This window comes from Phaseolus vulgaris, chromosome 2, assembly GCF_000499845.2.
Source record: "Phaseolus vulgaris cultivar G19833 chromosome 2, P. vulgaris v2.0, whole genome shotgun sequence".
Taxonomy (NCBI): Eukaryota; Viridiplantae; Streptophyta; class Magnoliopsida; order Fabales; family Fabaceae; genus Phaseolus; species Phaseolus vulgaris.
In genome coordinates this window covers 3,014,719-3,146,139 of record NC_023758.2, presented here as the reverse complement: position 1 = coordinate 3,146,139, position 131,421 = coordinate 3,014,719, and the positions used below count along the sequence as shown (strand labels likewise).

Here is a 131,421-nt window from a genome sequence, read left to right as displayed (position 1 = left end):
AGTAAACAACTTAGGAAATGAATATTCACCCTACAAGATTGATTTACACACCTCGTAACACCCTGTTACCATATTGCATATGGAAATCCTGTCTAAGACAATTTATAAGGAGAGTAGAATTGTGTTAGATCAATTAGGTGTCAATTTATACAATTTTACAAGTACAAATTGTCGATGGACAACCACTTTATTCATCCAACAAAATTCAATTAATTAATTTGAGAGATTTAGTCATTGGGCAACCAATTCATCTGCATAACAAAATTCAATTAATTGAAAACTTCGAGAAATTTATTCCTTGAAAGACCAATTTGTTTACCCAACAATATTCAATTAATTAAAAAAGTCCTTTAGCTGAACAAGTAGAATGATGAATGAGTGAATTTTGCTAGGTGACTGAGCGAGAGTGTTTTCTAAATTTTGGAAATCATGTTTTAAGATATTTATAAATATTAATTTTTTTATCTTTCATTATATTATTATATTTTATCAGTATATTATGCTTAATATTATTATAAGGGAATGAATGATAAATTTATAATTTATTAGTATTTAAATTGAGTTGGAATGTATATTGTTCCTGCTAGGGAGATGAGACCTAGAGAACTATTGAAGTCTTCTTCTCCTTCCTTCGATATGGGCAGGTGACTGGGTGATGAACTGGGATTCTTCTCGTCCTCCTGCTTATCCTTCGACACTCGGCGCTCGGTCGTCGGGTGAACACTGGATGGTGGGGGTACCTGCGAAGACACTCCGACGCTCAAGTCAGTAAAGCGGGTGGTCAGCTCTCAGGTAGGTGAACAGTAATAAATGACGTACCTTACTCCTTGGAATGTGTGCTATTTATATTATTCTAATGGGCCTACCTTGTTGGGCCCGTTTATCGAGGTGGATATCGCTTAGGGTTGCATTACCTAATTCTTGATGATGGATTAGCTTCACTGATCTTGGTTTGAGAATTAATTGTGATGGGGTTCGGCCATCGGCCAAATTCATGTGGTCTTCGACCGTCCCAGTTAGGTCTTCTAAGGTCTCGGTCTCTCGGCCAAGTCTCCAAAGGTCTCGGCCACTCGGTCTCTCGGCCAAGCCTCCAAATCTCTCGGCCATTCGGTCTCTCGGGCAAACCGACTAGGCATCGGGCAGCCAGACAGGTCCTAGCCTCACCCAGTACCGGTACATATATGAATGAAACCATATGATGATATGATTGTGATGTGATATATGGTGTTTGTAAGCATAGTTACTTTCAAGGAGGGAATACTATGTTGAGATGTTTATGTTTTGTATTAAATTTGATTTTGAAGGAGATGGTTCTACCTCTATTGATATTGAACTCACATAGAGGAAAATATTTGGTGGTAAGAGTCAAAGGGGATTCTTATGACATAATGTTGTGATGTGGAAAAAAGAATTGTATATGGTAAGTCATATGGATTCAACCAGTCACATGATTGGATTCGTCCTATTATGTAGCATTGTTGTGTGAGGCAACTTAGTAAAAGTAGTGTGATATGTGTATATATGTTGTGATGTTAATGTTGATGACTTATGACATGAAAGATAGTCAATGGACTGAGAGTTTGACTTTTGATTATGATATATATGTTTAATGAATGAACTAATTTATGTATCCATGAAAGTATATGGATGAAATGTGAATATAAGTGTATAAGATTTTGATATATGCATGTATGTGAGATTTTAAAACACTAACTTACCCTTGTTTTTTGTGACATGCAATTTGATGCAATCATCTACATTTCAATTATTAATAATATATAAGCACTTTATTCTAATGATCTACCTATCAATAATAATGAAATAAAATATGAATCAAATTAAATATTCTACTTAATGTATTAATAGTTTCGTGATGCATGTTAGATAAGTAAAATCATAATTTTTTACTTGTTATACTCTTAAGTAAAAAAAAGTTATTTCATGACGGTTGATTATAAATGTGTTTGACATAATAACAAATGTTTGATCCAACAATTAATATCATGAATTCCATCGACATATTTTACATACAAAGTAAAAATAATCATATTAATTTTATCTATTATATTCGAACATCACATAAAAGTAATAAATTAAATTTGTAGACACACTTCAAGTTAAAGACTCATTAGATTAAAAACAACAACATAAACAATAGAGTAATGAAAAAATAAAGATTAAACATAGATCCAGATACAAAAATATTGGATCTAATAAGTTTTTGAATAACTTTGAAAGTTAAAAGTTACCCTTAATAAATAAGTTTATATTTTTTTTATCTATTTTAAACAAGAACAAAAATAATGGCAGCAAAAATAAATTTTAGCCAAATATTCAAGATAAAATTCAACATACTACTTAAACAAACATCATAATATTACATCAAATTAACAAAAAAAATTTAGTACGAATAACCAAATCCTATTTGTTTGATAAAATAAATTAAATTTTAGAATGCGTTATAATTCTTAAGTAATGTAATTTCATTATTAGTTGATTACTAGTTAAAATAAGAGTATAATTAGTATATATATATATATATAATTTAGTTGTAATCAAGGTTATAAATGTCGTGTTTAGATATTATTGATGGAATATATTGTTTGGTTGCAACCAGATTTAGTAAGATCTAAACTAAGAGAATTGTTGAACATCTTAGGAGCAACAACACAATGTCCCTGCACATTTCCCTCCCACGTAACCTATGAATTTGCAGTGAGCATCACAGTCAAGAAATTGAGTACATGTTCCGTGACAATTTGGCGGTATATGTTGACTCCTCACACCTACATTATGGATTGTTCAAAACTAAAATTAGGAACAATTCACCAAAACCAAAACTCAAAGATAAAACACACACGTGTTTCACAAATATATGTTTTAAAACATAATTTATACATACCAGATGAAATCACAACAACAATTGTTGCTGCAAGAAGAACTTTGAACAAAATCATCCAGATTTGTGAATAACCAGACATTCTTACAATTTTTGTTGTTTTTGCTCAATATAATTTATATGATATATCTATATCTAGCTATGTACATTTGGCTTTATATACATGTGAATTCAAGTTGGGCATATCTAATACTTATTTTCATAATAATTTAATATAATTGAATACTTATGAGTATTAATGTGTAAGTTTTAAATATTAACTAAAAAATATAACTTACATGATTTTCTTTAATTTCCATTACATAAAGATCATTAAATATAAATCAATTTTAGATGAAAAAAACAATTAGTTACTTGATTAAATTAAATATTATTTTAGAGACTAAAATAATTTATTGGTATATAAAGTATTTTTTATTATTTATAAACTACTTTTTAAATTGATATCTAACTAATTACTAAAATTTTAACTATCAGTTAATTTAGATTCTAAAGTTGGTATCTAAACCCTTGGTAATTAATTATATACTAATTTAAAAACTAATTTATAATTTTTATTAATAATAAAAATTATTTTAAGTATTAATAATTTTTGTAATCTCTAAAATAATATATATTTTAGTCAATATAGTAACTAATTATTTTTTGTTTCTTAAATTAATTATTATCTAATAATTTTTTTATTGTTTATAAAAATCAATGTATCTTTTATGTTATCATTGACGAAATATATTAATTCAGGGGATTACTAATGTGTAGCTTTTAAATATTAATTGAAAAATAAAAATTTATATGACTTTTGTTAGTTATTAATTTTGTAAAATTCTGTGTATCATTTTAAAAATTCAATGTATCTTTTTAGGATATTGTCATTAATGAAGAGTTAGGCATCATTATATAAAATAAGTTTATATATGAACTATTAATGTGTGATATTTAAATATTAATTAGAAAATAAAAATTTACATGACTTTCATTGATTTTTAAAAATTCAATATATCCTTTAAAAACTAATTATTACTGTACAAAGAATAACTTTCATTTTAATATTTATAAATAGAAAATTGATTCTTGATCATTAAAGTGATGAAATTTGTTTAATACAATTGGGTTATAATGTTGATATTTAAAATTACGAATATATAAGGATGGAAAGAAAGTATGAATGAATTTAAAGTATTATAAGTGTTTCTGTTGGGTTTTGTGTATATCATCAAGTTTAAAAATAGGAAAATAAATTATGAATTTAATTTTTTATTGTTTGGAACAATTTGTAGAACTGTTTCCCTATTGCACCATATTAGAACATTGATGTTACATTACATATTCAAAAAAAAATTTACCCTTTAATAAATTTATCCTTTTTTTATCTTATTTTGACTTTTGTTATTGTAATAGATGTAACTAATTTATATAGGGTGCAAAACATTATCAAAGTGAATAAAAAAATTTAAATAATTTTTTTTATACATTCTATTTTTTAAATTATAATTATTACTTTATTCTAACAAAAATATTTGTTTTACAATCGGTGACAATTGTGATGTGACATTTTTCTAAAGAATTACAAAATTAGAAAATTATTCTTATGATATTTAAAAAAAAATTATTTTGATAACTTTCTTTGTGATTTTAGATATTGATTATTTTCAACTAATAGAAAACTTTTTCATCTCACATTATATACAATGTCATCATTTTTTTATTTTTTTTATTTTTTTTTATTTTTTTAATGAAAATTTTCATGTTAGGCATCACTATGCAACTTGACATCTCAGCTAGGCTGACATCTCAAGTAATAACAATCATCTGCCATCACATGAAAAAAGTATTATTAAAAAAAGGAAAAAGAAAGAAAATACAAAAATATGGGGGGACTAGACCAAAACCCACATGTTAACAAAAACGATACATAGGTAGACTATACCTATTCATAAAGAATTCTAAGAACAGACTAGATGGAAGGCTATTATACCAATGAAATGATTGTCTATGAATGAACCCTAAATTAGCCAACTTATCAGCACATGCATTTCCCTCACGAAAAATATGAGTAACCTTAAACCTGATTGTCCTACAGAAATTAAGACAAGTATTCCATCGATTACGAAGCATCCACGGAACAGTAGTCCTAGCAGTAAACGCAGCACAAACCAAGACAGAATCACATTCAAGCCAAACATTAGTAAGTCCCATCTTTTGAGCTTCCTCCATAGCATGTATAACTCCATAAAACTCAGCAACCAAAGCAGTTTGAACTTCAAGAAACCCTGAAAAAGCACCAATAAATTCTCCCATACTCCCACGAAAAATACCTCCACAAGTAGCAAGACCAGGATACCCCCTAGCAGCCCCATCAGTGTTAATTTTAACCCAGCCTGGTGAAGGAAATTCCCATCTAACTGGAAGAGGATGAAAAACTTTCCCAGTACGAGTCTTAATACCAAAAAACTTAATCACGTTGAAATCCAACATATCATTCTTCATTGAAGCTTTAGACGAATTTCCCACTAGACGAGTTAAATCTTTAATTACCGAAATAGCCTTAGAAACCTCAATCTTATCCTGAAATCTAGCATAATTCCTCATACGCCATATCATCCATATAGAAAAGGTTGTCACAGCAAGTTTAATCAATTTAACCAAAGGACTACCATCACTCTTAATAAAAGAAAGAAGATCATCCTTATTAGAGAAATGAGAAGTAAGAAAAATCTGTCGAACCCAACTCCAAATATGTAATGCATTAGAACATTCAAAAAATAGATGTTGAATAGATTCTTCATGCTTTTCACAAAGCGTACACATAGAACATATATGCAAACCCTTATTCTGAATATGCAAATCTGTAGGAAGTCTCCCATGAAAAATTTTCCCGAGTACTAAAGTTTTGGAAGGCGGAATAGATGAAGACCAAATGAACTTACCCCAACCACCTGGAACTCCTGGTTCCAAGAAAAAAGTCCTAGCCGATTTAAGAGTGAAACGACCAGACTCATCTAGAATCCAATTAGGAATATCTTGTTCCTCTCTAACCATGATATGATTAAAAAAATGCGGCATCTGCTGTAAAGATAAGGGAATATTCCAATCATAACCTGACCAAAATTGAGAGACTGTATCCGGAATGTTAGCCCCATCAGATAACCCTGCAATATTTGCTAAAGAAGTAGTAGAACACCATTTATCATTCCAGAAATTAATAAAAGAACCTGTACCAACAGTCCAAGAAGTATAATCAAGTATGATAGAATAAAATTGTTTAATTCCAAGCCAAAGAGAGGAGGATCTATAAACCATTCTAAACTCGTATTTTGATTTAAGAACTCTGGCTTTCAAGAGTAAAGACCAAGGTTTGTTGCTATAAGCGAAGTTCCAAGCAAGCTTAAGAAGATATGAATTATTTTCATGATGAAGATTAATAATATTCAAGCCTCCATCCTCAAGAGGTGAACAAATTTTCGCCCAATTAACAGTAGCGATACCTTTTTTCATAATATCACTAGTCCAAATAAAATTTCGGCACCACTGCTCAACTTGCTTAATAAGAGAAACTGGCCATTTATACATATTAAAACTATAAGCTAGAAATCCAGTAATCACTGTATTGACCAGCTAGATCCGACCCATCATGCTAAGAGATTTACCTTTCCAAGATGCTAGCTTCAATTTGACTTTATCAGCCAAAGGTTGAAGAAATCGACACTTTGGAGCACCAACAAAGATAGGCACTCCTAAATAATTGAAAGGCAAACAACCATGACTGCAAGAAAGAATATTTTGAATTTTGGTGACAAATCTTGGAGAATTATCCATGGTGAAGAAACTACTTTTAGAGTTATTAATATATTGACCAGAAAAATCACCATATGTTTTAAGAAAAGTACTCAAATTTCGAAGAGACTTAATATCCCCCTACAGAAAATAAAAATGTCATCAGCATACAAAATATGAGAGGGAGTGAGATAACCTTTCGGACTAGCCATATTTAAAATCTTCTTATCATTCACAAGCTTAGAAATACCTCTACTAAGAACTTCCTCTGCAAGACAAAAAAGTAAAGGAGACAATGGATCACCTTGTCTTACACCTCGACTGCAGGGAAAAAAACCCACCAAACTACCACTTATTCTGATAGAAAGCATAGCTGAACGAAGAATTGTACTAATCCAACTGACAAACGAGGGGTGAAAACCAAAGCGTTTCAAAACTAATAATAAGAACTTCCAACTCAGAGTGTCAAAAGCTTTATGAATATCAACTTTGTAAGCCACATTACCTCCTCTAACCTTTTTAGAAAGCATATTAATAGCCTCAGAAGCAATACCAATGCAATCCTGAATCTGTCTACCCTGCACAAACCCATATTGATTAGGAGAAATGATTCTAGCAGCCACAAGAGCAAGCCTATCCGCCAGTATCTTGGAAATAATTTTAAATTTGAAATTAGCAACAGCAATTGGCCTGTAATCTTTAATGGAATCAGCACCCTGAATCTTAGGAATAAGAGATACCACATTACTGTTCATTCCAGGGAGAACCCAATTTTGTTTAAAAAATTGTTGAACAGCATTACAAACATCTGTCCCAATAATTTTCCAGCAAGAATGATAGAAAACACCACCAAAACCATCAGGACCAGGAGCACTATTACCGTTAAGATGAAAAACCGCATTCTTGATTTCAGAAAAATCAAGACATTTAATCAACATCATATTTTCCTCAGAGGAAACCATCGGAGGAATATAAGTACCAATAAAATCTTCCATATTATCAGCATTCAGAACATTAGAAATAGACTCAGCATAAAGATTTTTATAAAAGTCCAAAATATGATCCTCAATGATTTTAGGATCCTCCGTAACCTCATTATCAATCCGGAGACGATGAATCCCACTAGAATTATTTCTCCTTTTGACCACAGCATGGAAAAAAGCTGTATTTCGATCTCCATCCTTGAACCATAACATCTTAGCCCTTTCTTTCCAAAACAAATATTGACAGTGAAGAGCATGATCAAGCTCCTCCTTAGCAATCTTTTCTTGACAAAGAAGCCCATCACTATCAGACAAACTAGCAGTCTCTAAGTTTTTTTGAATACCAAGGAGGATACCCTGCTTAAGAAGAACTGCATTGTGAACATTACCAAAAGAATTTTTATTCCAGTCCCGGAGCTCAAGTTTCAACCTTTTTAACTTATGTTGCAAGATAAACATAGGACAACCAACAACCTTATTAGCCCAAGAATCATGAATAAGCTTCATACACGAAGTGTCCTGAAGCCACATAGAAAAGAAACGAAAATTGCTAACCTTCTGCAAAGAATTACTAGCAAGACTAGCAAGAATAGGGGAATGATCAGAACAATTTTTAACAAGAACTTGATAAGTACAAGAATCTCATTCATCCAGACACACTCCATTACATAAAGCCCTATCCAGTCTTCTGTGAATTCTATGCAACCCTCTCCTTTCGTTACACCAAGTATAACAAGATCCAGTAAAAGGCATACAAGAAAGATCATTAGTATTAATCCAATCCAGGAATTCATTACAAGAAACCTGATTAGGAGCCACTCCCCCTTTACAGTCATCCGCCGAGAGCACAGCATTAAAATCTCCCAGAATACACCAAGGCCCTGTGAAGAAACTAAGATCCCTCCACAAAAATCGTCTAGACAAGTATGTGTTAGCACCATAAACACCTGCAAAGCTAAAACTTTTATCCTGCCAAAGACAAGTTACAGAGATAAATTGATCATTAACCAAGAAATATTGGACAAGATTAGGAACCGACAAACACCAAAGCTTAGCAACTTTATTAATAATAGGAGACGTAGCCACCAAATGCATATTGACAGATTTGAAAAGGACGTCAAAAGCAGTAGTGTACAACATCATGGGTTCAACAAGAAAAACCAGGAGAGGTTTATGTAGGTTAAGTAAACTAAGCAACATCTCCACAGTTTTGTGGTTTCCCAATCCTCTGACATTCCAAAAAAAAGAAGAGACCTTCATTGCGACGTTGTAGAGAGAACTGCCTTAGCAGTTTTCCTGGATTTACCAGTCCCCTTAGGTGGTCTCCCTGGTTTTCTTTTAGTGCGAACTGTTTCTTCCCCATTATCACTATCATCCTCCTCCATCTCAGTAGAGTCAGCCCAAAATTTTGAAACAACCTGATTTTCAATATGATCAGAATTAATTCCAACAATGGTAGGCGGAATAGTTGACGCTCCAATATGAGAATTACCTCCCACATCTGTAGTTTCCAAACCATCAAGAGAGGAAAAGTGATTTTGAAGGACCAACGATATTGCTTTAACATCCCCAATATATTTAGCCTTCCGAGGGGAGGTATGAGGCGACTGAGATGGTACAGTCACAATAGCAGAGACCTCCACATTAGGATTAGTATCTGCATGTGATTTAGCCCTCCGAGGAGAGGTAGTATGCAATGGAGATGGTACAATCACAGGAGCAGAGGCCTCCACATGATGATCATCAATAAGAATCGTTGAGTGTGACTCTGAGTCCTTATCTTGAATAACAACAAGTGAATCCAAAGTGGGAGAGGACAACCCCTGCTTGGGTGAGGATCTATCATGATCTGAAGCATCCTCAAGAGGAGGCATATCTGCAAAATCATCCTCTCCTCCATCTGTTTTATCAGCAAGGTGTCCCAGGGGTGACCCTACATTAACCCCACTAGTAGCATCAACTCTCAAATTATCCATGGGACCTTCTAAGAGCTTTGTCTGCAGATTTTTTTTCCGATATTCTTTACGTTGGGTTGGAATCGTGGTCCTTCCTTGTTCCTGTTCATCAGAAGGTGTCTTCTGAGAAGGTTTATGTAGAGGCCCAGGAACACGACCCTGGTCATGGATCACCCGGCACTGAGCAAGCTCGTGCCCAATCATCTTACAATGAGAGCAAAATGGAGGGAGCCATTCATATTCCACACCAGCTACAAAAGCAAAGTCTGGACGTTCAACCAAGAGCTGAACAGGAAGGGGGGACAACAGATCAATATCCACCAGCACTCTAGCAAACATAGCCCTATTCTTTCTCATAGTATGCTCATCCAAAGACAAAGGAGTACCAAGGCCTCTGACGATGGAAAATATTGTCCTTGGTTTCCAATACTCCAAAGGCAAATGGTAAATTCTAACCCAGGTCTGAGCTTTGGTACTCCTCATGGTAGATGGGACAAAGTCTTTTGTTCAGGCAAACAGTCTCAATAAACCAGGAGATAACTTCAGGGAACCCATCCCGAGGGCCCATCGCATGTCTTCTATAGAAGCGAACTCAAACTCATAGAAACCCTTTCCAAGAGGAATTGCTTTCCATGGTCCAAGAGCTTTCCACACCGGCTGCAACTTTTTAGTTAAATCCAGGTGTGTGAGAGGTTTATCCCCCTTAGATAGAATAACCCGACCATGGAGATGGGTTTTGCAATCCTCAAGACCAGCCAAGTAATCTGCCTCATCAATCTGGACAGCAATCATGTCACCCTTAATACAAGGGGTAGGTAGTTGGGACAAAGGAATGTCACATGTATTTCCCAAAGCCTGAGCAAAAGTCTTCCTTTGACCGGTCATAGAATATATTTTATTATCAGGACAGACTTTTCGATCCATCAAACAAGTCCATGGAATGAGGAAACCCGCAGAGCCCTCCGCCATTTTAAAACCTTTAGTAGGAAACCCTAAAACCCCCAAATCTTCAATTTAGGGTTTCGGTTTCGTTAATTTACGTAACCTGGACCTGCTGCTATTGGGGTTCGTCGTCGTCTTTCTCACAGTACTTGCTTCGTTGTCGTCTTTACCTGCGACTGCTGCTGCACCGCGGCGGCGACTGCTGGCTTGGCGTTGGAGGAACCAGGCTTCGCAGAGAGATAGAAACAAAAACCCTAGCGATGCTGTGAGGGAGGGCGGTTGCGACGGTGGCGAAACCGGCCAAACCCTAACCTAGCGAATCTTGCGATCGCTTTGGGGGCGCTTGAACCTCTTCACGCATTTCTTCACGTCGTTAAGAGTTTAAGAACCTTTATCAGGCGCAGAAAGAAACGACGTCGCTCGCAAATAAGAAAGTCTACAATATCATCATTTTCAATACTTGTATATATAATAAAATATATCACACTTAAATTTAAAAAATAAAAAATATAATTAATATTTTGATATTATTAATTATTAAATAATTGATTTTTTGAGATATTAAAGTCTTTTTTATTCAATTTAAATGAGACAAATGTTTGGTGTTAAAAAATTCAAAAAAATTAAAATTAAAAAAATCTCATAATTGCTATATTTAAGAAAGTAACATTTTCAATAACTAACATTTTCAATTTTTTATGTTATGATTCCAAAAAAATCATTTATATAGAATATATGCAAAAAAAATCTTAAAATAAAATGAAAATTTAAATAATAAAAGTCATATATTATTATTAATAATATATTTTGTCAATTCAATTATTTATTTGTAAAATTTATAATTTATGAAATTTATAATTTTTAAGCATAAAAAAAATTGCATGCCTAATGTCTTTTTAAAATAATTTGGAAATTTAAAACATTGAAAATGAAAAGTTATAAATAAACAAAATAGTTATATTATTCATATATTAAAACTTAAATAGTATTTTTTATTGATCATTTGCATCCTTATTTCCTTCTTGTTAGAATGTTAATAAGCATTCTTTAAAAGTTTTTTTCTAAATTATTGCAAGAAGTTCACAAAGTTTGACCTTGTAACTTGATTAATAAAGTACATACGCATAATACACTAACTACAACAAGAGAAAATCATGAAATAAAAACCAATTTTAGAAACAAAAAATAATAATTAATTGTTATAGTGACTAAATTAGATATCATTTTAGAAACTAAAAAAAAACTCTTGGTTTCTAAATTAGTTTGTACTATTGTTAGTTTATTACTAGTTAAAATAAGAGTATATATATATATATATATATATATATATATATATATATAATTTATTTCTAATCAAGGTTATAAACGTCATGTTTATATATTATTGAAGGAATACATTGTTTGGTCGCAACCAGATCTAATAAGATCTAAACTAAGAGAATTGTTGAACATCTTAGGAGCAACAACACAATGTCCCTGCGCATTTCCCTCCCACATAACCTATGAACTTAAGTGAGCATCACAGTCAGAAAATTGAGTACATGTTCCATGACAGTTCGGCGGTATATGTTGACTCCTCACACCTACATTATGGATTGTTCAAAACTAAAATTAGGAACAAATCACCAAAACCAAAACTCAAAGATAACACACACTTATTTCACAAATATATGTTCTAAAATATAATTTATACATACCAGATGAAATCACAACAACAATTGTTGCTGCAAGGAGAACTTTGAACAAAATCATTCAAATTTGTGAAAAACCAAATATTCTTACCATTTTTGTTGTTTTTGCTCAATATACTTTATATGATCTATCTATATCTAGCCATGTACATTTGCCTTTATATACATGTGAATTCAAATTGAACATATCTAATACTTATTTTCATAATAATTTATTATAAATGAATACTTATGAGTATTAATCTGTAAGTTTTAAATATTAATTAAAAATTAAAATACATGATTTTTTTTAATTTTCATGACATAAAAATCATTAAATAAAAATTAATTATAGTTACTAAATTAAAAATTATTTTAAAATTTTAATATGAAAAAAAATCAATACACTATTCACAATACTCGTAATTATATGTTTTAACTGATTTGATGTTAAACTTTTTCCACTATAAATAACTATCAAACTATCAAATCGTAATTACTGTCTGTATCAAACTATTAAGCAATAAAAAAAAATTGGCCTAGAATCTACCACCCACCACGATCCAATCCTAATCTGCTTTTAATAGTTTGATACAGACAGTAATTGTTTGTAGTTAATAACCTGACAGACTGAATTTGATAGTGGTTATTCCCAAAGGCTCCTTCCGTTGGGTGGCCAACACTGTAATAAACAACACAGAATCGATTGAATAAAAACAAATTCGTGTGTATAAATATATAATATACAAATAGAAAGACAGAGTTTAAGGTATTTTTTTGTGTGTGTCGATTCTGCTTACATTGGTGATTAAAATAAAGTGTGATTAATTAAAGATAGAATTGCCCTGGAATGATTTGATTTGAAATACGAGAGACGAAAGAAAGGATGAAGAAGAGAGTGCGTGCGTGCGTGTGTTGTTGTTGTTACGGGTGTGTGTGATTACAGGTCACCGCCTCACAACCGCAGTTTTTGCACGGTCTTACATGTAATGCTCTTCTTAATCATCACATTACGTGGCTCCTTGGATTTGGTGGGACCCACCTATTATACTTTTCAATTTCCCAACCCCTACCACTAGTACAATACACACACTCCACTTCACCATCACAGACACAACTCATTTTAAATCAAATCGTATCTAACGCCTAATCCGACAAATTTCCTTAAAACCAAACAATTTTATAATACTAATAATTATAAGATCCACCAATATGCCACGTGGGTGTTGCGGAACAACTTGTTTGCATTGCATTGCATGCATGCAATGCAAGTGTTTCAAGAATTTCTATTGCCTGGAGCCACACTTTGGTGGTGGAATTTTAATACAATATTAGTATGTGGCAGTGATAGATACAAGAGTGCATAAAACAAATGCCACAATTATTACTAAAATAAACTTTGGGAACGAATAAAATTCCACTCCTCCTCAAAAGCAACGAGATACAACTGGAATGTCTGTCTTTCTCTCACCTGGGGGTTTGGGATATTTTTATTTTTTATTTTTTATTTTTTTGGGTTTGAATTTGTTCCTTGGAGACCTTTTGGCAAGGTGGATTGGGATCGGATTGGTCCAGTGATTTTGTTGTTGACGGGATCTTGTGTTGGCAGAGATTGGTGGTTTAAGGTTTGAAAGTAGCAACATTGAAGAAGTGGAATGGGAATAGGAATAAGAGAAGGAGAAAAAGAAGGAACAAAATCTAAAGTGGGAGGCAAAGGAGGAACATGTAGAAAAAGGGAACCGTATTGTAGGAGAAATCGCGCTACCTAAGAAAGTTAACATGTTGTCAGAATCATATAACATCTGAGACCACACTCTGTAACATCTAATTGTCTCCTCTATGGAGGTCTAACCTTCTCGTCAACTGGTCAAACCTGGTCTTAAACCACTGTGTATATGCTATGCGCCTTAAAAGAACATTTCTTTATCTTTCTGGTTTTAAATTTACTATTATATTCTCATTTGTCGTTCATGTTTGGAAGTAATTCTGTGAAAAGTTCATCAACATCAACACACAAGTTTTTTGTTTTTTTAATTAATCGTTAGCTACTTTATGTCAAGTGGGTATTTCTTCATTAATTGATCCCTTGCGTGCTATTCAAATTTTCATTTTCCAAACTGTGTTAATTAATACAAGAGTTTTCAATAGGATCCCAGATACAAATAAAAAAGAATTTAGCCTATTTTTGGGTCAATTTTGTTGTTGGGAGCATCCATCATCCACATGAATAGCAACAATATGAGTGGGAAATAGTTTGGGAGTTTAAGGAACACTTTTTTGAAGGAAAAAAAGAAAAAGAAGAGTTTAAAAAAGAATGGTGAAGTGAATTATTTGCAAGAGTGAGTCACCGACGTGGTGAGTGTTATGTGTCTAAGGTTGAAGTGGGCTAGCGATGGCAACGTAGCGTTGGATCCTATATATGTTTTACGAGCTTTTTTCGTTAGGCCCCTTTTTTTTATTGGAGCTTCCCGTTGGAATTTTCAGCTGTGTACGTAAACATGGAATCATGGTTTGAACCACTTTTGCAGATGATCACGAGATTAAAGACTATATACAATGTGTCTTGTGTTGTTGCTGCGTTTGGTCTTTGGAGCACCCTATTCCAATCATTTCAAATTTAGACTATAATATTTTTATTGTTATTTGTCTGTCTTTTTGTATTTTATTTTGGGTTTCACATGATTTGAAACTTGGATTGGAGAGTTGATACTCCCCTGGGGAATATATTCTATTGACACAGATCTGAGTTCTAAAAATTTATCTAATCCTAGTTTTTGCTCGCAGTTTACAAAGCAAATGGTGAGCATCTTTTGGAAAGCGGTGGTCGTCCCGTTTGTGGAACTGTGCTTCATCAATCTCTAGACGATCTGATTCTCACTCTCAGTGAATGTTTTTGAATCTTTTTCATCGAATGGGATCGATATGTTCCAGAGGAGTTTGTTTGTTTGGGCTTGGCTTTGCTTTGCTTGGGTATGATGAGGTGGGGCACCTCTCTGTTTTTTTCTTTTTAAACCAAACTCTAGTTTTGGATTTTCTTTTATTTTTTCTCTCGCCCTTTTCTTTTTCTTTTCTTTTCTTTTTGCAATGCCTTCTTCTATTATCTTACTAGCTTTGACCCAAACAAACAAAAACACAGTGTCTATTGTATTGTATTGTTTTCCATTTCAACACCTTTCTCTCTCTCCCTTTCGATCTCCTCTTCCACCACTACACCTTCTACTGTAGTCGCATAAGCAACTGCTCCCAAAAAGCAATGTGGTGATGAGGTTCGGATTCGGGATTCGGAGCATGAGGTTACTATCATTACGAGCTTGGCTTTTGTTTTGGATTCACGTGATTCGCACGGTACGGCACCCAAAACTGCTTGTTGTTGTGCTTCTTCTTGCTGCAGATTTGATGGATTGGACGCCCTATAACAACCAACGGAGTCTGCGTCTTTGGAGGAGAGCACTGCTCGGTCATTGTTCTGTTCAAAACATATCCATCCATCCACAATTTTCACATCCTCCTCAACCTGCGTCACACTCCAAAACACATCAAAATTCTTACACTTATATAATAACATATTCAATAACTTTAAGTGTACCAATAAATAAGTGGCTGCATACTGAACACCATCTTCGTAAACAGAGTCCCATATTGAAAAAAAAATATATTAATGGAGATAGCTTAGCCATTAAGCAGCGTGGTGAGAAGGGTTTATGGATTATGTGTGATGGGTTAGTAATAGTAATATTGGGATTAGAGCGTGGTTGAGGAGGAGAGGGAAAGGAGCGTGAGAATAATGGGGTTGGAAAGTATTCCATTTTCCTTGGGAGGGTGGCAGTGGCAGAGGCAGAGAGGCAGAGATACGGATATTGGGTTTGAGACACTAAAACCTCGTGATCGGAAAAGGCAGATCCATGGAAGACTGTTCCCGCTTGTCACGTGGGCTCTTTTGACTACCCATTACCCAATGACCAAAACTAAACAACACTCTCACCGTCTCTCTCTCTCTTTCTCTCTTTCTCTCCTTCCATTCCACCTCACCCCATTCCTACACTGCTATTCTACGCTATGCTATGCTATCCTATAAATCCAAACTACTCCACCCCAATTATTGCATCACCTCACACACACTGCCACACTTCCTTCTTCTACCTCTCTCTCTTGGGCCCCTCTCTCTGCTCACCTCTTTACAATTAACAATTATTATATCCTTTAACTTCTCTCTCATCAAACTCAAACCCCAACCCAACTTTACATATCATATATCCCTCCATTTCCTATATTAAGGACAACGTCGACTGCACCTGCTGACTGCTATTTACATATCTTATAACCTCACAAACCTACCAGACAACACCCGCTTCTCATTTCTCCCCCTCACTCCCTACCATTCAACTCCTTTCCTTTTCCAATTCCATCGACACCATTACACCAAGGATGCATCGCTGTTGCAGTGGCTCCCAGGGGCACGTCATGGGACACTGTACATGCGGCATGTTCCACAGCCAAACCACCTCCTTCTCCATGCTCTTCTCACTGCCCAACCACAAGCCACCCTACCAAGATTCCGACATCTATGATTATTCCTTCACCCCCTCATCCTCTTCCTCTTCCGTTGACTGCACTCTCTCCCTCGGGACTCCATCCACCCGTTTCTCCGAAGACGAGGAAAAACGTACCCGCCACGAACGTCGCTCGGTTTCTAACTTCTGCTGGGACTTACTACAATCCAAACACAGCCCTCAATCCCAAACCAAATCCTCCCGAACCTCCAATACCACCTCAAACACCGACCCTCTCCTCGCTCGCCGCTGCGCCAATTGTGACACCACCTCAACTCCCCTTTGGAGAAATGGCCCCCGAGGCCCCAAGGTAAATAGTCGCACTTATTTTATTCGTGAGAAGATTCAATTCATTATAAACATATAAAAAAAAACAGCTTTTTGCATATCTTTTAGTTTAATCAATATTTTCATTTTGTTTCTCCGATACTGAAGAGTGGTTTTGTGACTTTGTGTGTGAATTGCATTGCAGTCACTGTGCAATGCATGTGGGATTAGATTCAAGAAGGAGGAGAGAAGGGCGAGTGCGGCGGCTGCGCCGCCGCCGGCTTCTGGCGGCTTGATGGAATCGGCGCAGGTGTACAACAACTCGTGGTACACGCACCCGCAGAGTCAGAAGATGCAGTGTTTCTCGCCGGGGATGGCGAGCGAGTTCCGTTTCGCGGACGACGAGAATCGAGACGCCGATAACGGCATTCCGTTTCTCTCGTGGAGACTCAACGTCACAGACAGAACGAGCCTCGTTCACGACTTCACAAGATGAACGTTGAAAAGAAAAAATAAACAGCATATTATAATTATAATGATAATATAATAATAATAATAACAATGATGACACAGGATATTACAGAAGGAGGTAGCTAGCTAGCGTGGTTACCTGGACTACGGTCAAGACCAACCGAGCACACAGGCAGTTATACGTCAACGTTTTACGATGATGTTTTTGATTGCGATGGTTATGATGGTCTCGAATCGTGGATATTATGTTTCTTTTCACCTTTTCCGTTTTGTTTGCTTCCTTTTCTCGCCCTTGCATAAGATGGTGTGAGAATGGGATAATTCTATATTCTTAGTTTGCTTTTTCTTTGGATTTATTTCTTTAACTTTCTCTCAGTTACATATAAACCTACTTTTTTGTTGTCTCACTTCCCCTCTTAGTTTATACATATATATAGTTGTTGTTGACCATCACGTTTATGGACCGTTTTGAATCAATTAATTGGAAACAAGTTATATTATAACTCGAACTTTCGCAGGTGCATCTCATGACTCGTGACCATTACCTCCTTTGAACAAACTGTTTCTTTATGCTTAAGCAGAATCTGAAATTTTAAACTTGTTGTTTTCGATTTTCTGATTTCTACACAGACATACATAGAAACAGTGATGTGCGAACGCGAGTGGGACATGGGTGCATTTAATTCGTTTGAACCAAATCCCACGGTCCATTGTGTCAACGTTGGATCACGGTTCTCTCTGAACCGGACACTGCGGTTCAGAACAGCAAATCCGAATGTCTTTTAAGAAGAAATCTATGATTTTTTAACTAAAAATCATTATTACTACACTCTCATCTCACCAAGTTTTAAGCATATTCAACATGTTTTTTAATAAATAAAAAATTACTTATTAACTTTTTAAGACATGGCAGACCCTCGTTTAATTGTTACACATTAGATTGTTTCCTTCTTTTTTTAATGATGTCTGACAAAAGCATTCTGAAAATCACATTTAGAAAATGCATTATGAATCATTGGTGAAGTATATTAATGTTCAGTTCTTAATTCATATATAAATTTTTAAACCAGTATCGCGCTTATTGGTAAATGAACTGAAATAATTTGGTAAAAGAAAACCAGCATCACACTTGTTAGCTCTTATAACCTTTTTGTTTTCCCTTAGTTAATAAAGTAGTGTTTCTTTTGCGTAGCAGTGGTCAGTGTATACAGTGAGATAATCTCTATCTTCTTGGAATACCGCATTGAATCTAATCATCCAATGAAGTTATGTTGCAGTAGCTGGAACTGAGAGCTTTTCATCATAGAACCTAACATCATAGCTGCTGCTAAGTCTTTTTAGTTGGTGTATATAAGAATTAAAATCACCAGTGTTAACAGAATGACAAATCAAACCTTAAACCTTCAATTTGTCTTACAGTTATGTGTGCGTGGGTGTCAGACTTTTATTTTTCATTAAACTATGCCTTTTTCTTGTGTTAATTTGATTAGGACTTGTATACTTATTTTTTCTATCATTTCTTATTTGATATACAATTATAAGTTCTTTATTATTTATTAACAACGTGTTAACCGACCAGGATTAATGAGCCTTGTAGACATAAAATTTACTTTGTCAGCATGTCAGACTATTATTAACGAGTAGTTGCAGATGAATGATTTTTCATACCAACAAAATTAGTTGAGTTAGGTCTGAAATTTTGCTGAGAAAATGGACTTCAAATTTTAAAGAGCTATGCATATATACAAAATGTACAACCATGGTTTTTTTTTTTGTATTGCTCTGCGTTTGGGGTGTATAATCATTGTACAAATAAATGAAAATAGTTTAGTTATATTGAGAATCATGGTACTAAAAATTAGAAATCATTTTCTGAGTTTAATTTGAGTTTAATCTTGGTGAGTATCACAATTAATTTTTAATTGTTTGTGGGTTTTTTTCTAAAACGTAAATTGTTTATTTTTAATATTGAGTCTATTTCAATTTCAGTGCTAATAGTTTTCCAGATAAAATAAAAAAGGATTAACAGATATAAAAAAGTGAGATGATTTAATAGTTCTTCAGTGAAAAATAATGTCAGAAACAAACACCATTAATGTGTATTTTTTTGTTAAATTTATTTTAGGTGTCACAGCGTTATTAAACATTGTATACCTTTTATTGCATAATTTATATGATAATCAATTCAATATAAAAAAATATGATTATCAGCTAAAAATTTAAATACTAACAATCATTAAAGGGGTATAATTATTATTATTCTTGTTAATATAATTATTAATTTCGATTACAAATTTGAAGTGAATACATAGTATTTACTTCAGATGTACCTAGGAAATGGAGCACGTGACATTGTACCTAGGAAATCGTTATCTGAGTCAGAATTTGGTAAACTATCTTAGTTAATTTATAAATTATTAATAGAAAATCACTTAATAGCAGTTAATTTAGAGAAAAAAATAGTTAAGTATTATGTTAATAAGTTAGATTTTATTTTATAAATTAAAAAGCTATTAATATTAGAAGTAGTTTCTATAGTTTATACAAATATTATAAATTGATTTTTAGATTAATATCTAACATTAACTTACTAATATTTCATTTTCTTATATTGCATAAAAAATGTTAAGTAATTTGACTCATTGTATCAGGTTAGTTAGAAATGGATTTGGTGTATTACTAGCTAAATGTTTGAAGTCTTTGACATCATATTGTTCACAAGTATATAACTACAAAAATTGGATATATTCGGGTTTAGATATTGAATACTATGTAATTTTTAAATCAAATGGATAATCATTAATTTAAATCTTGAAAGTTCATATACTTTAATGTATCCAAAAAATATATAACTAATATATATTAAAGAATATAATGAGACCTTACGTGCATAACATTTATTTAAGATAAAAAATGTATATTTTATTTCATCTTAACAAAACCTACTGCCATAAATTAAAAAGGTGTTGTTCTAGCAAAAAAAAAAAAAATCTCAATTACAGCATTTATTTAAGCCATAAACACATGGATTTTTAGCCAGGTTTTATTTTTTCCTTTTTCTAGTCTCAAGTATCCCTTTTATGTTCTACTTTTTTTTCTCCTTTTCTATATTTGCTTTTGTTTTAGTTTTTCTTCAATATTAAATATCGATTACACATTTAAAATTAATTTACAGTGTTTAAGCTATTTTAACTAGAGGAGCAATAACAAGATTACTATATTTAATGTTTTTCTTTATTAAGATTCTTCCCATTTGTATCTTACACTACAAGACAATCATAAAATAAAAATCAAATTTTAGAAACCAAAATAATTAGTTGCAATAGTAACTAAATTAAAAACCATTTTTTAAACTAAAAAAAAATTGGTTTCTAAATTAGTTTATATTATTGTTAAATAGTTTATAAATTGATATCTGATTAACAATCAAGGTTTTAACTACCAATTATTTATTCTAAATTTGGTAGCAAAAACTTTGGTTTATAATATATGTTTTTAACACTCTAACCCAACCTATTACACCACACATCTCCTCAGCCTGAGGCCCAAGTCTTAGAGGCTTATTATTAGACTCGACCTATAACATCACACAACCCCACCTTCAAACCCGAGCCTTAAAGGCTTACAACTATTTTCACATTGATCGTCATGAGTTTGACTAATCAATAAAGTTGTATCTTTCCACGTGTCAAAAAAGTCCATTGCTTCAATTAAAAAAAAAGGTGGTTATGACTTTAAACCTTTCGTCGTGCAGTATTGAGTTTGACACCAACCAAGTTCTTAACTTGGAATTGTCTTATGGCAGATTCTCTCTACACCAAATCATTTTGGACTGCACCCAATATATGTAAAGGAAAAGACCAAAATACTTTTAATGAAATGAAAATTAGGGTTTAGGTAAAATGTGCACCCAACCCAACAATGCACCCTTCATTTTTTTGTGGTCACTGTGAGGCAGCGTTGCGAAAGCTTGGAAACTTAAACAAAGAGCAAAAAGCAACCCAAACACCTCCATTCTTATTCTTCTCGTGGCTGTGGCAGCATCAGAACTCAAAAGCAACGTTGAGGCACTGCAACGACAGCAAACAAATCCACCGAAGAAGGAGACGAAGCCACCAGAGAAGGGTGCACTGTTGGGTTGGGTGCACATTTTACCTAAACCCTAATTTTCATTTCATTAATGGTATTCTGGTTTTTTCCTTTGTGCATACTAAGTGTCATCCAAAATGATCTGGTGCAGGGAGGATCTGCCTTGTTTTATTTGAGTGAATTGAGCATTAGGCTCGACTCCATCCAAGTTCTTGACATAACTTTGTTTGATTGGACCGAACATTAGACTCAACACCATCCAAGTTCTTGTCTTGAAAATATTTTGTTTAAGTGGATCGAGCATTGGGCTCAACACCATCCAAGTTATTGACTTGAAATTGTTTTCTTTGATTGGACCAATCATTGAGTTTTACACCATTCAAGTTATTGACTTGAAATGGTTTTGTTTTAGTGGACCAAGCATTGGACTCGACACCAACCAAGTTCAAGACTTGGAATGATTTTGCTTTCTTCCCTAAAGATATCAACTGAACATATAATAATTATTCTCATTAAAAACCTTATGGGAAAAATTATCAATATAAATACCTATAAATAAAAAGAAATACATGGATAAACTAAAATAGAGATGAAGATTAGTCACATTCCTTGTTCTTGGTATAAGGTCATTGTCTAATGATTTCAAACGATATGAACTCCTTTCGATTACTTCGCGAACACAATATCATTTAAAATATCAATTGAGCATATAATAATTATTTTCATTAAAAACTCCATGCACATTCTATGTTCTTGGTATAAGACCATTGTTCAATGATTTCAAATGATATGCCCAATTATTTCATGAACGCAACATGATTTCACTTAAACATAAAGCTCGTGACATTTCATGTCCAAGATTTGTGTTCTCGCCGAGATGAGGTCGGTCGAAATTCGGGTGAGCTCCGAGTAGTCTTCCTTCAAGCTCTAATGATTCAGTCTCTAGGAAGTGAGGGTGGCTCCACCTACATAAAATACTCTGACGCTCAAGTTAGTAAGAACATATCAATTTCTCTGTATATAGTGAATATAGTGCTAAATTCAAGTTTAGAGTACTCTCTGTGAGTGATCATGTATTTATAAGCCTTCATGGGCTTGAATCTTTTATTGGTATTTAATGTGACATATTAGGGTATCCTTTCATAAAATCTAAATATATATAAGTAGGAGTATCAATAATCACATTAATTGTACATTTATAAGATTGACCTTGGATCACTTAGTAGCTCGGAATATGACTGACTAAATCCAGAACGGTACAATTTGAAATATTGTTTCTCTTTATCATTGTCCATCTTATCACTTATATTTATAAAACAACGCATGATTAATTTACATGAGCTAGTGTGTCCCAAAATGTTATAGAAAAAAATGATCTAAACTGGAACATTACAAAAACTTAAAAATCTCTAACCATGTTTTATCTTCTTCTTTTTTTCCCACTTTTTCATGCCTTTCATGCTTTACCCATTTTCCACATTTTCTATCGGATTCTTTTTTTTATTCTTTCTTCAATCAATATTAAATGTTGATTAGAGATTCAAAATCAATCTTAAATGTTTAAGCTATTTTAATATAATGAGAAGATAACGAGATTGATATAATTAATGAGTATTATTCTTTTAAAAAAAATCATATAAACTTTTATGCGGTTAGTATAAGTTTTAAACCATTTATTCCTAAGGTGTTTTTAAATATAACTCTACATTATCTTTATGTAAGATAGATTGAATGCTGATAGCTTTAACTTTCTCAATATCTTGGCTAGGAACATTTTTGGGTCCACTATGGACTCAGTGAAACATTTCGTGACACCGAAACATCTCCAGATTCTTGTCGTTGTTGAGGAGGAGGTGAGCTCCGAATCAAAATCCGGCAGAGCAAAGAGTACCATGTGATCTCCAACCACAACAAAAAAATCCCAATTGTTCTATCCAAGATGGATGTCTCTCTTGACCAGAGCATGTAGTTGAGATCAGTTAAATTCCGAAGGGTTTTACCTATTAAAGATACTCCATCACTCAAGTTAGTAAAAATATAAAATATAATGAGTATAGTGTAAATATGAGTTGAAAGTACTCCCTATGTTGTATGTTGTGTATTAGATGATCATTTTTGTAGAGTGTACTCTGGTATATATATATAGACCGAGTTATAACATCTCTGCGTTTAGTCATTATTATGTCTTAATTGAATGATTAAGGTTAATTGATTGAGATCCTTTTGACTTGTGCTCCATGATAATGTTAGATACACAGGTCGAGAAATAACCCACAAAAGACCAATCATTGGGCCAAACCCATGATCTTACTTACATGTCCCCTGCCACATACGTAGGTCAATAAGACTATGATGAGTTGAAGGTCGAAAGATCAGACATTGTCATCTTTATCAATAAATATATATATATATATATATATATGGAAATTATTGTTTAATTAAAAATGTTACTATTGATATTTATAATAATTATTTTAAAAAAAATAAGTATGTAGACAACGTTAATGTATTCTTAAGTTTATTATTATAAATTACTCAGTCATTATTATTTCGTTTAATTTTTATTCTTTCGTTTAAATTTAAAATGTTTTTAGCAGAGAACAAAAAGGGTGTATCAATTAATTAAATTATATATTAATATGAAATCAAAATTTCATAATTTTGAAAAAAAAGATGCAAGGTTCTCGTCAAGATGAGTCTTGATGATCAGATGTGACATTAAGATCATCTTTTTATAAGTCGTAAATCTTGATGTTGGAAAGTCACAAAGTAAGTGACTACATAGACTCTACCTTCAGAAAATAATACTCCAACAATTATAAAATATTTAAGTGTAATATGTATTAAAATATTTGAGTATAATATTATTAAAAATATATGAATTACCTTAATTTATTGGAGCCTTACTCTCTTTATGGAGATTTAGGGATCCTATTGCACTTATTCAGTGTAATATTATGTAAAGAATACAAAATATTTTTAATATTTTTTATCAGTTATTTAAGCATAATATCGTATCAAGAATACAAAATATCATAACATAATTGGGTAACAAAAATATTATCAATTAATATATCTTAATCTTTCTTTATCAGTTATTTCAGTCTAATATAATATAAAAATAATAAATATTAAAACATAAGTAAATAACAAAAATATTATCAGTTTTAATATTTTCTAATCAATTATTTCAGCATAATATCATGTAAAGAATAAAAACTATCACAATCTAACTCAGCAATAAGAATTTTTCAATTAAAATATTTTTAATCTTTCTTTATCACTTATTGAGCATAATAGCATGAAAAAAAAATATCATAATATAATTGAGTAATAAAAATATTGTCAATTAATATATTTTTAATCTTTCTTTATCAATTATCTCACATAATATTATGTAAAGAATAAAGAATAAAAAGTATAATAAGAAAATTTATTTGAGCAAGAAGATAATTAATATATTTTTAATCTTTTGTATTTTTGTGAAAACAGAAAAAGTAAATACCTGATATTTGCCGAAACGAAACCATTTCTACTGTTTCACCCATCGCTTATCCCTCCCTCTTTACTTCGCGCAAACGCAAAGTAAGAGTCAAAGTCAAGGGCCTCATTCTGCCATAAACCCTAAACCCATTAGTCATTCTGCCGCGTCTCCACCACACTCACGACGATGGAGGCCGAAGCTATCGCCATGGAATCAACGGAGTTAAAGGTGTCGGAGCTATTGAAAGAGGTCAACCTAGATTACACTCCTCAGTTCACTAAGCTCGTTGACAACACCGTTTCCGCCATCAAAGCCTCCATTGACAAAATCCCCAACGATTTCAGGGTCATTATTCTATTCGCCTTTCTCTCTACTTTGATTTTCGCTGCATTCAACACTAGTATTTCTGAATGCGCGTGAATTCGCAGGTAACTGCGGATTTAGCATCGCGCTTTGTTGCGGACATTGGCGCCGATAAGGTCGAGTTTAAGTTTAAGAAGCCAGAGTTTATTAAGACTGGTGGAAGTTACTCCATACAGAGTATTGCGAGGCCTGAAGTTAATGCTGATCTAATTATCAGGTTACCAAAGGTACAATCACTGGAAAAAATAATAGTGATAAGGAAATTTACATATTAATTAATTGATGATTGATTTAATTTATCAATGTGAGGCGTGTGTTTCTGCCTTCGTAACTGTTTTCAATTGTTTTCGTACTTTGTTAGGAATGCTTCCATGAGAAGGATTATTTAAATTACAGATACTATGCCAAGAGGTGTCTGTATTTGTGCTTGATAAAGAAGTATTTGGAGAGGTCTTCATCTATTGACAGGGTTGAATGGTCCACTATACAGAATGAAGCCAGAAAGCCCTTGCTCATTGTGTACCCAGGTTTGCTTTCCGGGTCCGAGTCGCTATTTAATGTAATGCCTCTGAAATAATGTTGGTTATTCTAACAATGAAAATAATTGCAGCTGCGAAGCTTGTTGAAGTTCCTGGTTTTTTTGTAAGAATTATTCCGTCTGCTAAGGCTATATTTAGCATAGCGAAGTTGAACTTGAAGCGCAACAACATTCATAACTTGAGTAATGGTCTGTTTTTACAATACCTTTGTTCTATTTCTCCGAGATTGTTGCTTCTTCTTTTGACAGTGTTTTGATGATTGATTGTTGATATCTTGAAGGGATTGATCTTCAGGCTACACCGAAGTACAACTCTAGTATTCTGGAAGACATGTTTATAGAGGAGACTGACTTCATCAACAAGTATTTTGTTGGATGGAAGGAACTAAGAGAGGCTTTAATCCTGCTTAAGGTTTGATATTTGATTGTTTTTGGGTATTTATGTGTGGGATTCAATGAATAAAAATTGCACAGCGAAACGCTGAATCAACTTGTCCTCATTGATATAGGTTTGGGCCCGACAAAGAAGTTCAGTATATGTTCATGATTGCCTGAATGGTTTTTTGATTTCTGTCATACTGGCATATCTTGCTTCTAAGCAACATATTAGCAATTCAATGAAGGCAACTGAAATAATTCGCGTCACCTTGAACTTCATTGGTATGTGTATAGTCTCTCCCTTACATTTCAGTTCATTTTTTTCAGCACCCCTGGTCATGTTAGTGGGCTAAGATTGGTCTGTTATGAGAGTTAAGCTATTCATATTGGTGATTACGGTTGTCAATGCATGTGTACTTACACAAATTAAGTATTGTGTAATATGTTATGTTTGTGATACACATCCATGTTTGAATAAAATGCTATGGAAAACATTGTTTAGTCTTCTAAGAGTCTAAAATATCTTTTCTTTTGTTAGAGTGTTATGAAAACATTACTGTTACTTGTTTGACTTCTCTTATATGTATTCTCAATATCTTTATTTTTCTGGTGTGTATATTTGGTTTGAGTTCTGTCTTCGAAACCTATTCCTTTTCTTTTCCATCCAAAGGAATTGCCAATAAATAAGAAAAAAATGTCGTTTTGCAATTGGCTGCTGACTCTAAAATTGGCACAGATTGGGAATGGGGCTTGAATATGTATTGGCACAATAGATAGCTATTTATTAATGATGGTGGTTTTGCAGCCACCTCAGAGTCGCGGAGCCGAGTGTTCTACTTTCCAAACGAAGGCCAGATCCATATTACTAAAGAGGTCTGGATCTCTGCTTGTTTTTTTTCCTTAATTATTTTTACATTTGTAATTCTATTTTATGTATCATTTTGATTCCATGTTTTATGTATTTTTTATTCTTTTGTTTTGTTGTTTTGATGGTTGTGTTTGTTAAACCTAATTTTGAAGAATTATTATTTTTAAAGCACTTGAAAAAAATGAACAAAAAGCTATTATTTATTTTTTCAATTTTTAAATAAATCGTAGTTTGATAATGTAAAGTAAAGCTTTTGACGCAAAGAAGCTTTGTTGTGTTTTCAATTGCTTAGGCTCTAGTTTTAATCCTTAATGAATGGATCGCACAACAGCTTATATGATTAAATTGTTTCCTGGACTTCTCTTTTCTCATGTCATATGTTTTGTTCACCATTCCTATTTGCAGCAAAAGATTCAACTTAAAGAGTCATTTCCAATTGTCATATGTCATCCTTCTGGAGGATTCAATCTAGCTTTCCGAATGTCTAGGAATGGTTTTACACGGGTACATAAGAACCACAAACCAACTTCTTTTTTCAATATTATAAATGTTGTAGTTCTCAATTTGATTATGTATTTATTTTGGATATTCTTCCCTATTCAGCTTCAGGATGAGGCTGCTATGACACTTAAGTGCTTAGAAAAGTGTAGAGATGGTGGATTTGAAGAAGTTTTTATGACCAAGATTGACGATGCTGTTAAATATGATTACTGTATGAGGTAATGTTTATTTAATAGTTCTTTGTCATTGACAGTGATTGGCAGCTTTGCTTCTTTGATTGTATTATGGGTAGGGTATTGTGGGTTGGACTCAACCACGAACCTGCCCAACACAATCCAAGTACATTTTTTGTGTTGGGTAACGGATTCATGAATTTTAAACTCGAGATCCTAACCCAACCTGACTACATAATAAATACACAATTAAAAATATTATTTGTTTAATAATTTTATCATAGAAATAATTTTATATTCTATCCACGTGTGCTTTTATGATTATTTATTGTTTTTATACTCCTTCAATCAATAGGATTTATTTTTGTCTTTTAAAAAAGTTTTTTAAATGTTGATTAAAAGGTTAATGTATTGGATAGATATTTTGTTTATATAGCTAGATTTATATTAAATAAATAAATATATAAATTATATTATAATATAAGTTAGGTCTACACTTTGTAAGATGGTATCAAAGTCTATTCTAGATTTTTTAAAAGGCCACTCACCATGTTATACCACACCTCACCTTACAATTTACAAGTCTGTTTTGTAGGGTTAAGTTTGTCTAAACTAAACCACTTTGTTAAAAAAGTTTATAGAAATATGTATTTTTGAACATATAAATTGCATTTTAGATTTATAATAAATATTTTACATCGTGATACAAGATTGTTTTTAATTATTGGATTTTTTAATATTTGTATATACACATTTTTCATATTTCTTTTATCATCGTATCTAAAATGTATCAAATCCTTAATTTCCAAAAATTGTCATATCCAAATGTGTTGTACTAAGTATTAATTGAGGTTTCACAGATGAACACCGCCGATACAGGTGGATAGGCTGGAGATTTGGATTGAGAGTTATAAATGGGTTTAAATTGGAGCAATAGTTGCCTGGTAGAATTTTAAAGAGGGTATTTAAGGTTGTCTGAGATATGGTGGTACTTCAAATCAAACCAATTATAAGTGTAATCTGTTTATAAGGTTTTGTATCATCTTAATTTCCACTGGTGACTCAAAGGTGTTTGAAAATGTCAATGTTAGTGAATGTTGGCATATAAACATGGATATGGAATGTGAAAACATATTAATCATAATGGTGTAAAGCCTTTTGACACTTATTTTGATGCTTGTGCTTATCCTTGGTACCTTATAACACGTTGGAGACTTGTTAACCTTTTCCCCTCTGCCTTTACTTTTCTCTGAGTTATATATGCTTGTCTATTCAAACACTTTATTTTATGACGGGATATTATGTCCTTTAAATAGATTTAATTATGGCTTGCTTCATGTTATAAAAACTGTAAGTTTATATTATTACGTGTTTTGATCTTGTAGAATAAATTTGAAGGGAAAGAAGGAGGTATGTGCAATGGGATTTTGTTTGGATGATGAGTGCTGGAGATCATACGAGGATAAAATACATGGTATTTTATCTAAAGGGTTAAATGATAGAGCAAAAGTCATTCAAGTTACATGGAGAAATACACAATGCCAGTGGAGAGTGGACGATGTATGATTTTAAGCATGAATTTCAGTATCCCATTTAAAATGTGCTTTCAAGCTTTGCGTCTTGTGTTCTATTTCTAACTGAATTCACAATCTCAGGGCTTGTCGGTATTTGATAAAAAGCCCTTGTTCATAGGAATTTCAGTGAGTACTTTGGAGAAAGCATATAGGATGGTTGATATTGGCCCAAATGCCGAAAGTAAAGAAGAGGTATATATTCTTGTGCTCATACCCACTTTTCTTTTTGCTTTCCCATTTGGGTTGCTGAATGTAATGCAATGTTCACCCATGATTTGAAGCAGGCTCTTGAATTTCAAAAGTTTTGGGGAGAGAAAGCAGAGCTAAGAAGATTTAAAGATGGCAGAATTGCAGAAAGCACAGGTGATGCATCTATTGCTATAATTCATTTTTTATCTTTTATGAGCATCACATCACAACTTTCCATGTTAATTGAGATAAATTATCTTGACAACTACTGACATGGTGATGTTTTCTCTCCTAAAATATTTTATAGTATGGGAAAGTGAGCAATGGGCTAGACATCTTGTTTTGAAAAGAATAGCTGAGCATGTACTTAGTCGACATCTTTCTTTATCCAAGGAAAATATTGTAGTTGTTGTGGATCAACTTGATTTCTCTTTGCTTCATGGTGCTGGAGGTAATGACTGAATTCTCCCTTTTCCGGTCTCATGCCATATGCCTACTTGTTAACTGCTGCAATGCTTTTGAAATGATTCACCTACAGATCCTATATCATACTCTGGTAGTTTGCTTGCGGCATTTGATGTTTTATCAAAACGCTTGCGTCTTATTGAAGACCTTCCTTTGAAGGTGTCCAGTGTACAGCCTTTAGACTCTGGTATTTTACCCTCCTAGACAAATATTTTAATTATTCATGTATAGGCTCCTTATAGATTTCTTGTACCATATTTTGAAGTGATCTGTAATGCTTGTTGGTGTGTTTTTATTGTTAATTAAAACCTTGAAAAAAATTGCAAAGAAAAAAAAGTATAAGGAGGTTAAAGTTAATGTTGCATCTCATTTAAGCTTCAGCTCAACTAATGTTCTATACTTGTTGTCATTTAACAGCTTTCAGGTTTACATCGGTCTTCCCTCCTGAACCTCATCTTCTAGCTAATGAAAAAATTGAATCTCTCAGATTGAGTAAGTTTGTTCCATCATGCGTTCAAGCACTGGAAGTTATGATTCAGGTATGGCTTAACACACCAGTTGTGCTTAGTGTCCTGGTGTTTTTACGAGACAATTGAAGAGCTAATTCTTTTGCCCTTTACAGCTGGAAGGTTCTGGGAACTGGCCAATGGATGAAATTGCAATTGAAAAAACAAAATCTAGCTTCCTTTTTGAAATTGGATCGAGGTAGGCTGTAGATCCTTTATTCATTTCAGGATCTTATTCTTTTTTTTATATTTATTAAGATGTGATAATCTTATTATGGCAGTCTTCAAAAGACGTGGGGGATGACATGCACTGCCACTGAGGATAATGTGGATGTGTTAATGTCAGGATATGCTTTTCGTCTAAAAATTTTGCACGAGAGAGGTCTTAGTTTGCTAAAGAAGGAAAGTACGTACTTCCACTTTGTATATGATTATGATGATTTAATTGGAAATGCCACTTCTCAATTTAACTTATCAAACCATTATAACATGCAGTTGGGGATTATCAGGCTAAGCAAGTTCCTTCTGTTGACAAGAAACTTTTTATCCGTAGTCAGCATGGTAACATGATCAATGGATTACAAAGTCGTTATCCAATATTTGGACCAGTAGTTAGGTGAATTTTGTCAGATTTCCATGTCAAGCTAAATTTCATTTATAATCTGAAGCTCATGTAGATCTTTTATGTGTCTAGACTTGCAAAACGATGGGCTGCTTCACATCTATTTTCAGCTTGCATGGTAGAAGAGGCTGTCGAACTATTGGTTGCATATCTTTTTCTTAATCCTTTGCCATTTGATGTTCCCTGTTCGCGGATCACTGGGTTTTTGAGGTTAGTTTCCTAATCATTGTTAACCAATTACTTTTGACAGGATGAAATGACTACTTAATCAGTGTTTGCTTCAACATTGCATCGCTTACTCTCAAAGTCTTGCACTCATCTCTTTAACATTAAACTGTACTATATTAATCTCTTCTCCTTAATGAATTTCTTCTTTCATTATCCTTTTCTCTTTAAAAGGACTAGCTTCCTGGCTAAGAAGATATATCAAAACCTTCCTATTTTGTCCGAAAACACTGAGTACTAAGCTGTAGTCAGTAAACTCTTCATTGCTTTAAACCTATATTCTCAGCAGAATATCCTGGAACATATTACTGCAGATATTGTATCAATTTGCTTATAGGGGTTTAAGAACTGGGTATGATGTTTGGATGTCCAAATAATGGGTACCAAAATATTACGGCACAGAATGATGAAATTCAATATACCTTTCTCTGGAATTTCCAGCCTAGTCTCTTGCAGAAGTCCCAGGCTCATTTCATCCACAAACAGACATATTGTATCCATCATTCTCTCACATTTCTGCCACTTCATCTGTTACTTTTTCTCTCCCTTAGTCATGATCCTCTACATTGAGCCCCTTCCTACCCCTTGTTATTTTTGGGTTTCTAGCAAATTCTTGGGGCTTGGCTTTCACATATGAGAAAGCTGCAAAGGGCTTAGGTCATTCAGAAGTATTTTTAAAATATATTGTAATTCCATCTTATGCTTATTGATTTGTTTGACAGGTTCCTGCGGCTACTCTCACACTATGATTGGACTTTCTCTCCGCTGGTTGTTGACATAAATAATGACTTGAGCCAAAGTGACGAGAAAGAAATAAATGTAAGTTTTGTGTCTGAGTAGTACATGATTAGTTAAATCTTGATAATGTTGGTCTCTGAAAATATATTTAATATGGATTTTCAGGACAACTTTTTCCTAAGAAGAAAAAGTCAGGGAGAGAGTGGACAAAGTGTAGGGCCAGCAATGTTCTTAGCTACAGTTTACGATAAAGAATCTGAGGCTTGGACTGGATTATCACCTAGTGGAATGGTTAGTTGCTCTTCAAATTGGAAATGCTTGAGTTTTATTAGATAAGTAACGCTTGAGGCCATGAAGTTTCTTGATTCATTCCTCACTCCATTTTGTTGTCACATAATTCAAGGAATATTCTCTACAATATAAAACTATAACTTGGGTTAACTAAAAAATTATGCAAGAGTGTTCTCAGTAGTTGGGGTTTGGTTAAAGTTGAGTGTTCTCAAGAATATATAGGAAATTCTCAGTGTGTTGTTCAGTTTTCCATACATAAGTATTCCAATATGTTGATGTTTTAGCCTTCATGTCTGCATTTTAACACTGTTTTTACTCCAAGGATTCTGTTGCATCTGTTTCAAGCGTTTGTTAACTTATGATTTATGATGACACGGTGGTTGCCTTGTGACTATGTACCAATATTTGTGATTTTACCAGGAACTGAAAAGGTTAGTTGCATATGCTCGAAGCAGTGCCAATTTGCTGACAAAACTCACATTTCAAGAGGAGATTGGTCCATATAGATGGGAGGTGAGTAGATTAAAATTTTCAGCTATTTTCTCGTTTCAACTTCTAGTTGTAGAAGAGATATTTCGGGAGACATTGTTTGAGTATTTTCATTCTTGCTGCAGTGCCTATTCAGGACTCCTTTAAACAATTATGATGCAGTAATTATTCTCCACAAGGACACTCTCCCGTATCCCCAAAGGCTTCTCTTCCCTTCAGAAGTTAATCATGGTATGGTACAATTAGTAGCTGGTAGTTTACTTTTAAATGATTTGATGGTGAGGTTTGGGTTATGTAATTGGTTGGTAGTTATAGTTGGAGCAAGGTAGATACTACATTATTTCATAGTTAACGTTTTTTTATCGTGTGGTCAAGTGTGGTGACATCACATAAAATGTTGTACTATGTATGAAACATACATTTATAATGCAGGGTGACATGGGTTCAAACTCGTTAGACTAAGGAATTAATATGTTAAAGAATAGTAATTATTGATAGCTTGATCTTGTACATCTATAAATTATTCGTTTCCCTTTCACAAGTTATGCTTAATTAATCAAATGGTATTCTCAATTGCTTTGCTGGCAGGAATACATGTTGCAGAAGGACAAGCCAGCAAGTGTTTTCAACCCTTTTTGTTGCCTAAAGATTTGAAGGGCAGGCCAGAGGAACTTAAAAATAAGTTGCTGGTAGATTTTGATCCATCAAAGTGCTTTATCAGAGATTTAAAGGCAAGTACAGTGGAAGTGATTTGATGTTGAATATGTGGGTAACCTTTGCACAATATCCTCTTCGCTAATTAGTTACATATCATTTCTCACTTGCAGCTTGAGTTCTCAGCCTCATTCAAAGTATGGCATGATTATCTGGGAGGGGATATTATTGGCCTAACATGGGGGGAATCATATTCTTCCAAGGTATACAATTTGCGTTTATATTACTGGGATTTTTGCGAAGTATATTATGGATTCTTTACAAATCTCAACTAATAGATCTTCTGATCACCATTTTTCCTTTCTTTGTAGAAGCGGAAGCACGAGGAAGTAGCTGATGAAGAAGATAATTCTTGGAAGGTGTTAAAAGCAGTGGGGGAAATTGGGAAAGGGTTTGTGAGGAGTGTATATTTTCTGAAGCCCCAAGGCTCATGAATTAGTATTGATTTGGTCATCTTATCAATATGTATATTGAGAGAATTTTGCTCGGTATCTAGCTAATTTTGTCGGTAGAAAATTAACATTAAGTAGCATGGAGGAATTAGTCAAATGTAGGATTAATGTTGTAGAGCAAAAGTGATAATATGGCATAACACATACAGGATATATTAATTATTGCACTGTAGCAATGGTGTTTTGAGCTGGAAATTTTAGACACGTCTTTAGGGATTCTTTGGTGTACATTAATGTTTGGAGCCGATTGTTTTCATGTATTTTTGGAATACGGTGGCATGTTGCCGTACCTCATTTTTTAAGTTCTGAACTCTTTTTTTTCTCTCTTTTGGTATTATTAAATTATTATTACTAATATTATTAATTTTATTCATATTATTAATATAATACTAATAATATTATTAAATTTATAATATTAATAATATGTATATCTATCTAGAGAACTATTAAGATCATTCTTCTATCTTTTTTTCCTTTAGTTCATTTCTTTGCAAATTTTTCATTTTTCTTTTTTAGTCTTAGCTTCTGGTTTGCTTGTAATCTAGATTCAGGGTACTTGTTACTTGTAGAAGGCATTTTTACGCTCAAAGTCAGCAAAGACGCTCGGTACTTGGTTCTCATAGGATTGTATATGATGAGGTATCTGATTCTTCGAATATGTGTTATTTATATTATCTTTGGTATGCTTCCTTTTAATTGTTTTTTTTTTTTGTGTTTATGAATTATTTCTCAATTTTACTCTTATATCAATATTTATTTATTTTTTATTTTTTTAATTTCATGAAAAAAACAATAAATTATTTATTTGATAACATTTAATTTATTATTGAGTTATTTTATTATTATAAATTTATAGTTATTTTTAATATATATATATATATAAAATAATAAAAATAAAAATAAAAAATACAAATGGCGCAAGAATGACTATATTTCTGCTAGTAATAATAATACAATTCATTTGGAAGTCTGATTTTTTTTTCTTAGTAAAATTGTACTTCTAGATATAACTTACCGAAATGCGTAGTTTCTTTTTTAAATGACCAGTTTCAGTAATTTTTAAAATAAATTACATCATTGTGGTGCTTTTATTATATAAATAAATAATGATCACTAATTTCCTCTTCCAACCAAAAAAATGACTAATATCTTTAAATTAATTGATTAGAAATTTACAATGTATTTTTTTCTATAAAATAAAAAGTTATTTATCATTTACTTCTACACCAATATATTTATTTGAGCTTGTGGCTTTGTGTTTTGTATCTTATCTATCTTAGCATAATTTTTCATGTGATTTAATGACTTCATATATTCATAATCCCTTTTAGATAATGCTTATACTATATATTGTTTTATATTGGGATATTACATTATGTTAATGATAAAGTAGTTTCCTAATATGATTTCTTTTATAATTAAATGTGCGTAGGAAAAGTAAAAACATTTGAATTTTTTTAGTATCTTTTTATAAACCATTTTTTTTCTAATTTGGCGTAAAACATTATCATTTTCACAATGAAAAAGAAAGAAAAAGCACTCTGAAGTGTGAAATATTTATTAGCTTTTCAAATTAATTGGAGATCGAAACGCATTTTTGGTTCGAAGTTGAGTGGAAGTGTTTGGGAGCCAAATGGGTCTTCTGAGCATCATCAGAAAAATCAAGCGGAAAGAGAAGGAAATGCGAATTTTGATGGTGTAAGTTGTTTCTTCAATTCCAATTTCTGTTTGTTTTCTTTACCCATAAATCGTTTTGATTCAAACCTGGAATCACTTTTTGTACAGCGGATTGGACAATTCGGGGAAAACTACAATCGTTTTGAAGATAAACGGAGAGGACACTAGCGTCATCAGTCCCACGCTTGGCTTCAACATCAAAACCATTACTTACCAAAAGTATTTTTCACTTTTTAACCCCTCAATCGCATTATAATAGCTTCAAATTATTTGCTTTCATTTTACTTTATGATTTCAATTGACATTTGCAGGTACACCCTAAATATATGGGATGTTGGGGGGCAGAAAACAATAAGATCTTACTGGAGAAATTACTTTGAGCAAACAGATGGGTTGGTTTGGGTGGTTGACAGTTCAGATCTGAGAAGGTTGGATGATTGCAAATTGGAGTTGGATAACCTTCTCAAGGAAGAGGTTTGTTCAATCCAAAAGTTTCTTGCTTATTGACAAACAAGTTGTATACATGTTAATGGTGTTCATAATTTAAGATATTTTATTCAGTCATGCTTTTGGACTCTCTTTTTTATTTCATTGGCATAAAGTTCTATACTTCTATTGATGCTTTGTGCTAATATTGTCTAAAGTTAATACTTTGCATTGAGTAAATGTTTGATATTTTCACTCTTGATCCAATGCTTTTACCACACCATAAGTACTTGCCTTTGACACATATGGTCTTTAATTGAAACAAACGGATTTATGTGGTCAACCTCATCTGGTTGGATAAGGATAGTTGTATCAAGAAAATAAACTGTTGTTGTTGTAGCTTGTTGTTTACCATTTGGAAAGATTATATGATTAATCCTTTTCCTTTTTTATTCATGTGGGTGTTTGTTGAGTATTGGTGTTGACAATGCTTTTCTTCTTCATCCAACAGAGGCTGTCTGGAGCAACTTTACTGATATTAGCAAATAAACAGGATATAAAAGGTGCCCTTACACCTGAAGAAATAGCTAAGGTGAGCTTAATTTTATATGGTGTTTCTTCCTTAAACTGGGTACAATTTCCTGAATTTCTTTAGAGAAGCAGCCTAGCATATTCAACAAACTGATTTTAGGACGATTCTGGTTTACTTGAAGTGGTCAAGGAATAGGTTTATTTGGAGTATATGTAAGTATTAGCAAAAGTTGGTTTTTATATATTTTCAGGAAACACAGGAACTAAATTTCAGAGAGAAATTTTTTAACTTTTCATATCCTAAGATCCCGAATCCACCAACAAGTAACTTCCGTTACAAATGTTTCTAATATACACTAATCATGTAGGTGCTGAACTTGGAAGCCATGGATAAATCTCGGCATTGGCAGATAGTTGGCTGTAGCGCATACACTGGTGAGGGTCTGCTAGAGGGATTTGATTGGCTGGTCCAGGACATTGCCTCCAGAATCTATATGCTTGACTGATGCTTGTTTATGCCATCTTCCGTGAAATTTCTCCAACTTACAAGAGAATTCTCAAACCCAATAATTTTTCTTCGGAAGATATTATGGATTCACTGCCTCCTCACTGATGTTTTTCTTTGGAGGTGATGGGTTGGTGCCTGTAAAATTGATATTGGATTTTGAAGCTGCGAGATACTGGATTGGGAAGACTTTATTATGAACACTTGGAGAAGTCTGTGAGGGACGTATTTTTAATCAAATTAAGTTCATTTAACAGAACACACTTGCAAAAGGAGCACCTGTGGACATTTGTAAGTACGTAGGTGGCGGATTGAACTTGTTAGTTTTTTCTATGTTTCTTTTTTATGTGAAAACTATTGAAGTTGAGGAACTAGTTTTTGAAAAATGTTGTTTTGATGTAACACTTGCTTGATTTGCTGAAGAACTTTACACCTCTACCTCAAGCAGTAATAAGTTTACTACGTAGACCAGAGATACTTTTTTGAGGGCCAAAAATACAGAGATGAAACTTTACATTGTTTTTTTTTGTATAGTAATGCATCAGTGAGTCGGTCACAAGGGAAAGTGTGTTTTTACACTTTTGGAAGTTTTAAACTGGATCGGTTAATTTTTGGGAAAGTATTGTTTTGACAACATTCTTTAAACGTATTTTTATCCTTATACTTAATGAATTCATATCTACACCTTTGGAAAAATGTGTTCTTTAATTTTTTATATACTTAAAATTGATATTTAGTAACTATTTTTTTATATTCAGAGTTGATAGAAAAATTAAATTTACATAATATATAAAATTAGTCTTTTCTATACTTAGAAACATTTAATGACATTTTTTGTAGTTAAAAAAGTTGATAAAAAAAATAAATTCATATACTTTTCAAAGTTTGAGAACTAAATTAACTTTTAAAGAAAATAGACCGGTTTGAAATCTATGAATTTAAAATATATTTAAATATACATTTAAGCCTTGTTTTTACTGTTAACTGTGACTATACTGACTCTATGTATCATATTTAAAAAAAAAAATTTTACTAGATTTTGAAAAATATAACAAATATTATATAGTAGGCTTTGGGCTGGGCTGCTGTTAATTAAGGGACTGTACAGTCCAGAACTTGAATGTTGAAGCATTTCATTCTGCAACTCCATAATTTAAAATGACACCCTCGTATAATTTAAAAAATCAATTTTGTTCTTTGAAATTTTATTCCAGAATATAGAATTTAAAATAAATTTTTTTATTTTGAAATATATATTCTAGAATACATCATCTTTGTACTTTTTTTTTATATTTGTTGTACAATTAAATTCAAACAAAATTAATTTTAAAGAGTTTTTTTATTTTATTTTAAACATAATTATTATTTTTTAATACTAATAATATTCACGTAAATTAAACTAATAACACATTTATCATAAATCATCACAATATCTCATATATTAATGATTAAATTTTTTGTACAATATAATTGCTAGTTTTAAAATACAAAACTTTAATACATGACAAAAACTCTCAACTAAAACTATGTCCATCTGAGATGCAACAATATCGACACATCATCTAAAGTGACGATCATTTCATTGATTGATGTCGTTTCAACCAAATAAAAATGTTCAGGTAGTAAACTATCTAATGGATTGTATGCAAAGGGATAATCAATATTCTAAGTATAGTTAGGGTCATTTAACCCCAAGTCGTCATCCAACAAATTTAATTATAGATTTAGTAAGATAGATTTCAAATATTGATTCCAATAGTTTTTAGAATAGTTAAAAAGGAATTGTATTTGTTTAAAAGTTTTTTTAAAAGATAAGAGTAAGAGGATAAAAAAATAAGGTTGAGTCTCGAGTTCATTCAACAATAACTTATTCATCAGTTGACATATATATCATTTATTCAATCTCCAAAAAAAGATCGAATTACCAAACATGTTTGAGCCAGTTCAATAGAATCTAACTAATGAAACATGCATTCACTAATTCATTAAGTACCTTACGTGTCTTCATGCGTCTACTTATAAGGTTTTTAGTCTTTTACTTATTGAGTTAAGTAAATAAGAGATTGTTATAATGTTTACTAAACAAGAATTCCAATTAGAGAACAACATTGAATCATCAACATACATTCAGAAACAATTCCAATAACATAAACTAGAACTCAAAAAGACCAGATCATCTAGTGCATCCTATTACAAATATTGAAGAATAAAACTTTAATTTGACAAAACCTCAGAATTTATTGCGAAATATCAAGATAATCAACCCAGAAGAGTTTAGTCTTCTAGGTGTAGGAAAAACAAACAGATTATAAAGAAGAAAATAAGAAACTAAGAAAACTATGATGTTCTATTTATGAACGTGTTTACAATGTTGAGCTTCTTTCTTTCACCACGAAACTTGTATCTTTTTATAAGTTTCTTTGCTTCATGGATGTCACAATTAGATTATGGTTCAGATTTGTTCACATATTCTTAGTTTTCAACTTTCTAGATTTGTGGATTTTGTTTCCATTATGTTGCAAATTCTTTCTTCTTATCTTTCTAGATTTTCTGCTTTCAAATTTTGTCTTTGGGATGTGGTATATTTTATTCTATTATTATTTTACTCAAACTTTGTTTCCTGTTTTGATTTAGATAAGCAACTTAGACTTTGATTTATCAGGCCTACACGCAATAGTAGACACTTCTGTCAGACTTGCGTATTAGTGCAACAGACACTTTTATCAAATCATCTAGTCTAAGATGTTTACAATAGACTCTTTCTATACATTCATCTTCATTAAACTTAATTTTTCTAAGGAACTTTGTCAGTTAAGCCAAGTCTTAGCAAATGAGTTGCTGGACTGTCTGCTCCATGTAACCACTAGATCGTTTATAGTAAGGGAGATTTAAATAATCTAGTGTGACTAACAATCAAGATTGACAATAATAACATTTAAGACCTAAATAAATCCAATTAGAATAATCCTATTTATATTAGTGAATTTATTCATAATTACAATCCAAGAAAGTTATGATTAAAGATTTTAAGTGTGAGTTACTGTCGTGGTGCCACCTTTTCACAAAGGCTGAAATGAGACCTTTATTAGCAGTGTCATAGCTAATGTTGCACAATACCAAAAATCTGGTCTTAAGTACTGCGACCTTAATTTGGGATGAGTGATGCCAGATTTACTTAACCTCCATCTATGGGAGACCAACTTTAGGTCCCCTAACAAATCTTACTTACTCATCATGTCTTGTAGCAACTACTCGCAACACATATGCATCAATGACAACAACTTATTTCATATCCCTTTTATGGATTGACATCGTCGATTTCTATCTAACTTCCACTTGTTATGATCCACCTCTGACTCATACCATATCTTTGTCAACAATAAAATCCACATGATACAATTAGTAAAAAAAAAAAAATAACAATGTTATACATTTTTTATTATATATTTCTTAACCCATAAACATATTCATAACGTATTTATATATTTCATATTATACATTTCAAAATATATTTCGAGATCAAGAAATGCATTCCATAATATATTTATATATTTCGAATTATCCATTCCAAAATATGTTTTCATATCTAAAAATACATTCCAAAATATATAAATACATTTTAGATTATAAATTCTAAAATTTAATTTCAGATGAAGTTACAAATAAAAAATAACATAAACACTCACCACCTCTTTGATAGGGACGACGATACAATATAGTCTTCAACGACAATAGACACTGCAATTCTAGCAGGACTCTCGCACTCAAGAACCCAAGGGATGCAGAAGAAGTGAGGGAGAAGGAAAGGTAGTGTTTAAATAGAGTTATAAAGCAGGGATAATTTCGTCTTTTAACATATCCTTTTGCGTGCAACTTAAATTTTTGGGGGTGCAGAAGGCAGAGGCGTAAATGCTGTGAGCGGTGTGGCTTTAGTAATACCAGAACCCACCGGAAATCTCGAATATGACGCCGTTTCGAAACCATTTCTATTGTTTAACCCATCGCTCATTGCTCTTCCCTTTCGTTCGCGCAAACGCAAAGTAAGTTGCCATTGCTCTTCTTTCTCCTTTTTTCCATGCATACGTTTTTGTGTTTTTGATTATATGCTTCCTTGCAACCATCGATTCCAATAGTTTTTTTTTTTTTCTTAAGAATATTTGGTTGATGTTTGAGGGCTTAGTGTAATAACTCTGCGAATAGTTACATATCACAACGATGTAAACTTGCGTCAATAAACACACGCTAACATAAACAAACAAATTTAGTTCCAAACTTTAACAACTATGAATGAATTCAGTTCATTGTAATGAACTTGACCACTTTTAGTAAATTTTGTTATAATTGGCTCATAAGGGTCAAGCTATATAATTAATCTTCAGTGCAAGCATTTGTTAGCTGTTGAGTTATGTTAAATTTCCCAAGAATGAAATTTAAAGGAAGTGAGTTCCATTCAAGATCAGTTTTAAAGCAATATACATAATGGTGCTAGGTCTGGCTAGAATGGATTCCAACAACATGCTGACTCATGAGCAACAACAACCAGTCAAATCAGCTTCAAGAGTCTTCTCATTCTGCCAAAGAAAGAAGTCTGGCAATGGGAGCTTCGTGTCCAATTTAAGAAATCACTTTCATGACTTTATACATGCTTCAGCAGACGAACACAAGACTTGTTTGAGAAACACAATTCAAAAGGTAAATTTCTACTGAGGATTTATGCATCTTATAAGGTCTCTGTTTGTGATGCCCGCTTTGTGCTAAGTGATAAATTATAATTTGTTTGAAACAGATATTAGATGCATCAATTTTTTTTGGGAAAAATGGCCACAGCACAAACGAAGGTGACTCTGTACCCCTTCAGTCATCTACAAAAAACTAGAAGGCTTTCTTGAGTCATCATCACTAGAGTGAGAAGAGAGTTTATAAGACATTCTGTGGCCTTATAGAATGCATGATTTTGCTTGATACAGCAATAATATGTGAGGTGATGCTTTATGTTTCACTGTCAAGTCGTTTGGTCATTTGTTAACTACTTAAACCCACATAATCACATATATAAGATAAATTGCAGAAGTTTTCTCATATTAATTTATCCATATCTGATTTAAATTTAGTTTATTGAAAAAAAGATATTTTATTTTCTAATCAGAGCCGGTATAGTTGTGTGGGAGCTTGGTTTATTGTTGAATGTGATCGTAGAATGTGATGGTAGAATTTGTAACTCTGCAGTGAGCATCCTAAACTGAAGTCAACCTTAAATTCTCTCGATTATTAGATATTCCGCACCAGTTTTAGTCCACATAGGAGTAGTTTACGATTAAGGTTCAATTTGTCAAAATAAGAAGTTACAGCAATGCTTGTTAAGCCTTTTATCTGTTCTTATAGAAAAAGAGATCTCATGGTGAATGCTAAGCATGGAAGAAATTTACATACCCAGTTCTAAGGAAAAAACAAAGGTAATGAAGAGCAATGCTAAAATGACTTCCCCAAAAATGGTGTCCCTCTTCACTTTGAAGATCATTCTTCATAGTTTTAAATCCCTCAGCCTGTACATTATTTGTAACAAGAAATTACAATTAGCTTACAGAGGACTATTATCTTGTATGCATTAAACATCATCACGAAATATAAATGATGAGGGGTGAAGACTCTGTCTCACGATCTGTTTTAGAGTATTCATTATTGACTTATAAACTAGTACTCACTAATTCATTTATCTTCGTAACACAAAATTTCAATAAAACATTAATTATAAGTAAAATGATCGATCATTCATATAGTTTAAGGTTGTTCACTTCAAGGGTTAGAGGACATGGTTGAAAGAACATAAGAAAAGAGAGAATGAGACAAAATGAGTAAATTAGAATTACTTCAAACTATATTTACTTGGCTTATATGCAATGTGGGAAGTAATTAATTTACCTAATTCCAAACTAAGGATTTGCGGGATAAATTTTTTGTTAGACATTTATATGAATAGAAACTAAAGAGGTAAAATAAATTATTTTTTTAGAAGTTAAAGACTTAATTTATAAAAAAAGGTTATTTAGTTTCCTCAAAACTGATTACAATTTGTATATAAACTAATTGTCTTTTCCTCTTCTACAAATATTTACCTAAAAATTTATCTTGAAATTATCCTATATCTCTAACAATATACATGAGAACAAGAGAGTGAAATGACTGGTGCTGTTCACACTCAAACTAAATGCATTGTTGCCTCAGTTTTTGAGGTGGGGTAGGCAAACAACTTTTCCTTAATTGTCCTGCATTTTCTAGTTAATAATTATTGTAAAAAAAAATCTTATTCTCATGGTAGATGAGGATCAACATCAGGCCATACTAGGAAGGAAGTGGATCATAACATAAATCAGTGAAGTCATACTTGTTGGAAACTAATAGATAGTTTGATACATTGAGAGAGGAAGAACTCTAGTTTTGGGGGAATCATAAATTTGTTTCCATAATAATGCTAAGGAGGGAACAACATATGTTACCTTTGCTCTGCATTGTTGATGGTTACTTTGTCACATCCAGCATTTCTCCTGTAAGCAGGGAGGGGAACCTTGCCTGACTCAATGTTTTTTATGTCCTCAAGGAGCATCTCGTATTGCCTCTTGACTTCAGCTTCAGTTTCTCCAACAAACATAGCTATGTTGTTCCAACGGTCAGGGGTGTCCTTATCATATATTGCCAAGGCATTTTCAAACAGTTTGTTCTTCTGGGGTGTCCATCTTAGACTGGTGTTTGGAGAAGAAAGTGTTTTTGATGTCATTGTTACAAAAATCAGAGGTGAAGAAAGTGAAAATCCTTTGGACAACTAGTCACTAAGTTAGGAAGAATCTTTGACTGCAAAAAGGGACGTAAATGAGTGAGAAAACAATTGAAAGAACTGTAGAAGACTGGTGGGAAACACAATGAAGTAGGAAGTTGTTGAAGTGAATATTATAAGGACACTCGATTCAAGAAATGACACTGCAAAACTAGTAATTGGTTCGTCATTTAAACTATATATGGAAAGTTTGCAAGTTGTCAGACAAAAGTACAAGTTATTAATACTGTGTTTATATAATATGATCACTGTGCTGCGGGGAGATTAATGAAAGGATTTAAGTCCTGAAGATTAACCAGTTGCTTCTTTTTCAAGTATTCTAGTGTTTGTCCTGAAGAGCTGAAAGTTAAATAAGGATTTCTGTCCCAATATTCCACGTTTGTTCTACTGGTTTTGTACACGTGATCTTTCAAAAACTAAACAATAATTTAAAAAGAGGTGAACATAGTGAACTGATATGCATTGTTCTTATATTGTTTCAATTAATGGTTGATAATAGAAGCTATTGTAATTGTTATGCATGAAAAATGAGAATGAATATTGTAATGGTTGAACATGAAAAAGTAGATATTGTAATGGTTGAACATGAAAAAAAGATAATGAATTTTTATATTTATATAATATGCATTTTCATTTATTTAATAATGAAAATTATTTTTCATATTTATGTAATGTTATGTATTTATTTAATGCTTACTTTTTATATACTTTTTCTTCAAAATAAAATTTATATAAATAAGATTCTAAAATTAATAAAATATATTTACATAATGATATAAAATATGGAGTTTAATGCAGAATTTACATATAAGTTAATATAAGTTATGTAGCACATATACGGATATACGGACACGAAGATACATATAATCTCTAAAATCTAAAATGTAGGATACGGGAACACGAATCTATATATTATATTGAATTATATAAATTGAAAATAAATATTTATGTGTAAAAGTATGTTTCAGATTCTTTTAGGAGCAGGAAGATATTTTCCATGACTGGTTCAAAAGAATTTGTTCCTTATTTTTATCATCATAAGAAAATTATTGTATTTATACCTTTTATAATTGTGTTAATAATTGTGATAGAATTTTCAAAAATCCAACAAATATTTTTTGAATTGAACATTTCATCCATAAGTGTCCTACGAGTGTCAACACCGATACGTGTGTCCGACACGGATACGCCATTTAAGAGAAGCGTCCGAACCTCATAGCATATAAGAGAAGTAAATTTAGATTTACTGTTTATATAGCACAGACACTGCACGAACACTGATACAACACAGATACGAAAATACGTATAATCTCTAAAATGTAGGACACGGAAACACAAATCTATATATTATATAATTATGAATTATATAAACTGACAATAAAAATTTATGTGCACAAATATGTTTCAATTTTTTTATATTTTTCATAGTTATTTCAAAATGATTTGTTCTTTATTTTTATAATCATACTAAAAATTTATACAATAAATTTAATTTTTTAGAAAATTAATGTGTTTTTTCTTTTTAAAATTATATTAGAATTGTGAAAAATTTAATAAATAATTTTTGAATTCTACCTTTCATGCACACATATTTAGCAACTTTCGAGTGCCGATATTGTGTAACGCAGACCTGATATGAGCGAAAAAGGAGGTGAGACGTTGAAGTGAAAAAATGGACGTTAGGTTTTCCAGCAATTTGGTTTTGGATTGAAGAGAAACATAGGACGCAAAAGCAGCAAAACGAGGATTACATAACAGTACTCAACGTTGGACACTACATTAATATTTCATAAATATTCTTAGTAAGTGTATTAGGTACCACAATGTTCCTTCACTTCAATTTGATAATATAAATTCCATGTGCTAAGTACCTTCATCTTGACACGCGTCTGTTATCAACTCTGGCTTACACTTTTTCTTCTTCTTCTAAATAATATTGTATATTCCACTTAAATCTATTATCAACTCTACGTATATTTATTTTAATAATTGAAGTTTGGTATCTATATTTTAAGCATAAAAATTATTTAAAGTAATTTTAGTTTGAAAAATAAATTATTGTAATGAGAAACTAAAACTAAAGATACACTTTTACAATATGAAAGAGTGTTTTTTTTATTTATAAATTTGTTTGTTTCAAATAACCCTTTCTACTTGAAAAAAGAGAGTGTGAACCTGTAAAAGAGTTTCCTTTATCTTTAAAAAATGTTGATACTGTATTTTTAACGTGTTTTTATTGTTAGTAAAAAGTTTACTACAAATCATTTTTTGAGTTTTCTTCTTGTTTAATAAGTTTTTTGAAATTTCTAACCAATTCAAGCTAATAATAAAATATGTATCTAGAAAGTATATTTGCCTCTAGGTAGATGTATAAATTCCTCTTAAACTTTATTTTAAGAATAATATTTATGTTTGTAAATAGTTTAGCTTCGTAAATATCCTTAGTAAAAAAAGAGGATAATAGCATGTTGCTGATATAGTCTTCTAACGATTTATGGTGTGTTCAAATTTTTTGTTAAGTGTTCTTCAGAAAAATTATATTTTCTAGTGCGAGTTAAAATATTGGATTGAGTTTAAATCTATAAAATTTTAGAGGGATATAACATATATAGGGCGCTAAAATTACTATTAGTTAAATTTGTTGTTTTGTGTGCGTAAATATGTATCTTAATATGATTAAATTTTAAGTGTTATTGTATTTATTGAATTAAAATATATGAAAATAAAAGCCATCGGAAAAAACAAAAGCTTTTTATAAAAAAGGTCCTACCGAGATTTGAACTCGGGTTACTGGATTCAGAGTCCAATGTCCTGACCACTAGACCATAGGACCATATGTTGATTATGCAATGCTTTTAATTTTTATACTAAGTTTCACATTGGACATATTTTAAATGAACTTCTAATTTTAACAATTTTTTTTTCTTTGAATATATTATTGTTAAAATTGACTTTTCCATTTGATTGAGTTTTCTACAAAACCATTTTTATTTGGTTAACCTTAATCATTAAAAAATAAAATACAAAAATAAGATTATAATGCTTTATATTTTGAAACTATAAATGTTTTTAAAAATTCCTCTTTCTACAATAATTTTAGTTATAATTACTTATCCATTAATTGTTATAAATATCACCTTCAGAAGAATACAATGGGATATTTAAGACATTAATCTTTTATCAGAATTTTGTATTTGTTTCCTTTCTTCGTTAAGTCATAATAATTAGCATTTTCATTAAAAGGTGAATGGAAAAAGACTATTTAAAGATTGATTATGGAGTAATCCATCACTATACTGATAAACAAGTGAAGCAAAAGAGAAAGTTATGTTCATTGTCACCCATGATATAGTGAAAGCATCATAGACGTAAGTTCTTATATGCTATTTTTTTTAATATAAATAGAGAAAATAAAAGGAAAGAAAAGAAATAGAATTGAAAGCTCAAATTTTCTATTACTTGTTCTGATAGAATAAAAAGGAAAAGAAATGACATTTCTATTGCCAATTTGGCAGCGTATATTTTTCCTCTAATCTTAATAATAATAAGATGGTAATATTAAGGATAGTGCTGAGTTTTGATAAAATAGTAGTGATGTGGTTATGCTAATATTGTTAGTTATTATTAAGACACATTATAATGACAGGAAAGATAATAATGATGGTGAGAATGGTAACAACCACTATAAGGACTTGTGATTTAAAATACAAGATATAAATCATATCATGAAAATACACAAAACAATTTATTATATAAAATTTAAATATCATCCTAAATAGAGGAATGATAAACACTAATTTATTACCTTCACTAACAAGATACATGTTTTTATATTAGAAATTATATAGATTATCATACTAAAACATAGATTAAAGAATATACGTTTTAACACCATATTGTTTATAATAATTAATACTGAAATTTGACTTCACATTTTGGTGCGGACAATATAACACGTGAATCTACTACCTTTCAACGCTCAAAATAAATGTCTGATCCTCTAACTCAATATTTACATCACAATTGAAGAAAAAAAGATAAACATTCACCTATGCAATTTCACAATTTCTAAATCTCACGTTTGGATAGGCTCTTCACATATCAAATCTCACTTTTCACACAAATTGACGGCAAAAAATGGGGTACTTCGAAAGACAAATTACAGTGGCAGGATCATAATCCACCAATCAGCAGGTTCCGTGTGTAAAAGCACACTCAAACAACACAACTGGAGCACCAATTGGTAGCTTCATAATCGCTTCCTCAATTGAGACCCTTTGCCTACCACTTTCATATTTTGAGAATCTCTGAAACAGACAAAGTGCACGAGAGTGCTACCATTTGGGTAGACAGCAAAAACACTAGTCCCTATTTTCTTATGGCACAGAGAGCACATGCTATCACCGGTTATCTTCACAACTGCTTTCCTCTGACTATACAGTTCATCTTTCACCTGTGTGAAACAAATTAAATCATGCCACTGGCTAGATTTTAACAAAGCAGAAGTATCTGCATATGCAACACAGAGTGTTGCTCATTTGCTCTGCCATATTGCATCCTACAGTACAATTACTAGAAGGTACGAGGTAATGATGTATAATAAATTCATACAAAAGCAAGAAATTAGTAAGTCCTCACCACAGCCTCCTATCCTACAAGTCCCCCTAAAATACTAATAGATGACATTTTATTCCTGGTATATTCTTACCTGAAGGTTCTCACTTTGTCTCAAGCTCTTGATCACCGAACAGTTTCGGTACATTTCACTTGATTTTTTCAAAAGGGGTCCAAGAAATGAAAGCAGGTCCTGCGGATTATAATACATTTCTTATACCAACCGGATTGAAGAAACTAATGAGTGTTTGGCAAAATAAACCTTCTCCTATGGTGCACCAACAAGAAATGGATACCTGTAATTTTGTCTCTTTCGGCAGAAGTTTAAGGGCCTGGGCTCCATTTATTCTATCCCACCTGCGGCTCAACAAATCAAGGACCTTATCGAGCATGATAGTAGTAGAACCACCCTCACTATAGTCATCTGCATCACCATCACTCCTGCCACTGTCAGTGCTGCTTAAACTAACTTTTGTGTCCTCTGCACCCTCTATTGCAGCAATTTTCTTAGACCCTCGACCTCTACTTCTTATGGATGGCGTAGAAGTAAGCTTTGGAATAGTTTTATTCTGTGAGGATAATATATTTGTAATTCTATTTTCAAAACCTGCTGTGGTCCTTCGAGGATTCAAATAAATTTGCAAAAGCACAAGGTATATGTTACTGGAATATTTTGCAGATGGCTGGTGCATAGACTCATAGACTCGATCACAATATGACAGTGCCAGTTCTGGAGCATTGAGCTACAAATGAAAAATACACTCATTTACCGTAATATTCATTAGTTTAAAACAATGAACTGAAGTGCCTTAGGGGGTATCAGAAAATGAAACCATCTCTGAATCTTCCCTTCACAGTAAATAGATGATTTATACTTGATATACCTTGTGAACATACAAAGATAATGCCAGTTCATGTTGGTTCATTTTTCCCAACAATATCGCACGCTCTTCATATAAAGCATCTGGTGGAAGACGTTTTAGCAAAGCCTCTGGATTGTATCCTGCAATGGTCTCCAAGGCAGACAATAATTTTTTTCTTGTTGGGGAATAATCTTTCTCATCCCATTTTTTTGAAGCACATAAACCAGCATGCCAATCGAGTACTTCAGAAAGATATATGTGCACCTACATTAAAAAAAAAACTGTAAATAAATACAGAATTTTCTCATTATTAATCATGAGTAAATCATGCTGACAATTAAGCAGCATCAAAATAATGCTTTCCCACTTTTTTCGAGTGCTACTTCCATGAAATCCTTGTCCACCCGCTTCTTCCCAACCCAAAGAAAAAGTAGAAAAAAAAATGCAAGTGGTCCTCACCATTTCATTCTGCAAATTGCCAGATACGGCATTCTCATTCATTGCAAGCATGAGCTCCAAGTACCTAGCTTGCATGGTTGGAGAATGCTTCTTCAAATATGAGCTCACCATATCTGCTTGAATGTTTCCAGACAGAAAGAGCTCTATAGTTTGAGATGGGCAGCTTTCGAGAACAAGCATTGAGAACTCTAGTACAAGTATGGGGTCTGTCCCACAGAGCGGCTGCATCAGAAACTCACCAAATTAAAAAATAAGAATCAGAAACAATTTTTTGTCTGAGTTCTCTGGCAAACTTAAAATCCGTAAGTAATGGAGATTGAGTACATTTCTAATTAATTTGTGACTACAGAGTCAACATTTTAAAGCATAACTCCATGCAGAGGAAAAGAACTGAACTAAGTCAAATAACCAACGTATGAAAAACCTCTCAAACATTTGCTGCGACAGAACCAAAAAGTTCATGTGTATGATAACAAAGTGTCATCTGATATACAATATCAAATAATACAAAATAATAGTACCTTCATATAATCACCATTAATGCTAGAATAGAACCTAATGTTAATAATACCCCCAATAAATAAGTCAACAACTTCAATGAATTGAGGAGTCACTATCTCATAGAATCTTGTATTTCTAACAGTACTGTTTTCTAAATCCATAAATCCACCATCTATACCAGATAATTTGAGGCAGTGAAAAATTTAGACATCACAACCTTTTGAAACTTTCAAGGAAAAAATTGGTTAAAATATTAACCAAACAGAAAATTACCTTGAGATACTCCACAATATCCTCAGGCTTGAATCTTTGTGTAATTTTAGACTGGCTAGATTTTGACTCATCCACCAATTTGTGAAGAAGTTCAAGAGCCTCCCGGTGCAGTGAATTGTGCTTGTAAAGTTCTAATAAAGCAACACTGTGGTTGTCTTTTTGAAGTATTTCCTCACATATTTTCAAATCACAGTAGTTAACACCTCTCAGTAACTCTAAAGCCACTGAAGGTTGTCCAGTTAGAAGCAATGCTTGGAGTAAAGCAGTATCCAATATTGAAGCCATCTCCCGAGCTCCAGAACTAACAGGCATACTACCACGCCCCTGAAACATAATAATTACAAAATGATAACCTAAGTAACAACAGAGTTAAAATTAATACTACTATTTAACTGTTCCGATAGTTCAAAAAAAATTAAGTACATCATGCATCCCATAGCTTCACCATCAATTAGGGGTGTCAACATGGGTTCAAACCCTTGAGTCAACCCAGCTCACCATGGGTTCAAGCAGAGTTGGGTTGGATTTAGTTTTTATAAATGTCGGTCAACTAAACCTGGCTTACTTAACTCATAGGTTATTTTAGCCTCAAATTCGTTCCACAAGATTACCAATAAATTTTTTATTTATCACTAACAGGGGTTCAAACTGAGTTGGAGGTGGGTTAACCCATTACCCACCAACGACAATCCCTTATAATTTTTTTCATTATAATTGTTTACAACTTTTAATTATGTATTTTGACACTTTAATCTTTTTAAGATTAGAATGTTGTTCAACGGTGTTTGAATAGTTTGGATTTTTAATTTATTTGCTAGCTCAATTATATAAGTTGACACTTCGATCTTCACTTACTATTTTTGTAGTATCATTTCCTAATTGTGGTTAATACTTGGTGAAATAGGTAAACACCTTGATTGTACTACTATAAATAGGTGGGTCAAGTGAACCAACCCACCTAACCCAATAACCCGCCCCTACCATCAGTCTTAAATATGTGCGTTGAGGGAAGGGGGGCATATCAAGTAACAGTGAACAAAGAACTGACCATTTTATGTTCTCACACACGATAAACACTATATAGTTATATACACATGCATATGGATGCACACACACAAAATAAACCTTTATATAGATATGACATAATACTCTCCTAGTTGACTTCCCACTGAAAGGCATGACTTGTGAATTTTACCCTCAAAATGGTTGTTATCACACATTGCAGATGTATTCAATATGCAGAAAACAGAAAATATAATAAAACTAGTTTTTTTTTACCTTGTTTGATTTCTTAAGCCTATTGTAAGATGCAAAGTTATCCCCAACAGCATCTAAAACGACTTCTTCAGTTCCTTCAGCAGTGGCCTTCTCAATAAAACTATATCTCTTCTTCTGTAAGTATTTTATGAGAGCCATAAGCATATTATGGTTCATTTTTTTTGATTCAAGTGCTGCATTCTCATCAGATTCTGACATATGAGAAGTTGATGAGGGTTCCAGATCATCTGACACACCTGAAGAAGCTCTTGAGAGATATGAAGCATCACCATCAATGTCCAACTTTTCTAGCTCGTGAACAATAGTTGTGTTTGGAAGAATAATGGATGGATACAGGGAAAGCACATGGGTTATATCTACTTGAGATGCCAGGAAATGTTCCATAGCCTCTTCATAGCTCCCATTCTCAAAAAGATAGTGAGCGTATCTGTAACAACATAATAGAAACACATTTAGCATCCCTTTTGGAGAATACTAAGTAATGATTAATATGTTGAGCTGATGTAATTTGGAAAACTACTAATTAATATTAATAAATATAAATGCATGAAAGGCAACATCCTCCATCAAGACAAAATTAACTTTATCATTAATGTTGCCTTCATTATGCAACTCATAGGAGTTCAGTAACAATGTCAACATGTATACAGAAATTCTGGGGCCAAAATATCACTGAAACGCTTTTACACACCTATTCTTGCTTTTAATTACCAGTGTAAATATTTTGAGTATAACACAAATATTGTAAAATATTGATATGAACCTAATAATACAACTACGTATAGTATGAAAATGATTATGTGCCTAACACATAGTTTGGGATATATTTTCTAAAATATAGGAATTCCCAGTACAATGTACAGACCACAATCTAATTGTATGATACATAATCCTAGATTTTCATATCATCATTATGTGTCCTTTACCCATCTGTGGAAGAAGAGAATGTATTCTCTTATATTGGGTGAAACAAATTAGTCACAGCTACTATTAAGTTTATTAACATGAAAACAGGAGTCACTTAGCAACACTTCTATTAGCCACAGCTATTAATAAGTTTAATAAGCTCTTATACAAGGAACACTTAGTTACAAATATACCAAGTAATACACATTTCTACTTTTGTTTCATTTGTTATCATGATCACATTGGTACAAATTCCAGGTAAACAGCTAGTCCATACCTCCAATATGAGATTTATTTCAATCATAACTACTGAATCCTACAAGTTTCAAGGCATTTTCAGATACTAATGTGAGAATTTGGAATTAATACAAACTTAAACTGCCAGCTAATCGGTGCTCAATGCTCAGAATTTGGTTGGACTTAAAATCAAAGGTATTCAACAAAATAGAAGCAATATGTCTAGATTTATTTCGAAATGGCATATAACCTTATATGAATTGAACCCTCCTTTGCAGCACGGAGACTTGAATCTTCAGGTGGAAGAAGTTTGCACAATGACAAGGCCTCCTCAAAGTTGCCAGAAGCTGTTAATTGGACTATCTGCAATACAAAATAAAATACAGAATTTGATAGTGTAGAGCAAAATGAAGATGTGATTCACTGCTCTTCCATTTGCATTGGAATCCAGAAACAGGTGACTAATAAAAAAGGTATCAATTATTCAACAACATTAGCAATACCTGGGCTCCAAGGGGAACAGGGAAGAGGCCATGAATTGAATTATCCAAAGCAAGTATCATGGAATCATTGCTCTGGCAAAGGTGACGAACATTTCGAAGAACAACTGTCTGTATCAACGGATAAGGAGCTCGAAGGGATCGAATCTGTAAAATGAAACCACATCAATCAATCCACAACCACTTGAAAACAACAAAGATCAATGAAATTGTTTCAGACAGACAGTTACCTCCACAAATCTGGGCAGCAAAGCTATAGCATACGGCTTCTGAATAACAACTTCCAAAGGAGCCTCAGACCAGCAAATCCTACCTTCCGGAAGAAGCTTCCCATTTTGGTCCACAAAAACCCCAATATTCTCCTAAAAAAATACATCAACAAAACAAATGTCAAATTCTTCCTCTAACCTAAGAAAACATACGAAACACAAAAAATGACATGAACATTATGTGTGTTTTTGGATAAGCGATGACAATATTGATTTTGAAGTAATAGCTATTTATGTTTGGATGATTTTGTTATAAAAGCAAGTCAGTGGAAAAATTCATCATAAATGATGGATCCAACATAAAAGCCACCTAAAGTTGCTTCAATTCATAATCAATTCTGGACCCAACCAAAGTCAATTCCTCATCATGAAACCGAACATAAGAAAATTTACTACTGAACACATAATGGATAGTTCAATGTAATTTTGGATAATCCAACATAAACCAAACATACACCAATATATTGCGCATTGCATGTTGGAAAAGAACAATACCTTTCCAAGAAGAAGTTCACCAGTGGGAAGAGAAACGACCAGAGGAGGCGCTAGTCTCCCGGAAGTGAAAACCTCAGACAAAGCTCCGTTTGAAGAATTCAGAATCACATACTCTCTTCTAATCCCCAAACATATATTCTCGCCGCACCAACCCATGGATTTCACCGTATCCCCCACGCCATACTCTTTCACCTCCACAAATCCCCTGCCACCTGCGCGCGCTCATACTCTAAATTTCAATTAACCGCGACAACAATCGAGAAACGCAACGGAATGAAAATGAATCGGCGTTACCGTCGTGTCTGAAGACGCAAACGCGCTTCTGCCTGGCGAAGCAGAGGAAGCCTCGGCGGTGGTCCCAGCAGAAGACGTTGGCACCCTTGGCCTTAGTGATGACCGCGATGGTCTCGAAGGAAGGGAGTCTGTGGAAAGCGATGGATTCAGAGAGCGATATGAGGAACTCTCGCGACTCCACCACCGTCATTGATAGCACGGGCTTCTTCGCGAACCCGACAATGTTCCTCTCCAACGCGTAGGAATTGGAGCCGTCGGAGGAGGATTCCGTTTCCGGCGCGAATATTCGGAGCGATCCATCGGAGCAACCCAGGAGGAGCTTGGAACCGTAGGATTCGATGGATTCGATCTTGGCAGGACACTCGCGCACCAGCTCCACGCAATCGTACGCGCTGTGCACCATTTCCTCACTCCCTCAACATTAACTCAATCACACCTTTTTCTTTTTAGAACTTTAAAAACAACAACAGATGCATACATTATTACAACTAATCTCTTCTTTTACGTTGCCTTTCAATTTTTATAGAGACAATTCTGATGAAATAATGGAAATACCATTTAAAATTATGTAAACACTTTCTCTAGTATAGATAAGCTTTAGTGCGAAAGTAAAATATATTATTTTAGGTTTAAAAAACTCATTTTTTTGTTTTACCGTTTTATCAATTTCATTTCCTTATTTTAAGTGTTTTAAACTTAGTTTTATTTTAAAAGATACAAATCAATATAATTTTATGTTAGAATATAATTTTATGTTAGAATGATATCAAAGTAGAAGAGTTTAAAGTAATAAACTTCCTCCTACACATGTGTGGGGGTAACAAATAAGAAAATGGTAGATAATGGGATGGTAAAAAATATAAAGATGGTAGAGGGGAAAGATGAATGTGTTTTACTCACTATTATTTAACAAATATCAATCACACTCGTATTAGAATTGGTTTACAATAAATCATCTCGTACATAATGCTCCCTACTCCATTAGCATATGAAATATTATTTTTCTCTTTCTTATCTTCTTTGGAATTAGGAGCTTGAGTAATCTAGAGTATTATCTAATGACATAAATGACCTAGAAGTGTGCTTATAAACTAAACTTATGCATCTTAAACTTTTCAACAATTTTTCTTAAATAATCTTGTTGAGGTAAACACAACATACCCTCATTTGATCCTTTAGAGACACAACATACCCTCATCTCAAATTTCTAAGCTTAATATTTCTTTGAATCCTTTTTTCTCATATTTGTTCTACTAACTAGTTACAATGATCACCATATACAAGAGAAAAACACAACACACTCCCTTATTATTTTTATCAAGATGTAAACATAATTATCATAACTACACCTTTGAAACCTTGTCTTTCTTAAGAAATAATCAAGCATATTTCATTGTTGTGGACTTTGTTTCAAAGTGATTTCTACATGAAGCACACGTTTTTTTGAACTTCAACGAACCCCATATGTGTTTGCATGTAAATGGTCTCTTATAAATTTCCATGTCAGAATGTTGTTTTAACATTCAATTGTTTTAACACTTGATTGTACTGTTTAACAACTACAATCAAGATTCTTATAGGATAATGTTTTACCACAATTTGAACAATTTCTTATAATATACTTCATCCACCTGTGTAAAACCTTGTCACTAGTCTCACATTGAATCTTTCTTTTCCCTTACAGAATATTTCTTCTTATTCTTAAATTCATATTTGCATATAACCACATTTTGATTTAGCTAAACCCACAAGCATTCATGTGTTATTCTTCTTTAAATATTCAAGCTCCTATTCCCATGACACACTATGACTGTTGACTTCCTACACTTTTTTATGCCTCTTAGAAGTTTTAGGTTTGGAACCTTTTACCTCTCCAATTGCATTAAAGACAAAGTAAATGAGATCAACATGCTCAAACTATTATGTTGATTTAATCGTGTTCCTTTTTTATCACAGGTAAATTATTAGGTGGAATTTAAGTTTACATGTTCTGAACTCCCCAAATGATAAGTAGAAGGTTGATCTTCATCGTGTGATGCCTCCAAACCCTAAACCTCTTTAGGTGATTCAATTTAAAACTAGGAGACTTCACCTTAACCAAAGCTTTCTCCATGTTTTTCTTTAGGTTTTTACATATCATAGTCATTCAAGTCTCATCGAATGTGACATACTTGTGTGTGAAGCATCTAGCTTCCCCATGTTCCAACCCCCATAACTTGTTCTACTTACTTAGCTCCACCAAATCTCTAGTAAAGTCATATATGACTATTCAATTTTAAAAAATTACAACTTTTGATGTTGGTCCCGGCGGGGCTCGAACCCGCGACCTTCGGCTCATAAGACCAACGCTCTAACCAACTGAGCTACGGGACCTTGATGAAAATATGTGAACCATTTTGGTATATATAACTCAAACACGAAACTTCCCTTCTCGTTTTTACAAACTTGCAAAATGCCCTCATGCAGAACATCTTACAAATTGCTTGCAAACATAAAATTATTTTTCAGTATACTTCTTTTATTGAGATAAAATTGTTCATTAACTTATGTTAAATTGTTATTTAAATCTTTAACAATTTAAAAAAATATTATCTTCCCTACTTTAAGGGTTTCAAAAAGCATTCTTCGTCTTTGTCTTTAGTATCAAATAAGAAATAAAAAAGGATTTTTTTCTTATTCTCTTTTATTTCATTTATTTGCTTTTATTTTCCTCACACATGCAGTAATTTTAGATATAATTATTTATTTAGTTTATACAATTATAAAAAATTTAATTTTAATTTCTACGCGTACTCTTTTAATTCTTTATTTTTAATATACTTTAGTTTTTATCATCTAAAATAATAGGGACTAATATATATGTATATATAAATTTTATTTGTTTATGGGTTAAAAATAGGTTAGAACATTAGTCTATAGAGAGTTGATGCAACTAAAGGAAATAAAACAACATTTTTTTTTCTGTTGTGGAATACGAAAAGGATTCAGAGGTTGAATAAGAAAACAACAAAAACGATGACACGGATAAATAAACAAAAATGAGTATTATTGAAAATAAATAAATTTGATGTGGCCAAATATTAAGTTTAAATATTTTAGTACTCAATAACTTTGAGAATCTGGAACAAATGTCAAACAAAATAATAATGAAGAGAAAAAACAATGAGTTGTATGGATAAATATAAAAAGAAATAAAACACAAAAAACCTAAATATTTATTTAATAAATAAAAATATTAGTATATTTTTAGATTTTTTATTTTTGAGATATTTAATACATAAAAAAAGAGGAAGAATAGGAGGTGGGTGACTATAAAACTCAGACACTTTCTAAAATGGTGTGTCGGTGTGAGATACTCGTATTGGACACCGACACTCGTATGACACATGTATGACACATATCCGTGAAATGTCTAATTCAAAAAATTACTAACAATTTTAACACAATTTTAAAAAAGAAAAATACATTAATTTTCTAAAAATTTAAACTTGTATAAATTGTTATTATGATTATAAAAATAAAAAATAAATCTCTGTAAACCAGTCATGAAAAACATCTTTTTTCTCCAAAAAATAATCTAAAACATACTTGTTCACATCAAAATCTTTATTGTTAATTTATATAATTTATAATTATATAATATATAGATTTATATAAGATTTTAGATATCTTGTGTATGCCGTGTCAGTGTCACTCTCATGCTGGTTTAAAAGCAAAAGTAAAGAAAGGAAGAAATGGTTTGCGCGTGGGAGTGAGAGTGACAGAGGATGACGTTGGGTCTGATCAATGCAAACCCTGTGGTTCACGCCAAGAAGGAGCGAATCGCTCGTTCCGAAGATCCTCACGCCGTTGATCCTCTCGATATTTATGATATCCTCTTTCTGTTTTCTGCGCTTTTCATTTCCAATTTTAACTTCACTGTTTTTTGCCATGCCTTCAACTTGATGCTTAACTCTTGGGATCCTTGACTTCGCTTTGACAAATTTCGTGAGGGATATTCGGGATCCCGAGCATCCTTATTCCTTGGAACAGCTCAGTGTTCTCTCCGAAGAATCAATCACCGTCGATGACAAATTGGGCCGAATTCTGTGAGTTTCGAAATTCTCCTCTTCTCTTTTCAGGATTGGTTTGTTCACTTTTCAATTGTTGTTGCTTAGGATAACTTTTACGCCGACCGTTCAGCACTGTAGCATGGCCACGGTTATTGGTCTCTGTCTGAGAGTGAAACTGAAGCACTATTTTCCTCCTCATTACAAAGTTTGTTCCCTACTATTCCTTTTCGCTCCTGCATGCTTTTGCTTTTCTCAATTATTGACCTATACTGTTGTGTTGTGAGGTGTCTTGTTTGTGGATTGCATGTCCTACTCCTTTTTTTTTTTCTTTTTTTTTTTAGTTTTGCTGGGAATTGATAGCGTGTAAAGTGTGAGAAAACGAGAGAAGAAACTGGAAAATAGATAGTGCGAATAGGTTTTTGTTGGCTTAAACTTCCTGTCACCTGGGATTTAATGCTAATGCATTCAGGCAATCAATCGAAACTGTTGGATGAAGATGGATAACTCGTATTTTCTAAATCGAACTTTTTAATTATGTGCCCAAGGATTTGAGCCATGCAGGCAGTGTGCCAATTTTTGAAATGCATTCAATCAAGCAAACCACTGGATGAAGATCGGAGGACGCATATTTAATCCTTAAAATATGTATCTGAGATTTGATTTGAACCAATCACTTTGTTTGTCAATTTATCTTGATAAATTAGACATAAAATACTCATTGAGGTATTGACCATCTGAACTTCATTCAGCGTTATTGATTCTTAATTGTGAGAATCCTTCGCGTCTGAATCGGATTCAATATTTTACCTATGCAGATTTCCTGGATAAAGTGTTGTACTTTTTTTTTTTCTTTCAATTGCGAATTTAAGATATTCAGTCCATCAAAATATAAAGAAGGTATTTTTTCTTGTCTTTTCCTTTGTATATAAATTATGCGACCAGTCTCCATTTCCATTATGCATATTGACAAGAATTTGACTAGACAGGAATCAGAGTGGTTATGAATCTTGGGGATGGAATGCTTGTGCCCCACGTATAAAGTAATGAAGATATTCATCGAGTGAATTGGATTCTAGCTTATTAAATGGGGTTGGATATACTGAATAGTATTTGAGTTTAAAGTAGCGGCTGCAATAGTGGGCAGAAATGCAGAAAATATGACTGGAGCAGGAAGGCTCCATAAGAATGACCTGCAAAAAACCTATTTTAACCATGTGCATTGTTTAGGGATGTTGATTTGGGATTTTACCCCCTCTTTTATTCAGAACTGGACTTTACTTTCTCACTCACTTCTGTGCAGTGCACTCTGTTATGAATTAGCACCTACTGTTCTTTATGAGGAATATTCACACTTTTCCAGCATCATCTAGCATGGCCAGCTGTGATAGTTTGTTATCCCCAATCTCTGCTCTCCATAGTTTCTGTTCATTCCTGAGACCAGGGTTTTAAATAGTGCACTGAAGCATAGAGAGCTGTGGCAGGCATATCAGATAAGATAGTGGTGCCATGTGTAGATTCCAAAAAGAGCTTTATGAACAGAGAAGTTAAGAATTTTTTTTGGAGGGGTGGGGGCTAATTTTGGGATTTATATTTCAAAAAATTGAAATTTGCAGCTGTAATAATTGTAAAAATGATAAAGAAGAAGAGCTTGATTTAGAAGACGATGATGGATGCTTCCTATCTTGGAAACTCGTAGATATTTATAGAGATATTTATTCAACCAGTCTCTCTTAATGACTTGAATTTTGAGAAATTTTTTTATCATTTTAGAGAATTTATATATATAGTATATATTATATAAATTACACAGAAAGTTTATAATAGCTACTATCATGCTATCCTGTGTAGCACTTTTGAGGCTGGCTGCTACATGCCACTATTTGAGATCTAAAACACTGCCCGAGACCTCTGCGCCATTTTCCGGCAAACCTGTTTACAGTCAACAGTGACCTCTTGCTTTGTTCTGTCCCTTGTTTGTTATTCTCTCTAAAACAGGTCTATCATCTCCCTGTCTTGTGCTAACTTCTAAGTTTTATGGTTGTGGTGTGTTAGTTCCCCCTGCTCCTTCAGGCTTTCTTTCTTTTCATGTTTCTTAATGCTGAAAAATTATTTTCATTCTGCTCAGATTATCTCCTCTCTGATAATTATCCCATCCATTACTTTCACTTTGCAGGTGGACATCAAGGTTTCTCCTGGATCTCATGCTGACGAAGAATCAGGTGAGGTTTAAACATTTGCTAACATAACAACATCTCAGACTTTTCCTGTACCAAAATTTGAAATGATTTGGTCATGTTCATATCTTGTAGATTTGATAGACATTAAATATGGGGGGGAGGGGTATTTGAAGTTTATTAGATAGGAGGGTCTATTTAATATCTCTATTAAGAGGGAATTTCAACATGACTAGTCCTGTAAATGAGATTATCCATTTACATTAAGCCTTTTCCTCTCTCCTTTCTTCAACTTTTTAACCTTCTGTTTTCAGCAGCATTTAACATAGTGAGAGACACCATCTCAAACAACACTAATTTTTGTTTGTGATTCTATTATCTCCAAAACTACTATGCCCGTCATCTTCATGACACTTTTACTTTACCCCTGTACCTTACTGAGAAACAACAGTTTCCTTTGGATTCCTTCCTTCCTACAACATAATAATTCTTGAAATCTTCCTCATGCAGTCAACAAGCAGTTAAATGATAAAGAAAGAGTTGCTGCTGCCTTGGAGAATCCCAACCTCCGCCAGCTTGTGGATGAGTGCCTCTACTCCAATGAACTGTGAGCTAGGAGACCTAATACATTAGTAACTATTGTACAGGGCATTTACCGCTTATGATTTTCTAAAAAGTAGTCCATGTATATGGAAATTAGTTGGACGGTGCTTACCTTTCGAGAAGCTTTATCTCTTTGATTCCCAACGTTTTCAAATTGGATTTAGCATGTGATAATGTATGTAAATCAAGTTAGGCATCATCATGTCATACCCTTGTACCTTTCACTGCAGATGTGCTTAATCAGTCTTTTTATGGGTTGACCCGGTCCTTACACTCATAGTTCATGCCATGACGTTTAATTTGTTATGGTGGAAAGTAAGCATCATTTTGAGACAAATGATAATTATATTTGCTGATATGTGGCATGATGTTTAATTATTTTTAATTGAGTCAGGCGTGTTGTTTTGCTGTCTGTTGGTATTTAATGCCAATGCTTCTCGAAGTGGTGTTTGTCTTGTAAACATTCTGGTACCACAACCTATGATTTCCTATTTCACATAAGATTCGCATAGATGGTCAATGCGGTTTGGTCTGCTACAGAAAAATGGTTTTTATTTTTCGTGGAGTGAGGTTGCTGTATTACAGGTAAGCCTCATCCATGATTTACGGATAAGGGTGTTGAGTGGTTTCATTGCGATTCACCAATAATGAGATACTAAAACTTAAGTCAAACCCAAGGAATTGAGGTTGCTTTGGTAATTGGAACATTGTCAAATTTGAAGTGGAATATCACTGGTGGCGAACTTACCAAACAAAAGAAAATGAATAAAATTAAAAAATTCAATCATTAAGCAACTATTTTTTAGATTATAATTACACTTTTAAGATAAAAAAAAATATAGATAATTTTTCTGAATTCTTCCAACCAAGGTCTGAAGGCAAGACTTAAGTCTCAACCTCCATGATCCAGCCCAACATTTCCTTCTCCTTTTATTGCTTTTGCTTTCGCCAACTCGGCAACACAAATTTTAATTTTGCGGATTGAATTCCACTACGGGAAGAAAAGTCAAAAAGTCAAAGCCAACAATTCTAAGCAAAAACACTGCATGTATCAAAGCGATATTACTATATAGAAAAAATATTTAATGTTTTGCAAACACTAAAGTCACATCGATCAATCGCATGGTTGGGATTGGGACGCAGCAATTGAATAATATCCATCCAAATTTGACTCTCCTTTTCCTGTGCACATGAAGGAATCTCCGACCAAATAAAATGAAGACATCATTCCACCATTTGCCAAGTCCCATAATTCCACGAACTCAACCAATTTTGGAACCAGAAATAAAATAAGAAACCAGATTTGAGGTTGATGGAGTTCAGCAGAAGTTTGAGGTTGTCAAAGTCTCACCGCATACTGCTTTCATCTGAATGTGGCTACGAGAGACTCTCACAATCGATGAGGCTAAGTGGTGAATACGATTTCAGTGAAAAGTACAAGAAAAACAAAAGGGGTGAAGGGCTTCTTGGTAAAGTTTTCTCCTTTGCAAGAATTTCATCTCCCCACGAAGAGCCTAATAAGATAGCAGAGAGGGTGGTGAAGAAGGAGAAGAAACGCTCTTCTTGGCTTCCCGATCCAGATAGACGCTGGCCAATTCAGGGATGGTGAAGTGTTTAATTTGTTTCTGGTTTCTGTGTTTTGTTTCTGGTTTCTTTGTTTCAGGGATATGTAATCGTCTCTTTTCTATGTTGTTTTGTTGGAGATGCTACATCGATTAGAGATGAGAATATCTTATTATATAAGTGGATGCAAACCTCAATCTCGTAAGTCAGTTTTATAGGATTGAGTTAGGCTTAAAGTCCACTTCTTAATATGGTATCGAAATTATTTTGAGTCTATCCTAACAAGTGTTTATTGAACTTATCAAGTCACCCACTGTCGGACCGGATCAATTATCTCACACAGACTTTTATAGAGTTTTGTTTATAGATTTGAGTTATGATTGTCCAATTCTTAATATGTTTGGTATTTACTTTTGGGATTCATCTTTGCTTTTCTATGTCTGTCCTGTAGATGTAAACATTATTATCGGGATTCATAATTCAATGATTATAGTAAAGAAATTGGTGAAGAAATATCTGTTATGTTTTGTGGGAAATAAATTAGTCTAATCATCCAAGATTTTAGTTGTTTTGATCAGTTTCTTAAATTACTCTGTCATCTGATAAACAAGATTACCAATCGGAAAATTCTAAAGTGGGTAATCTAGACTCTTAACACCGCCTTTAAAATATTTAATATATATTTAACTTAATCATGATTTAATTTCTCAATTGGACTTAAGATTGATTTTGTCTTTCGTATTTAAAATTGATATTTTTAATTCGTATAATTTAAAATAATATTTTTCATCTTTCTGTCTAAATATTTTATATCTAAATGTATCAAAATAAATATTTAATAATCTGAATATAAAATCAAGACAGGATATCGTCTAAGTTATTCATAATTATTAGTTATATAACAAATTTTATATTTGAAATATAAGAACTAAAATAAGTATTTCTAAAATTACAAATACTAAAAAATTAGTTTTAAATTTGAAGACCAAAAATAAACTTACTCCAAATCTTAAAATGTAATAAATTATAAACCTGATTTTTTAACATGATATTAAATTCGTTAGATAGTCCCCTTGCTCTACAAATAGTATGTTTTGAATTTTAAACATGCAAGTAAAAAACTTGCTAATGATATGATTTATTTTTTAAAAAAAATTGTGAAAAATTGGTACAAATTTGGACTTATTAATTAATAATATAAAAAAAAGTGAGAACACTTAAAAATAACTTTACATAGTTTTTTTATGATTTTAAGTGTAAAAGATTAAAAAAATTGTAAGTAACCACCTTAGTCTTTTAAGGTGGTTTATTATATTAATATTTGCTACTATGTCAAATAATTTTAAAAGACTTTTTTTTAATCGTACTAAAATATGTCAAATATGTAAAATATATGCTACTAAAATATTACACTAATCATACAAAAATATGTCAAATAATCACTTTAGTTTTTTTTTTAATCATACTTTTGATTTTTTTTTTCTTCATTTTATAAATTAGTGTAAAAATACCCTATCAATTTAAAGACCTAACTGACAATATTTTCTTCAAAAAAAACCATGATCTCTCTCACTTTAGTCTTTATATCCCTTTGTCTTCATTTTTAATTTATCTTTGACAAAGTTACTTATGAAAGTCTATTGATGCTAAACAACACTATTATTTTAAAGAAAAATTGAACTTGACAAATTAAAAGAAAAATCCTTTAATTATTGATATATAGAATGGATTATAATACATTGAATTTAAATTAAGCAATCACTTTCATAACTTTAGCACTATAATTTTGTGTAAAAGCCAAAAAAATCAGATAAAAGATCACTTAAATAATTACACATTGTAGATGCTATTAGTGTATGAATTATTATTGTCATAATTTTTTTATGTAATAAATCCTTTTATGAAATAAAACTAGCACTGCACATAGCGAGGATTGAGCTCGATACCCTCTTCCAACAAATTGTATCACTTACATTAACATCTTAAATGAACAATTACCACCTTTGCTAATTTATAACGAAATCAATAGAAACAATGCAATATACAAAAGGAGATCATTTAAAAACAATCAAAAAATTACATATAAACTACTGTTTTTACCTAAAATGTATTTGAAGAATGATGTAATGAGGATCTTGAATTCTCTCATTAGGTAAATTTTTGGTTGGTTTGTAAATAGAGGAGTAGGTCCACCTGAAAATTACTATTCATGTTTAAGTCACTCATAGCATAAAAGATGATAATATGTGCGTCAGAATAAGTGTATAAGTGTATGGGATGGTGACAATATGATAATCATTATGATTCATAAGTAGTTGTTCAACAATTATAACTCATTGAATTAGTCATTCAACTCATAATTGATATTTATGGTAATTAGTGTTAGATTATAGAATATTGATAGTCAATTCGAGTTGTAGGCATTCTTGATTTTATAACGGGTAGGTACACTTATGAAGTTCAGACACGACTCTTAATTAGTGAGTTTATGTGTTTGACATGTATTGCACATGCATAATATACTCATACAACAATATAGATGAAGTGTACAATTCAAAAGACATTTTTTGGATCAATGACAATTTTATCACAGTTTCAATACAAATTTAAAAAAAAGGATAAATGAGGTGATTTTTTAAACACGATAAATTTTTATTATAATTATAAAAATAAAAGAAAAATCTTATATATAATGAAGACTATTTAGATTATGTGTTGATAAAAATGTTTTTATTTAATCTCTTATAATAATATTCTTATATAATGTGAAATTTTTAAAGTTTTTAATTTATCTTTAAATAAATTTCAACTAAAATATTATTTTCAATAGAGATTAAATGAATTATATTCAATTTTCATGTTTTAAATTTTAAATACATAAATATTTGACTTTTATTCACATAAATTTTTGTTTTTTTGTTCATTTATATTTAAATACATAAATATTTGACTTTTATTCACATAAATTTTTGTTTTTATTGTTCATTTATATAATTTATAATAATATAATATATAAATTTATCTTATCGTATGTTACATTTTAAAAATTATAAAAATTACATGTGTCTTTGTGGTATCTCGATATCAGTATTTATGAATATAAGAGTCTTGAATCGTGTATCCCTCTAGTGAATTTCTTGGTCTATCCATGGGAGATAAATAGATGCAATGAAACCTAAATCCCATAAGAGAATAAGTGATTATAGAAGAGATACGAATCACCAGACAGAAAAGCATAGTTTCGAAATTGACTTTTCCAAGAGAAATTGAATTTCTGTAATAAATATCACAAAAATACCCAAATTTAAAATTAATTTTAAATACACAATACTCATTTTTTTTAATAAAGTTTACATTTCTATAAAAATAAAAATAAAAATATTATTGTAAACACATTTAAATACATTATTTTCTGTTAAAAAATGTGTACAAGATAGATCATAGATTAAATTGTTTCATTAAATGTAAAAGGTCTTGTGATGATAGATTCTAATTAAAATAAATTTTTAGATAATTTAAAAAAAAAAGATGATTCTAAAACTAATTAACTCTCTTCAAAATGGAAAATTATTTTATACAAAAAAATATTTATACAATAAAACGAGTATTGAGATTCTCGAAACAAATATTCTTCAAATATATAACTAAAATTACACTTTGTTTTTAAATTTTAACATTATAGGTTAGACATAACTAAAATTCAATAAAAAAAATTAAACAAAGAAAATAATATTGTCGTATTGAAGAGCGAAATTAATACGCCTTCTACGTTCTTATTATAGATTTATTTTTGTTTTCTTTTATTTAAAATCACTAGTGTATAGTACTTTTATAAATATTGTGTAAATTACTTTTATAAATTCAATACAGAATATGCAGATCAGGGTGGATTCGAACCACCATCCTACCAGAACATAACTGATATGCTCTGATCGCTCTTCCGTTTTGAGCTTACAGATCTATCATTCAATAAACTAACTATACTAGTGATAAAAAAAACACCATATTTACGATGAAGAACAACATGCACAACAACCAAAAATAATTTTCATTATTTTCAGAATGCCTTGAAACAGGTTTACTCAAATGCTTTCACGGATTATAAAAAGCATCTTATCTAGTGAGAAAATTCTACCTTTTTAATACATATTTCAAAAAAAATTCCACACTTATCTACTGAAAAAATTCTACCTTTTTAATACATATTTCAAAGAAATTTCTCCACTTTTCATACTAATTTTATCCTTTACATTTCCTTAAAACTGCATTATTAATTAAAATAATAAAAACTACTTTAACCATATGCAAATCTAAGGGTGTGACTGCTTGCCTTTAAGCAGCAAATGTAGTTTATCATTTCATTGTTCCAGTTCTTTAAATGTATTAAATATGATTTATTAACAGGTCGATATCCTTTATATCCTTTATAGAGGTCGACATATTTGTTTCTACTACTAAATCATGATAATAATATATTATAAAGAAAAAAAAAAATAATGCTACGATCGTAACTGGGACAAAAATTCATCCCACTACATAACAAGCTATAAAATAATAAAAATAATAGGATTCAAAATAAAACCTGCATAAATAACAATAGTTCCCCAGAAAAAAAGAGTACAAAAATTTTGATAAACTATTTTGACATAAACTAAATAGTTAATAAAGATGAGAGGCAGAAACTAAAAGTTCAATGGCCATTGCTGACTTTGATCTTCGAGGTTAAAGGCATATAAGCTCAAAATACAACCACTATCACATAATAACAAACCAAGTGCAACGCAACATCAGAATAACTTTTATCTACAAAGAGAACATTATGAATACATACTAATGAACAATATTATCAACAGAAAACCCGTACAATTATTCGTATTCAAATAACTTTCGTAAACTTGAAATTCTGAGCAGTTCCTTATGCTCAAAACATGAATTACCAAATATATATAACAAACTGATCCAACCATAACTGACTATAAATGAACATCTGATAATGACATTGAATTTAAGGTAAATGAATGAGGGGATTCAGTAAAAACATCGTTACTCAATTTAAACAAATGCAAACTGAATTAACTTGGAAGAAAAATATACTTTGCGTGTATAGAGCCGAAATTTTCTTCACCTTAGAAATAGAAGCCTAAATCAGAGTCCTCCACAATCCACACGATACTTCATCACAGAGGCCTTCTTCTCTCATGTGTAATGCCCGGCCCCGGCAGAAGCCCATCTTCTAATAATTGTTGATACTTCAATGTCGACATAAGATCCCATTGGCAAAGCATAACAATGCTGCAATCCTGACATTATACGCTTTTGAAAAATAACCTATTTCTGCATTACAAACGTTGCCTGCCGTAGCTGAACTAATTACAGGTAATCAAATTTACAAGTATATGGTACAAAACCGGCAATACAGTGATCAATCTTTATAAGGAGACGTCACCGGATGTATCAACCTCAAGTGAAATACAAAATATGATAAACATAAACACAACGATAACAGATTATTATACCATGGATCGCTATTTTAATTAAGCAAGAAAACTTATTGGTTGCCATGGAACGATATTTCAATAAAGAATAAAACTAATTATTTTGCCACATGTAAAAAGTATTGATTCGATATTTTATTCAGGCAAAATATTATTAGACAAGACACATGTAAAAAGGAGGAATTTGATTATTATGCCATGGATCGATAATAGTAGTTTCTGAGTATTATCGTATTGTTTCATAAAAAACTAGCTTAATGACTAACTGAATAAGTAATTCATAATTAAAATACCACTAAAAACCAGTTCCCGATTTTACCTTTAAAGAATGAAACTACTGATGAACTCCACCTAGCTTCTTCTGCCTATAAGATTACCAAAAAGTTCAGATTGATATTCTTCACATTACCAACTTCTTAAATCAAATATTAAATCAAATTAATCGGAAAATGAGACAAATTCTTAGTTCTGCTGCAAATCGATTCTGTTATTTTAAAAAACAAATATGAGGTTGTTGTTTTATCTTCAATTATGTGAAATGAAACACCTAAACCCTTTCGAGCGTAAATTAATGGATAATACCTTATAGTTGGAGCGAATCCTCTGTTGAATCCCTCTGGTGCAGAGATGTATAACGGAGTGGAGCGACAGAAAGGTAATAATAAAAGGCATAACGAAAGAGAGCAGAGCACACACCACACGAGGGAGAGACCCCGGGCAACTCCCGTGCCATCTCTCCCAAAACCAACAAAACTTTTTTTTATTAACAATTATTTGACCTGCCAAGCAAGCGCACCTGACATGGCAAAGGTCGGATGACAAGATCACTCAGGATTCTCGACCCTAAACGACTCAGCGTTTAAAGGTCATTCATCCCGATATCTCCTACATCCACATATTTTCCACCTCAAAGCTTCACATCATACAAAATTTTACATCTGAGATCAGCAACACATGGAGCCCTAGAAAGCAACACCGCTTCTGGAATAATCCAAATTATCCGACACAAACATCCATCCACAACGGTCAAAAGAGCATCAACTGACGGATCCATCGTTCTATAGTTGGATCAGCTTTCTTCCCGTGGATTCTCTCACACACCTGCAAAAAACACCTCAAGAGGCTTGGCATATACAAAGACCAAAGAACTTTCTACGAAGCAAGGAAGATGGACACGATGCGCACACCTCTATACGTAGATCTAAGCCTCCAGGCATCGGATCTATGAAAGGCCGACAATATAAATTGAAAATAACAAAATCAAGACGCTAATAACATAAGACCGAACCTAATCGCAGCAAAATCCCGACGTAAGGGTGACCGTACCAGGCCAAAACCACCACGGGCGTGTAGATCTCGATCAGATCCATTCAGATCCAGTCACGAAAGAAGCTTCAGAGGAAAAGGAAATAATAGATCTGAATTTACAGAGAAGAGGTATGGCAGAAAAGTTGTTGAAGATAAGGCAGAGAAGAGGAGGCGCTGAATGAGAGAAGGAAGAGAACCCTAAGCTTTCTTTTATAATGGGATTTTAGGGATCCGACGGTTGAGATTGTTTGTATTGACGGTGAGGATTCAGTGACGTGTAATGTTAGGTGCGGCTCATTTATCGGTGGGGCAAAGCTGTTTGTTATCTGTCTCTTTACAATAATAGAGGGGTATTTTGGTAAATGAGACTAGAATGATGGCGGTTTGGTGTTTAATCCACATGGACGGCAACCACGCGCTGGCTTCCAACTTTCCAAGTTCGCGTGGTCCTTACGTCTCATCAGATTGCGTTATTCCTACGTTCCTAAATAAATTAAATAATAAATGCTATTTTGTTGACTGACCTGGTCAACAATGTTTTTATTTGTCTAAGAATTAAACTTAAATAAGTTTTTAGCTTTTTTATTTTATTTTATTTTAAATATTATCTTTCGAAAATATTTTTTAAAAATTTTAGTTTAAATTTTTAAATCAACATTAATTATTATTTTATTATTTATATTCTTATCATTGGTGTATTTTTAGTTAGTTTATATATATATATATGCACGTAATATGAAATAGAAATTATAAATATTTTATTAAAGTCACCAAAAAAATTTGGTTTTTATTTTTAAATAGCCTTAAAGAAAATTTGAAAGAAATGGAGGGAATACAATTTAATTTAATTTTGAGTGTTTAATAAATATTTTTTTCATAATCAATACGTAATAAATTCAATATTTTAGTTTGAATGTGTGCTATTATTGATGTTAGTTTTATCAGTTAAGTTGAAACAATTTAGAATATTGAGTAATAATATGTATTAAGCCTTTTTATTATTTATATTGACAAAAATATTAATATATATATATATAATGAAAGAAAACTTATTCCTTATCATAATGAAAAATAAACTAATAAATCAAAAGATAAATATAAAAGTCAACTAGATTAATTGTGAAAATTTATATAAAATGTATAAAAGTAATCACGTGAAATTTATTTAAATCCAATAAAAATAAGTTGTATGTGATTATTTTTATAAAAATATTAAATGTTTAATTAAATTAGATTATGCACTTTAAAAAGTTAAGATTTTTTCATTGATATTTTACATGTTCTCGTTAAATTAATTATAATTATTTTATATTAGTTTTAATTTGTGGAAAATTAGGAAAAACAATGATTTTCTTATATTATATTTGAATAATAACTAATAGTTCTAAAAATATAAAAGATTGGGCATTTAAAACAAATAATTATTTTTAAAGACCGTAAAGATTTGAAACAAATTTAAACTAATTTACTTCATAAATTGTGTATTACTGAATTTGTAAAACTAATGTATTTGCAAGCATTATATAAATTTGATATCATGCTCGTGGTAGATGTGTAAAGAACAAGAAAAACCTTAAACATAATAATCTCTATATTGTAAAGGATTTTCCAAAGCCTATTCAATGTGCCCAATGATATAAGTAAATAAACTATTTAAAAACTCTCTAGTTTCCAAAACATGCACACTGATATACTTGAGACGATGGGATTTTCATTGAAAATTTTCCATCTTATTAAGTGTAAATAAATGTCACATTTTATTATATTACTAAATCCTCGTGCATGTTTTATAAAAAAAAAATCTAATATTGTGTTTGGATTGGATTTGAAAAGGGAAATAGATGAGGGTAGAGAGTGAAAAAACAATATTATTAGATTGAACTTAAGTAAGTAAATTTTAATGAAAACTTAGTAGATTGGATTGATCTGAGTGAGAACAAATTATAAAAAATGTTTATATTAAATATTATTAATATGTTTTGTACTTTTAAAAAAAAATATGTTTAAATTCCACTTGAAAAATGAATGATTATGTTATGATTGAAAAACAAATAAAAAAACATGTATTGTAATATTAAAATTAAATATTTATATATATATATATATATATATATATTAAAATGATGATGAAATTTAATTATTCATACATATATGAAGATTTGAAAGTTATATAAAGGGAGTGAAGGTGAAGAACAAAGGTAAGGAAAGCAACAAAAGCTACAGAAGTTATCTTGCAAGCATAAAATATAAGAGTTAGAGTGAACCTCTAATTTAGTAGATAGTATTGTATTTTGGATTGAGTGTTAAATTATTGTAATTTTTCACATTGTGAAATTGTACCGTTGTGAGTTTTCTTTGTACTTTTTTTTAGAATGATATTTATTTTCTTGAAAGTTCTTAATATCAGGGTTAAGAAGATATAACTCATAGATGTGTTAATACTCGTTGTAACCTAAAGAAATGTGAATATTCATTGTAATATGGAGAAGTGAAAATACTCGTTATAACAAAGTGTGTTAGTTAATGAAGCTCTTAAATGATTGTCTTAAGAGCACTAGATATAATCCGAGTTTGGGTGAATCAGGATAATTTCTTGTTGTTCCTTCTAATAGCTTTGCTTTGTTTTTTATTCTATCTTGAGTTGATTATACGGTATGGCTAGACGGTTCCTAAGTCGTTGGATTAAGGAGACTGGATGTAGCTCAGATTTAGGTGAACCAATATGAAAAAAATGTTATATTTTCTTAGTTAACTAAGACAAATGTAATTTTTTTGGATGTGAAGTTAAGTATTTAAGTAATTTTTTTATATTTATAATTTATTTAGGTAATTGAAGTTGAAATAATATTGTGGAGTGATCGACAAGTTTAATCATATATTAGTTAATTTAAAATACTTACATCCAAGTTTATTTAATTTAATTAAGATGTTAAAATCAATTCATATTTTTATGTCAAAGACTATTAAGTTGAAAGAATGTTATAAATATGCTACCGTCCAATTATTTTTCCCGTTCACCCATTAGTGTAAATGCACACATTGATTGAGGTTTAAATTGATATATGTACTTTAATGTAACAACAATACATACAGAAGCTGAATTATTCGTATCTAGCATAAAAGTGAGTAAGATGAGAGGTGTGTTAGTTACATAAACTATAAGTTTGGTAGTTACATACAAATATTTTTGTTTTCTAAAAAAAAGTGTTTGAGTGAGTTAAGGGGTGAATGTATATGTAAGTAGTCTTTCACATCAATACCTAAATGATGTAGGAATTTGATAATATAAAAATAATCAAAAGAGTAAATTAATAAAATATTAGAAAATGTTTTATATTACTTTGTTTGGAGAAAATTAATGTTGACCTTGAAATATATGAATATTTTAAAAAAAGTAATAATATTTTTCTAAAATCTAATTTCATTAATAAGTTATTTATTTTCATTTTGTTAAAGTCATATTCACCTCCTTCATTAAGTGTCATGCTCAGACATTGTTTTTACTTTTGTTTAGTATGTTCATCCTAGTTAATAAATGAAAAACAATAACATGAATTACGGTTGAACTATTAGAGTTGTCACTCACAAAACATAAGTGTGGAAGTGTTATAAGTCTTTTAATACATTTAAAAGTCCCACATAGTTAGAAATCAAAATAAAAAATTATATATATACACACCTTTTTCTCACAATCCATTTAAACATTTTTAAAGACAAAATAAAATTCAAATTATAAATGGATCATTAGGTATTATTCTATATAAAGAGAAATATATTTTATTCCATAGGTTTCCGACAACCCGTGTAGGGTGTAGGGTCTTTAACCCTCAGTGGCCCTTTGTGCCATATTCGTTCCTATGCAACATTTTCAAGGTTTTCAAAGGTCCTAATTTCCTTAAATCTTGGAGATTTTGGAGATTTTAGTCCTTTCCTTTTTTTGCAGTACTATATTTCTTCATTCAAATAGAAGTAAAGTTTATAACTTTTTAATAAAATATATAAGAAAAAAATAAGAACATACTTGATTTTATTAAAATAAACGTATATGCGCATTAATTAGTTTTCAAAGCATCATTTAAACAAGATAATTTATTTAAAATACGAATTTGAATGTTAAATTATTACTAAAATGCAAATATTAAATCTAATTTAATTTTATAAAATTGGATTATATTAAGATTTAATCTAGGTATATACTATCAAATATCTTTAACTTATCATAAAAATATATATTATAAATGATCTAATAATATATAAATTAATAAATTTAATAATTTTTTAAAAATAAATAACTATACACTAAAAAAAATCAATGTATATTATAGATGATTTAATAACATATAAAAATAGTTTTTAAATTAATTTATATAACTGTTAAAAAGTTTATAAATTGATATCTAATTAGAAATCAATTATTTAGTTTCTAGGTTTGGTAGAAAAACATTCATTGCTAATTAGATACCAATTTAGAAACTATTTAACAACAATAGAAGCTAATTTAGAAACCAATTTTTTTTTAGTTTCTAAAATAGTATATAATTTAGTTACTATTGCAACTAATTATTGTCTCTAAAAATTAATTTTTATTTCATGATTTTCTTGATAGTATTATATTAAAATTTAAATTAAATTTAATCTTATAAAAATAAATTATAAAAAATAAAATTTACATCCACTTATATATTATAAAATATTTAAAAATATTAAACAATTTTTTTTTCAATAAGTAAATCCGAGGTATTAAAATTTATTTATCTAGGTATTGGTATTAAAATTTATCTATCTAGGTATATTGGTGGAAGTTTCCATTTTTCTTTTCTTTTTAACATTTTACCCAACTCTTCTAACTAAATTCTTTAATATCTTGTCTGAGAAGATAAAAGCGAACTCAGAATCAGGTCATCTGCAACATGTCTTGGTCCAGTCAAGGTGAACCATCGATATCTTATTCTATAATTGCAAACAAATACATGAAGGGATGAATTTGAACTCTTTGCAACAAAGAAAGAAAGAGCAATTTAGAATAGAATATTATATATCCTTCACACAGGTGGACGTGGCGTTTTGTTCAGTTGTTACACGACACAGGTCTTCAAATCAAAGCTGAACTGAAATATTCTTTGCATGCAAAAGGATAAACGTGACACGTGAGGGTTTGTGTGAAAGACAAGCGTCCAACACACACCACATGTCATGTCATGAAAGTGCTTCATGTTTTAGTTTCTCTGAACCAGAACAAGTGCACCGGAGGATTAATAGGATTTGCATTGTTCGAAATCATAGGACTACCACACTGTCTCTCTTCCACAACCCATCAAAATAGAAAAAGCTATGCTTCACTCGATCAAAACGGTTTTAACCTATCAACACGTTTCACTCTCACGCTCTCTCTCTTCCAAGCTTTGTCGGGAAGCTTCAGCAGTTAGATTCTGCACCAAACCTGATAGTAACAGTGGTGCTCATAAGATGGACAAGAGTCATAAACCTAGCGAGGAAACTAAACATGGGTGAGTTCAAACAGCATGTCTCAATTTCATTCATAACCATGTTTGATTCTATAACACATTTATAGTAATCTGATAAAGGGTCACATTTTATAATAACTAATGATCTTTAAAGTAACCATGTGAAAGATAATCATTGGATTAATTCTTGATTCTGATGAATGTTGTGAAGAGATGCGATGTCTCATTCGTTTGGGGAAGGGTACGCTACGAGGTCTGATGAAGAAGGGTTCGGTGGAATTTATGGTGGAAAGCAATCCATGCCTAATACTGAGAAGGATAAGATCATACATGAAAATCACCCAGGTTTAATTTCCTTATCACACACAACGTGTATATAAAATTGCTTATTGTGTTTGTTATTCTTAATTATTGGCTTCTTTTGTTTGGTATGTACGTGCATGAAGCTTATGACAAGACGCAGGGAAGTGAGGTGAAGGAGAAGGAAAAAGCGAGGCATCAGTCCAGTGCCAACGCTTAATTAGGTTATCCCTGAGGAGAGGTGTTTATCCTTGTAACATGTTTTTGTTTATCTGCAATCCTTGTAACATGTTATGATAACGTTGTTGTTGATTTTTATTTTTTTCTGCTCTTTTTGGATTTTAACTTGGAAAAAAAATAGACTATTGTATTATGTACTGCATTACACATTGTTGTTATCTTTGTGGTGCACGCATGGGAGCATTGATATATCTCAAGAATTAAAGAAATTAATTAAATCTGAAATTCAGTGTGATTATAAATTTAAATTTTGATCAATTCAAGGATTATCTTGAGATTAATATACTATAAGATGACGTTTGAGTGAAGTTATATGTGTGTGTTAGTTAAAGAGAGAGACTTTTAAAAAAATTCTCATATAGATTGTCTTAAAATTATTTAATATCTCAATTAAAATGGGTGTAATATATATTTTAAAATATATGAAAGCTGTTTAATTATTTTAATAAAAAGTTATTTAATTATTTTTAATAAATTTGATATGGATAATTAATGATATTATGAAGTTAAAATTTACAGTTGTTATATGATTTTACAGTTGTTAAAATTCATAACATAATGTATTTGATATCTTATATATATATATATAATTGTCTTAAATTTGTGTTCTTTTATAATAAGATTGGATTAGTTTTAATATTTAAAAAATATAATTTTAGTTTTAATATTTTAAAATTATGTTTTCTTCGTTCCATTAATTGAGTGAATTAGAGGGGGCAAGTGAAAGATTGAGAGTGACTGTTTTTATTTGGAAAGGAAGAAGAAAATTGATGAAAAATTTAAAATTACTCAATAAAATGAGAGAAAAAAAATTAATAATTTATTGGATTTAATAATGGAGGTAATATACGTAAGGTGTATAATATATGTAGAGAGAGATGTATGAGACTATATCAAATTTGCCCCCAGTAATCTATAGTCACAAGTCTACTCTTTTTCATTTGGTCGTTCTTTCTGGAACGGAGTTTGATCATATTTTATCTAAATGTCATAAGAACAGAGACATCCAGCGTTACCAACGCTCCTTATCTCCATCTCACTGCATATTTAAATGTTAGATTGAAGAGTTTAAAAGTACTCTTGCTTCTTCTTTTTTTCCGTTTACATTGAAAATTACAAATATTTGACTTGAACTTTACACGATTTCTTCAATTTCTGTGTACTACATTAATGAACCCAGAGAAGACTGTTCTTCCTGCACCTTTTTCAAAACTACTGTATAAGGTGGCACAAAGAAAAGATAAAAAGATATTTTTTACATTTTGTATGGGTGTGAAGGAAGAAAGTCTAAATGTGATTATACGCCTCAGAATTTTTGGTTCACGGATATGGCTCCAAATTGATTCAAACAACTTGAGGAGAAGCAACTTTTTTGGGCTCAGAACAGTTGTGCATAACAGCTGTAACAAATAGGAGACTGCCAACATGTTCGAATGAACTTAAAAGTCCTTTTCTATCCAGCGGTGTTTTGGATAAACAAGCTTTGAATAAACACGAAACTTGGAAAAGTATGCATAAACACCAAAATTAGAAAATTATGAATAAACACGAAACTTAGAAAATTATAAACGTGGAGACGCGAATTTGGTATATAGTAAATTCGCAAAAACTTGTAAAAAATACAAGCAGTTAAATAGAATTGTATTGCTATTATTCTTTGCTGCAAATACAGTGTTATTTGAGAATGCCAGGAATATGAATCAACATTGATGATGAATGCAACAATTATCATCAAAAATAACATTTATTGCATTTTTTTTCTGTCATTTAATATTGAGACGACAGATAGCAAGGTATTAATAGACACGAGCCTTGGGAGGGAATGATTCAACCTCATCATCCAATGTATTCAAATGCACTGGCCTGTAGTCCAACCGGACCTTCTCGTTCTCCCAGTATCTGCAAATAAATGCACATTTAGCTAACATGAAATTTAATGACACAAGTGTTTACTCCTCAATTGAATAATTATAAATAGTACAACTTAATCAAAAGCAGCACCACGTTAGCCGACTCCACCCATTTAATCTTTTAGAATAGCTGGTTAATTGATATTGAATCGATTAATCAACCCTTGATGGTCATGGTGAAAATATTGATCCTTTTGATCTGTATTTCAACCTGACATAGCTCTTACTTGAAAGGACATGATAGGGTGTTGATCATCTCAGACCTCCATTCTTAACTTAAAATAGTTGGTTTCTTGACAAATATCATGCTTATGGTCAGAATTAGGATTCAGTAATATAACCAAAATATCTCCCTCACACCAAATGATTGCCCTAAGATTTCCACCTTCTCTAATCCGTTGCAAAATACCAAATTCTTACTTCTCTAAATTAACTGTAATTGAGTAAAACATCACTATCAGAGACAATAGCAGTTAATTTGCCAACCAAAAATGGAGCATGATCAATTCGGGTTTCATCTCACCACTTGAAAATTTAAGGGTGATTACTAAGACCGCACTGATAAAAACTACAATGTTACTGAAGAACTTCAAGCAAGGAGCCAAGGGTGAATTCGAGGGAATACAAACACGAGATAATGACAATATCATCCCAGTCACAAGTTTGTTAACTTAATGAGTGACTTGGATGGTCCAACGATGTACGAGAGTTGAGAGCACTCCAGTTCTTACGAAACAAAAGGTTCAAAGACAGAAAGAACATGCTCGGTTGAGGACCACTTTAATAGATCTACCCCATTACCATTTTTAGCTGCACGATTGCAGTTGCAACTTGCACCAAGCTTCTAAGGGAGTTCTTACAGTTTTAAGAATAGTTATTACATAAAAATGACGGAATGATGATTCAATTTCACCAACAAAATATAGCACAACCCATTTGATCCACTTGATCAGTCTCAAATTTGTGTTTTTAGGCATTTAGCACCTACTCTGGTTAAATCACACCAATGAAAAACAAAATAGAAATGGAAGAGTGGTCATTTCATTCCTATCTCTACAAACGAAGCATAGGAACAAATATTACACTTCCATTTCATACCCACTCCCATTCCTTTCCATCAATTCAAATTACCTAAAAGGATCAAGGTTCCCGATGGAAATAAACAAAATCAACTCCAACTTTACTACTCAAGTTTCTGCTTTTGTAAATAGAAAACCAAATAAACTGTATGAAACATGACTTACCCCACAGTGTGTTTCATCCATTTCTCATCATCTCTAACCTGCAGAATCCAACATTATATAGTTAAGTGCACTATTCATGTTGATGGTATGAAATTTGCATGAGTGATAGAAAACTGACCTTGAAGTCTTCACGGGCATGAGCTCCTCTACTCTCTTTCCTAGCTTCAGCAGAGTACATTGTGATGCAAGCATTTATCAAAAGATTTTCCAACTCAATAGTCTCAATCAAGTCGGAGTTCCTGTGAATATATAGCCAATAAACTTAGAAAATGAACATCCATGAAATATTAGGACTATTCATCATTTGCTAAAATGGAATTACCATATTAGACTGCGGTCCTTGACCTTAACATCTTGGAAGCTCTCCCACGTTTTATCAATTAATTGACAACCTGCAACGCAGCAGATAAGTTCAGAATAAGGAGATAGTTGAGGAATTAGCAAGAATTAAACACACCTTGTTAGGGGGGAAAGGATTTGACAGGAGGATAAATATGCATAACAAGAAGTGGATTACCTTCTTCTAATGTTTCTTGTGTACGGAACACAGCCGCATTGCTTTGCATCACTCTTTGCATATTCAACCGAATTTTTGAAGTTGGCAATGAACCATTTGAATTTCTCAATTTGTCCAGCCATGCAATTGTTTTCTGACCAGCATCTTTCTCTAAAGGCTTTTGTTTCTCTCCTGCAAAATGGATGACAGACACTTTTATAATACTAATTTCAGTGCACACGGTCTATTTCCAAATAGGAAAATAATCTTGCCTGGTCTATGGATTTCTGCAACTCTATTTGCACAAGCTCTACCAAAAACAACAATATCCAGAAGTGAATTTGCACCAAGCCTATTGGCACCATGGACTGATGCACAGGCTGTTTCCCCGGCAGCCATCAATCCAGGAATCACTGCATCTGGATTGTCACCTTTAATGGTAACCACCTGAATCACAAATAGCATTAATTAGATACAGCTCAAAATGAAATGACAATGTTAATATTTTTGTTGTCAAAAACGAAAAGCAAACAAATATTACTTGTGATGCACAAGCTTCTATTAAACTATTGTGTAAGAGAAGAGCTGAATGAAGGACAAAAGAATGTGGATTGGAGAAAAGTAAGCATAGAGCACTAATTTATCAAACAATCAATAGAAGTAAACAATGTTAGAAAGAGGTGCAGTTCATGTTTTGAATGTTAAAAGGATTCAATCTTCACACGTTAAATGCATTTTCACTGGAATTAGGTCTTACGGCGTAGCACCCATTTACTCTATGCCCGGGAAATAGTCCCCTGAGACTACTTAGAGTCTAAGAGATTAGGGAGATGGGGCGGGATTGCTCAAGTGAAATCGACTGATTGTACAGTGCTTCGGTTATGGCAGAACATCTCTCTTCCCCTCCCTTTAAATTCAACAATTATAGCATGATCAATTATCCCAGATTTTTCTTCTCTATTTCATAACTTTGTATATTTTCTTAATCTTTCAATTGGAAGTCTCATTTCAAACGGCATGCATGACTATACCTCTCCATAATGGTTTGTGGGAATACCGCCCATGTTATAATGTACAGTTGGCAAAACAGGAATGGGTTCCTTTGTAACATCCACACCAGCAAAAATAGCAGCAGTTTCAGAGATTCCAGGAAGTCTCTCCTTGAGCACATCTGGGGGTAAGTGATTCAAGTGAAGATAGATGTGATCTTTCAGGGGTCCTAAAAATAATTTCCAAAAGTTAATACAAGCGTACTTAAAAAAAAAAACATCAAATTGTCCAAATATAAATGAATATTTTCCAATTTCCAACATAATGAATAGAGAGGACACGATTTTCATCCAACTCAGATGATTCATTCATTTGTAGGAATTAAAAATAAAATATAAGTCAGAATTTGACCTAAAAGTTATACATCTTTAACACTCATTTTCCTGAAGCCTACAAAGTAATAGCAATCAAACTTCATGTATGTTAATATAAACTTTTTTATGAAGACATGGATATTTCAGTATAAGCCAACGTACCTACACCACGACCTTCCCGAATCTCCATAGTCATTGATCTTGAAACTACATCTCTTGATGCAAGATCCTTTGCAGTAGGGGCATATCGTTCCATAAATCGCTCACCCTCACTGTTCCTGAGAATTCCACCTTCACCACGAGAGCCTAAAAGATCCAAAAATTAAAATCAGAAAATGAAAAAAACACAGCATTCCAATTTCATTGGACAAGGTGCTTGTAAAGTGAAAACAAAGGCATGACATGTAGCAAATAAAACTTTAACTGCAGACCTTCTGTTATAAGGCAACCAGCTCCGTATATACCCGTTGGGTGAAATTGTACAAACTCCAAATCCTGCAGAATTTATGAAATGCGTGCGAATGAGAAAAGATTAATCCCAAAAAGACATCAAATTAATACGGAAAAGCAACCAAAAAGAAAAACACACCTCAAGAGGGATACCAGCACGTGCAACCATGGCATTGCCATCTCCGGTACATGTGTGTGCTGAGGTTGCAGAAAAGTATGCTCTACCATAACCCTGAAGCATGATAAAAGATCTCACCTATCCTTCATAAGTGAAATAAAATAAAAAATATATACTGTCCAACATAAGAAGGCTATGTTACCCCTGTAGCCAAAATTGTTGAAGCAGATTGGAAACGATGCAGTGTTCCATCCTCCATATTCATGGCAATTACTCCCTGGCAAGTGCCTACATATCCAACATAGAAATTAGTTAACTTTATCATCAATCAAAACATACAAATTCTCCCCCACCATACTAGTTTGATAAAACAATTAGAATTAAAATAGATAACAAATTACGGTCAGTAAACAAGTAATGTGAAGTACATGGGAAATTTGCTCATCAAGGCCCATGAATGCTAAGCCCTTGTTAGAATAATTGGTTGCAGATATTAAGTGAAAGAAAGTTGATTTTACAAAAACTTACCATCATTATTCATTAAAAGATCCAATGCAAAATATTCCACAAAAAACTGGGTATTATGTCTCATAGCTTGACCATAGAGAGTGTGCAATAAAGCATGCCCAGTTCGATCAGCAGCACATGCACATCGGTAAGCTTGACCACCTGTATCATAGAAACAGAAGGATACCAATATCAAATCTCTTCTAAAAAAGGGCTGAAAATCTACACAAAATTCTGGAAATACCTTTTCCATAGTTCAAGCTTTGACCACCAAATGCACGCTGGTATATTTTTCCATCCTCTGTTCGGGAAAATGGTAAACCATAGTTCTCAAGCTCGATGACTGCTTTTGGTGCTTCCCTACACATATACTGGATGGCATCCTGATCACCTGTAGGCCATAGAGCTTGCATTAATTAAGAAACAAGAGGGAAATCATACTATTAGATAGAAAATTGACGATTTTGTTTTCACATTTAGGGAAACAGACACAGGTATCATCTTATTCATTAGAGTTAGACTGATTTTAAGGCAAATGAATTTCTACAAGCAAGGATATTTTTATGGCAACGAACTCATAATTTTTTTTGGCACACAGGAGATGTAAAATTTCAAAGATCGAGATAGTTTATACCTAGCCAATCACTTCCCTTGACAGTGTCATACATGTGCCACCTCCAGTCATCTTCAGTCATGTTTCCCAAAGCAGCATTTATACCACCCTATATTTATTCTCACGAATTAGTGTTGCCAGCATATTCAGGGGAGGGGGAGAGTTGATATGATAGTTTCAACAAAATATACTTTGGTGCATCACCCAATACTTGTTATGTCATGATTTGTAACTAACTGTACAAGCACACAAGAACAAGGTGCCAGGGGGACAATCTGAAAATGATTCTCTAAAAGCACACAAATTGCAAAGGAATGGTTAAATCATCATCCATCATTGATACGCACTAAACAATATATTATATTGCCAAGTTTAAATTGTAATGAATAGAAAATGAAATTAAGCAAATGAAGAATGAATTATGGAGAAGGGAAGCGGTAACAGTATCAAAGTGACCCAATACTGTAGTTAGGGGACACTTACAAGTTACATCACGAGACATACATAAAATTGATATCACAACCAAAGGAAGCTAGAGTCACTTTCAAGTAGTTTAATTCATCAGCCAATAGATTCATTTTTTTTTCATAAATAAACTTCAATGGGAGAACCTTTACACATGGATACTAGTTACACTACAGTATAACAGTCAAACGACCCAATAGCGAAAACACAAAGCAGAACAAATAGCCACAATACCAATATAACTAATAAACAAGCGAAAAAGGTGTTAGCAAAGCCCTCATACCTGAGCTGCAACCGTGTGTGAACGAGTGGGGAAGAGCTTGGTGATACAAGCAGTCTTGAACCCATGTTCTGAAAGTCCAATAGCAGCTCTCAATCCCGCGCCACCAGCACCTACGACAACAGCATCATAAGTATGATCCACCACAGTGTACGAGTTGTTAACCCCACTCTGCACAGCACACAAAAAGGATTCAGCTTCCGTGAAACACCATCCGCATGCAAAAGATCCAATTTAAGAGATACAGAAGGCCAAAATGAAAGGAAATACATTAAAGTAAAAGAACAGGCGAAGTAATTGAGTGTGCGCGGGTTAAAAGAATAAACGGAAATGGTAAGATCGGTAAGAAAGAGAGAGTCTCATACGGAGAAGAATCTAGAAGGGTAAGATCCGTGAGGATGATTGGAGGTGGATCTGGTGGTGGAAGCAGCTCCACGAAGTCCCCGTGCGATGCACCGCCACATTTCCGCCGCGAACTCTGCTTCTTTCGGCTGAGTTGGTGTTGTCTCCGATTGAATACTGGAGATTCCGACTCTGTTTTCGTGCGTGTGCCTCCCACCCTTTCTCTTCTTTTCTCTGTTTTCGCTTCTCACGCCGTCACAAAGGGAAAGTGAACAACGTTTCAATAGCGAACACGTGGGGCATACACTATATTGGAGATATTTAATTAGCTTTTATTAAGTGGTAATTACACATTATACTACAATTTTACTACCAACGCTGCATCTTGTATTATAAATAGGTTGGGAGATTTCATTAAACTTTTTTTCTTTAGGTATTTTTATTTTTAATTATTTGAAATGATCAATAATTAAAAAATATATCATAATAAATTTGTTCATCGTAACATAAAATTTAATTAATATATTTAAAAATACTAATTTATCATTATTTTAAGTTATAAAAAACAAATATTTATTATGTGTATTGCATAGGTAAAATGGTAGTTTGTGGAAATGCCGTTTTTGCGGATAATTATATAACAATTAAATTTTATGATAAATGCTAACGTTTTCCAGTCAAAAGTAATTAACATGAATATTAAAAAAATTATCTAATCTGTACAAAAAACATTTAATAATTTAAATTATTTTATAAGATGGATTGAATGTTTTTCATCTGTTAATTTTAAACCTAGTTCACAAATGCACGAGTTCTTAATCGGATGTTTATTTGAATTTTGTGTAACTTCAAATATCAAACACATATTAAATAATCTACACAGAAGTTCGCTTGTTAAAAAAATTATTTAACCTAATTTTATAAGTCTTACAATTAACATCACATTATTATCCTTATTTATATTTATATTTAGTTTACCTTCTAATTATTTTCTCTAAACTTTTTTTTTCTTCTCCCACCTTTTTTATACCTTTCATTGCACCCCTACTTGCTTCCCTTCCAAATTTTATAATATCGGTTCGTGAGTGAGAAAAACAGTTGGAAGTACATTGATCATTGTGCACTGTTGAAGAGCTAAGTATTTATTGTGTATTTTTTTTTATACGTTCGAAAATACAATTTTAAAAGGGTAAAAGTGGAGTTTCAGTTTTTATGGGGGTGCAATTGGATTTTATGAGAGTGCAGAATGAAAAACACAATTTTCGAATGTTATGGTATCCAGAATAATGTTCAGAGAGGACTGTTTCTTCATGCACCTCCATATCTTCTTCTGCCACATCCATACACATCATGAAAATATATTTTTATTCTTTTTTCTCATCCCCATAAACTAGTTTCTGGATTATGTAATCCGGAACACATTTGAAAAAAGACTTACGGATTACATAACCTATAAGTTAAATAAGACTTCCAGATTATAGAATCTGGAAAGTAATCATGCATTTCAAAAAAGACTTCCGGATTACATAATTCGGAAGCTAATTATAAATTTGAAAAATGACTTCCAGATTATGTAATCCAGAATATTATAGAGAGACATTTTTGAAAATTCAAAAATTTATGGAGGTAAGAGAAGAAGGTATGGAGGTGCAGGAAGAAACAGTCTGTTCAGGGATATAGGCCCAAACCCAATAAAAAAAAGTAAGATTTCCTTTTTAGGCAATTACTTTCTGCACCATATCACTACACCCAATTCCAATGAAAAGACGAAAATGCCCTTAAAAAATGGAATACATATAAAAATACATTTCAGATTCCCTTTTCCAAAATATGTTTCCAGATTTTTTTTTTCCAAAACAAATTTTTTAATTACGGATTTTCTTATCCAGAATACAATCACATTGGAAAATTTATTGTAGTTATGATAATTGTTACTGAATCCAACATTGAGCAGTTAAATAATTTCATCATACACAAATATATATATATATATATATATATATATATATATATGAGCTTAGTGTTTATAAATACATAGCCTGTTTTTATTACTGGCTTAGTAATAAAAAATACAGTTAATTTTCAGGGTGAAGCTAAACCACCAATCAAAAGTTGTAGATGGTAAACTTAAATCTTATGAAATAAATAATTCACTTGGGAGGGAACATAGAGAAAAGTTATAAGCACTAATTAATCACACGCTTGATAGCTCATCACCTCAATTTATTCATGACCAAGTAACTTCAATACCATCTCCAAAAAAAAACACTTTTCTTTTATATTATTTTAAGTTTTCCAAAATGTTTTTTAAGTTGTAATTAACAACTTGCCCACTTTGGCATGAAACATGGTATTTTTGTGAGGTAAGCAAAATGGAAATAATGTACCCAATCCACTTTCCAATTGTATCATTTTGGAATCCAACAACTAAACATTTTCAAAAAAATGCCCTTGTAAAATTTTGGATTACATAATCTGGAAATCATTTTTTAAATTTGTAATAAGTTTCCGGATTACATAATCTGGAAGTCCTTTTTTAGATACATAACTACTTATCCGGAAGTCTTATTTAGCTTCCAGATTATGTAATCCGGAAGTCTTTTTTCAAATGAGTTTTCAGATTATATAATCTATATAATCCGGAAACTATTCTATGGAATGATACAAGAAGGATAAAAATGTATTTTCATGTTGTGTATTGAGGTGGCGGAAGAAGATATAGAGGTGCAGGAAGAAACAGTCTCAACAGAATTCAAATATTTGTTTTTTCAAATGTCAAAACGGGACATGAAAATGAAATGGACTGGATCCAATGTTTTAACGGGTTTGGGCCTATAAAAAACTCACTTCCATGTTTTACTTATTTTGATTACTCGAGAAAAAGAAAGAGAAATTTGTTATCAAGTGATTTCCCTGCATGTTCAGGGAGAAGTATTTTCCTGCAATTTTTTTTTTGTTTTCCAAAAATTCATTAAATACACAATTTAAACTCTAAAATAAGTTAATCAAAACTCAATTTTGTATGTACCAACTATTTAGAGCTACATATACATATACCTTGGTGGTGTGAATAGTGGAATTACCTTTGGATAAGGCCAATTCTTAATTAATCAAATAAAATTGCAGAAATTAACAGCATCTCATAAAAACAAACAAGAAAATAATCCATCTTCAATAAAATAATCAGCCAACAACAGAAAATAACTAACTTGCAACTAACATATGTGAAAAACTATGTAGTGGTGTATCTGTAATAATTTGATTCGTTATGGATTCCCGGGACCAGGAGGAGTTGGATTTGTCGGTGAGCCAAATATTTGTTTTGATTTGGAGCCAAGCAATGGTTCTTTTCTTGCTTTCATAATTATTGATTCCACGTTGCTCTCCATATTTTTGCAAACCTTATTAGCCTTCATAACTATTTAGCCTCAAAACTCTTTCTAGGACTCTCAGAAACTTGGTATTTTTGGATCCGTAATATTAACGTGCAGTTCCGTAGGCCACTGCTGCTGAAAAGAGAGGACGAAGATACATCGCTGCGACCAGAAAGCGAAACTTAACCTAACAACAACCACGCTACATGCCAAATGTAACCTCACAAGAGCCCTCAGATTTAACACTATTTACGATTAAGGCATGGAGCCATATATAGTGTTTCACTTTGCTGCTGCTGCTGCTACTTCGTCGAGTCCTCACTAATTTCTTTTAACTTATTATTTTTGGCCTTTCACATATAAACACACCTTGTTCCGTGTGAAGCCTTCGCAAGACTTTTTTTTTTTGCACCGTAATGGCATTATCCGATGAAAATGATGTAGACCCAATAAGCTGCGTGTTTCAATTTCACTGTTTGATGAAGAAAAACTTAAAAAAGAAGGAAGAAAATGGTGGTGAATGGAGGAGGCTCCGGTGGGGCCATCACCAATTACTCAATTAATAATCACGTCACACCAAAGTCAAAGGGTGCAATTGGTGCATATGGTTTTACTCACAAATTCACATCTTATATTTTTGGTTACACTTTATGATTCATTCCATTAGTCCCAGACCCCGTTGCAACATTTATAGCCACTACCCACCCAACAACAAATGAATCTGCCTCCCAGATTGCAAACCGATGCAAGAGAGTTATATAAAGTATAAAAAAAAAAAAAACAACTCCCGGAATTAATGCGTCGTATCTTTCTCTGCTACTCATTTAAAAAAATTATTCGAAAAGAGGAATTTGCAAGAAGATACAATAATGATGAACAACGTTGGATTGAAACGTATTCCATAATTGTGTCCTGCACGGGTTCATGTTGGGGATGGCGTAAAGGAAAGCAACACAACGTATACATTTTTACAGAGAAATTATTAATTATTATTATTATTATTATTATAATAATATAAGTAGTAGTAAGAAAAGAAGGTGGTAGATTACAACAGTGGGCATGGAAAATAAAAATAAAAATAAAAAAGAATAAATATTGAGTGGTGGTGGGGATATATAAAATGTACAATGTGGGTGGGCAGTAAAAATATATAGTAGAGGGTAGAGAAGAGAAGAAAAGGAAAGAAGTGGTCCTAATCCCTGTGTTTGTACAATTGTACTTAATATTTGTCTTCCTCTTCCCTAGTTTTTACTTTTTTATATTGGGTGAACTAAGTAAGTTATTTGAATTTAAGGAACTTAGATCAAAGATTGGGCTTGGACTCTAATGGGTAGGCCCTTTGGGAAGTCCACAAAAGGGTAGGCAAAAGCTTCATCTGTTTCGGCCAACTCCCAGTGGTAGTTGATGATCAGATGATGGATGAAAACCGCCATTTCAAGCTTCGCTAACTCCGATCCCGCGCACAGCCGTGACCCTCCGCCGAACGCCAGAAAGTTATTGTTCGCCGCCGTGCTCTTGTTGCTCGGACAACCTCCACCACCACCGCTGCCGCCATGGTTCTGCACCATCAATAATCATATGAGTGAGTTAGTAAGTATTAATAATTTTGAGATTGATGTCACCATGTATTTGTTATCCTGAAATGGATCATTGGGAGTTGTATTTGATTTGAAAAAAAAAAGCAGAGATGCACGTGCAGGTGTGGGGCCCATTTCCACATGGGCATTAATGATCTGGAACCTCAGGACCTGGCCACACGTTCACAAAACACCCATGCTCATCATCATCCATCGCATCCACATGGACCCACCTCCGTACTGTTCACAACATCCCCTTCGCCGATCATGACACTTCATCATCTCAATTCTCAACCCACCACCACACCATCATTCATACTTATGCAGATGAGATGGATGGATGGTTGCATGCATGGACCCACTTGATCCTTTTTCATTATTCGCCATCCCCAACAATCATTTCTCACCCCCCCCCCCTAACCATCACTAAACTCAAAAATAACCCTCACGCTGTCTACCCACAAAACTACCACATCTATATCTATATCTAGTATGTCCTACGTTTTTTCTTCACCCATAATCATTCGCCATTCTTAATTAATTACTAATCTCACTCAATCTTCACCGTTGTTAGGGGGAGTAGATTAGGTTATATAACTTTAGAAGCATGTGCTTTGGTGATGAGGTGTTAATTAATTAGCTATGAAGAAGGCATATAGGGCATAGGTAGTTAGGAGTTAGGAGTTTGGACGAAGTCAACTAGAATGAATGACATCAAGCATTATTTTCTTTATCTATTTTGTCAAACCGTACAACCTGCGTACGTTATGTTCGGTCTGATTCAGAAGCGCCCAACGTAAAAACCTGTTTCTCTTCTGGAAAGGAAGATAACTCGCGAAGCTAATTGGGCTACGACTAGAAAAACCACATGCAACTATTACGGGGTGACGTTTTGGGCAAAATCCCCACCCCCAACCTCAACTAAATTTTGTTCTCACCACACCTTCCAGGAAAATAAAATTAGCCAGTGAGGCTCTGATTGCATGTGGGGATCCACCGCAAGGACCATTTCAAGTGCTTGGGGACCTCTGCTTATTTCCTTTTCTCTTTTCCTAATTTATCTATTTTATATACCCAGCTTTGGCTTTTGAGAAAAAAAAGAACAAGATGAACAACAAAAAATAAATAAAAAGAAAACAAGAAAAGGGTTGCACAATAATAACTATACAGCGCGTGCTGTCCATTGTTATAAGTAGAACTGACCTGCCATCTCCATGGATTGAAGTGTTGAGGTTGGTCAAAAAGTGAAGGATCCAGATGCACGGCTGCAATCACCGGAAGGACTTTCCACCCACATGGAATGTCATAACCTTTCAAAAACACACACACACCATTTTCAATTTGATTTCCCTTTTCTTTTTTCACAGCACAATTTTTCATCTTTCTACAAAACAGATATACAAATTTTCCACACCCTCCAAACATACCTTTATAATTAACATCTTTCAGAGCCTTCCTGTGGAGAAACCTCACAACATTTCCCAACCTTAGTGTCTCGTTCACAACCTTCAAAAAATGTAACAAATAGTTCATAAGTACACCACTTTATATACTTAAATGTGTGTTTTTCTTATTCACTTTGTGTTATCAAAGTTGCTTATAATATAATGCTGTTCTGTTGTAAGTAATAAACACTTTATTATACTGTATCACCTCGTCATCCCATATAATATTCTTAACTGCTGACTTGTATATTACTGTTAACATTCACTTACGCAGTGAGTGAATTCCATTCTTTTGTAATCGTCCCAAGTGAGTTCGACTTCCCCTGCTTGTTTCTTGGCTCTGACAATTTCACCGTGCTCTTCCTGTTTATTTTTTCACACAAATGAAAAAGAAGAAGCTAATTATCACAAGTAAAATTTGGAGTGAATTGTGTGGTAGAAGGTGGACAGGGTGAGAAAAGTGTTTGAAGAAAATATTGGACGTGGCGTCATGGTTGTACTTGCTTACCCTTAACTGTTGCATAGCTTGAGGACAACCGGGCAAAAAGTAGATGGCTAGAGCTATGGCTACTGAGGAAGTTTCATGGCCAGCGAAGAGCAGACTGAGAATCAAGTCAAGAATTTGTTCCGTGGAGAGATTGGAGTGCTTCAAAACCCAGTTCAGAAGATCGTCTTCCTCCAAACTCTCGTTTCCCTCTTGGATTCTCTTCACTCTCTCTTCCATTTTCCCCTCTATGAACTTCAGTATGGTGGACCTAGACTGTGAAACATTGACAAACATCACAGGATTAAAAAATTCACCACTGCCAAACTAGAGAAAAAAATAAAACACAATTTGTTGTTGTTGTTATCATTACCTTTAACGCCTTTCGGTATGCAGTTCCAGGTAGATTCAATGGCGCGGATACCACCCCTTTCATGAAAGTGACGTACTCTTTCTTTAGTTGCTCTGTCTCGATTTCCCCAGGATCCATGCTCATGATATGCTTAGCCATCAGGTTGAAGGTGAACTGCGATTTGCACAAGCCAATTGAGAGTGACAAGAAACATGAAAACACCCCTTTAGTACTTTTTTATGTGACTCGTGTGTGTTAAAGGTGAAACAAAAAGTACCTTCTTGGCTTCATCTTGGGCTGAGAACGTGCAATTTTGGTTCCAAGAGTTTAGAACCAAGAGGGTGTGTTTCTCCACCTCTTTCAGGAGGTGGGTTCTGAGCCTGGCGTGGCTCAGAAAGTTGAGTGATATAACCCGCATGTCTCTATGCATGTCGCCGACTAAGACCAACATGGACCATTTCCCGAGTATTCCGCCAATGCTTCTCGGATAGCTGCATTCGAACAGTTTCCCTTCGTTCTGCAGAATGAACCTGTTGAGTCCTGCATCTGCTGACACTATTGCCGGCTCCCCAAATAGCTTGGACTTGTAGATTGTACCATACCTGAAAACAAACATTGGCATGTTCATTAGAGTGGTAGAGCACCTCTCTATCTATACTGTGGGATTTTGTGTGTGCTGCTGTTGACATAACAAGGTCAATGAGATTTTGAAACTTGGGACTATACATACAAAAACATTCAAACTTTTCAGTTTTAGACCGATTACACAAGGTTTGGTGGCGGTTAACTAATTAATTTACCTTGCTATGTGTTTCTCCATGAATTCCCCTATGGTGGTGGCAGAATAAGGCTTTAAATAGCCAATGGTTTCACCAAGGAATGGCCAGCCCATGTTACCTGGGGGAAGGTTGAGCCTGGGTTTGGTTTGCTTTCTTTTGATAAGAATGAAGAAGATGAAGAAGAGTGGGAGAAGAGCAAGAATGGAAGAAGGAGAGTAGAAAGTTAGATGTGAGTCAGACATGGAGCTAGCCTGTCTGATTCTGATCTTTCTAATCTCTCTCTTTCTTTGTTCTCTGTGGTGGGGTGTGTGTTTTAAGCCTGAAAAAAAAATGTGAGTACACTTGCGTTGTGTTGTGTTGTGTTATGTTGGTATTGTGTGCAGTTTTTGGTTGGTATGAGAAAAGAAAAGAGAAAAACTAGAAAAGGTTTTGCATTTTATGGCGTAATAAAATGAGGAAATTGGAGCTAATGAAAGCGTGAAGCCAATGGGGTGGTTTTATAAGCTTCTCTTCTGACTTTAAGCGAAAACAGCGGAAAGTAGGAACCAGCAAATTGGCTTTACACTTTGGAAAACAGTAAGCTTTACAATTTTAATCTTGTTTATGCTTTAATTATATTTCATTAACTCATCATTCTACTTTTTCATTCTTTAAACGAAAAAAAACAATCTATGTGCTTACCTTTCTTCTGTTCCATTATACTTTACCAAGTACTAACCACTGTTGCTTTTGTTCTCTCTTATTCTGATTTTTTGGGAGAGAGCTTGTTCCAGGCATGCAGGGATTAATCAATACTTTGTCTTTTCCTTTCTGCTTCCCTCTTACTCCCTCTTCTCTTCTTTCTTCTTTCTTCTTTTTCTTTCCCTTCTTTTCCAAACGGCTCCCTCAAGGGAAAGTTGAAAGTGATATCCTCTTCTGTTAACTTGTTAGGCACAGAACATGCTCATCTTTTTCAAATACAACCAATTTATAATATCTTTCATCTCTTTTTTTAACTATTTTTAGACTGCTCAAAACTTGCTGCAAGATACAAAACACTTTTTTCTTTGGCTTTTTAATAACACTCTTTTCAAAATACCTTTCGAGTACCGTAAAATTACCTCCATAAACTATTTTTAAAATAAAAAGAGACAGAAAACCATTAGATACATGTTCTTTACTGAATTATATTCGGTGCTTTTCTTATTGTTTATTCAAATTTATTCATGATTTTATAGTTTTAATCAATTTAACTATTAGCAAAATATGTTATTACATTCTCTTATTCAAAAATTCTCCAACGATCATGGAATCATCGAAACTGATTTGTACTTCAGGTTTTATTTTAACTGATCGTTGTTAGTTTTAATTATTTTTGAAAAATATTAAAATGCATTGCTAATAAATGGATCTATTCTTTAAATAATTAAATGATTTTTTCATTTCAAATTGTTTCTCAGTATAATCTCACATTAAAAATTATAGTTAGAGTCGAGATATATTACTAATATAATCTCACATAGTTGAAATAAAGAATAATTTATATATATCTTTCTCTTTTAATAATTTAAAATGACGTTTAAAAACAAAATTATGATAAAGTTAAACAATAATTTAAATAAAATAATTTATTTTAATGATATTATTTTAATATATTTGAGATGAAAGTTGGAAAACAATATAAAAATAGTAAATTATATTTATTCGATACTAATAAATTTTTATTTTACTTTCTTTCTTAACCAATGAAATCAAAATAATTGACATTTATTAAATTTAAAATATTAAAGTATTATTGATATTTTTATTTGTTAATTTTTTTTGTCTTACTAATGTTCTTTATACTTTTAATTAACTGAAAATGATATCAAGTATCATTTTACAAGTATTGATGATATTTACATTTGTATTATTTTATATCGAATTTCATTTAATTTAGACATTTGTTGGCTTGTTATTTTGCAATGGACATTATCTATGTTGGTATCCCTCAAAATAAATGTAGTAACAATTAATTAGATTTTTATGATAAAAATTTATGTATTAACATAATAAAACAAATTTATATTTTCCTTTAATTAAAAATTATCATGGATAAAGAATTTATTGTAAGGCTTTTATTGTGAAAAAATAATAATTTATTCATTATTTTGGATGACAATTTAAAACAAACATTTTACCATGTGAATGCATAATTGTTAAACCATTGGAAGAGAAATAATTGAATAATTGTCGGTGGTTTACTGTGTGGTTGGTTATAGAAATACAACTTTCAAAGCAAAAGCCTATTTAAAACAAAATTATTATTATTATTATTATTATTATTATTATTTTATATATATAAACATAGTATTTACTTAAGTATTATGAAAAGGTAAAACAAATAATAACTAATTCAAAATGAAGAGGTTTTTAAGAAAAATAATTATCCAAGCCATAAATGTGAAAACCATTCAAGTATTTTATGAGTAATTTCAAAATTTTAAGTGTTTTATGAGATTTTTTTTTTTGTATATTTCTTATTTTTTTTTAAATATTTTCGGGGATAAATATATACCCACAAATCTCCTGATGAAGTATGTAAAGCGGACAAAAAAAGAATTACATTGAATTATATTGTTATTTTAATCTCATGAATAAATAATATACACATAATTTGGAATCGAAACATCACATATAAAAATCTTTAATATATAAATCATAAAAATAAATACTTAAATTGCATAATAATAATAAAATCATGAAAATATATTTATTTTTTAATTTTATAAAAATGTTTAGCATACACTAAACTTTACATGAAAACGTGCTATAAATAATAATAAAAAAAAAATATATATATATATATATATATATATATGACACAAGTATAAAAACTATTTTAACATAGTAATCATTTCAAAAATTAAATATATCATGCTTATTTTGTTTTAATTATTTAAAACGTGGTAATCAATCTATTCCCTGCATCGCACAAATATCTATTTAAGTAAAATTACAATAATATTATTACATTCGATTGAATTGTTAGTGAACCAAATCATCCACTAATCCAAGTTGTTAATTTTCTTTATTTGTTAGGTTGTTAAATACGTGTTTAAACCCTAATTAAATTGGGTTAAGCCAAATTGAGTTAAATAGAATGAAATAATATAAAGATTTATTTGGACATTTGTTTTCGTAAAATCTTATAGAAAAAAATGATAAAATAAATATCAAAACAGATCCTTCGTTAAAATTGTATTTTTTAATTAAATAAAACAAATTTGACTAATTAACTTATTAAAAAAATCCGAAAATTGATTTTAGAAGAGCGGAGGCATCTGAAATGCAAAATTATTAAAAAACATACTTGTATTTTAACGGTAACGAAACCCCGTCAATGATTACATCAATTACATTGCTTTTCAAAGTATTGAAATAAAAAACATTGGTTTGCACGCTGTCCGTAATATATTCATGATGATATGTTTAGTTGTTTTTGGTGACTTTTTTTATTCATATGTGATATGTTTAATTTTTATTCAATCCCTACATTATTATAATTATATTCAATCCCTCTTTCAATTAGTGAAGAATTAAATTTGCATCTTCCTCTAATAAAAAAAATTAAATTAATGTATATATATTCATAGCTCATTGATTAAATTATTTAAAAAAATGCTTATGCATCTAATAACAAAGGTTGAATTAAATTTGTGTAATTTGTGATGAAAATTATCAAAAGATGGATTTTAAGTGTAATTTAATTTTATAAAATTAATTAATAACGTAAAATTTAAATTTAATATTGTTTTATTTTATAAAATATGGAGAAACTCGTTGAAGAAGTATGATAATGAGTACATAATGTTGGAGATCCCACTATAAGAATATTTCATTGTAATGCAAACCTCATCCCATAAATCGGTTTTATGAGGTTGAGTTATGCTTAAAGTCCACTTCATAATATGGTATTAGAACCATTTAAAACATATCTTAACGAGTGTTTGTTGGACTTATTGTGCCACCCGCTATCGGATCGTTATCGGATCACTCATAATATGTTGTTCCACGCATGAGCTGTCACTCTCGACGTGAGGGTGTATGTTGGAGATCACACGTCAACTAGAAATAAGAATACGTATTATAATATGTGAATTGATAAATGAATTAGATAAATGATTTTATAAACGCAATTAATTAAAGAAGTGATTTTGATATTAATAATTTGATTTGGTGGATAAAAGAAGAGTGATGGAGAAGAAATGAAGATGGGAAATTGAGTTTTTGGTATAGTTGGTAGTGTGAGTGAGTGGTTGAAAGAAAGTGAGTGGATGGTGTAAACAGCAGAGTCACGGGCTTAATGATATGTCGGCGTGGTGAATGAATTTGGATCTGCATGTAACATAGTAGTAACATGGTACTAACATGCTAGTAACATAGTTTTAACATATAATTTTATGGGTATTGGTGGGACCCACACAAAAATAATTCAGTTGGGAATGGACCCAAAAGGGTTTATGAAATGTGATAACTACTGTTTCATTCTCATTGCATCTCGCAAGCTACCTACTTCCTCACAACATCTCCATCACTGTCTAATTTTAACTCTTCATTTTTTAATCAATAATTTATATTATTTACTTTCTATTTTGTTAACAAGTCAAGTAAATAAAGCCAAAATAAGCATTCAAACAAAATAAATATTAATAGTATAATTACGTTCTATTTTAATATGAAACATTGCAAGAAAAATTATTTTAACGGAGATTTATTTTTATATTATATAAGTCTAAAACTTTTATTAAGTAATTTATTTAGGATTGTAGTTTTTTTTTTCGTTAAATCATGATTTTTTTAAAATTTCAGAAAAAGTCTTTTACAACTTCCATTAAATATCACGAGTTTACGAACTTTTGTAAAATATCATATGTTTAAAAACATTTGTTAAATATCATGAATTTCAAAACTTGTATAAAATTTCTATTAAGTCATTTACTCAGGGTTATAGTTTTTATCCTTAGCCGGTCTACGACCTTTGATACCAGATGTACAGGTTGTCCGTCTCGACGGTACATAAGGTAATTTATATTATTAATAAAAAATTATAAACTAGTTTATTAATTAGTATAATATTAACTATTAAGGTTTTTATAAAGACTATCAAAATCTTAAAATTTATGAAAATCTTTGAAATTATGAAAGTTACGAGGATCTTAAAATTGATGTTGTCTGATTTGTTGGTATCTTTGGTAAGATAAGGAATAAATACTAGTTTTTAATGAAATAAAGAGTTGTTTTGTTACATATATGATATGAATTTACGGTATGTTGCTTATTATTTTATAGCAATAATGATTTGGTTGTGTTCAGAAGTTTATTATAGTTTGATAGAGTGAATTTAACTTTTTGTTAACTTATATTGTATTGGATTTTATCTTATTACTGAGTTTATAAGTGACTAGATTTTAATTGTGAGCAACAAACATTTCTTCTATATTTTATTTATATCTCTAATTAGAATCTTAGACATCTTAAATATAGTCACTAACAACATTGAGTTTATGAGACAAACTCGATCAATAAAAGATAATATGACTAGACGATAATAAGTATAATCTACTTCTAAAAAAAAAGATAGAGTTGATTATACTTTAAATTTTTTGAAAAAACTTATATATTATATATTTCTCTCTTTATATATATATATATATATTTATTTATTGGAGGTTTATATTTTGAAAATTTATAACTTATTTTATTTTAACGATAATGGGTGTTCACACATGATATCACCATGGCTATGCTTTGTTCTATATCAGCAACCACCTATAATCCACAAACAACCTTAATTTTCAACTTATCATTTCAGAAAATCAAACTCATATAAATTACAAGAACATCCACTGCGTTTGCATTTTCAAATATCGATGCCCAAATCACCACATGACACCATTCATGCACATTTTGTTTACATTTTTAGTACTAAAAACAGAATAATCTAAAAGCCCCATAGCTCTTATAATTTTTGAAGTGAGTATTGAAAATTATAATACAGAGTGCATTCAAATTTAGAAATTTAACCGATCTAATCCCAAAAGAGTTGGCTGAAGAAAAGTAGACAAGATTTCGAATCCAAATCTTGTCGTAGATTCGAGACAAAAATGTTTTATTTGGTTTTATGTACAGAGAACGCACCATGAAGTAGCAGACAAATTATGGAAAGTGATGAAGGCAGTAAAAAAAAAAATCAAAAAATCAAATAATAAAATAACAGAGTGTAATATCTTGCATAAATTAAACTTTAAAATTAATAAAGTTTTAAATAAGTCATTAAAATTTTAACTATTAAATTTTTTATTAATAAATTCTTTGCTGTCTTTAAACATATGTTAATAGACTAAATTATTAATAAGTCTTGAACTATCTGATTTTTTTCTTCTAAATTCTAAACCCTTTTTTTAATCGAGTCTTTTAGTGTGTAATTTTTCTAATTGAGTCTCCAAAATTTTAAAATTTGTCTCTATTTTTCACTTTGAGGCAGGTTCAGGTCACCAATAACTGATATCAAGAATTTTTTTATTTTATTTTAGGAACCTTATTGAAAAATAGTCCAGAAATATATTTGAATTTTTTAAAACGAGTTATTTAATAATTTAAATATGGTAATATATTATCAAGTTCACCACATTTAAAAAAAAAAGTTAACACCATAATAATTAACTAATTTTTTTTGTTAGAGTATAAGTATAAGTGAGAAAGATCAGAAAACTTTTACAAAAGGCAGTATCATATTTTTGTTGTTGTTATTTCATGATTTATTGGTAATTATCATTCTAAAGCTTTTTCCCTTCAAAATTTTCAATAGTATTGTCTTGTAGTTTAATTAAATCGTAAATTTTAAAGTGATAATTTATTTTTATACAGAATTTAAAATATTAATGACAAAATATATAAAATATTATTTGATTAAAAAATTTAAAATAAAGTAAAATTATAAGAATTTACAAGAGTAATTTAAGTACTTAAAATTAAAAAAAAAATCAAATTCTACATTAAAATTTAAAACCCTTTACACTTTCTCTTCTTTCTCTTTGAAAATAGAGTGGATTAAAGGTGTGAAATAAATGTGGTATTAAATAAAAGTATAGTGGAATGTTATGTTAGGAAGTGAAAAGGAAAATGAAAATGAAGAGGAAGGCCCATAAGGATAAGGGCATAAGGCATAAAGCATAAAGAAAGCAAGCACTCGTGCGGGTGGGCAGCATGGCCAATCATTGCTACCATGGGGTTATCATCAAACATCCACGTGGCTGGACCACACGTGTGAATGAGAAGACATTTACCAATCAAAATAATTCACCAACCCTTTACTTAACTTCTCTTTACACCTCCAACTCATTCTTTCTCACACACACATTTATCATTCCATTATTAACCTTTCAACTTCCAAGGTTAATCAAACTCACAAACACTAATTTCTGCATTAAAAAAATACTTGTTTAACGACGAACATAGTTTACCTTGGTGAGTCAACGGTAGTGTTTCAACAAATAAGCACACCCAATGATGAAATCACACTTTCTTCTTTTTTTATTTTATTTTTATTTTTATTTTTTAGAGCGATCACTTTTCTTGACCCAATTAAAGAAATGTCTATTCCCAAATTTAGTCGCCAAGATAGAAAATTCGTGCAACTTTATATATTTTTAGAATATTGAAAAATTGAAAAATTATTTGATTTGTATTTAAGACAACGTGTCTGACTTTCCAAAACTATATACTATTTTATACTCGTGTAAATCATGATTACAATATATCCCTTCAATTCGGCTTTTACTAAATTAATTATAAACATTTTATGTTGACTAAATAAAAACACTTTAAGTATTACAAAATTTAATAATTAATTTATGAATAGTTGCTAATATAAATAATTTTTTTTTGTTAATGCATTTTAATTGTGTCACTTTTTTTCCCAATTTTTCTTCCCACCCAATCAACTCAAGATAAGATGTAGTAGTGTGTACCTTTATCATCACCCACATGCACAAGAGCTGAAAATTGAGTAGATACCAATAACTGAATAACCTCATTAACAGAAAAGGAAGACAAATTCAAACTCGTCTAAGATCTCATTTTTCATGCTAATTAAATTTTAGAATCTGAAAACAAAAATATCAAAACTCTGTGTTGACGTGACTACATACACTGCATAATTAGGCATACTATATAGTAAGTATAATGATAACCCTAGCTAGAGTCTAGGGAGAAACGGTTCTACATTAACTTTTATGATTGTGTCTCGCTTAATCTCTGGGGTGGTTGATTTTGGTTATAAAACAAAGAAATCAAAACACCACTATTAGATGCAGAATTTCAAATTCATGCAGTGGCATAATTCACCAGATGATCATGTTTTAATTGTTGGACTCTTTCATTCTATGGGGTGGAAATCTTAACCCTATAAATCGGTTTTATGAGATTAAATTAGGCTTAAAATTTACTTCTTAATATGATATCAGAATCATTTCGAGTTTATCCTAGCATTGTTTGTTGGTCTTATCGGTCCGGTCCGATGTTGGCCTTATCGGTCCACCCGCTATCGGATCGGACTGTTATCAGACCACCTGTTATATATAGTCTCACATAGGAATTGGAAGTATAGGTGTGAGATTGAGTGGGATCTCCAGCGTTTGTGTCCGTTGGATTTGAGAGTTGGTGCTTGCAAATTGCAGTGCAATTCGCTCCCTGATGAACACGCAGAGTCGTGGGCAGAGGGGGCCAGCAATCAATACGAGGGAGTGTCAAACCAAAGAAAATATCATCAAAATAATGATAAGAGATAGGGCGAAACCACGTGTGGCTGGTTACAACCAGAGAGAAGAAAAAAAAAAGAGAATCTCAAGAAATAATATATACACATATATATACATATACTTGCTGTGACATTTATATTCCTTTTGCTGGGAAAGGACAAACGCGCGTGCCATAACGATACTGTACGGATTTATTAAGCATGGTCTACTTGTTGCCGTAGTAACCAGAAGAACAACCTCCATTGTCCATGTCATACCAAAAAGGAAGAAGATGTGCCACCGATCTTGTTCAGATTCCTTCCTTAGCACTGTTACAAATTTAAAACCCATTTGCATGTGTAAATTTTAGCAGTCTCTTTGAATTTTGACTAGGATCCAAGAAACCAGAAATTTTGAATATAATAAAGTTTGGAAAGGTAAGTAATCTGATAGACATAGCATCTGTTAAGATAAGCTCCAAGTACTAACTCCACTTTAAGATAAGAGGACCAGAAGTGTTGTTTTTTTTTGAGAAAGAAGATAAGAAGTGTTTTCCTTATTATAAATAAGATTTGTTTATGTTTTTGTGCATGGTAAAGGACAAGAAAAATTTAATCTTAGAATATAGTATAACATTAGTGAAGTAGAGTTGAGTGTCACACCGACAGGTTTATGTGTATATCTGGAGGAGAGTGATAAGGGTGGAAGAGAGATGAGAGAAAGAAAGGCATAAGGGCAAGAGAGTTAAAGTTCAATCAATAAGAATCTGGTCCACAGCCTAGAAATGCACAGCTAGCAATACGAAGCAAGTAGCAACCTTTCAAGTGTTGTGACAGAAACGAGGTGTAGGTACATTGGCACAGAGGGAGGGTCAGTGAGTGAGTGTATTGAATTGAAAGAAGTAAGCAAAAACAAACAAATTAACCTTCAAAGTTGAAAGTTGAAAGAGCAGTGATGTAATATTGTATAGTGGGAATAGAGAAGATCCTATGGATGTGTCAATGACACAGGCATTGGTTGAGTTGAAGGGTGTGGAAAAGGGTCCCATGGCTCAGTTGGTTGCCAGTCCCTTCATGATTGTGTTTAGCAAACCAAGGGAAGCTTCAATCATTGCTCACGCGCGGCTCTGCCTGAAAACGTGGCCACACAATGCCCTAAGTAGTCTCAGGCACATTGTCAGCTATAATCATAGCCCTCATGCACAACCTTTGACCACTACCACCATGCTGCAATCTTCCCTCTCTTAATCTTTATCATAAACCAAACACCATATACACCAACCAACCTACTACTTCTGTTTAACGTTTCACTTTCTTAAACTAAATTCAACATATCTATATCTATCTCCCTTTTATTCATTCTCTGACCAACCCTGCCTTCACAAAGGACAACATCTTTAAACATCAAGCCATGTATAAATTACGTGCACGGGTTGGATTTATTAAGATTGATTCAAAAGATAACAAAAAGCAAGAGATCATAGATTACCTAAACAGTTGAAGACTTTGAACACTTTATTTTGGCTCTGCTATGCACCTTTGAAATTGTGTAATGCTATTCCCTTGTTTCATACTGCTTATTAGTTGAGACACTATCATGTTTGCAGACAAAGTTTTCATGATTGAAAAGAAAAGTGCGCATTATTGTTCACAACACATTAAACTACACAAAGAATGTTTAATCTGCCCCTCTTTTTATCCCTATAATTAATGGTACTGCCAGATACTTTGACTGCAGTTTATTATGTGAATCGCTAAACAACTAAGCATTCAAAGAATATGTCCTCAGTTTCATGGCCCATGTAATTTTATCTCCTTTTAGAAGGTTATAAATATTCTTTACCTAAAACAATCTTATTCAATGGGGGTATAATCATTATAAGTTATAAATACTTTTTATCTCCTTATTGATCAGTATCTAGGGCATAAGTTAAAGATCAATGAATAATTTTTTTGTTAAATATAATTGAAAGAATGTCTTCAACATCAGAATAAATATTTGTGACGTTTCTCTATAATAACAATTTTTTGTCATTATATCATCTAACACTTCCCTTTTACTAACAATTTTTTGTCATTATTATTTTTTAAATAACTCTTAATAATATATTGTTTGTTTTTTTAACCTAAATTTAGTCAATATCCACTAAAAAAAATTATGAAATAGAAACCAATTTGTAAAAACCAAAATAATTAGTTGCAATAGTAACTAAATTAGATAACATTTTAAAAACTAAAAATAAATTTGGTTTCTAAATTAGTTTCTATTATTGTTAAATAATTTCTAAATTGGTATCTAATTAGCAATCAAGGTTTTTACAGCCAAATTTAGAAACTAAATAATTGATAGTTAAATAATTAGATACCAATTTAGAAACTATTTAACAATAATAGAAAATAATAGAAACTAATTTAGAAACCAATTTTTTTTTTAATTTTTAAAATGGTCTCTATTTTAATTTTTATTGTAACCAATTATTTTGGTCTCTATAAATTGGTTTCTATTTTATAATTTTTTTTTGTAGTGTATAGCCACAATAAATTAATTTTTAATAAATCATATTGAATTAATAATAATACACTAAATTTATTTTCATAATTCATTATCAGTTCCAAGGTCTTATATATTTAATTTATATTATATAATAATTTTTCTTACAAATATAATATCTCTATTATTTATACATATGTTTTATTTTAAATTTAAAATAAAATTTAGTGGGATTAGGCACGTCATCAACTTTCACTCCTTGACATCTTACTAAGTTAATCACTTTTAAATATTATTCATATACATAATTTTTTTATAAGTTAGCACAATTGATCAAGAGCGAGTCAACTATAAAATAATAAGGAAATATTATAGAAAATGGTATATTTTGATTGATTTAATATGAAAATAAAAAATAGAAATAAAACTTATGTAAAAGATGATAAAATAAATGTTATCATTATAAAATTAATTATCCTCTTCTTGTCTATAGACAAAAGCAATAGGAGAATAGATTTGGTCTCACAGTACAGAAATTATGAGCAGTTAATGTTGTAGATCGTACTCATTTTGTTGCTACTCCTCTGTCACACCCGTGACATTAATTAACCTAATCTTTCTTCGTATAGGCTACCAATCATACTGCGTAATAATTAGGATTGAAAAATAAAACCCTACTAATTTGTAAATACCTTTATAAACACCAAGTGACACTTGTTTATCAAGACGAAGAGACAAATATTTTAAACCAAGAATATTAATGAAATAAATGACATTAAGATAAAATTATTTTATTTATAAAATTGTAAACAAATATAATATTTTTAAATGAATAAAAATGTTTATAGAAATAATAAACTTTGTTTCACTTCCGTTGTATGTTCTTTAATTTTAGAAAATAAATACAAATTTAATAGACATGTTTTTGTTGTGTGTAAAATTATGGTATTCAGTTGCCTATATAAAGTTATTACCTATTTCTGAATAAAAATATTTTTTACAAATAAAAAAAAAGTAATTTTTATAATAATTAAATTAGATATTATTTTAAAGATTAAAATATTTTTTCTTTCTAAATTAATTTTTATTATTGTTAAATAGTTTTCAAATGTATCTACTTAACTAATAAAATTTTAATTATCAATTATTTAGATTCTAAATTTGATAGAAAAATCTTGGTAGCTAATTAGATACCAATTTAAAAACTATTTAACAATAATAAAAATTAATAAAAAAATTATTTTTTTTAATCTTTTAAACAGTCACTAATTTAATCACTATAGTAACTAATTATTTTTTGTCTCTAAAATTGGTTTCTATTTAATAATTTTCTTGTTATAGTGTACCATCATTCAGAAACCATTATTATTATTGTTATAACTTATAAAAACTATTATTATTATTGTTATAACTTATAAAAATTAATAATTTTGGATCTTGTTGAAGCACATATATTCAAAATTATACGCACATGTGGTGAACCTTGTGTAGGCCTGTTGCATGAAAGCTAATAGAGCAGTAAGTGAAAAAAGGGACCTGGTCAATTTTATCTATATCTGGTTCCCTTTCAGCTTCAAAGATTCAAATTGGAAACAAGGAAAGGCATGAACATATGCAGAAATTGAATATTAAAATCAAAGAATACTGAGATTTAAAGCCAAAAAATGAAGAAGAAATTAAGTGGAAGTTGAATATTTATATATGGTGAGAAAAAGAAAAGAATGTAATGAAAAACAAAGGCAAGTAATGAGATGAATGAAGATGATTATAAGAGGAGAAGATGAGAACAGATCAGAACTGATACACTTTTGCTTTCGGCCACTGTCTCATCAAATATAGTCCCCACTTACGTTCATGCCTCAGTTCATCAAATATATATATATATTCAATGAATCAATTCCAAATATAAGGCTTGAGAGAGAAGTTTGTGCAGTAGGATAAGGCAAATACAAGCCTTAAACGAATAATATATAGACAGTACTCATGAATCAGGAACCATAATGAATCACCAATTATATTTGGCATGCATGGGTGATGAATACGACAAGTAAAGGCACATATAGAAAATTTATATATATATATATATATGGATATATAGCTAGGTTAAGGCTTTGGTTTAAAGAATATTAATGCTTTTGCTTAGGTCTGGTTTTCTTCTTTGTGGGAGTAGATCGGCTATCACTATCACTATCACCAAGTTTCTGCATATAGAAAACCAATTTCAGGATATATATATGCCATGAAATGAAAGCAAGCATTTAAATTAGATTTTTATTATTGTGAGAAATAATAACATGAATATAAACAATTAATATGATTAAAACTAAAATTAAGTTATATATGTGTGTATTTTTTTATCGGCATATCATGTAATGTAGATTTATAATTATCAGTTCTCAAAATAATAGTAATAATAATAATAAAAAAGTTCTCAATAATAAGGATCAAGTTCTCACTTAATATTTTTTTAACATTATTGACTACAAATAAAAAATATAATAATATGAAATATATTTAACTCGTAAACTAACATTTGAGGTTGACTGGTTTTATTATAGGATGACTGGCTTTTGAGATATTGATTTATTATCAAACTACTAAAAAAAATATAGTTTTAGAACCTTGTATTTGTAATGTTTAACACTTACTAACAAATTTTTTATGGTAGGATCTCACATTTACTTATAATATAACTAAAATATTGTGTATAAGAGAGAAATAATTCTTATTATAAACTAATTTTCAGGGTTACGTTATTCCAATCTGAATTTTTAAGACACTAATATAAAATCACTTTCATAGAACACTTTCATCATTGTGAAAAATTAAAATTATAAATATAAACCTTAATGAATGAAGTTAAAAAAAATAGTGAGATGTATACATTACAAGAAAATTACTAAATAACAACTAATTTTAGAGATTAAAAAATATTTAAAGTAGTAATCAATTAAAACCTTTGTAGTTAATGATTAGATACTAATTTAAAAATTATTTTATAAATTTTTATTAATAATAAAAACTATTTTATATAATAACAGTTTTTTTTTAATTTATAAAATAGTTTCTAATTTAGTCAAAATAGTAATTAATTATTTTGATTTCTAAAATTATTTTTTATTTGATGACTTTTTTAGAGTGATATTTTTTCTAAATGATTATGTGACTATAGTTAATTAATTATAATTTTAGTTGAACTGGTATGCTGAGAGGTCGAAAGCTTCTAGAAAATCCTCTTAAAGCAATAAATAATTTTACGCCTTTTCTTAGTATAATAATCAAATATAAATTAGTAATTAAAGAAAAAATCACAAAATAAATTTTGAGTATAAAAAAAATTAATCAATGGACCTATTCTGAAGTGAAGATGAAGTTCAATAGAGATTAGTAGCAATGCATTTAATTCATTAGTTAAATAATTAATGAACCAAAATTAATTTAAATTTTGATGGAGAATTCCGACAAAGTATTCAACTCTGTTTAAGTTTAGGTTTAGGGTTTAGAATTTAATTTTGTGTAAGTTTTGTGTAAGAACATTCATCATCTATGATTATAAGTTGTACTGTTTTAATTCTAAAAAATAATTTAACGATAATATGTTTTTCAAAAAACATAAGCAAATACTGACAGTAAATTATATAATTACACATCTTCAATTTATTTTAATTTTGATTTGCTTAATCGTTATTATAAAAACATATAACTAACAAGTTATCTAAAGTGGCATGTCCCATCCAATTTTAGTACTAACGGACTCAGGTAACTGCATGTTTCCCACCGTTATCTTAGAAAATCAAGTAATATAAATAAATGTTGTCAATTCATGAACTATGATTACACATTCTCAAGACTAAATTGAAAGCCTTTTTTGCATAATAAACAAGTTGAAAATAAATGCATGCACTCAAACTAAATATTCTCACCAATATGTCATGCTTCAGTCATAAAAGATATAACCTGCTTCCAGAGCAAACCCACTTCTAGCTTTAAACAGTTTAGTTTACTTTATTTAAAAAAAATAAAATAAACAATAATATTTTTCTCAGCTTTCTGAATTTTCAAAACATGTGTTAACTCCATTGCAGCAGCTTCTCAGCACATCATCACCTGAAAATCCTAAGATTATTTTATAAGGTTGGATCAGTGAAGATTTTTGAAAGGAAACAACACATGCAATGGGCATCAGATGAATTAGCTATAAATTATTATAACTGATTGAATAATTCTTTCTGGTATATATGCATTTGGGTTTCATAATCCTATTTAATCTAGTTAATATTAACACTGAATAGAAGAGCTAGTTGGGTTATGATTTATGAAAGGGGAAAGAAACGAAACACAGTGTTGTTGTTGTTGCAGCAATAATTGTGGAGCATCGTTCATACTCAACTATTATCCAAAAGAAGCCCCTAAACACATTAGGAAGATCTGATGGAGGGCCACACTCATTATTTTAGATCAATAATGTCACCTGTGATGTGAGCCACCTAATGAAACCACATATTTGTGATTCATTATATTTTCCCAACTTTTTTTCATTCCTCTCTTGCTCATGATATTCGATACCTAGAGCAATGCCTAAAGGTGCCACAAGATGGAAACGTGGGGGACCATGACAGCACTTAGCCACTCACTAACTATATATAAAAAAATATGGTCAACCAAAGATGCAATTCTTTTGGATTTCCCTACGTCTGCTTAATCAGTTCAACCTATATTTCTGTCAGAAACAAACATAGGAGACGTAAAATTTGCAATATGACGATCAGAGTCTGACTAAAGATGATATAATTATGCTTTCTGTTCCAACATACAATCACCCTTCTAACCTTTTATAAAGTAAAAAAGAAAAAAACAATTATTAGTCACATGTCATCCTTCCCACTACCAGGTAGTTCTTTATAATATCTAAAAGATAAATACATTTTTGAGCTCTATAAACATAAAACTTCCATTTATCTTTTAGAAAATGATTAATTACGATCTTTAAAAATGATCTGTACTGTTATTTTGTAATGACGTAACAATCATCTAAATATGTAACATCAAGGACAACTTAGAGTTGAGATATAACTTTTACATGTATAGATGCATGATACCTCATCAGTAAGTAGTGATAGGTATTACTGTAAACTTGTATGGATCAAAACTAATAAAAATTTGAAGGAATGAAAACTAAAATTTGTCATTACTTAATGATTAGGATAGAAGGTATCTACCGTAACTGTAAATTCATTTCGACTACTGTGAATCACCATCCGATGAAAAGAAGAGGAGAACCCTTAAATTTCCAGGAAGATTTTTTGAGTAAGCATGCTAAAAAGTCTATCCAGTCTTACAATATTACAGAGGAAATAAAAATATTTAAAGCCTAAGACAAGGACTGGACACATACATTTTTCATGGACAGCTAGCCTGCAATTTCCAGAGAGAAATTTTCTTATATTTCTTCAACTATAACCATTTACATTTGCAAGTTATACAACTCTACACAGTCAAAGCTACAGACAATGTATATAAAAACACCGCAGATAATCCTGTCAGGAATTCCTTGATGAAAATCTACAAGCCAATTGAGAAACAAAACAAGAAAATTGTTGTGCCTCTTGGCGGGGTCAGTTTTATGTGCATAACTTGTGAAACGAGTGTACCACAAATTCACTTGGTCTGTGCACAGAGGTTGTGATCCGTCTCTACCAGTGGCAGGAACAAGTTGCAGTATATATCCTAGAGGAATACTTGGAGCACCAAGAGTATTCACCAAAAGACCAAATTAATTATACGCCAAGAAATAAGGCCTTGCCTACCAGCGTACGATTGAAATACCACAGGAATGAATTCTCATATGGACAATGGCAGTCTTCTTTCCCTGTTCCTTGCCAATGTTTGCCTAGTCATTCTTAGCCGGGCAGGAAGAAATATATTGAAGCATATGACAACCCCAAAAAGCCAAAAGTGCCTCAAATAAAGGGTCGTGAGGGATGAGACAACAAGCACGGAGAACAGTAAAGCAAAACCAATCGCCTGAGCAACATCACCCCTGCAACAAGGCAAGAGAAATGTCAAGTATAGATGCATGAATCAGGTGCATGATTTTTATATGCATTTTAGAAGGTAATAGATCTGATATAAAAGGATACCAGGACCTAGACCCAAACTCCAAGTTTGACTGCTAGAATGCATCTTAAATATATTAGTTTATGATTGATTTCTTTTGTATTAAGGTTTATAGACCGAGCCTTGTTGAAAAGTGTCACGACCTCTGGACTGTGACCCACACAGAACCATGGTTCCCTTAGTCTGGGCAGCCTTCAAGTAACACAACATCAAAAGAGAAAAATAAAGAAACAAGAGGAATACCAAAAATCGGAGATAGTCTCCCTTCGAAAAAGAGGACAATCTATATATACTGAGTTAACTGTGAAACCATGCAACTGTATACACACACACATATCACCACTTTAAGCCTTGGAGATAAAGATATACACATAAATAATTCATCTAGGAATCATAGTTCAAACATACTGATTATTATAGTCTCTCAAAACATCATGATTACATCATTAACACACTTAATAGTAGGATCATCTACATCTCAAAATAAAGACTTTCTTTCTATTCACTATCCGTATACTAAAAGCTGCAATATATTTGGGTGACCATTCAAATCGATCACATGCAATGGAGGGTTATCAAGATAATGGACAAACTCATGGCCAATCCTATGGAACCTGGCATTAAACCACTAGTGAATTTGGAGGGAAAAAAAGAAAAAATGGAGTAAATCACAGTGACTTAGTGAGAGCATAATCAACAAAGTGGACATGAAGGAGAAAACAAACATAGCACAAGTTTTATTTTAAATAAGGTAAGGAGTATAATAGAAAACAGAAATGCAACTGAAAACTCATTAGAAAAGTAATTAACATCGTAATCAGTAATAATAATAATAAAACTTTCCATGAACTGTCACCTCATATTGTACAAATGGGCTACTCTATCTCCTTGTTACGGCAAACGGTATTTATAGGACTACAGGCAGTAAGCTGGTAGCCTGCATTCTCTCTCTTTTGTAATAAACGGCACTTACAAGGACTAAGAGTATCCAACTCATTGGTTGCATTATCTCTTTTGTTGCAACAAACTATTGGAGATATCGACTAGAAATAAGGTCAATTTGCAGTGTATAAATTGGTGCAAACCTCATCTTACAAGTTGGTTTTTAAGGTTTGGTTACACTTAAAATTCACTTCTTAAGATGGTATTAGATCATTTAGAACATATCCTAGCAAGAGTTTGTTGCACCTATCGTGCCACCCGCTATTGACCCATAAATTTCTAGTCCCACGCAAGAGTTGACAGTCTTCGCGTGAGAGGAGTGTATTGGAGATATTAACTAGAAATAAGGTATATTCACAGTATATAAGTGGGTGCAAACCTTGCAAAGTTCACCTTATAAGCTAGTTTTGTAATGTTGAGTTATACTTAAAGTTCACTTCTTAAGACAAACGGCTATTATAGGAACTATAAGTACTAAACCCCTAATAGACTACATATCATACCACCCACAATGAAAAGTTTAAATACATATTTACCATTAATTAACAAGAACCCTGGTAAATCAAATCGAACTAGATAAATAAATCTTATGTACTATACAGTACCAAAAAATATTAAATAATACCCACTTGAAGTAGTGGGGATTAAACCCCCTTTAGATTAACCATGACAGTGAGTATTTGACACTCAAAATGTGACAAGGGAAACAATATATCAAACTCCTTAAAGAAATATTTATATACTAAAGTGAAATCATCACTATTGCGAGACGATTTGATAAAAACATAGTCAGCCTTGCTACACGGCTTAGCCCCTATGAATTCGGCCATAACCTCTGGACAAATGTTGAAAGTAGCAACAAACTCCTTAACTTTGTCTCTTGAAGTAAACTCAGAGGCATATGAGGTGACATAATCAAGCACCCATGAGTACTTTGGATTGGAAATAGGAAGAAACCTATCATTTCTTTTCCTCTTGGCCAAGATTAACCTGGAAGCCTCTGGCTTAATAGGACATTGTGAAGAGGCCTTTCACTTCCTTGAAGACACGACGATGACCTTACATCCCCTTGACATCTCGGACACTGACGTACCCGATATCGCAATGGTACCCAAGGGGGAATTTACCTTCTCCACAAAGCCCTTGGGGAAAGCAAGTGCGACTTTTGGAATCTTCTCCAATAGGGATAACCTCCCTACATACAGATGACCATTTCCATAGGAAGAATCAGAGTGGGAAAAGGAAAATGAAGAAGACTTAGAGGGAAGAAAAAAACCTGAGAAGAAATGCTCAAAATACTTAAGAAATAGTCAACAAGGGCCAAAAAACACAAAAAGAGTACAAAAAGTGAGCAACTTGAGCTTTTAGAAGTATTTGGAAGCATTGGACATTGGGATTTTAAGGCTCGCAAAAGGTAACTTTGAAACATTGTGTTGTTCGAGGCAATGTGTCCTTTCAATCCTACGTGGCACGCGTAGCGGCGAAACTCAGTCGTTTAACTGATATAATGCCTCAAGACCAACACAACTCATCATTACTATTGAAACCTCCCATATTAATATGGGGATTGCATATCATTATTAATTGGGGTTTTAATTACATGATCCTAAGCTTGGACTAAAGGAATGGTCGCAAAGCTTGACCTAAAGACAAAGTCGTGAAAACACGACGAGTTGTTCCAAAACTCGACTTAAAATAGGAATAAGTTCGGAACAAAGCCCGACTACCCTAAAATTGGGTTCCAAGCTTGGAGGGCTTTTGTACTACCCGGTACCGAAAAATAATAAGTAAATATTACCATGATTGACTTCATGATTCCATGAGTTGTTGCTGATAACTGAATAATAAAATCAACTAACTAATCCACTAACATCTAGAAGCAAGATAACATGCTAATCAAATTACTAATTGACTTATTCAAAAATAAAAACTACTTTGACAGCTTATATGCCACGTTTCCAACATTCCTCCTTGCCTCGGAAGCTGCAAACTCTTGGTTTCTTCTGCAAAAATTTAACTTGCTGATATAGAATGAGTTGGCGAAGACATCAACAATATGATCTTCTACTTTAGATTAGTCTTCTCGTGAGATACCATTGCTTCCCCATGATATAATTGGACCTTCGCATTTTAAACTTTTAACTTCTCAATCAACTCTTTGATGTCAATCCTTATTGAAAACATGTTTTGATAAGAACTTCTTATCTTTGTTCCAATAAACTCCAACTATAAATTCAAAGTTTTTAGATACTTCACCCTACTCAACCTTTTCAACTTTATCTAGAGCAAATTTTCCATTCTTCTGGTTCTTCATTCTTATTCTTCTTCTTGTTCTTGGTTCTTGTTCTTGTTCTTGTTCTGGTTCCTGGCTCTTGGTTCTTGTTCTTCTTATCTTTGTTTCATATAGCCTTCAACTCTAAAATCAAAGTTTTTAGACACTTCTCGTCCTACTAAACCTTTTCAACTTTCTCTAAAGCAGATTTCCCATTCTTCTTGTTATTGTTCTTCTTCTTGTTCTTATCTTTATCTTTGTTCCAATAGCCTTGAACTCTAAATTCAAAGTTTTTAGACACTTCTCACCCTACTCAACCTTTCCAACTTTCTCTAAAGCGGATTTTCAATTCTTCTTCTTTTTCTTATATCATTTTCTATTGAAAAAGAAATTTAGTACTCCTCAAATGGATTTAAAGCAAAGCTTTTCCCCTTCTTTTTAACTTAGAAAGCATCTTTGTCATAGATATCTTTAATTGTGCAAGATTTTTTTTTAACATGTGATAACCCTTTTCAACTAGTTTTCAAACACTCAACAAATTTTACCAGGAACATTTAACACATAAGAAATTAACTTCGTACCTCAGTAGGTTGAGATTGCTATTGCTCCTTTTCCTTCCACAACAATGTAATTTTCATGTCCAACTCGAAAGTTGATGTGATTGAAATGCTTAGTTCCTTGAATAGATCCTTTTGTCATGTGGTTAGTACAACCACGGTCAATAAGCCAATTTTGACTTGATTCATTGTTGGAGAAACATGTGGCGGAAAACAAGTAATCCACTTACTGTTGATTAGCAACCTTTGCCTCCACCATTTGGTTAATTAGTTTAGCAGCCTTTGCCTCTTCACCATGTGGCTAATTATCTTTTCTACAGATAATAACTTCGTACCCCAAATGATTCGCTTACTGCACTTATCACCAAGTTTTCTCCAATATATAAATGGAGGGTGACCCATTTTGTCACAATGTTGAACTTGGAATTAAATATAAAGAGAGAAAATATATTTTAGAGAGCTTGTTAAAGACTCTCTTAGGTTCTCACATGGATATATAAAATCTGTAGAGTAATCTGACATGCAATGAGAGAGAAAATAATAGAAAAAAAAGTAAAAGCACATTTAGGACCCTAGGTATAGATAGGTACAACTCAAAATACCTTTTTAGTAAAGCCTAATCTATGCCTATTCTAACAGCTGACAAAGTGGGTAACTCATCTATTCATCCTTTCCTTTCCTGTAATTATTTGCACTGTTCTCACTGTTGGCTTAAGGATTCTCCTTCTAGTTTTTCTTTTTCCATGTTCTACCTCTTTGGCTCTTGGCTAGTAGAGCACTTTCAATACCATGATTTTGTCCATAAGCCTTTGTTCTTCTAGGGCCTGCAAGGCATGTACCATGTTTGCCAAAGTGATTTTGGACAGATCCTTGGTGTTCTCCAAAGTGGTTGTAGATGCCTCATCTGTCTGACACTATTACAAGAATTTTTCAGAATAAGAAAAGCTAGTGCCAAGTAACCTTACCTTGTTAGCAATGCCCAATAATCTATGAGTACTCTTTAATTGTTTTACATTGTTCCATCCTTTGGACCTCAAATTCACTCATCAAGTTCAGCACTTGCATGTCTCAAATCTTTTCATCTCTTGCATACTCTTCCTTCAGATAATCCCAAATTCCTTCAGATAGTGAAGATGGTTCTTGAAACACCAGCAAATAGAATTATTTTGCCTATGTTTTTCGGTATTCTCATGATATTTTATTTGAGCCATGGTGGGATTCTTTGGCAGCGGAAGTACTTCATAATCTTCACCAACAGCTTCCCAAAAGTTCAAAGTCTCTAGATAAGCCTCCATTTTTACAGCCTAGAGATCATAGTTTGCTCCATCAAAGACTAGAGGTGCAACTTATGAAAAATTTGATTCACCATCCATTTTTCATAGGCCCCTCAAGAAGAGATCTTTGATACCACTTGTTGGGTTTTGTTTAAGGATAGAAGAAAAAACAACTGAGCAAGGAAACAATATAAACTATTCTGAATTGCAAAAGCGTACAACTTTACTGAATCTAGCTTGCATTTAAATACTTAATATAACTTAATAAAAATCTTGCTCTATGATATCTGAAACGAACTAATCCACTAACAACTAAACAAGATACCATTCTTATCACTTTAATAATTGACTTGTTCAAAATTAAAATTGCTTTCACAGCATCAAAGGCACATTTCCGAATACCTTACCTCAAAGAGCTCCAACTGGGGATTTTTTAATGAATGGGTAATTGTTCCATTTAAATCAAATGATGAGAGCAAGAAGTTTGTGAGATTTGAAACAATGGAAGGAGGGAGCGAGGAGAATGAGAGTAAGAAGATATGCAAATGGGATGGGGGGAGAAAGAAGATGAATAAGGGAGGCGGGAGGGTTTCCTGTGAAAAAGAGAAAGAAAGAGAAGAAAAAAAAGAGAGACAGAGGGGTAGAGCGAGAGGGATCAAGTGATATAGGAAATAAAAAAGGGTGGGTGGGGGAGGATTTTTTTTTTTTTTTCTAAAAGTAATGGTGCGTTTCAAAAGGAAAAACAAGATCTCGTATAATGAAACTCAAAGTCACAATACTGCAAGTGAAATCCAGATGTAAACACAAGTCAAAAATGCAATTCAGATGCATTGCTTTCTTTCAAGTCTTTGTTTGAACATGGTATCAGGGTGGTGACATCCTCCATGACCTATCCCATCACTACTTTGCTTCCTAATATATGGTGTTTTACTATAAATTCATGATTATTTCTTCATATTATTCATCTCATGTTACACGCCTCTTCTACACTGCTTTTCTTGTTTGCTGACAGATTTATTATTTTTTGGCTCTTACTGTTTTGTTTTGTGCTCATTAGGTCTTTGGATCTCTCTTACAAAAGATCCACTAGTTCATTAGGCTACTACCTCAGTTTATTTGTATAACTTTTATTCACTCTCTATTCCCTTGACTAGATCAGATATAGTCTACAAGTATTAATGTAAACACAGGTCAAAAATACTATTCAGATTTCTTTGTATTTCATGTCTATCTTTAAACACATCATAGTAAGGATTATAATATTGTAATATCATCAACAAATCAAACCAAAGACAAATGAATAAAAATATTGTATGACCAAGATATTAATCGAGGAATACATTTTACATCCTAAGATTACGTAAGACAACTAGCATAAATGCAGCGGATACCTAATAGTAGCATCTAAATTAATTTGACCCATGACCGCTTTAATGCATTATTATCCACAATACAGGAGCATTTGGAACTTAGAAGAGGTATTGCAAAATCTATTTGGCTATAGAAAATGACTTGTGATATGAGAATTGAAGGTGTTTGGTTAAACTTGTTAAGTGACTTTTTGACATTTTTACAAGTCAACTTGTTTCAATAAGCTTCAACTAGGCCTATGAAAATAAGCTTACTGAATCAAGCACTTATGACATAATCTCTCTTCTGCAGAACATTGAATTATGCACTTCATTAGGGTAATTATATCAAACATCCATAACTCATTTTCAGATCCATCCTATCTATTTATCCAATAGGCAAGATTTCTGGCTCCAGCACTGTTTACATCGATAATATCAAAATCTTCACCTGATAAAGTTGTCTATGTAGCTGTAAAAGTAATGCACCCTAACTAAGACAGGAAGGAATTTAATTTGTGATTTATGTTTATATGTTGCGATCAAATTCAACTTTTTTTTAAAGAGAATGGAAATGATCAAAATCTTAACTATTTAGTCATAGAAACTCTAATACCGTGTCAAGACCAACACCGAGATACTTAATAAAGCATGGGCACAACCATACAATGCAGGACAGACGCAAGAATACGAGATATTCTTGAAAGCCCAAAATATGATACAACTTAGATATATTAACATGAAGTTTGAAAAAACACTTCCCATAAATTCATTATAATACATAGTTATACCATACCAGTGAAAGATTATCAAAACTGAAAAAAACTCCTTATCAAAACAAAATCCATAATTACATGTATTCTGCTGCTCATCCCAAAGTATATTCCTTGCCTAATGAACATACCACAAAAAAATACATACTCTTCCCCAACCCTGTCAAACTGTCATAAAAGATCACTAGTCATATTCAAAAGAAGCCAATGCTCAACACGATTACATAATATTTACTATAAAATACACAAAGAAGTCATCATAAGTCTTATTCCATAGATATTAAGGTGTAACATGCGTATCAATATCTGATATGCGTATCAATTTTGGACTCTAGAGGATTCATAAAATTTCATATCGAACAGTTAGCATTCAAGAAAAAACGAAAATATTACAGTATTTAATGAAAGAGGGAGACAGGAGCATCAATATCACATCTATAATATCCGTACTCTGCCATTTTTAATGCTACTACAGAGTTAAGTTTTCATGTATGCCTCATAGTTTTTAACTTTGCCAGTGTCAATTTTCATGAAACTATATTTTTTTCATCTAAAGTAAAACAAATTATCTTGCCTCTCCACTGCCCAAATTTTCTAGAACCGTCAGTCACAGGGCTTGCTATCGTTGACATCACACAATTATTATACAGAGGCTACATCGCCACTCTACACCATGCTGCAAGTTCTTTACACACATCATATCCAAACTGGAGACCGGAGAGGAAGACCTAGCATTCCAAAAGAATCTCATCCAACCTATCAATTTCATACCAAGACGAGTACTGAAATTGATCAAACTAAACTATGAATCGGTGTTCACCCATCAATGTTATATATCGTTCAATATATCTAAGCAAAAGGGAATTCCAAAATCCGAAATACACGGTACCCAATTCAAACTCTTTTTTTTTAAATTTTTTTTCAAGTTTTGCAACAAATACTGCAGTGTCATCTAAATACCAACAAGACAAAGTAAAGCAGTTCTAATAACAATTATCTTGTATCATAGTCAACTGAAATTGACAAGTGACAGAAGAGCATGCAATTGTGCTTGCGTACACCGGGAGCAACTCAACACATAGATATGAAGCTAAAGAACGGCATAAAATGTAATTGATGAAGTTAAAAGAGAAGAAAAGAAAAAAAGGGTTAACCGAGTTTGGACATGGGGCTTGGGCGAGAAGAAAGTAAGAGCAGAGTGGTTGCGCTTGTAACGAACATGGTAATCTCGGAGCTGATCCACGAATTTGGAGTGGGTTATCATCTCCACCACCACCATCAAAATCAAAATGGAAAATTGGAACCTATTCGCCTTCGCCAATTTTCAATGAAAGTGTCTTATTCCATAGATGAAATTAAATTATCTAATTTCTTAATTGAAATTGTGAAGACCTAAACGTACTTTTAATCTTTTCATTACTGGTAATAGTAATTAATGTATCATTATTCTACTCTAATCTTTTTTTTAAAATTAATTTCAATATTGAAATTATTTTCTAAAGTCTGTTTGGCACCAAAGTTTTTTAAAATATGATTAATTACTGTATTATCAGTTAAACGTAATAAAAATTCGTATACTTGAATGCTAGTAAATTTGGTTTTAATTTTTTTTAAAGAGTTTATCTTTTTCTTTGCATAAAAAAGATTAAATCTACATATATTTTAAAATTTGAAGAAAAAGTTATCATTATATATAGAATTAAAAACAGTTTTTGTAAAGGTTGAACCCAAGCGAAGAACTAGTTAAATAACTATTACAACATAATAAATAATAAGAAAGTAGTTACAACTAAACTTAGATGAGTAGGCACTTTCCGAAATACTCGAGTAGGTATCTCACGATAACAATAAACTAAAAGATACACCCCATGGATTAGGGAAACCACTACACACGTCCTGATGAACCGTTTATACAATCCACACATGTAAGGGTCTAAGTCAACCAATAAATGAAACTTCTGGAGGAAAAAAATGGACGTTTCACATATTTTAAGAGAACACACAAAAAATACGAGCATTGACTTAAAATATCGGAGTGTAATCGCAAATACTTCCAATGGAACACGTGTAACGAGATAAAGAACTTTAAGAAACTAGAAAGCTACTGACACGTCAATGTCAACGAATTATGTATAGACATGTATTACCTAAGTGCCATTATCCATTCAGGTACTAATAAAGTTTTTTTTTTACAATTTAAACTACACCAATAAACTAATAGTGTCTGTCTCATGAGTCAACACAAGTTTAATCCGACCCGAGGTAATCGCATCTACTAAAAAAGGAAAAATGTCAGTTAAATCCCATTTTCATTTGTTTAAAAGCACATTAAAAAATTTTACGAAATATTATAGGAAGTAAAATTAAGGTTTCAATAAGACAATTATTTTGAGATTTAAAAGACTTTTAATAAAATATAAGGTTTTAATATCAATTTGAAAAAAAATATTTAAATAACTTTGTAAATCAGTTTATTAATATTTAATTACAATAAAGATATGTTTGAAATAAACTTAATCATAACATAAAATTTCATTTAAAAAAAAGATGTTATCATAGTGGACTTCAAAGTATCATTTTTATCTCTTAAATTTGTTTATTTTAATGACACGTAATGATTAATGATTATACTAATGCTGAAAATACATTTCACAATAATGTTTGATTATGAATTATTCAATTAAACAATAATTTATATCTATATAAATATAATTGTTTAATAGTTCTTGTTTGTACAAATAAGCAAATCTTTTCCGTTTCAGCCTTTTGTTGAGATTGTTTTTTATGTTGTTTTTTTTTAATTCTTTTCCATCCAATAGAATACATTTGGTTAGAAGAAAGTTGTATATATAAAGTATTTTTTTTTCTTTGATTACAAATGAAAAGAACAAATTTATTATTATTTTTTAATTGTAGAATCCTTTGTTTTTTTTAAAATGGTAAAGAGTTTTGTTTGTTATGTTAACAATGGTTGATCCATTTAAGATACATATTTGTCATATTATCTACTTTCCTTTACATCCCAGATCTCACTATTTTTAACAATATTCTTGAAGGAAAGAAATATCACAAGTGATTTTGCTTTATTTAAATGAGTCTCAGATTGAAGAACAAAATTAGTTTTATTAATTTGAGTGCACAATCTTCAGTTGCTACACATGGGTGTTTTTCTTAGCCTAAAAAATTAATATTTTGATTATTTTTCTGGACTCACAAATCTCTATCTCCACCATCTATCAAAGTGTCATATACATTCATACTATCATTGTCATATGGAATTTTCTCAAAGATATGTGCTCAGTTTGCAAAATTACAAGACTTGTTTTTTTCTTTCAAACAAAAACTAGTTGTAAGAGATTATTTCATTTGGTTAAAAATTCTTTAGGATGATTTTTTTTTGTCCTTATCACACCATGCACTTGTGTCATCAAATGTACTTTGTATGTTTCAATCAACAACATAAAATACAAATGTCAAGATCAAGTCATTAAGTTCATTAGGGATACATAAAATACAAATACAAATATTCTACTCCGAAGACTTAAATCCTTCTTATGGATAGTCTTTCATTCCTCAAATATGATTTTTCAGGAGAGAAGAAACTTTTAATAACATCAAAATAAGAGCAATTTTGGTTGAGAAAAATAATCTCAAAATATGTATCCACTCTACCAAAACAAGACACACAATTAACACATGTCATGGAAAGCATGGATTTCTTCCACACTTATTCAAAAACCTCAACAATGATTTGAATCTTAGAAAAATATTGAAGGACCTAAGATAGAGTTTGGCTTCACTGTGAAACATTATCAAATTATTAATTCTTTTACTACAGGTGTACAAGTTAAGAATAATGTTTCAAATTAATTTTTTTTTACTCCTTCAAGTTAAGAGAGTAATGTTTCAAGTTAAATTTCTCTTACTCCTTCAACTTCTAGTCATAATTAGTCTCCATGTGATGCTAATTCCTAATGATTGATAAACTTTTTAAATCAAAATTAGGGACAAACTTTAGTATTTATCTCAATAAATATTATATCTAAAGGTTACTCTAAAGCCAAATATAGAACAATGATTATTGTTACACTTTTTCTGCAAGATTTTAAAGTTTATGTTGAGTATTTAACTCTTATATTGTGATAATGATTTTGCATAACATTGCAGTCAACCTTTCAATTAGTTCCAATCAATTCACTTCTAAATCCACTCACATTCTATTTATCACAACTTGGGTCTCACACCCAACCATGTCTCCCACTCAGTCGACTTTTACTTCCTACAATATATATTTTGGTACCTACACCACACAGAAGTTTAAATGCCCAAAATAACCTTGTAATTCTGATTTGAAAGAGAATAGAGTGTGTAGCTTGGTTTTTGGCGGTGGTTGATTTTAGTGAAGGTGGAGGCAAGGCTGAGCAACGACAATGTGTATTGGAGATCATGGTTGTGATTAGAAGGTTGGGTTATGTGATTGATGTGAGAATGAGTGATTGAATATGAAATTTGGATGAAAATAACAAAGGTAGTAGTATCTTGAAATCGAATTTGGAAAATTAAGAAAAGTGCATTCTGAAAAAGGGGAGATTTGTATTAAAGAAAGTGATTCCGTAAGAGGAAAAATTTGCGTTATGGAAAATGTATTCCAAAAGAGAAGATATTTGCATTACGGAAAGTACATCATTCTGAGAGGAAAAAATTACATTATAGAAAATGCATTCCAATAGATAAATATTAGCTTCTGAATTTGGATTTCTTTAAATGAAACAACACAACCCTAACACCTTTTTAAAATTTAAATGAGGCTATTTCATTTTACCATTGTGATATAATGTAATTCAAAATTGTTATGTTGCAGGAAGCAAAAGCCATCTCAGCCTACATGTATATCAAAGAATAATAACACGGCTAATACTGACCGATGATAAAAGAAATCTAGAATATGCGTCATTTTCTTGATTCTATTTACAGCTGCACCTCTTCCTATTGGACACACATAGTATACTCGGTCACAATAAAGTTATATAAATAGAGGATATTTTTCCTCTAATTAAAGACGAAGGCAAAAAATTTACTACTTCTCTTTCATGCAATCCTTCGTTTTTCTTAAATAAATAAAAAAATTCAGGTAATTTCTTTCTCCACCATATCAATTTCGACATGCACTCAATCGACTCTAGAAAATGACAAAAATATTCCTTCTAAATGACGAAAATAACTTTACACAAAAATGGGAAAAATTATTTTTGAAACTTTTATTTGAAATATTTTAAATTTCAATTTTCGGAACATATTTTTGAATTCTTAAATTTTTTATCCAGAATGTATTTTTAGTTTTGTGTTCGAAATTTTTTTCCATGTATTTCTCCATTATAATTATTATTTTGGATTTTTTAATTTAGAATAAAGGTAGTTTTGGAAATTTAAAAAATTGATATGATGCAGGAGGGTAGTTTTGAAAATTTTAAAAATTGACATGATGGAGGAAGAATTTGCGAAAAATTCAATACGTATTTACCAAAATATAAGCCCACAACCCAAACAAAAAAATCACTACACAGTATCATTCTCGTTTATACAATTTTATTATTTATTTAACTAAAACAACTTTACTTTTAGTAAAAGTAACTGCCTAATTCTTCTGGACTATTTCCAACTTTGTCCTTGTAAAATTATTCATCTTTGATAATTTTAAAAATTATAACATTTTAATATAATAGAAATATGGCACATTTCTTGTATTCACTAGTTTCATTTAAAATGATATTCCAAGACAAGCTAAGACCTTTGGCCCACTGAACAATTTGAGTATTCAATTGGAACTCGCAAAAAACATGGCAAGAGTAGCATAATTTCTAAACGTATAGTTCCGTTAGAAGTATCTACAAAAATGAATACCCTCCAGGGCGTTACCACCGTGACATGAGACCATCTCAAAATGCCATATCATCTCACCAAAAAGAGAAAGTTTTAAAAACTCTGCGGCCAATAAATAGTGACCACAAACTAGCTGTTGAGAGTAGAGAGCATGCCTCCACCCGCATTTGGAATCACCACCTCCCACCCTGGCCCTTTAAGAGGAATGGTACTGCATGGAGGTTTCGAGTTACCATCGTCTGAGTTGTTGACGATAATAAGATCACTGCGATCCAAGACCTTCTCCAGGTCTTCATCACTAATATCTGTTCGAATCATTTTATCTTCGGCTGTTTCTTCGTCACGAAGCAATGCCAAAAAATCCTCTTCCTAAAGTTCGATTATGCACAAAGAACAAATTAAGACAAGCTATAGGAAAGTCTCAACAAATAAATCCAATAATAAAATGCAAAATTTTCAACTGCACTATATATTTCCACTAAATTTTAGATTAAGCTAACCCATGTTCATCCGGTCAAAATTTTGGCCATGTAAAGGAAATATTGACTGCAAAAATCTTTAAACACCAAAGGCACGCAGTGGACAGCAAATTCATTTGTACTTCTAACAAACAATGGAGAAATTAAAAATAAATCATTGGATAGCAATGGCTAAAATACAAACCTCTATGTCATCCCTATTGACAGTTTTTGTACGTTCTTGATGAAACTGTCCTTTCCCAATCACTACATGCTCAAGCTTCAATTTGCTGAAAGCTCTTTTCAACATGCGATCCTGTAAATAGACTGTCATATCCATCCCTATAACAAGCCACACTAAAGACTGAGCCCGATGCAATAATGAAGTACCTCTATAGATTGAGCAGTTGAGAGCCGGTAGACATGAACAGGCTTTGTTTGACCAATTCTATGACACCTATCCATGGCTTGTAAATCCATCTGAGGATTCTGAAACTCAAAAAAATGTGTATTATAAATAAAACAGTAAAGCAAATATATAAAACACAGAACAAAGATATGTCAAACAGTACCCAGTCACTGTCATAAAGAATGCAAGTATCAGCTGCAGTGAGGTTGATTCCCAATCCACCAGCCCTAGTAGAAAGAAGAAAAACTCTGCAATTGCTATTTGCATCGTTGAAGTCCTCGATCTGTTCATGGGCAGACGAGTTAACAACGATTGGAGACTAAGAACAGTATTTGCAAATGATAACAGGCTTAAAGCTTCTTGATCAAAAGCTTATCTACAAATACTATGTTAACTAAAATAGAAATTACCAATAATGCTTCACTTTTACTGGAATAATTGATGCTCAAAAAAAACAAAGATAAGAAGACAGAGAGCAGAAGGCTGTCATTACAAATTTAATATACCATGATCGCCAGACAAATGTAAAAACCTTTAATCTCCTTGTTATCTAGGATATAAGTAATATTTGAAACAGTGCTTTCGTGGTAGTGACATTATGTTCAGAAGCTACTCTTTCTAGCTTCCGAGAAAAGCTCATACTTCTCTGATTACATTTTTTTTAAAATATTTATGAGAGTTTTAAACATATTTTCTTTAAGAAAAACACTTAAAAAAGCACAACCAAACAGTTCAGTAAAATGACAGAACAGACGTATATATTGAAGAAACTGAAGGACTATGCAATATAAAATATTCATAACCTAAAATAAAATACAAGAAAAAAATGAAAAAAAAAATCAGAAACGTGAATTGAATTATTATATTGTGTTGTGTTATTCGTGCATTGGTACAAACCTGTCGTTTCCTCTCATCCAGTTTCACAGAACCATCAATCCTGCAAACTTCAAAGCCTTTTTCACTAAAATAATAATCCATTATATCCAACACTTTAGTCCATTGACTGAAGATAAGAACCTGATAACAATTAGCAAATGCAGCAGCATGTAAGTAGACACTTAGTAACAAGGTAATGGGAAAATGTAGACACAGCACTCTGAAGCATACTTTGTGATTCCTTGCAAATAAACGTTCCACCAATCGATCAAGCAAATGGAATTTTCCACACTGTTCAACTATCTCATTTAAAGGAGGATAGCAAGCTGTCCAAACAGAAAAACATAGCTTGGATAAGAATAATAGATCTTGAAATAAGTAAATCCACTCAATTGCACGATACTTACATGTATCATCATAAGCTGATTCTAGAAGATCAGGATGGTTACACACTTTCCTAAGCTGAATAACCAAATTACGAATCGTACCTCCAGGAACAGGGCGTCCTGCAGTAAAGTAATGTGATACAGATCTATATTAATATAATGAGGGAGTTGAGAGAAAACCTTGTTTTCATAACATGATAGCAAAAACTGGAGGCAGAACTAACCGCTTGACATCTTTCCTTCTAAATAGTTTCCCAACGTCTTATTAACTAAATGATCCTGCAAATTCTTCTGATGATCCGTCATGTTTGCATAGATAATAATCTCTTTTTTCTTTGGCAACATAATCTCAACATCAGACTTCATCCTACGCAGAAGAAAGGGTCGAAGAATAGCATGAAGTTTTGCCACTACCTGCAGATGAATATGTCACGTGTAGCCTTACAGTTCATATTATTAGAATGGACAAGTAGTACAAAAGAAAGTTTGGAGTGCATACTTGGGATCTCCGTTTCTCTTCCAGTTCTTCCTTGGTTGCTTCATTATTGCCCTTCGCTGACAGATTAAACCTACAAGGAATTTAATTATATTAAAAGTAAAACAAATGCATAAATAGTGTTTTCATTAGCATCAAACCAAAACCAATATTGTCAAATGACATAAAAGCTATTGTTCGTATAGAAAAGAGCAACATAATAACAAAGACACACAAGCAACTGGTTGGAAAAAATAAGACAAACAGACTGCAAAATTAAATTTGGTACAAGCCAGCAGAAACATGGGTAGGGGTAGGACACAACAGATTCAGGGGAAAAGGAAACTAAAGTTGAGGAAGCATTCAAAATAATGATTTAAACAAATTCATGAACTTTTTCCTGACAATATATCAAACAGGAAAAATTATTGAAGTATAGAGGAATTGGTCCACATTGTTTACATTCCATATGCCGAGTCAGAATATAAAAGCTTTCATTAGCCCAATATAAGACATAAAAATCATAGGGCATCAGATTTTCAACTATCTCCATTCAGTGGTGGCACATCATCAAACCATTAAGAAAACAATACTAACCATGACTCAAATTCTTCAAGGGATGCAAAAATATCAGGCAAAATGAAGTTCAATAGAGACCATAATTCGGCCAGGTTATTCTGAAGAGGAGTTCCAGTTAGAAGAATCTTGTTTTCAACTTTTATGTATTTCAACTCCTTCACTAATTTGCATTTTGAATTTTTGAGCCTGTGTCCCTTCAAAGGCCAAAAATCTAGTTAGAACAACAGAAACATACAGACTTCTAATTAAAATATTGCTCACTCAATACATTGGACAAACAAAACATTTTGCACATTCAAGTGAATTTATTTACCTCATCAACAACGAGATATTTCCAATTGTATGACCTGAAATATTTCTTAGCGTCATTTAATGCAACCTCGTAAGAAGTTATGACTATGGGAAATTTTGGGCCAATTGTTTTAGTAGGCATATGTTTCCTTCGGATCTCATCTCTCTCCTTCTTGCCACCATGGTAGACAATGGCAGGAAGTGATGGTGCAAACCTATTCCGTTTATTCAAAATAATAACTATTGGTCAAAAGATTAAAAAAAAACATGTATAATAATAATAATAATTGTTATCATGGCAATAATTATGCAGCTAAAATTTTCAATAAATAACTTTCTTATCCACCTAGAAATCTCATTCATCCAGTTTGAGAGGGTTGATAGAGGAGCAATTATCATGTATGGCCCATCCAGACCTTTTGCTTTTAGATGAGAGAGAAATCCAATCGTTTGGATTGTCTTTCCAAGACCCATTTGATCCGCAAGAATCCCATTCAATCCATTTTGCCACAAGGAAATCAACCACTTTACACCCTTCAGTTGATAAGGCTTCAATTTCCCCCCTGTCAGTAAAGGCATGAGCTCTTTCTGCTCCTTCTCAACTCTTTCTTCCTCGGTCATTTTCATATCTACAGTCCCCTCACCTTCTTTAGATCTTGTTAGCATGGCAGCAACTGCCCTCTTGGCCCTCCTCTAAAGTAATTACAAACGTGAAAACACACTAATGATCAAAATAGCTCAAACTGGATGCAAGCAATGGAAATTAATAGAACATGTTAACAACATAAAATAAAGCTGCTCATAAAACTTTGCTTATAAAGAAGGGAGAAAAATGGTCGTGTTTTGTGACTTTAAACCAATTACCAAACACTATCTGATAAACTTTACATCTAACTAAAGTCAATTTTACAACTCCTGTATGCATAGAACCAATGATATACAGTGGCATGCCAGTTTACGTGAAAACAATTTAGATGCACCAGAGCACAGTGTACTGACAGTATTGCACTGGGAAGCAGCTTTTCTCTTCGATCCACGTCCCCTCTTTGCAGAAGGATTACTCTCTAGCTCTTCCACTTTCACTTGTTCATCCACAGTCTAGTAACAAATATTCAAAGAATAAGAGCAATGCAACAAGAAGAACAAATCAGCATGCATTAAAAGTTGTCACAGAAAAAGAGCACAAGAGAGTGGAATAGTACAAGTGCGATGTCATCCATTTTCTCCAGCAAAAACTCAGAGTACAGTTTGGTCTGAGTCAAAAGCTCATCCAATTTGTTAAACTGTGTGTCGCTGAGGTCAGGTGCCTCCCCACACTGCACCTCCTCTTCCTTAATCCTAGCTTTAAGTAACTTCTCTTCCTCCTCTGCCATAGTCTTCGATACAATAGACGAGCCATCGTCTTTCACATCAGCAATTAACTCTTCTTCCAACTTAACCTCGTCTTTGGGGGCACAAACATCCTTTCCATTTGAAAATAAAGGAACAAAAATCAAAGACCGATCAAAACCAATTTATACCAAATCAAAAACAAATATAGCACAAACAACATAAACCTCTATCAGCATAACAAAAACGACAAAGTTTTAAAACTATTCTGTAACGCCAAACGACGACAAACACTATTCGTCCAACTGAAGCTGACATTACATGACGCGAGTCACAGTCAATAAAACAAAAACAAAACATTCCTATATTATCGATACAAGAACAAAAGCGGAATAAGTTTTAACACTACATACAGCGCCAAATAGGATTTCATAAAAAAGGACAGTTCAAATAAAGCATACAATACAAAATGCAAGTTATGGTCAATAAATAACTGGTCCAAACAAATAATTCACAATAAGAGCACGTTGTGTGCGAGTGCGACGGCGTCAGAGAAACAACGGCCTTCTTCATTGTCACTCTTCAGGTTAGTGCTAGATTGGAAATTATTTACATGGAGAAATGAGAGAGAGAGAGAGAGAGAGAGGAAGCACATCATAACAGACCTCGTCTTCGAGAACCGAAGTTGGAGACTCCACAGCAAGATCCTCATTATTCACTTTGTCCTTCATCTCCATTTCAAACCCTAAAAACGTATACGATCACCGAACAAAAACACGAACAATGGAGTAAATAACAGAAGCAACAGCGTTAGGGTTGCGATACGATACCTGGGAGAGAAAACGATGAAGAAATGGAAGGGGCAAAACGGAAGAGTTGGGACTCTGAGAAGTTGGGAAGACGAAAATGACCGGGAAACTGGTGTATAATGAAGCAACAACCAATTAAAAAAGAGAGGAATTTTTTTTATTTTATTTTGGGTTTTATTTATTGATGGCGCATGGAATTGGGCGGGAAAATGGAATTGAAATATTGCACCCTGGTTTTGGCGATATTTACTACCAGAACCACTTTTGTATTTGTACGTGAAAACGTAGAAGGCTAGAATAGAGTGTGGTCATTTATTGAACGTGGTTGTGGGAAGTGCTAACCAGCGGTTCCCGAATTCCGTGAAAAGGGATGACGCGTGCTGTTGTTGGCCACATTCTGATGGTTCGTAGCCTCCACTTCAATTTTCGAGCGCAATTTTTGGGAAAGCAATTTATGGTCATATTCGTATAATACACATCTAAAGGGCAAAAAGGACACTAGAAGAGAATTAGGAGCACTCTGAATTTGCTTGTGATCACTCAGATGCAAATAAATCATTATCTTGCAAGGAAAGATACCTTAGTGTTAGGACAAGTACATTTTTATCTTTCTTTCTTCGCATGTATGATAGTAGGTTTTAACACTATGGAAGACAGAGTTTTCATGCAGCAAACACATAGAGTGCTTGAGAATGATGTAATTTATTCACACGACGACGTGTTTGAAGGTGCTGAAATGGTGGTTTTAAGTAAGTTGGTTACTGGATATAATGTTTTCTTTTATTGTTTGATTGCATATAAATTGAAATAAGCAATCATACATTAAATATAAAATATTACTTTTTATTATTTATGTAACAATTTTTAATTTCTACATATATAATCTTAATTTTCATTAAAAAAATACTAACAATTACGAATATTATATATTAAAAAAATTTAATTAATTAAAATTTTAAAAAAATATACTTCACAATTTATTATTCAAATATTTTTTCAATAATAAAAGTATATTATAAATTTATATTTTTCATTTTTTAAATAATTTTAACTTTTTTCTCAATTATTACATACTCACAAACTTTAATAAAACATTCTTACAAATTTACTATAATATCCCTTAATTCAAACAATCTAACAATCTTTAAGTCAAATTCTTATATATTTTTCATCTCAAATTCTCTTTCCAAATCCAAACACACACAATAAAATAATTTGTCATCGGTCTATAGTTGTATGACTTTATACATGATGGACAATATAATTTGATGAAAAATTATAAATAAAGAAAAACAAGTGCATTGATTTTTTTTTATAGAGTTTTCATTTTAATGATAAAGAAAATACTACAAACACACCCAAAAAAAAATCACTATCATCTCCATACTTCAACGAGTTCTTTTTAAAATCGTGACATATATAATTTACAAACTTTCATGTTTTCTTAAAAATCTAAATCTTGAATCTCGATCATACTGGATTCTTTAATTTAACTGAAGATTACCATTTCAAAGCTTATAGAGAAATTTCTAAATGAAATAGACGAAAATGATTTTTTTATTGAGAAAAATAAAAAACTAATAGTACCAAAAATGTTTAAATCTATCAGTAAATAAACATTTATTATTATTTGATTATTTAGTATAATTTTTACCTAAAACATGTGATACATGGTCTTTTATATTAATTTGAATCTTATCTAAAAAAAATCATAAATTTATACTAACTTTTTGCTTAATGTATAATGAAATCATTATCAGTCTATCTTCTGTCCTATGATTGTTAAAACAATCAAATGTGAATCGACATCGTTCAATATTTAATAGTCCATTTGATTTTGAAAATATTGGGATGTTTTAAAAAAATAGAGAGAAAAAGATAACAACAATAATTGTTTGTTTTGAAAAATTGAAGACAGAACCACAACTTTGTAACCATCCAATCACACATATGTTATAAAAAATACATCACCATAATCTTGTTAAAAAAATTAATAGTTAAGTAATATTTTCTTAAAAAAAACAAATATTCAGTATTTACAAATTAGTTATTGTGGAGATACCAAATAAATAGTTGGTTAAAATAACCTAAACTTTTTATAATTCACTAGACAGATAATCAATAAATTATATGTAAAATATTTGATTATGTTACAATTGTTCTAGATGATGTCACTATATGGAAATAATTTTGTTATAATTATTTTAGATGACATTATATTAATAAATAAATTTTATTAATTATTTATAATTGTTTCATATGAGGACAAAATAATTTTATTGATTTTGCTATAATTATTTATGTTCGTTGTAAATGTTTTTTAATTGTTTCCTTAAACATATTCAAAACAAGAATACTATGAAAGATTGAAATTCAATGTTTCCATTATGTGATTCAATCCTACAAAAGACGAAAACATGCAATCATAAATATATTGCAAATTCTAAGCTTAGTTTTTTCGAGCTTCATAGGTCATATTCAAAAAGTTATGTAAAGGGTTGAAGTTGAAGATGAAAATACAAGCACGACAATAAATTTTGTTGCAAATACAAGTGTTACAATTTTATCAAGCTTTTGAGCGTCTTTTAAATTGAGTGTTACGTATTCTAGTTATTTACTTTATGAAGTTATACCTTAAACCCTAAGTTATACCCTTGCGGTATTTATTTGTGTTCTCTCTAAAAGTGTTATAATCCTTTGTGAGTTCTTAATCTATAGGAGAGATTAAACAAATGTAACATAGAGAGATTTGTAAGTTTGTGTAACATTTAGAGATTTGTTAAATTGATATAACTTATAAATACTTGTTACCTCATTGTAATAAAGTGATTTGATTAATGATATCTCTTAACTAGTTGTTTAAGTGAATTTAAGACATTTTATTTGTACTCTTTGAAAAAATAAAACTTCAATCTATCATTTCTTATTTCTTGAAATTTGTTGTTCCTATATGTATAACTACCATATGTGAGGCTAAAAAATATTTCTTCTATGTTTAAAGAAAAAAAGATATAGTTATTATAATATTAAAGGATAATTCTAAAAACAAATCCATTGGCTTAAAACTATTAAGGTATAAATGTTTATTTTTACAAAGGTTACAATACTACTTGCTGAGGGATAAAAATGAAAAATATTTGTATTATTAAGATGGAAATGACCTTGAACTGACTGTTTTTAAAAAAGATAACTTGGGTGGATTACACGTGTTCACTTTGATCAAAGGCATAAACCAATAAAATAGCAAAGCCAAAATTTTATTTTCATCATTCATAGCCCATGATATGTCAGATGTGTTGTCTAAATTATCAGAGAACATACCCCAGTGCTTTGTGTTCGTGGCACACCACTTCCTCCTATTTTGTCTTTAATGATGTATCTGTAGATACGGACATTGACACGATACGGATACGGACACGAAAATTTGTATAATCTTTAAGATGTAGGATACGGGGACACGAATCTATATATTATATAATTTTGAATTATATAAATTGAAAATAAATATTTATGTGCAAAAGTATGTTTTAGTTTATTTTGTGAGTAGGAAGATATTTTTCATGACTGGT

General features: G+C 31.8%; 11 protein-coding genes, 4 long non-coding RNA genes and 2 other non-coding genes across 18 annotated transcripts; 7 read left to right on the top strand and 10 right to left on the bottom strand.

The window, feature by feature from the left end:
• Positions 1–9,432: 9,432 nt before the first annotated feature.
• On the bottom strand, positions 9,433–10,094 carry LOC137809863 (uncharacterized). Its single transcript, XM_068610925.1, has 2 exons — positions 9,478–10,094; positions 9,433–9,436 (listed from the first exon to the last, which is right to left on the bottom strand). Exons 1-2 carry the CDS (start codon positions 10,092–10,094, stop codon positions 9,433–9,435), a joined length of 621 nt encoding a protein of 206 aa, XP_068467026.1.
• Positions 10,095–16,324: 6,230 nt separating this feature from the next.
• On the top strand, positions 16,325–17,918 carry LOC137810229 (GATA transcription factor 18-like). The gene is made up of 2 exons (XM_068611384.1): positions 16,325–17,083; positions 17,246–17,918. Exons 1-2 carry the CDS (start codon positions 16,649–16,651, stop codon positions 17,534–17,536), a joined length of 726 nt encoding a protein of 241 aa, XP_068467485.1. The 5' UTR covers positions 16,325–16,648; the 3' UTR covers positions 17,537–17,918.
• A 7,210-nt stretch (positions 17,919–25,128) lies between these two features.
• On the top strand, positions 25,129–34,494 carry LOC137810226 (uncharacterized). The gene is made up of 26 exons (XM_068611383.1): positions 25,129–25,429; positions 25,513–25,674; positions 25,809–25,974; positions 26,058–26,174; positions 26,267–26,397; positions 26,495–26,645; positions 27,169–27,236; positions 27,637–27,735; positions 27,835–27,950; positions 29,291–29,465; positions 29,561–29,671; positions 29,764–29,842; positions 29,976–30,119; positions 30,207–30,320; positions 30,551–30,672; positions 30,756–30,838; positions 30,921–31,045; positions 31,135–31,255; positions 31,334–31,471; positions 32,209–32,305; positions 32,390–32,515; positions 32,936–33,028; positions 33,130–33,235; positions 33,593–33,735; positions 33,832–33,921; positions 34,030–34,494. The coding sequence occupies exons 1-26, from the start codon at positions 25,271–25,273 to the stop codon at positions 34,150–34,152; spliced, it is 3,159 nt and encodes a 1,052-aa protein (XP_068467484.1). The 5' UTR covers positions 25,129–25,270; the 3' UTR covers positions 34,153–34,494.
• A 1,211-nt stretch (positions 34,495–35,705) lies between these two features.
• LOC137810225 (ADP-ribosylation factor-like protein 2) lies at positions 35,706–37,711 on the top strand. The gene is made up of 5 exons (XM_068611382.1): positions 35,706–35,868; positions 35,956–36,066; positions 36,159–36,321; positions 36,785–36,865; positions 37,173–37,711. Exons 1-5 carry the CDS (start codon positions 35,804–35,806, stop codon positions 37,308–37,310), a joined length of 558 nt encoding a protein of 185 aa, XP_068467483.1. The 5' UTR covers positions 35,706–35,803; the 3' UTR covers positions 37,311–37,711.
• A 3,497-nt stretch (positions 37,712–41,208) lies between these two features.
• Positions 41,209–42,388, top strand: LOC137810224 (uncharacterized). Its single transcript, XR_011080856.1, has 3 exons — positions 41,209–41,349; positions 41,799–42,001; positions 42,096–42,388. It is a non-coding gene; the product is annotated as an uncharacterized lncRNA (long non-coding RNA).
• Positions 42,389–42,535: 147 nt separating this feature from the next.
• On the bottom strand, positions 42,536–44,203 carry LOC137810223 (protein RADIALIS-like 3). The gene is made up of 2 exons (XM_068611381.1): positions 43,804–44,203; positions 42,536–42,852 (listed from the first exon to the last, which is right to left on the bottom strand). The coding sequence occupies exons 1-2, from the start codon at positions 44,079–44,081 to the stop codon at positions 42,831–42,833; spliced, it is 300 nt and encodes a 99-aa protein (XP_068467482.1). The 5' UTR covers positions 44,082–44,203; the 3' UTR covers positions 42,536–42,830.
• Positions 44,204–46,899: 2,696 nt separating this feature from the next.
• On the bottom strand, positions 46,900–46,971 carry TRNAQ-CUG (transfer RNA glutamine (anticodon CUG)). The gene has a single exon. It is a non-coding gene; the product is annotated as a tRNA-Gln (tRNA).
• Positions 46,972–48,017: 1,046 nt separating this feature from the next.
• On the bottom strand, positions 48,018–55,393 carry LOC137810222 (vacuolar sorting protein 39). Its single transcript, XM_068611380.1, has 12 exons — positions 54,828–55,393; positions 54,534–54,745; positions 54,000–54,131; positions 53,773–53,916; positions 53,520–53,632; positions 52,127–52,553; positions 50,849–51,172; positions 50,075–50,296; positions 49,637–49,879; positions 49,049–49,495; positions 48,847–48,945; positions 48,018–48,591 (listed from the first exon to the last, which is right to left on the bottom strand). The coding sequence occupies exons 1-12, from the start codon at positions 55,228–55,230 to the stop codon at positions 48,388–48,390; spliced, it is 2,970 nt and encodes a 989-aa protein (XP_068467481.1). The 5' UTR covers positions 55,231–55,393; the 3' UTR covers positions 48,018–48,387.
• A 1,733-nt stretch (positions 55,394–57,126) lies between these two features.
• On the bottom strand, positions 57,127–57,200 carry TRNAI-UAU (transfer RNA isoleucine (anticodon UAU)). The gene has a single exon. It is a non-coding gene; the product is annotated as a tRNA-Ile (tRNA).
• A 1,324-nt stretch (positions 57,201–58,524) lies between these two features.
• Positions 58,525–62,041, top strand: LOC137810220 (protein AE7-like 1). The gene is made up of 5 exons (XM_068611379.1): positions 58,525–58,699; positions 58,812–58,915; positions 58,985–59,084; positions 61,053–61,098; positions 61,564–62,041. The coding sequence occupies exons 1-5, from the start codon at positions 58,595–58,597 to the stop codon at positions 61,662–61,664; spliced, it is 456 nt and encodes a 151-aa protein (XP_068467480.1). The 5' UTR covers positions 58,525–58,594; the 3' UTR covers positions 61,665–62,041.
• On the top strand, positions 59,091–60,543 carry LOC137810221 (uncharacterized). Its single transcript, XR_011080855.1, has 2 exons — positions 59,091–59,776; positions 59,866–60,543. It is a non-coding gene; the product is annotated as an uncharacterized lncRNA (long non-coding RNA).
• A 5,203-nt stretch (positions 62,042–67,244) lies between the features above and the next one.
• Positions 67,245–70,291, bottom strand: LOC137810228 (uncharacterized). 2 transcript variants are annotated; one of them, XR_011080858.1, is made up of 4 exons: positions 70,003–70,291; positions 69,297–69,815; positions 67,411–69,079; positions 67,245–67,354 (listed from the first exon to the last, which is right to left on the bottom strand). It is a non-coding gene; the product is annotated as an uncharacterized lncRNA (long non-coding RNA). The 2 variants fall into 2 exon arrangements; XR_011080857.1 differs by lacking the exons at positions 67,245–67,354; positions 67,411–69,079 and having other exon boundaries at positions 69,270–69,815; positions 70,003–70,207.
• A 4,861-nt stretch (positions 70,292–75,152) lies between these two features.
• LOC137810219 (uncharacterized) lies at positions 75,153–76,185 on the top strand. The gene is made up of 3 exons (XM_068611378.1): positions 75,153–75,529; positions 75,699–75,832; positions 75,934–76,185. Exons 1-3 carry the CDS (start codon positions 75,354–75,356, stop codon positions 76,005–76,007), a joined length of 384 nt encoding a protein of 127 aa, XP_068467479.1. The 5' UTR covers positions 75,153–75,353; the 3' UTR covers positions 76,008–76,185.
• Positions 76,186–77,656: 1,471 nt separating this feature from the next.
• On the bottom strand, positions 77,657–84,176 carry LOC137810218 (succinate dehydrogenase [ubiquinone] flavoprotein subunit 1, mitochondrial-like). The gene is made up of 16 exons (XM_068611376.1): positions 83,840–84,176; positions 83,478–83,645; positions 82,751–82,838; positions 82,361–82,507; positions 82,138–82,278; positions 81,812–81,897; positions 81,631–81,723; positions 81,473–81,536; positions 81,204–81,347; positions 80,709–80,896; positions 79,950–80,124; positions 79,699–79,869; positions 79,504–79,573; positions 79,300–79,420; positions 79,182–79,219; positions 77,657–77,926 (listed from the first exon to the last, which is right to left on the bottom strand). Exons 1-16 carry the CDS (start codon positions 83,936–83,938, stop codon positions 77,824–77,826), a joined length of 1,896 nt encoding a protein of 631 aa, XP_068467477.1. The 5' UTR covers positions 83,939–84,176; the 3' UTR covers positions 77,657–77,823.
• A 4,081-nt stretch (positions 84,177–88,257) lies between these two features.
• LOC137810217 (cholesterol 22-monohydroxylase CYP90B51) lies at positions 88,258–92,298 on the bottom strand. The gene is made up of 8 exons (XM_068611375.1): positions 91,849–92,298; positions 91,326–91,650; positions 91,070–91,222; positions 90,721–90,972; positions 90,483–90,575; positions 90,195–90,273; positions 89,971–90,077; positions 88,258–88,749 (listed from the first exon to the last, which is right to left on the bottom strand). Exons 1-8 carry the CDS (start codon positions 92,067–92,069, stop codon positions 88,489–88,491), a joined length of 1,491 nt encoding a protein of 496 aa, XP_068467476.1. The 5' UTR covers positions 92,070–92,298; the 3' UTR covers positions 88,258–88,488.
• A 16,682-nt stretch (positions 92,299–108,980) lies between these two features.
• LOC137810216 (uncharacterized) lies at positions 108,981–117,653 on the bottom strand. The gene is made up of 3 exons (XR_011080854.1): positions 117,515–117,653; positions 116,442–116,528; positions 108,981–109,116 (listed from the first exon to the last, which is right to left on the bottom strand). It is a non-coding gene; the product is annotated as an uncharacterized lncRNA (long non-coding RNA).
• A 4,496-nt stretch (positions 117,654–122,149) lies between these two features.
• Positions 122,150–128,136, bottom strand: LOC137810215 (ATP-dependent DNA helicase DDM1). The gene is made up of 16 exons (XM_068611374.1): positions 127,874–128,136; positions 127,709–127,788; positions 126,917–127,177; positions 126,714–126,812; positions 126,061–126,407; positions 125,737–125,929; positions 125,442–125,617; positions 124,869–124,938; positions 124,594–124,783; positions 124,391–124,489; positions 124,215–124,309; positions 124,005–124,124; positions 123,271–123,390; positions 123,089–123,187; positions 122,904–123,014; positions 122,150–122,609 (listed from the first exon to the last, which is right to left on the bottom strand). Exons 2-16 carry the CDS (start codon positions 127,778–127,780, stop codon positions 122,370–122,372), a joined length of 2,292 nt encoding a protein of 763 aa, XP_068467475.1. The 5' UTR covers positions 127,781–127,788; positions 127,874–128,136; the 3' UTR covers positions 122,150–122,369.
• Positions 128,137–131,421: the final 3,285 nt, after the last annotated feature.

Coding starts and splice junctions, on each gene's coding strand:
- LOC137809863 (XM_068610925.1), bottom strand. CDS start 10,094: ATGAGGAGTACCAAAGCTCAGACCTGGGTTAGAATTTACCATTTGCCT.
- LOC137810229 (XM_068611384.1), top strand. CDS start 16,649: ATGCATCGCTGTTGCAGTGGCTCCCAGGGGCACGTCATGGGACACTGT. Junction 17,084..17,245: donor ATGGCCCCCGAGGCCCCAAG/GTAAATAGTCGC, acceptor ATTGCATTGCAG/TCACTGTGCAATGCATGTGG.
- LOC137810226 (XM_068611383.1), top strand. CDS start 25,271: ATGGAGGCCGAAGCTATCGCCATGGAATCAACGGAGTTAAAGGTGTCG. Junction 26,646..27,168: donor CGTCACCTTGAACTTCATTG/GTATGTGTATAG, acceptor GTGGTTTTGCAG/CCACCTCAGAGTCGCGGAGC. Junction 29,843..29,975: donor CAGAATTGCAGAAAGCACAG/GTGATGCATCTA, acceptor AATATTTTATAG/TATGGGAAAGTGAGCAATGG.
- LOC137810225 (XM_068611382.1), top strand. CDS start 35,804: ATGGGTCTTCTGAGCATCATCAGAAAAATCAAGCGGAAAGAGAAGGAA. Junction 36,067..36,158: donor AAAACCATTACTTACCAAAA/GTATTTTTCACT, acceptor TGACATTTGCAG/GTACACCCTAAATATATGGG. Junction 36,866..37,172: donor CACCTGAAGAAATAGCTAAG/GTGAGCTTAATT, acceptor CTAATCATGTAG/GTGCTGAACTTGGAAGCCAT.
- LOC137810223 (XM_068611381.1), bottom strand. CDS start 44,081: ATGACATCAAAAACACTTTCTTCTCCAAACACCAGTCTAAGATGGACA. Junction 42,853..43,803: donor ATCAACAATGCAGAGCAAAG/GTAACATATGTT, acceptor AATAATGTACAG/GCTGAGGGATTTAAAACTAT.
- LOC137810222 (XM_068611380.1), bottom strand. CDS start 55,230: ATGGTGCACAGCGCGTACGATTGCGTGGAGCTGGTGCGCGAGTGTCCT. Junction 53,633..53,772: donor CTGTTCCCCTTGGAGCCCAG/GTATTGCTAATG, acceptor TTTGTATTGCAG/ATAGTCCAATTAACAGCTTC. Junction 48,946..49,048: donor CGAAAGAGACAAAATTACAG/GTATCCATTTCT, acceptor TATAATCCGCAG/GACCTGCTTTCATTTCTTGG.
- LOC137810220 (XM_068611379.1), top strand. CDS start 58,595: ATGACGTTGGGTCTGATCAATGCAAACCCTGTGGTTCACGCCAAGAAG. Junction 58,700..58,811: donor ATCCTCTCGATATTTATGAT/ATCCTCTTTCTG, acceptor GCTTTGACAAAT/TTCGTGAGGGATATTCGGGA. Junction 58,916..58,984: donor GACAAATTGGGCCGAATTCT/GTGAGTTTCGAA, acceptor GTTGTTGCTTAG/GATAACTTTTACGCCGACCG.
- LOC137810219 (XM_068611378.1), top strand. CDS start 75,354: ATGCTTCACTCGATCAAAACGGTTTTAACCTATCAACACGTTTCACTC. Junction 75,530..75,698: donor AGCGAGGAAACTAAACATGG/GTGAGTTCAAAC, acceptor AATGTTGTGAAG/AGATGCGATGTCTCATTCGT. Junction 75,833..75,933: donor CATACATGAAAATCACCCAG/GTTTAATTTCCT, acceptor ACGTGCATGAAG/CTTATGACAAGACGCAGGGA.
- LOC137810218 (XM_068611376.1), bottom strand. CDS start 83,938: ATGTGGCGGTGCATCGCACGGGGACTTCGTGGAGCTGCTTCCACCACC. Junction 82,839..83,477: donor CACACACGGTTGCAGCTCAG/GTATGAGGGCTT, acceptor GAATAAATATAG/GGTGGTATAAATGCTGCTTT. Junction 81,348..81,472: donor TGGTTGCCTTATAACAGAAG/GTCTGCAGTTAA, acceptor TGGATCTTTTAG/GCTCTCGTGGTGAAGGTGGA.
- LOC137810217 (XM_068611375.1), bottom strand. CDS start 92,069: ATGTCTGACTCACATCTAACTTTCTACTCTCCTTCTTCCATTCTTGCT. Junction 91,223..91,325: donor CCCAAGATGAAGCCAAGAAG/GTACTTTTTGTT, acceptor TGCAAATCGCAG/TTCACCTTCAACCTGATGGC. Junction 90,576..90,720: donor AAGCTATGCAACAGTTAAGG/GTAAGCAAGTAC, acceptor AAAAATAAACAG/GAAGAGCACGGTGAAATTGT.
- LOC137810215 (XM_068611374.1), bottom strand. CDS start 127,780: ATGGAGATGAAGGACAAAGTGAATAATGAGGATCTTGCTGTGGAGTCT. Junction 126,813..126,916: donor AAATGGATGACATCGCACTT/GTACTATTCCAC, acceptor ATTTGTTACTAG/ACTGTGGATGAACAAGTGAA. Junction 124,490..124,593: donor AGAAGGAAAGATGTCAAGCG/GTTAGTTCTGCC, acceptor ACTTTACTGCAG/GACGCCCTGTTCCTGGAGGT.